Source organism: Melanerpes formicivorus, unplaced genomic scaffold (assembly GCF_026170545.1).
Source record: "Melanerpes formicivorus ecotype bairdi unplaced genomic scaffold, bMelFor1.0.p_v2 SCAF_4, whole genome shotgun sequence".
Lineage (NCBI taxonomy): Eukaryota > Metazoa > Chordata > Aves > Piciformes > Picidae > Melanerpes > Melanerpes formicivorus.
In genome coordinates this window covers 1,831,215-1,975,393 of record NW_027142356.1, presented here as the reverse complement: position 1 = coordinate 1,975,393, position 144,179 = coordinate 1,831,215, and positions in this window count along the sequence as shown.

Below are 144,179 nucleotides of genomic sequence, written 5' to 3'. Positions count from 1 at the left end.
TCTCACCCTCACCTTGCTCCTGCTCCTGCTCTCGCTTTCACCTTCATCTTGCTAGCTACCTGCCTTCTCCTTGGACCTGCCTGCCCTGGGGTCCTGCTCCCTGCCTGCCGCGGAGCGACCCTGCCCGCCACAAGCCTGCGGTTTTCTTGCACTGTCAGACAGAGCTTCCCTGGTGGCAGCTGTGTCCATGGGCACTTTAATTCTGGCGGGTCCTTTTCCTTTGCATTGTGCAGCGTCATCCACAAATTGGATTATAAACCTGCAGTTCTGGAGCCTGCCACCGAAGAGAGACCTGGGGATCACCACCAAATTCCTCGCAAGTACAACCTGCCATTCTCCTTGGCTTTCCCTGAGGTGCTGCCTTGCCTCTGATGTTATCAGTGGGGTGAAGCTATTTTGTGGCTTAGCCTTTTCCATCTTCTGAGTTCTCTAAATTGTACTAAAGGTGCCCAGAAGCATCCTGGTAGAATTCGTGACCGAACAGAAGCTGTCAATAATCGAGTGAGGTTTTATGCCTAATGCTGGGGTGGGGGTGGTGGGTTCAGGCTGTGCCTTTGAAATCAGTTACAGATTTTGAGCAGGAAAGTAGAAAAATATAAACAACTCACTATGGGGTGTGAAAAGGAAAACAAAAGATTATTCTAAACAAATTCATTGGATGACTATCTGAAATAAGAGGAGCTGTACCAGAACAATTCTCTCTCTTCTCTTCTGATCTCTGCTGCGTTTGTTTCATTTGTGAGAGCTTAACCTGCTTTGGCTAGCCTTGGCTGAGCTATTAAGTCTAAGCCACTGCTTCTCTCTGCTCCTTTTCTCTCTTGGGACAGGGAGATTGGGGAGAGGGCAGTGGAAAGTCTTCCCTGGTCTCTGCCCAGGGGGTTTCCTGTGGTTTGCTGATTGTCAATCTCTGTATCATATTGTAACTCCTGTATGTTTTGTACATCTCCACTGCCTCCCATTGCAGAGTGTAGCTCTTGCTTGTAAACACAGCTTCATTTGCTTCTGACTGAGCTGCTCTGGCTTAAAAGTTAATGCTGGGGGGGAAACTTCACCCCACCACAGGCAGTGTTTTCGGGGAAAAAGAAAGAAAACTCTATTTTTGTAATTCCCACCTCGTTAATTTAATCCCTACCAAGTCACCTTCAGAGCAGCCTGGCTCAGATGACTGCCTGGTGGATGTGGAGCAGCCTGTGGATGTAGTCTACCTGGACCTCAGCAAGGCTTTTGACACCATCTACCATAGCAAACTCCTGGCCAAGCTGTTAGCCCATGGCTTGGACAGCAGCACTCTGAGCTAGGTTAGGAACTGGCTGGAGGGCCGATCCCAGAGAGTGGTGGTGAATGGTGCCACATCCAGCTGGCAGCCAGGCACCAGAGGTGTGCCCCAGGGATCAGTGCTGGGCCCCATCCGCTTAAACATCTTTATTGATGATCTGGATGAGGGCATTGAGGCCATCATCAGTAAATCTGCAGATGACACCAAGCTCATCTGGAGTTCATCTGCTGGAGGGTGGAGAGGCTCTGCAGAGGGACCTTGACAGGCTGGGCAGATGGGCAGAGTCCAAGGGCAGGAGATTGAACACATCCAAGTGCCAGGTTCTGCACATTGGCTACAAAAACCCCATGCACTGCTACAGGCTGGGGTCAGAGTGGCTGAGAGCAGCCAGGCAGAGAGGGACCTGGGGATACTGGTCGATGGTAGGCTGAACATGAGCCTGCAGTGTGCCCAGGCAGCCAAGAGGGCCAATGGCATCCTGGCCTGCATCAGGAACAGTGTGGCCAGCAGGAGCAGGGAGGTCATTCTGCCCCTGTACACTGCACTGGTTAGGCCACACCTTGAGTCCTGTGTCCAGTTCTGGGCCCCTCAGTTTAGGAAGGAGGTTGTCTTGCTGGAAAGTGTCCAGAGAAGGGCAACGAAGTTGGTGAGGGGTTTGGAACACAGCCCTGTTAGGAGAGGCTGAGGGAGCTGGGGTTGCTTAGCCTGGAGAGGAGGAGGCAGAGGGGTGACCTCATTGCTCTCTAGAACTCCCTGAAGGGAGGTTGTAGACAGGCAGAGGTTAGTCTCTTCTCCCAGGCACCCAGCACCAGAACAAGAGGACACAGTCTCAGGCTGCTCCAGGGGAGGTTTAGGCTGGAGGTTAGGAAGAAGTTCTATAGGGAGAGAGTGATTGCCCATTGGAATGGGCTGCCTGGGGAAGTGGTGGAGTCACCATCACTGGAGGTATTCAGGAGAAGAATTGATGGGGTGCTTGGTGCCATGGGTTAGTTGATTAGGTGGTGTTGGATGATGGGTTGGACATGATGATCTTGAAGGTCTCTTCCAACTGGGTCTATTCTATTCTATTCTATTCTATTCTATTCTATTCTATTCTATTCTATTCTATTCTATTCTATTCTATTCTACTCTATTCCATTCCATTCTATTCCATTCCCTTCCATTCCATTGTAAATACTCTTTCAGACCACACAATGGAGAATTGCAAAAGGTTGGGTTTTAAAAAGGGAAAACCAATAGAACAACCCACAGTTTCAGCAGGGCCAGCAGCCACAGAAGCTGAAGCACACTGAGAGCCAGAGTGAAGAAGCATTAAAATCCCACAGCAGACATCCTTTCAAAAAAAGAGAGCATGAAAAGTTATGGCTTTCTGATACGATTAGTGTTTTAATAAAACACTGCCTACTTTTGAAATCTGTCCTTGTAACTGCTCTCTCTTGCTCAGATAATTTTCCATAAATTGATATTTAGTCAAAATGACTTGGTAGGGGATAATATAAAGGGTCTAAGTAATGGGGAACCAGGCTAAAATATAATTAATTTCCTCGTCGGAGAGAATGACCTTCATCATTTACTGCAGGCTTCACCTACACAGTGTCATGGCTCATTTCCTCATTATCAAAATTAGATTTTAAAACACTGCTGTCAGCCATAAAGTATACTTTGTCTCTCATTAGATACAGAAAGAGAAAAGAGTATATTTAAAGCTACTCACATCACATAAATACTCAAGTGCCTCAAATACAGACCAATGTATTTGCTAAGAATACACAGAATCATAGAACTGTCAGGGTTGGAAGGCACCTCAAGGATCAGACAGGTCCAACCTCCCTGCCATGGGCAGGGACACCTCACACTACAGCAGGTTGCTCACAGCCACATCCAGCCTGGCTGCAAAAACCTCCAGGCAGGAGGCTGCCACCACCTCCCTGGGCAACCTGTGCCAGTCTCTCACCACCCTCATGGGGAACAACTTCCAATCTCAATCTACCCATTTCTAGTTTTGCTCCATTCCCCCCAGTCCTATCCCTCCCTGACACCCTCAAAAGTCCCTCCCCAGCTTTCTTGTAGCTCCCTTCAGACACTGGAAGGCCACAAGAAGGTCTCCTCAGAGCCTTCTCTTCTCCAGACTGAACAGCCCCAACTCTCTCAGTCTGTCTCCATAGCAGAGCAGCTCCAGCCTTCTGCTCCTCCTCATGGCCCTTCTCTGGACACCTTCCAGCACCTCCAAATCCTTCATGTAATAGAGGCTCCAGAACTGGACCCAGAGCTCCAGGTGGGTTCTCACCATAATGTAGCGAAGAGGGAGAATCCCCTCCCTGGCCCTGCTGGCCACACTTCTCTTGCTGCAGCCCAGTCCTGCTTGCCATTCTGGGCTGCAAGTGCTCACTGCTGGTTGAGCTTCTCATCCACATCCTGTGCCCATAGAGCTAACAGGTTAAAAACAGCAACCAAAAAGCTTGTAAGTGCAACAAAAGACACTCAAAAAGGGAAGGTAGAGGAGCAAGGAAGGCTCAAAGGGGATAATTAAATTAATGAAGCAATTAATTAAAATCAATTAATGACATAATTGTAGGCAAACACAGATATAGACACATGCAGCAAATACAGATCTCTAAGCAGTCAGACACATAGTGGTACCTAAACTGTGAGGTGAACCAAAGACTTAATGAATTTAGGTTGATGGAGAACAATTAGTCAGCAAATGTTCAAATTATCTTTGTTCTGTGAGAGATCTTGGGAGGGCTCTGTGTAGCAGAAAAAGAATATGGATGCAGCAGCTTCTTGGTTGGCAGTTGCCAGAATGTGCTGCAACCTTGCAAGCTGTGAGGCCTGCCTGGGAATATCCATTTCTGGGTGGAGTGGTAGTGACTGACTGCTGTAGTGATTTTAGAGGGCATTGCTTCACAGGAAGAGATGGGGAGGAAAGCCAGATAGGGTACCCATTAGTTATTTCAGGAGATTACTTTGGGGGACTCCTAGCCTAAGGGGTTACTTTGAAAAATGGCATCTAGAAAGGTGATTCAGCTCTCATCTCAATTTTGAAAATACCTCCAAACCCATCAGGCACAGTGGCTTTAAGCACTTAAATGCACCACTGATACTATGTAATTATCTCACAATTTGTATAGCTTCCTTAAAAGTAAACCACAAGCAATGTGTCAGAGTATATCAACACATCAGACTGAAATACTGTGTTTAACGTACAAAAGCAGATCACATGACCACAGGCTCACAGGCTCACAGGATGTTAGGGATTGGAAAGGACCCCTGAAGATCTTCCAGCCCACCCCCCCTGCCAGAGCATGACCATAGAATCCAGCACAGGTCACACAGGAACACATCCAGACAGGGCTGGAAAGTCACCAGAGAAGGAGACTCCACAACCTCTCTGGGCAGCCTGCTCCAGGGCTCTGTGATCCTTACAGTGAATAAGTTCCTCCTCATGTTGAGGTGGAACCTCCTGTGCTGGAGTTCTTATCCATTTCCCCTTGTCCTATCCCAGGGTACAACTGAGCAGAGCCTGACCCCTCCCTCCTGACCCCCACCCCTCAGATATTTTTAAACATTTATTGAATCCCAGTTCAGTCTTCTCTCCAGACTAAATAGCCCCAGGGCTCTCAGCCTCTCCTCACCAGTCCCTTCAGCATCCTTGCAGCCCTCTCTTGGACTCTCTCCAGCAGATCCCTGTCCGTCTTGAACTGGGGAGCCCAGAACTGGATGCAATATTCCAGGTGAAGTCTGACCAGGGCAGAGTAGAGGGGGAGGAGAACTCCCTGGATCTGCTGGACACACTCTTCTGAATGGAGCCCAGACCCCACTTAATCCACCCCCATATCTTGGGCACTTGTGAACTGCAAGTGGAAATACACATCTTGAAGAAACAGGAAGGATCCAATCTGGATTTGAAATGTAAGTAACTGCAGACTATCAGCCTATCAAGCTACTCCTATAATAATGTGATAAAATTCACTCTGCACTTCACCACCAAAGGGCATCACATTTATCCAGGTATTTATTAATCCATTTGATTCAGCTTTAAAGAAGAGGCAGTGAGGTTAATAGTCTGTCTCACAGTCACAGGCCTGTTACAGCAAAAGCCTGGGAGGAAACTCTTTCAAGTCTATTGAGTATTGTGTCCAGTTTTGGACACCTCAATAAAAGAGATGTGGAGGTGCTGGAGCCAGGGCAGAGGAGGGTAGGGAAGATGTGAAGGGCCTGGAGAATAAATCTGATGAAGAGCAACTGAAGGAGCTGGGGATGGTTAGTGTGAAACAGAGGAAGCAGAGGGGAAACCTCCTGGCTCTCTACACCTACCTGGAAGGACCTTGTGGAGAGGCTGCTGCTGGTCTCTTCTCACAGGTAATTAGTGATAAAAAAGGAGGAAACAGCCTCAAGCTGTGACTAGGTAGGTTTAGCCTGGATGTTAGGAAGAATTTTTTCCCCATCAAGAGTGGTCAGGGATTGGAATGTACCTCCCAGGGAGGTGGTGGAGTCCCCAAGTCTGGCTGCGTTTCAAGGTGGTTTGGCTGTGGTGCTTGGGGCTGTGGTTTAGGGGTGACCCTTGCAGAGTAGGATTCTATCACAGTATCACCAAGGTTGGAAGAGACTTCAAAGATCATTGAGTCCAACCTGTCACCACAGACCTCATGACTAGACCATGGCACCAAGTGCCACATCCAATCCCCTCTTGAACACCTGCAGGGACAGTGACTCCACCACCTCTCTGGGCAGCACATTCCAGTGACGGGTTGGACTTGGGGATTTTGAGGGTCTTTTCCAACCTGAAAGTTTCTGTGATTCTGTGAAATGTTGTAAAATCTTTTTTCTTAGGCTGCCAGCTCTTGGACTCCCATGCAAAATTCATGCAGATTGGAGAGCTGACTGATTTTGTGGACTTAGCAGGACTAAAAGGAGAGCAAAGCCCGTGTAAGAGTACCAGGCTTCAAATCTATCACTTCTGAGAAGGGAGAACAGTGCCATCACTGCTGGCACATTAAGTGGATGCACAGAGGATCAGTAATTCAAAAGAATTTTTGTCCTATTTTCTGGCCCACTAATGACACAAGCAAATTGTGGTGCCAAGCCCTTCCAACAGTTCCTCATTTTACAATGGAATTTTAAATCATCTCTGAAATGCTGCTTCTCCTCTTCTCCCTTCACTTTTTATAGTTCAAATTCTAGCTGAAAATGATTTCTTTTCCTCCTCAGTAATATCATTTCACATCAAAACCCATTTTATTGGGAAGCAAGGAAGTGAACCTGGAGCAAAACAGAAGGGCAGTGAAGAAGTGCAGCCCTGTAAAGGCTTAATCTCAGACTAAACATGTCCTGGTTAATAAACAGCACAAGGAAAGCTGAGAAATTTGAAGAAATAGTGACAGAAAGAGAAAGAAAGCTTAGCAATCCATGAAACCTGTGGATTTAAACACATTTCTACAACAACTAGAGAAAGAGGAAAGGAGAATCTTACTACATTCATCTAGTATAACATAAAGAGAAGACTAAGTGGACCTGGGAGTTCTGGTGGACAAGTTCTGCATGGGACAGCAATGTGTCCTGGGGGGCAAGAAGACCAATGGGGTCCTGAGGTGCATTCAGAGGAGCGTGTCCAGCAGATCCAGGGAGGTTCTCCTCCCCCTCTACTCTGCCCTGCTGAGACCTCACCTAGAATATTGCATCCAGTTCTGGGCTCCCCAGTTCAAGAGGGACAGGGATCTACTGGAGAGAGTCCATCATCAGGCTACAAGGATGCTGCAGGGACTGCAGCACTGCCTGATGTGCCTCTCACTGCTGAGATCTCTGGGGCTGTTTAGTCTGGAGAGGATAAGACTGAGAGAGGATTTATAGAATAGAGTAGAATAGAACAGAACAGAACAGAACAGAATAGAATAGAATAGAATAGAATAGAATAGAATAGAATAGAATAGAATAGAATAGAATAGAATAGACCAGGTTGGAAGAGACCTTCAAGATCATTGTGTCCAACCCATCAACCAATCCAACCCACCTAAACAACTAAACCATGCAACCAAGCACCCTGTCAAGTCTCCTCCTGAACACCTCCAGTGATGGTGACTCCATCACCTCCCCAGGAAGCACATTCCAATGGGCAATCACTCTCTCTGTGTAGAACTTCTTCCTAACCTCCAGCCTAAACCTCCCCTGGTGCAGCCTGAGACTGTGTCCTCTTGTTCTGATGCTGGCTGCCTGGGAGAAGAGACCAACCTCTGCCTGTCTACAACCTCCCTGTAGGGAGTTGTAGAGAGCAATAAGGTCACCCCTGAGTCTCCTCCTCTCCAGGCTAAGGAACCCCAGCTCCCTCAGCCTCTCCTCACAGGGCTGTGTTCCAAACTCCTCCCCAGCTTTGTTGCCCTTCTCTGGACTTGTTCCAGCAAGTCAACCTCCTTCCTAAACTGAGGGGCCCAGAACTGGACACAGGACTCGAGGTGTGGCCTAACCAGTGCAGTGTACAGGGGCAGAATGACCTCCCTGCTCCTGCAGGCCTGTTTACAAATATTTCAGTGCTGTTTACAAATATTTGAGGGCTGGGGGTCAAGAGGGAGGGCACAGACTGTGCTCAGTTGCACCCTGTGATAGGACAAGGGGCAATAGATGGAAACTACAGCACAGGAGGTTCCACCTCAACATCACTGTGAGGGTCACGGAGCCCTGGAGCAGGCTGCCCAGAGAGGTTGTGGAGTCTCCTTCTCTGGAGCCTTTCCAGCCCTGTCTGGATGCATTCCTGTGTGACCTGTGCTGGATTCTATGGTCCTACTCTGGCAGGGGAGTTGGACTCAAAGCTCTCCAGCCGTCCCTTCCAACCCTTAACATCCCGTGATCCTGTAGTCTTGAAGGCCAAAGCAGATATATCCATCAGGCCATAATTTCTCACCATAGAGCTTTGCTTGAATAGCATCCTGCCTGTGCCCTTCATGCATATTGCTGCCCTACAATCCTCTGCAACTGCACAGCTGAATCCCATTTAGCTATGACTCACTGCCTTATTTACTTCACTGATCACAACAAGCTTTCAAAAGCCATTACGAGGGCTTGAGATGGTGTCTGTAAGCATCCTCTGGTGACTAACCTGAATGACAAAAAGGTTGGTTTAAAAAAAAAAGCAAAATAAATATTAAAAGCCCACATATATGTGATGGCAAGAGGAAAACTTGTCAAACAAAATGCATTTCAAGCAGCATCAATCAAATCTACTTGCCTTGTGTCATAGGGAGCCTATAGAAGACAACTTTAGGTTACTATAGAGACATTATTTAAGGTAGGTGGATAGGATAGGATAGGATAGGATAGGATAGGATAGGATAGGATAGGATAGGATAGGATAGGATAGGATAGGATAGGATAGACCAGGTTGGAAGAGACCTTCAAGATCATCGTGTCCAACCTATCAACCAATCCAACCCACCTAAACAACTAACCCATGGCACCAAGCACCCCATCAAGTCTCCTCCTGAACACCTCCAGTGATGGTGACTCCACCACCTCCCCCACTCCTGGCCAAGCTGGCTTGGATGGGAGCACACTGAGCAGGGTTAGGAACTGGCTGGAGGCTGAGCCCAGAGAGTGGTGGTGAATGGTGCCACAGCCAGCTGGCAGCCAGGCACCAGTGGTGTGCCCCAAGGATAAGTGCTGGGCCCCATCTGCTTAAACATCTTTATTGATGATCTGGATGACGGCATTGAGTCCATCATCAGTAAATTTGCTGATGACACCAAGCTGGGGGCAGGAGTTGATCTGCTGGAGGGTGGAGAGGCTCTGCAGAGAGACCTCGACAGGCTGGACAGATGGGCAGAGTCCAAGGGGAGGAGATTGAACACATCCAAGTGCCAAGTTCTGCACATTGGCCACAACAACCCCAGGCAGTGCTACAGGCTGGGGTCAGAGTGGCTGAGAGCAGCCAGGCAGAGAGGGACCTGGGGGTGATGGTCGCCTGCAGTGTGCCCAGGCAGCCAAAGGGCCAAAGGCATCCTGGCCTGCATCAGGAACAGTGTGGCCAGCAGGAGCAGGGAGGTCATTCTGCCCCTGTACACTGCACTGGTTAGGCCACACCTCGAGTCCTGTGTCCAGATCTGGGCCCCTCAGTTTAGGAAGGAGGTTGACTTGCTGGAACGAGTCCAGAGAAGAGCAACAAAGTTGGTGAGGGGTTTGGAACACAAGCCCTATGAGGAGAGGCTGAGGGAGCTGGGGTTGCTTAGCCTGGAGAGGAGAAGACTTGGGTGACCTCATGATATTGTCCAAAAAAAGGAGGTAGAAGAAGGGAATAGAAATAATAGCAATAACAGTATTACTACTACTACTAATACAAGCAATGATGATGATAATAATAATAATAATAATAATAATAATAATAATAATAATAATAATAATAATAATAATACCTTTCAGCACAAAATAAAATGCTTGCCATCACACTGAAGATATTGGCAGTGGATCTCTGAGGACCCTACATAGCTTTGGACATGGGTCCTGCTGAGTTTTGCAACCTTCCAGATGCTGTGGATGCCTCAAGCACTACAAACTCCTGTAAATTTAGTTTGGTAACTCTTAGGATGCAAGTGGGAGTGGCAGTATAGGGGCTGTAGAGATCAACACAACCAGAGAATGGCCACGAGGATGAGCAGAGGGCTGGAGCTGCTCTTCTATGAGGAATGACTGAGAGAGTTGGGGTTGTTCTGTCTGGAGAAAAGAAGGCTCTAAGGAGACCTAATTGTGGCCTTCCAGGATCTGAAGGGGGCTACAATTAAGCTGTGGAGTGACTTTTGAGGGTGTCAGGGAATGATAGGACTGGGGAGGATGGAAATAAAAACCTAGAAGTGGGTAGATTGAGATTGGATGTCAGGAAGAAGTTGTTCCCCATGAGGGTGGTGAGAGCCTGGCACAGGTTGCCCAGGGAGGTGGTGGAAGCCTCCTGCCTGGAGGTGTTTGCAGCCAGGCTGGATGTGGCTGTGAGCAACCTGCTGCAGTGTGAGGTGTCCCTGCCCATGGCAGGCGGGTTGGAACTGGATGGTTTCTTGAGGTCCCTTCCAACCCTGACAGTTCTATGATTCTAAAATTCAAGTTATCCAACCCCCTTCTTTCCACTTTTCCTATTGAGAGAGGAATTAAGAGCAGGCAATAATATTTGCTTCAGTGGGAAACACTTTCACTCAAATATAAGTAAAAGTATTTCCAGAATACAGCTCTGTGGGAAGAAATGTAGAAGATGAGGGTTTAGATAAGCATTAGCAGTGGACTGAAATGGAGGTGTTCAGGAGGAGACTTGACAGGGTGCTTGGTTGCATGGTTCAGTTGGTTGGGTGGTGTTGGATGATAGGTTGGACACGATGATTTTGAAGGTCTTTTCCAACCTGGTCTGGTCTATTCTATTCTATTCTATTCTATTCTATTCTATTCTATTCTATTCTATTCTGTTCTGCAATTTGTCTGTCCAGGTAACCCATCAGGGAATTCTATACAAATGCACAGGCTGCTGCATGTTTCACATTTAACATACAGAAACCATATGATCATAATATTAATGAGAAATTAAGGACTGGGGGAAACAGCAGAATTTAAGTGCACTCCTTATTAGTGCATTCAACTGAGCACAAGAATTACAATAGTGAGAGAAATATGAGAACAGGATGATTTTATGGCAAGCAAGAATGAAGCAAATCTCTTTCTTTTGCCAAAATTTCTCAGTGACAGAAAAAAACCCAACAACAAACCACCAACCCAAAGCATTAAAAAGAAATATGGCCTCATGACTTTGCAAATAGAACTGCAGTTTAAATATATTGCAGAGCTCAAAACCTTCTGAAGGCTTCTCCCACCCCTACTTAAGTACTGCTGTAAATTGAGGTCTCCAACGAAATTAAGTAAAGCTTACTCTAATATATATCATTATTGCCACTAGCATGGACCTGACACCCTAATTCCTTCTTTCACAGTGCTGCAGTACTGACCTACTACCATGGACAAGGTGACTATCCCTACTTCCTTCATCAAGCACTCAAAGAGGACTTAAGCTCCTGCTTTCACTTTGCAGCACCCCACTGGGGCACAGCATAAAAAAGCCAGCCACAATATTCTTCCTGTCTCAAGAACCAACAGCATTTTCAGGCCTCACATTACAGAGTATTATAAGTACTGTGTAGCATTTTCATGGAGAAAGGAAGAGAGGAAGGTACCTGCCCTGTTGGATGTTTCCACAGGTACCTCTCACTGCCATACATCACAGCAACTGGGCTGCAGCTGCCATCAGGGCCTGAAATGCACTATCTGCATGGCTCAGCCACCCTCAGCCACTCCTCTTCTCCTTCCTGTGCCCATCAGCCTGGAGTCATGCACCCCTCACCATGTATCTCTCTGGTATCTCACCCTGACCTACCAACCAGTCTTGTCCCAGACTTCTGTCCCTGTAAGAGACTCAATCTTGTCTCTCTCCATGTGAATCAACAAAGATAAAATCACCTTTGCTCCCAAGCAACAGAAATGTGCAATGGGCAGAGCCAGTGGTACCAGCTCTCTGGAATGGGCACAGACAAGAACATCTCTACCCCAGAAAGGGAGGATGGTGAAAAGGCTTCTGGACTATCCAATGGATTCACCACCTGGCATGGTAAGTGCCTGATGTGTACTCTGTGCATGGACAGGTAAAAGGCGAAGGAGGAGGCTGAGGCCTCCCACTTCACCAGACCGCTGCAAGCACAGAAGGAATACTGCAAGAGACTCAGTCTTGTCTCTCTTGAGGTGACTCAACAAAGATTAAATCACCTTTGCTCCTTGACCAGAAAATAACTGATGTGTATTGGGCAGATGCCACTGGATAAGCACCCTCTGGAATGTGCACAGACAAGATCATCTTTACCCATCAGCTACCCCAGGAAGGGAGAATGGTGCAAAGGATGCAATGGATTCACCACCTGGACACATACCTACACACCTGCACAAACCTAATGGCTTGAGAGAAGGAAAACACCTGGGAAATGCCTGCTCTGAAGAAAAAAGAAGACAATATCAGGAAAGAAAAGGACAGAGACATCACCATGGAGCCTGGGAGATGCAGACAAGGAAGGAACCCTCCCTCCGTGTCCTAAGTTCCTCCTGCTGCAACTGATGGAGCTGAAGAGGCTGCTCAGGGAAGGACTTGGACTTGGACTTTGGGATCTCTCCCTCCCCTCCTCCAGCAGAGCACAGCCAACAAGGCAGGAGCCTTCCTCCACAGACCCAAACCATCTTGGGAGGAGTGGGGGGTGGTAATATAATTCCTTTCCTCTTCTTTCTCCTTCTTCTCGCTCTCTCTATTTTTTCTCCCTGTCTCTCTCTCCTTCTGTTCTGTCCAATTTATTCTGTTAATAAATAGCCTCAAAGGCTGTTGATATTTTGGCCTCATTTGTGCCTCTAATTACATAAGATGGCAGTGTTCAAAAAACCTGAGGCTCTTCCCCTCTCTGGACTGAGACAAATACACAGGAAGATTCCCTGGGGACAATACCTGGACACATACCTAAAAGAACTCTGACTAAAACACTGTATAAAAGACCTGAGCAATGCCTGCTCAGGAGAACACAAGGAGAGAAAAGGACAGACGCAGGAGAAAAGACATCACCATGCAGTCTGGAGGCAGCAGACCAGGAGGAACCCTCTCTCTGTCCCCTAAGTTCTGCATGCTGCAACTCATGGAGAAGAGAGAAGGCATCTTTACTGAAGTCACCGTATTTTGGAGGCTGCTCAGAGAACGACTTGGTCTTTAGGATCTCTCCCTCCCCTCCTCCAGTGCAGACAGCACAAACCAGCAAGAATGCAGCAGCACCCTTCCACAGACCCAAATTGTCTTGGAGCTGGGGAGAGGGTGGTCATATAATGCCTTTCCTGCTCTCTCTATGTCTCTCTCTCTCCATTTTTTCCCCCTCTCCCTTCTTCTATTCCATTCCCTTTATTCTGTTAATAAATGGCCTCAAGGGCTGTTGATATTTGGCCTTGTTTGTGCCTCTAGTTTCATACCACAGGAATGTTCACAAAGAACCAAATTTCTTTCCCCTCCTCCAGCCCAAGACAGTCCCCCACCACAGGACAACTTCAACCTCATCCCACGCAGACAAGACTTGCACAGTGAAACACAGCCATTGCACAGAGGAAAGGCAAGAAATATTTCCCTGCCCTATAGAAACTCAGTTTCACTTCCTATTTCTGTACTCTAGAGCAAAACCATCCAGAAGAGCACTGGAATATTCTGTGTATGGAGAATGCCAACATGGACGTTATGTTAGTCCTGACTGGACTGCAGCGTTACCTGGGGGAAACACAACTGGGCCTGTTCAGTGCTAGGTTTGACGATGGAATTAGCCAGAGGATGCCTTCCGCATTGCCTGTCTGAACCCCTCTCTGGTCAAAGCTGGCTGTAGCATGATGTGTTGTTGGTCTCCCAATCCTAATAAGCAAGCTGTATTCAGAGACACAGGTAGCTAAGCATATATCAAGACAGAATAGTTACAACTTGACTTAGAATTTGGTATCAAACCTGTAGGACTTCAATTAATGAGTCACTGCAGGAATATCCTACAACCTGTCCCTGAGGGCACTTCCAGGGACATTTTGGGGCATGCCAGTCACAGCTCTCCTGGGATAAAAGCATTCAGCTTTGCAATAGTGTCTCGTGGCTCCCTTCAGAAGCGTTAATGAGGTGCCCCAAGGTACCAGTGGAAGGCATCTCAGGGCACCATCATAATTCATAACAATCGAGCGGAAGGGAAGAACAGTAAGTACAGCACAGCAGCTGATTGTCTCCTATTAGTTATCTTTACATCCCCAAATCAATATTAAGTGTTCCTGTCTACCTTATTTGGGAGGTAATTAGTAATTTCATTAATAAAATTGAAGGTGGAAGCACTACCCTGCTGTCCATTAGGGGATCATTATGGACAACAGATTGGTAAATATCTCCTTTGTCCTTAATGCCTGATCAGATATTCGCTCATGGCTTCTTGTTGGCCTTGCTGAAATTCAGAACCCTAGGCCAATTTTAAGAACCTTCTGTCTTCACTGAAAGTGCCACACTTCAGAAAAAAATCAGATCAATTTTTAAGGCACTACTATGGCTTTATTGCTTTAAATGAGCATTTAGCCAAACATTAAAAGCTCTTCTTGCTGTTGTTGTTCTTTTAAAGTAGATTAGATATGATGCAAAATGTCAAAATCATAACAGACATTCAGATGTTATGAACAAGAACAAAGCAAACTCGATGCACTTAATATATTTAATAATAGTAGACTATATTAATAGATAACATAAAATTTGCAGTTTGGTCTCCTCTACCTGATAGGAGAGGCCATTAATGTTGTTATGCTTACATAAAGGAAAGGGTCACGCTGGCATGGAAACAGAAAGCTTGTGCATACTGAATGCCATACACATTTAAAACCAGGAGATTTAGCTTCATTCTGGTGATTCTTTCACAACTGGCATACAGCAATGGTCTGAGTGTTTCAATGATCTTTCTCTGGTGCTAAGTACAGAGCAGTTCGGCTTAGTATTTTCCCAAGGGATAAACTATGTGTAGCCTTTTAAGCTTTTTTCCTGGAGCCAAACAGATTTTAGGTTGCCTGCCCTCTCCCCTTTTCCCCCTAGGGAAAGGAAATCAAGCAGGAGGAGAAGAGAGAGGTAAAGCAGTGACAGAAGAGTCTTGCAACTATTCAGAAGTGAAAAAAAGGTAAATTTAACAAAAAAATCCAAAGAGGAAAAGGAAGGCTACAGAGGTATAAGGAAAAGGGATAAAGAAATATATACACAAAACCAGATGCAACTGGCAAAAGATTCTCTGGATGAAAGATGGGTTCTCTTTGGATGCAGTGCCCTTAGATCTCCGGGACCACATGGAGCAGGCTGGGCCATGTGGTTAGCAGTTCACAGCAACAGCAGAAGGGTGTGGGAGAGAGGAGGGCAGGAGAGAGAGAGATATGAAGTTGCCCTTCTTAAATAGGGCTGTGGACAGAAAGTGGGAGTGGAATAAACTTTGAGCAGAGGGCCCCTTCCCCTGGGAGCTGGACCAGGTCTCCTTGCCCACCTGGGGTCAGGTTTCCTTGCCCTCCTGGGGCTAGGTTTTCCAGCCCACCCCTCCTAAGCTGGGCTTAACCCAGCACACTACGAAAGAGGCAGCAACGGTTCCAGCGGGCCCCTTTTCTGCTACTAATGCTTTCAAGAAGTTCAATTATCAAGAGAAGGCAAGGGATTGCAAGATGTTGAGGAAGGGAGAAAGGGCAAAAGCTGGTGCAAAGTATTTGAGACATTACAGTGCAGCTCCTGCCTATATTCAGTTCAAACAAATTAGGAGAAGCACATTCAGCACTGTAAAATAGTTCAACAGCCAACACTGCACAGACACATGAACACAAAAGATGCTGCCTTTGTCCTTCACTCAGATTATACCAAACAAAATACAGGGCACTTACAAGGCAGTGAAGATGAGCCTTTGCTAACCACACAGCTGTGTTTCACCACCCATTTACTAGAGACACTTTTTACTGGCAAGCACTTTACTGCACTCATCGATATCACAACAGATCTTTCCCCACCCCCAACCTCAACACAAACTTGCTGTCAAATCCACTCTGTTCACCTTTCAAGTATTGGCTATACCAAAGTGTGTTCAAAAGCAATAAATGCAACTTTTACCAAAAAAAATAAATAAATTAGGGAATTTAACTTGAAATATTCAGGTCATGAACTTCTTAAGCCTGTTCTGCTTTACCGCTGTTATGGGTTGAATTAGTTCCCCCCATAACTTTATTTCATATATATATATATATATATATATATATATGCTTTTTTTTTTGGAGGGGTGGAATCTGCACCAGAGAGCAAATCTCACCAGACTCACTCTTTAGGTTAGAAAGAATTAAGTTGTTTGAAACACCATTCTGTGTAATAATTTGCAGGCAATCTAATAATGATAAAGAAAATTAGCTGCTGTGGTGTGTTTCAGTGCTAACGACAGAGCCTCGGCTAGCATTGTCCAGCCTGGATCAACTGGGAAAAAGTGGAAATACTAGCAGTGTGGAAAGCAGCCAAAAAAAAAAAAGAGATTGACCTCACTTACCTGTTGTTGCACTCTGGAATTCTAAAAGCATCCAATACCTTCAGTTTTTATCTTGGTCTTTTGAGATTGAAATAGAGTCTGATTGGAACGCTTTCAAAATCACTTCCTTTTTCTGCCTCAGCCTTATCAAGCCCAGGCTTCTCATTACACATGGACAATTTTACAAGACAAAAAAACCCAAACCTTAAATTCTTAAAAAATATAAATGATACTGATAAAAAATTGCCACATAAGCATTGAAGACCTTTTAACTCACAAGGTCCTGTCAATAACCCACTGTAGTCAAGCAGCTATTAACCTTTGGCTTTCTAAGTAGCACAGCGGTTGTTTGTGAGTTTGCTGCTTACATCTCAAGTTCTATGTCAAGTGTCAATACAGAGCCTGTAAGGGTATAGTAAGCCATCAACATTTAGTTAACAGAAGTTTAATAAACATCATCTACATCTCAGACAGAAGCTACTGTGCCAGAACAGAGAAGAAATAATGAACGCTCAGGAAACAAATCTGAACCCACATTTCTCAAGCCTTCATGTATCTGTCTTTCCACACAGCTGCTCAGTCACACCAGGGATTTACTAATCCAGGTCAGAGGGATTTCAAATATTGAGCCCTGTTATCACCCTACTGCTGTCACAAGAGCCCAAAGCAACATCATCTCTTGGCCAACAACTGGGGAAAAAACAAAGGATGGAGTGAGTACAGAATCGTATTGGACATGGGTGGCCGCATCAAGAGGTTATCTCTAATCCCTCCTACAAAACAGGCAACATTTTCAGGCGTGTGTGCTGAAAGCATTATCCACACAACAACCTCTGCTCTGCAAGTGCTCCTCGGCAAGAAGAAAGGCAGCATTAAGAAGTCACAGAGTAAAGGCTACTGGTTTGACCACAACTTCAAAACAGCCTGGAAGAGAGGGTAGATGTCAGCAAATCATCCTTGGTTCCTCTACCATTTTCCAAGAGCCTTTACTCACCAACTGGATAAACACTAAGCTTGACGTCGCTACACCAACACAAACCACAGCAGCCAAATCCAACACAAAATGCTGCAGTTTATGCTCTATGAAAAGAGAAGTCAACATCAATCACACATTTCTCACAAAGCTAGGAAGCTGTCAGGGTAGTACTATGCCTCTGCAGAAAACAGCAGAACCTCATTGAGGCGTCCTACCTTCTTGCACAGCCTGAAAGGGGTTGTTACCATCCACGAAGGTCACTGAGCAGGTGATTTTCTCTGTCTGCAAGATTTCATCATTCTGGTTGAGATCAGCAACTGCCATCCGAAAAACTTCCTCATCCTTTTTGGCAGATTCGTCAAAAATTGCCCCTGGAGAAGAGAAGGGAAGGGAAGGGAAGGGAAGGGAAGGGAAGGGAAGGGAAGGGAAGGGAAGGGAAGGGAAGGGAAGGGAAGGGAAGGGAAGGGAAGGGAAGGGAAGGGAAGGGAAGGGAAGGGAAGGGAAGGGAAGGGAAGGGAAGGGAAGGGAAGGGAAGGGAAGGGAAGGGAAGGGAAGGGAAGGGAAGGGAAGGGAAGGGAAGGGAAGAAAAAAAGAACAAAAATCACATTGTACCTTTCATCTGCAGCATTCCAAAGCATTCATCATAAGCACTCAAGACATTTAGCGCTGTATGATCATCCCTTTGCTCACTCATGATAAGCAGTTCTCTCAACCCAGAGGCTACTTCACATGACAAAGAATTTCTGTTTTGATGTGTACTGGGTTTGGCTGAGCTGGAGTCAACTCTCCTCAAAGCATCCTTCTAGTGCTGTGTTTTGCAGCAGCAGTTGATCACACAGAAGGGTTTTGCCTACTGCTCAACAAGCACCCAGCCTGTGCTCTTCCAACATTTCCCTGCCCCAAGAGTACACTGAGGGGTGGGCAAGACCTTGGGAGGGACACAGCTGGGCCAGCTGAGCCAGACTGGCCAGAGGGGTATTCCATGCCAGATGATGTCAGCTTAGATAGAAGAATGAAGTGAAAGAAGGAAGTTTGGGGGGGATGCATCCATGGTGTCTGTGCTTCAGAGGAACCACCAAGCACAGTGAGCCCTGCTGCCCAAGACTGACCAGCGTCCTGCTGCTGGGCAGCAGAGACCAGCATCTCTCTCTGCTTTCACTTCCCTGTGTCTGTTGCTTTGCTTAGCATCATTATTAATTTCCTTCTATCTTACTGCTGGTTGTTATATTTTCCCCTCTCCCCTGTCCATTTAGGGAGTGGCAGAGCAGCTTTGGTGGGCATTTGTTCCTCAGCCAGGCCTAACCACCACATGACATAATTTAAAACATAAACTGGGGAGAAGAATTGATTCCAGGTAGAAATATTAGAGAAATCTAGTGTGGTGGGTTGAAATTCCCCCCTTCCCAACATTAACTTTGCCAGACCATCTTAGTTGGAAGCAAATGGAAGCTGTATTTACAGCCAAACTACAATATACAATGGGATACAATGAATGTGTACAAAATACCCAGGGGTTACAATATCTACAGGGATTTACAATTAACAAACAGCACAAGAAGCCCCCCGGTCAAAGACCTTGCCTCCCCCTTACCCTCCTGTACAAAAGGGACGAGAGAAAGGAGCAGAAGGATGTTAGACTTAGCCAAACCAATGCAGCCAAGGTCAAGCAGAAGCAAGTTAGCATCTATCCCAGAGGAAAGAAGTGAGAAGGGAGAAATTATTTTGGTACAACTAGTTTTAGTCCTTTATCTCTTCCAATGGGATTGCTTAGAATTATCTCTATTTTCCTTTTAGTTCCCAATAGTGATTTATTACTAATTTTACTAATTTCTGTTCAATATCTGTGAAAAAAATTTTAAAGGTATAGATTAAAACTCTCACATTTAGTTAAACACAAACAAACAAACAAACAAACAAACAAACAAAAATATCTCTATGGGAAGGTGGACAAGAAGTGAGAACTAATTACCTTCCCAAGGTGGCATTTAACACACTGAATGACTACAATGGGATAGGATAGAATCATAGAATCATAGAACTGACAGGGTTGGAAGGGACCTCAAGGGTCAGCCAGGTCCAACCCCCTGCCATGGCCAGGGACACCTCACACTACAGCAGGTTGCTCACAGCCACATCCAGCCTGGCTGCAAAAACCTCCAGGCAGGAGGCTGCCACCACCTCCCTGGGCAACCTGTGCCAGTCTCTCACCACCCTCATGGGGAACAACTTCTTCCTAACATCCAATCTCAATCTCCCTACTTCTAATTTTGCTCCATCCCTCCCAGTCCTATCACTCCCTGACACCCTCAAAAGTCCCTCCCCAGCTTTCTTGTAGCCCCCTTCAGATCCTGGAAGGCCACAATTAGGTCTCCTCAGAGTCTTCTCCACACTGAACAACTCCAACTCCCTCAGTCTTTCCTCATAGCAGAGCAGCTCCAGCCCTCTGCTCATCCTCGTGGCCCTTCTCTGGACACCTTCCAGCACCTCCAGATCCTTCCTGGAACAGAGGCTCCAGAACTGGCCCCAGAGCTCCAGGTGTGGTCTCAGCAGAGTGGAGCAGAGGGGGAGAATCCCCTCCCTGGCCCTGCTGGCCACACTTCTCTTGCTGCAGCCCAGGCTCTGCTTGGCTCTCTCAGCTTCAAGGCTACATATTTAATGATGTGTCTAGAGACAATTAAAAACTATGAATTTCAAATGAGGTGAAAATAAGCCTGAAATGATGGCAGCACCTTGAATAGTGCGTTAGAATTGACAGCCGTGAACAACAGACCGGCCAGAAAGTGATAGAAACTATTTCAAGTCTAATTCTTACTGCACTTAGTAAAACAACCACTTCTGCTAATTGTCTTACTCTTCATGTCAGTGAATTAAGTTTAAGGAGTATATTGAAATAAATTCTGCCTTTATAAGTCTGACAAAAGTGAGTGCTCTACCTTTCTCCCCAAAACTGTCAAGAACAGCATTGCAAATAGGAAACCATTGAACTCAGGAGGAGTTGGCAGAGTGCAACCCTCACACAACCATTTCCCCAGGTGGGGAAAGAGAAGTCCAAGGCTCATCCAGAGGGTTTAGCTTTGCTTTTTATCATCTTCTCCTTTCTTGAAATTAAACTCTTCAGTTTTAACATCACATCAGCTCCTGGGCTGCAGCAAGAGAAGTGTGGCCAGCAGGGCAGGGAGGTGGTTCTGCCCCTCTGCTCCACGCTGCTGAGACCACAGCTGGAGCACTGTGTCCAGTTTTGGAGCTCCTATTACAAGAAGGATCTGGAGGTGCTGGAAAGTGTCCAGAGAAAGGCCACAAGGATGAGCAGAGGCTTGGAGCTGCTCTGCTGTGGAGACAGACTGAGAGAGTTGGGGTTGTTCAGTTTGTAGAACAGAAGGCTCTGAGGAGCCCTCTGTGGCCTTCCAGGATCTGAAAGGGGCTACAAGAAAGCTGGGGAGGGACTTTTGAGGGTGTCAGGGAGTGATAGGACAGGGGGGAATGGAGCAAAACTAGAAATGGGTAGATTGAGATTGGATGTGAGGAAGAAGTTGTTCTCCATGAGGGTGGTGAGAGCCTGGCACAGGTTGCCCAGGGAGGTGGTGGCAGCCTCATGCCTGGAGATTTTTGCAGCCAGGCTGGATGTGGCTGTGAGCAACCTGCTGTAGTGTGAGGTGTCCCTGCCCATGGCAGGGGCTTGGAACTGGCTGAGCCTTGAGGTCCCTTCCAACCCCAACAATTCTATGATACAATTAGTTTCGTACTGGTTTATATTTGTTTCTTGTATAAACTATTTGTGCAGAAGTAGCTCAAATTACACTCTGTGGTGGGATGAAGTCATCCCCCAACTAATTTGGAGACCTCATCCCCCCCAAAAAAAAATAAAATTGCCAGACCAGCTCAGATGGTTTTGGATGCAAATGAAGCTCTATTCACAAACAAGCAGCAATCCAGAAATAGGAAATGCAATGAATAGGTACAAAATACACAATAGATGTACAATAGGTAGATATCAACCACTTATAAACAACACAGAAACTCCTCACACTTCCAGGCTGGATCCAGGGGGACTGTTCCACCCCTCCCCCACTCCCTCCCTCCTTCCTATTACCTCACAGAGGAATCAAAACAGAGATCCCCTGGCAAGGCCATGGGAGAGAGAGAAATTGCAAGGAGAAGCAACAGAAGAAAAGAGAGCAAGAACTGTTTCTGCCTCTTCTCCACTACCCCATTAGCAAGCCAATGAATTCTATAGACCTTAACATTATTTTCCTTTTGTATCCAATGGTAATAATTTTGTTCATTTACTTTCAGTATTTGCAGCCAGGAACGAGGCTGAAGTTTCCCCCTTCAAACTGCAACATCACTGTGACAGGCCTTTTAAGAATTCTGTATGTTTTAAACCCCTCAAATCAGGGCTGTTAGATTTTTAAGCCCCTTTCAAGCTTTAATTTCCAGGCAGTGGATTAAAGAGACAAAAGGAATGCTTCAAAAATAAGACTTATGAAAACTGAATTGAATCATTAGGAAATTTCTGCCCTTTTCAGGCTTGCTTATTCTTGCCTGCTGTCACTGTAAAACTCAGCTTAGGCAGCAAGGAGTAAGAGAAAATGCTGATTGCTCAGGTAGCCCAAAGCTTTCAGGTAAATACCTGCAATCAGTGCTGAAAATGACTGGAAAATATTCATCTGACAGGAAAGGGCTACTTTAAAAGACAAACTTCCTCCACAGAGTTTGATGTACTTTTCCCAGTGACCTCCAACACTCATCTCCCTGCCAGCACCACTCATCCTACATAAATATCATCTCTTCCTACAGTCTGACTGCTTTGACTCCAGCATTTTCCCTTCTGAAGCTGCTGCCATCTGGAACAGCTGTTCTTTACCTCTCCACCTCATTCACCTGTCATCTCTGTGCAAATCTCAGCTGAAAACATTCATTTCCTCCCTTGCCCCCATTTGCATTTCCCTGGTTTTATTTAGTTTCATAAAGCAAACCACACATTGCCAAGAATATGCTTGGTGTACAAGATGCTGCAAGCTCTGTCTTCTCCAGAAAGGTGACCATTTGCGTATCCAGGCAGCATTTTAAGGGTACAGAGGAGTTTGTCCAATGATATACTTTAAAACATTTTTGCTGCTGTCCTCATGAAGCACTTTAGAGCAAACCCACATGTATTCCTGACCCTCTACTCTGCCCTGGTGAGGCCAAATCTGGAATATTGTGTCCAGTTCTGGGCCCCTCAGTTCAGGAAGGACTTCAGGGAACTGCTTGAAAGAGTCCAGCACAGAGCCACAAAATTGATTAGGGGAGTGGAACATCTTCCTTATGAGGAGAGCCTGAGGGAGCTGAGGGCTCTGGAGCTTCAAACAGTGTGCAGCATTATTTTTTTTTTACGCCCCCAAAAGTAGTAAAATACCTTTTCTGCCTCTTGGTCTGGACTACCTCACAGCAAAAAACCAGGAAGAGAGGAGGAGCCTGAGGGTGACCTCATTGCTGTTGATAAAGCTGTGCAGGGTGAGTGCCCAGAGGCTGGAGCCAGGCTCTGCTGGGGGATGCCCAATGCCAGCACAAGGGGCAGTGGTGGAAGCTGAGGCAGAGGAAGTGCCATGGAAACAGGAGGAAAATGTTTTTCTTTGTGAGGGTGACAGAGCCCTGGAAGAGGCTGCCCAAGGGGGTTGTGGAGTCTCCCTCTCTGGAGATATTCAAGACCCACCTGGATGTGTTCCTTTGTGATCTGCTCTAGGTGCTCCTGCTCTGGCAGGGGGGTTGGACTAGATGGGCTTTTGAGGTCCCTTCCAGCCCCTAACATTCTGTGATTCATTTTAAGGATGCACTTACACTGATGATGATGACAAAGCCCAGCAAGAACTGTTACTAAACTTTTAAAGAACATTTTACATGACTACTAAGTAATAAGGTTAAAATTATCATGGTGGGGAAAATAAAAAGAAAAAAAAATGGTAGTAATTAATCAAATTCTACCCTTGTAAAGTACTTCTGTAACAAATGCCACACTGGAAGTAAATGAACATGCACAGGTTTCATGCAGACAGACAGCACAGCTGTTGGCTGCTGCAGAGCAGCATGGCAAAACACAGACCTTCCAGCCAACACTGCAGAGTACAGCTTCTTACTCTACAGCTGAGAACTGTCAGCTTAAGCTTGGCTTTGTTCCCAAGACCAGTCGAGGTCATTTGTTGAGCAGAGGATACACGAAAGTCCAAAGTATCTGTTTTGTGTGTGCCTCTTTAGCCCCACAGCCCTTTCACTGGGGAGCACAGAGAATGGCTTCCAATGCAGTGCATTCACCCACCCAGCACCGAGTTTCTCAATGGATGAACCTTCCTCATAATCATTATTGCTTCTCTCACATCCAGATATCTCCCCAAAATTCCTATGCTTATATTCCAGTTTCTCAGTCTGACACAAACCCAACCCCTGACAGCATCTGGCCTGGACCAGAAGTAGTGTGGCCAGCAGGAGCAGGGAAGTCATTCTGCCCTGTGTTCAGCACTGGTTAGGCCACACCTTGAGTCCTGTGTCCAGTTCTGGGCCTCTCAATTTAAGAAAGATGTTGAGATGCTTATGACGTAACACCACCACATCAGCTAAACCATGGCACCAAGTGCCACATCCAAGCTGTTCTTAAACACCTCCAGGGATGGCAACTACACTGTCTCCCTGGGCAGCACATCCCAGTGCCTGATCAGCCTTTCTGTCAGGAAGTGCTTCCTAATATCCAACCTAACCCTCCCCTGGCACAGCTTCAGGCCATGCCCTCTTGTCCTGTCACAAGCTGCCTGGGAGCAGAGCCTGACCCCCACTGACTACAACTTCCTTTCAGGTAGTTGTAGAGAGCAAGAAGGTCTCCCCTGAGCCTCCTCTTCTCCAGGCTAAACAACCCCAGCTCCCTCAGCCTCTCCTCATAGGGCTGAAAGTAAAATAAATTACCATTGGATGCAAAAGAAAAAAATAATGCTAAGGTAATAATAATTCATTGGATAGCTACTGGGGATATAGAGCAGAGGCAGAAACAGTTCTTGCTGTCTTTTCTTCTTCTGTCTCTTCTCCTTGCAACTTCCCTCTCACTCTCTCCCATGGCCTTGACAGGGGAGTTCTCTGCTTTGACTTCTGTGTGAAGCAACAGGAAGGAGGGAGGGAGTGGGGGAGGAGGTGAACAGTCCCCCTCGGGGGGGCTGAGGAGTTTCTGTGTTGTTTATAAAATTTAAATCATAGAACCACAGAAACATTCAGGTTGGAAAAGACCCTCAGGATCACCAAGTCCAACCCAGAACCCTACTTTACGTGGGTCACCCTTAAATCATAGCCTCAAGCATCACATCCAAGCCACCTTAAAACACATCCAGGCTTGGGGGCTCCACCACCTCCCTGGGCAGCACATTCCAATCCCTGACCACTCTTGATGGGACAAATATTTCCCTAATGTCCAGTCTAACCCTGCCCTGCTGCAGCTTGAGGCTGTTCCCTCTTGTTCTATCACTAATTACTTCTGAGAAAAGACCAGCACCAACCTCTCCACCAGGTCCTTTCAGGTAGCTGCAGAGAGCAAAGGGCTCTCCCCTCATCCTCCTCTTTTCCAAACTAACTTCCCCAGCTCCCTCAGTTGTTCCTTGTAAGCTTAAGTCTCCAAAATAAATATAATAATAAATAAATCAACAGTAAACAAATGAATAAATCTCTCTATCTGCTGTACATCTATTTTATATGTTGCAAATATTCATTGCATTTCATATTTCTGGAGTGTATTTTGCTTGCAACTAGAGCTTCATTTGCTTCCAAAACCTTCTGAGCTGGTCTGGCAATTGTATTTTGGGGGGGTGGTGGTCCAGATTCGTTGGGGGGTGATGTTAACCCCACCCCAGCAGCCAACTCACAGACTGAGGCACTGTGAATGCTCTGCTATGAGCTATGATTTTCTTCCCTTGCTTATGCTTTCAGACTCAGGCTTTTTACCAAGTCAAGCAAGCAAACAACCAAAATGAACAAATAAAAGGTATCACACATGGAAATTGGTTCTACAGGGAGAGCTACACACTTTCTCACTCCCTCACGTCCAGTTGCACAATGAGAGGCAGAACGCCTGCGAGCTTGCTTGGAGTACGTGCCCAAATTGAGCCCTTTCAGCTATAAGAAAAATTGGTACAGAAAGTAATGAAAGGCTGAGGAGAAAAGAAATAGCAATTATTCCTCCAGATACTGTAAGATACTCTCTAGAAAATGATGCAAAAAATAACACACACACCCCCCAAGCTGTTTCCAACAGGGAAAAGTCTTTGACATGATTCAAAAGTCGATGCCGCTCATTCCTCTTCCACCCCCACTGCTCACCTCAGCTGAAAGAGGTCTTCACACTAAACATGTCACTTCCAACTAGACTCAAGGAGTATTCCCATGACTACATCAGGAGCCAACGTGCTGACACAGCAAATACTTTGTAGCAGTTTCCCCCTCCTGTTTTATTAGCATGTCATTACTTTCAACTTTATTTCAGAATCTGGATGAGGGCAGCAAAAATATAATTCTCCACTGACTTTTGAAAAACCCTCAGCACATGAATAATGTCCTGAAGCTAAAGCAGAGAATTCTTTCTGTTTAACCATCTTGTTCACACTCAACCACGTCATCGAAACTTTGTTGGTTGAAATTAATATTAGACCAAAGCATAGAAATGTTCAGTAAGTCCCCCAATCACAGAATTGTCAGGGGTGGAAATGGCCTCAAGGATCAGACAGTTCCAACCCCCCTGCCATGGCCAGGGACACCTCACACTACAGCAGATTGCTCACAGCCACATCCAGCCTGGCTGCAAAAACCTCCAGGCATGAGAATGCCACCACCTCCCTGGGCAACCTGTGCCAGTCTCTCACCACCCTCATGGGGAACAACTTCTTCCTCACATCCAATCTGAATCTCCCTACTTCTAGTTTTGCTCCATCCCTCCCAGTCCTATCATTCCCTGACACCCTCAAAAGTCCCTCCCCAGCTTTCTTGTAGCCCCCTTCAAATACTGGAAGGCCACAATTAGGTCTCCTCAGAGCCTTCTCTTCTCCAGACTGAACAGCCCCAACTCCCTCAGTCTGTCCTCATTGCAGAGCAGCTCCAGCCCTCTGCTCATCCTCGTGGCCCCTCTCTGGACATCTTCCAGCACCTCCAGATCTTTCCTGTAGTACTGGACACAGAGCTCCAGAGTGGAGTAGAGGTCCCTTCCAGGCCCTAACATTCTGTGATTCTGTGGCATTGTCTATGAAGGGAAAACCTCAGTGTACCACCCGTTGCTTTTGTCATCAGACATGTAAATGAAATTTAAAGTAATTATCATAACAAAATGTATTTTGCCAACACTACTTCTACATCTAGATATGGAAGGTCCGTTCGTGACTTTAAGCATCACCCTTTTAGATGGACACAACATCAAGATTCAAGAGCTGGTATTGGAGAACTGAATTCTTTCCCCTACACATCTAAGTTCAGTGAATGCTTTGTATGCTCAAACCTAACTTCAGGTGTATAGAATCATAGAATGGTCTGGGCTAGAAGGGACTTCCAAAGGTCATTCCTTCAACCTCCTCTGCAGTCAGAAGGGACATCCCCAACTAGATCAGGTTACCCAGAGCCTCACCTTGAATATCTCCATGAATAGGGCTCCAACCACCTCCCTAGGCAACCTGTTCCAGTGTTCCACCACCCTTGTGGTACAGAACTTGCTGCTAACACCCAATCTAAATCTGCTCTGCTCTAGTTTGAAGCCATTGCCCCTGGTCCTGTCCCTGCACTCCTTTGTATACAGGCATCTTACACTGCTTTCTAGTCAGAAGCCTGTACTTTTCCTAATACATATCTGACACAAAAGCTCTTGCAATGGTTGGAAGCATACCCCTAAAGATTTGTAGTGACTTTAAGAGGTGAAGAATCAAACTACTTCTTGTTGCCACCTTTTTAATACTGTTAAAATCCAATATTTCATATTCATATACAATGATCCCTTTCAAGTCACACCTTAAGACAGGACTTTTTGCTGAGCTTAATATGGCACTGCCAGCTTTGTGTGGCACCACTTACTCTGACCACTGTAGAAGGTACCTCTTCTCACTCTGGAAGCTACACCATAAAAACACACAGTCCCTTTCTGCTCCTTGGTTTAAGGATGCTGGAACATCATGGAAATGATATAGTAATTCCTTCTCTGCCTCACTTGTCTTGCTTATTGTATTCTAACTTTAAATCTCTGAGAGAAAGAGGTGAGTGAGGAATTTTACAGGGTTTTCCATCTGGAAAACTGTCTGTTTTCAAATACAATGGAAGTAAGAAAAGTACACTTATCATCTAAACAGAGAAAAGTCTCCACTCTTCTGACGAAGCACAGCTGCATTTTAATGTCCCAACTGCACCACAGAGCTCTGCTTGTGCCTGAGATCTGCTGTTTTAAAGTATTTGACTGTAAGAGGGTATTCTGCTGTATGGCCTCCTTTTTATTACTGTTATTTGTTTCCTTTTATTTACTCTCTAAAGTATACTTCCCAGTGGTGGAAGTATAAAGGTGTCTTGATAGGCTGACAAAGGAAATAAAGACTTGGCTTTTTAGGAGCTTCTCTGAAGAGATTTAACTGCAGTGAGAGTCAATGCACTACAGAGTTTCTAGGAAGGGTGAAACACAACAGCACAATGATCAGAATTTGTTAGTGGGCCTACAAGAAGGCTGGAGAGAGACTGTTTCCAAAGGCCTGCAGTGATAGGATGAGAGGCAATGGTTTGAAATTAGAGAAGAATATATTTAGATTGGATAGAAGGAACAGGTTCTGCAACATGAGGGTGGTGGAACACGGGAACAGGTTGCCCAAGGAGGTAGTTGAGGCCCCTTCCCTAGAGATATTCAAGGTCAGGCTCAACAAGGCTCTGAGCAGCCTGATCTAGTAGAGGATGTCCCTGCTGACTGCAGCAGGGTTGGTCAGGATGACCTTTGGAGGTCCCTTCCAATCCAAACTGTTCTATGACAAGCCTGAAGATATGGGATCAATCAAGTCTGCATTGCCTTCACAAACTTAATTGCAACATCACAACATCACAGGGTTGGGATAGGAGATCATCTAGTCCAAGCACTCTGCTAAAGCAGGCTCACCTGCACCAGGTTGCACAGGAACACATGGGTACCTGTAGGGGTTGTCCAGGGTCAACTAATTTGGCCACAGCAAGTGCTGGAGATCTGTGGAGCTGGTGCTCTTAGGAGATGCTGATAATTTCTGACAGTTTGTAATACTAGTACACACACTGGATTTTATGTTTGTGGGGTTTGTTTGTTTGTTTGTTTGTCTGTCTGTTTTATTTTCCTGCTTAACTCCATCGCGACATTGTGGGTACACACCAATGTCATGGGGAATGATGTTCATGTTTGGAAAGAACAGACTCTAAGATCTTATCCTCCTTGCTTACACTGTCTATTGGGCATCTATTCACAGAATCACAGAATCAAACAGGTTGGAAAAGACCTCAGAGATCATCAAATCCAACCTATTATCTGATACCTAACACCTCCTGACTACTAAACTATGGCTCCAAGTGCCACATCCAAGCCTTTTGTGAACACCTCCAGGGATGGTGACTCCACCACCTCCCTGGACAGCACATCCCAATGGCCAATCTGTCTTTCTGGGAAGAACTTTCTCCTCACATCCAGCTCAAACCTCCCCTGGCACAGCTTGAGACTGTGTCCTCTTGTTCTGGTGCTGGCTGCCTGGGAGAAGAGACCAACCCCCACCTGGCTACACCCACCTCTCAGGTGGTAGTGAGCAATGAGGTCACCCCTGAGCCTCCTCTTCTCCAGGCTAAGCAACCCCAGCTCCCTCAGCCTCTCCTCACAGGGCTGTGCTCCAGACCCCTCCCCAGCTTTGCTGCCCTTCTCTGGACACCTTCCAGCATCTCAACATCTTTCCTAAACTGAGGAGCCCAGAACTGGACACAGGACTCAACTGTGTGGCCTAACCAGTGCTGAACACAGGGCACAAATGCTTTCCAATCACCTTTGATTTATTTTTGAGCTCATCTTGACAGCCATTTCCAGTTGTTCTCAAGTTCCAAACCTCCATTTTCTATTTACATTTCATATAAAAAACTATGGCACCGTTTGTCAAAATCCCTGCTGAGCTTTGCTGATCTTCTTAGAAAACAAACGAAAAGGAGCTATGATCACCCAGACCCTTTTTGTGAGGGGTTATTGTTGGCCAGAGGAATAGGGTAGAGGGACAGGAAGGAGCAACACTGGGGCCCTACTAAAAATTAATTAATTCAGGTGCATTTTTTTTTATCAATGCAACATCTAATCAAAGGCATCTTGAGAAGGCAATTCTACAAAGTCTCCTGGTAAATAATGAAGTCCTTTCTCAATTGCTCTACATTTTCATTAACTTAAGTGGTCCTTCAGCAGCAAAGGAGTGTAAAAAACTACTATATCAAAGGAATGACAATTGACACACACCTTGCATTTTTCACAGCCAGCTATTTGGTTGCAAGAATTGCAGAGCCACTAAGAATTTGTTCCTGCACATGGAAAAATCCCTCCCAGACACCTGTTGTGGCACTGAAGACTTCTGTAGGTGCAGCAGGGCGTGACAATATCATCACATAAATGACACATTTTATATAGGATAAGACTTAAGATAGCTTCTGTGCACTCTTCCACCATAAACTTGATGTGGGGATTAACTACAGTGATAATTTCATAGAATCATACAATCAATAAGGTTGGAAAAGACCTCAGAGATCATCAAGTCCAACCTGTCACCCAACACCTCATGACAACTAAACCATGGCTCCAAGTGCCACATCCAAGCCTTTTGTGAACACCTCCAGAGATGGTGACTCCACCACCTCCCTGGGCAGCACATTCCAATGGCCAATCTCTCTTGATGGGAAGAATTTTCTCCTCACCTCCACCCTAAACCTCCCCTGGCACAGCTTAAGGCTGTGTCCTCTTGTTCTGGTGCTGGGTGCCTGGGAGAAGAGACCAACCCCCACCTGTCTATAAACCTCCTTTCAGGTAGTTGTAGAGAGCAATAAGGTCTCCCCTGAGCCTCCTTGTCACATTCATTATTGTGGTAGTTTTAGGCTATGCCTTTAAAACTCTGTTACAGATTTTGAGCAGAAAAGCAGAAGAATGTCAACAAATCCCTACTGGGTGTGAAAAGGAAAACCACAGATAATTCTAGACAATTTCATTGGAGAAATATTTGCTGTAAGATTGGCTGTGCCAAAACAATCTTTCCTCCTCTGATCTCTTCTCTGCTGTCTTCATGCTCTGGAGGGATACCAATCTGCTTCTGCCTGACCTTGGCTGCATTGCTTTGGTGAAGTCTAAGCACTGCCTTTCTCTTTGCTCCTTTCTCCTTTTGGAAGGGGTGGGATTCAGAGGGACAGCTCTTCTGGCCTTTTTGACCAGGGGGGTTCTCCTGTTGTTTGTTAATTGCAAATCCCTGTAGATATTGTGACTCCTGGATATTGTGTACATCTTCATTGCATTCCCTTGCAGAGTGCAGTTTTGCCTGTAAATACAGCTTCATTTGAGCTGGTCTGGCAAAGGTAATGTTGAGGGGAGAGGGGCAAGGGCAGGGGGTGTGAAATTTCAATCCACCACAATTATGCAGCAAATGAACTGATAATAACGAGAAACTTCTCATGTTTTCTATCACATCCATAACTACAGAGTTGGGGGGTAGCTGTGAAAGGCATCTGGTTTGGTAGGTATTATTGCCAGACTATTAATGTCCCATACAGAAAGTTAGTCTGATGATTGTAACTATGCTAAATAACATCTCCATAATAGAGGAAAAAAAGGTTCAAAAGAGAGCTTTTCACCAAAATTCAGAGCTTGTTTAGATGCTGGTTTAAAATCAGAGCAAGCACTGACTCAAAATACCATATTGTTCTTTTTACCAGCCTGTGGCTGTGAATGCAAGAACACCTCATGGGTGCAGGCAAACCTGATGGAGTTCAATAAGGACACACACAGGGTCCTGCATCTGGGGAAGAACAGCAGACACCAGGACAGGTTAGATGCTGCCCTGCTGTAAAAGAGCTTGGAGTGCTGGTGGACAGCAAATTCTGCATGGGACAGCAATGTGCCCTGGTGGCCAAGAGAGCCAAAGGGATCCTGGGGTGCAGCAAGAAAAGTGTGGCCAGCAGGGCTAGGGAGGTTCTGCTTCCCCTCTACTCTGCCCTGGTGAGACCTCACCTGGAATACTGCATCCAGTTCTGGGCTCCCCAGTTCAGGAGGGACAGGGATCTGCTGGAGAGAGTCCAAGGGAGGGCTACAAGGATGCTGAAGGGACTGCAGCACTGCCTGGGGAGGAGAGGCTGAGAGCCTTGGGGCTGTTTAGTCTGGAGAGGAGAAGACTGAGAGGGGATCTGATCAATGTATATCAATAGCTGAGGGCTGGGGGTCAGGAGGGAGGACACAGGCTCTGCTCAGTTGCACCCTGGGATAGGAAAAGGGCCAATGGATATAAACTCCAGCACAGGAGGTTCCACCTCCACATGAGGAGGAACTTCTTCACTGTGAGGGTCCCAGAGCCCTGAAGCAGGTTGTGGAGTCTCCTTCTCTGGAGCCTTTCCAGCCCTGTCTGGATGTGTTCCTGTGTGACCTGTGCTGGATTCTCTGGTCCTGCTGTGGCAGAGGGTGTGGACTGGATGATCTCCAGAGGTCCCTTCCAACTCCTAACATCCTGTGAGCCTGTGATTTCATCAGGTCCCTTGGAGATCTTCTCAGTATGGATTTTGCTGATCTGGTCTCACTCCCCTGAATTGTGGAAAAGAAAAAAAAGGAGCACCTATGCTGCTCTAAAATTAGCTCTCCAAATACTCAGCTCTATGGGCTGAAAATGACTTCATGGGTGCTGAATACATCAATTCCTTGCCTTTGCTAATAGAAGATAATGCTGTATCATCTCTGTAGCTCTCATGTTAGAGGGAATAATTTCTGCTATCACAACTCGTCATTGCCCTGTGTGCATTAAAAAAAATCCACTCCCAGAACATAATTGACAGATAAGCTGAGTTAAATGTTTTATTTCAAACACTGCACCAAATTCATTCTGGTAATGATGCTTCTATTCTGGCAAGAGCAAGAGGAGAAGTGCAGGGTAAGCTAAGACTGATGCCATTCCTCATGAGATACACCAAACATGACCAAAGCAGCCTGGGTTAAATTAATTAAAGAATCACAGAACTGTCAGGGTTGGAAGGGACCTCATGGATCAGCCAGTTCCAGCCCCCCTGCCATGGGCAGGGACATCTCACACTACAGCAGGTTGCTCACAGCCACATTAATCAGCCTGGCCTTCAAAACCTCTGATTCTCTGCTGCAATTCGATGTCACACTTTGTTTTCAATCAGCCTCCAGCTCTCCAGCATTACAAAGGTCTTTTAAAAGACTCATGTTGTCATATGAAATGCCTGAGTATTTACATTTCCAAAGGCCCCACTGCAAGTCAAGTAAATACAGTCAAGTTCCACTAAAAGTAGTTACCAGGGTCTAATATATGTCTGTAAAATGTTGGTTGTTTGAATCAAGCCAGAATTTACTCTTTAGAGACTCACAGAATGTCAAGGACTGGAAGGGTCATCAAAAGCTCATCCAGTCCAACCCCCCTGCCAGAGCAGGAGCACCTGGAGCAGGTCACACAGGAATGCACCCAGGTGGCTTCTGAATTTCTTCAGAGAAGGAAACTCCACAACCTCTCCAGGCAGCCTGCTCTAGAACTCTGTCACCCTCTTGGTCAGAAAGGTTTTCCTAATGTTCATGTGGGACTGCCTTTGTGCCAGCTTGCATCCATTGCCCTTTGTCCTATCAGTGGACATTCCTGAGCAGAGCCTGGCTCCATCCTCCTGACACTGCACTTCACATCTTTATAGACATGAGTGAGGTCACCTCTGAGATTCCTCTTTTCCAACTTAAAGAGCCCTCAGATCCCTCAGCCTCTCCTCATAAGGGAGATGCTCCACTCCCTTCATCATCTTTGTGGCTCTGCTTTGGACTCTCTCAAGCAGTAAGGAAAAAGGGGAAAAAATAAAGGAGTGGGCATGAAAAACAACCAAACAACAAAAAAATTCACACAAAATCAAACCCAGAGAAAACAGAGCACCCAGCTCCAGAACAAGGAACTTCACAAACATCCTGGCAGCCCCCACTCCTGTCATGCAGCAAAAGTTGCTTAGAACGGTGTAGGATCCACAAGCCAGCTTAAACCATTTCGGACTCCAGGGCCTTTTCCCTTTCACTGCTCTCCAGCAGGTCAGTCCCCAACCTATCCTGCTCCATGAGGTTGCTCTTTCCCAGGTGCAAGTCTCTCTCCTTGCCCTTGTTGAACTTCATTCCATTTCTCCCTGGCTGAATGTCAGCACAGCCCTCCTGTGTCAGCCACTCCTCCCAGTTTGGTGCCATCAGCAACCTTGCTGACAGTGCTCTCTGTGCCCTCATCCAGGTCACTGATGAATATATTGAACAGCTCTGGTCCCAGTACTGACCCTTGAGGGTCTCCACTAGTCACAGGCCTCCAACTAGACTCTGTCCCATTGCCCACAACTCTCTGACTTCTTCCCTTCATCCAGTTCTCATCCACCTCAGTCCCTGACCATCCAGACCACCCTGCCTCAGTTTAGCAGCAAGGATGCTGTGGCAGACAGTGAAACAATTACAGGAAAAAAAGAAATGAAGTAAAATGTCAACCTCCTTCCAGCTCAGGTCCACACTTGGCATAAACTTAAATCACTCCAGGTTCACAAACACTTGAAAGAAATCAGTCTGACCTTTCCATCAGAAAAAAGTTCTGCACCAGCAGGGTGGTGGAACAGTGCAACAGGTTGCCCAGGAAGGTGATTGAGGCCCCATGACTGGAGATATTCCAAGTCAGGTTCACCAAGGCTCTGAGCAATGTGATGTAGTGGATAATGTCTCTTCCGAGTGCCGAGGGGGTTGGACTGGATGACCTTTGGAGGTCCTTCCAACCCCAAACATTCTATAAATCTATGGTTCATTTTCTTAGTGAAATCTAGAACCATAGATTAATTTAAGTCACTCCCCTGTTAAGTACCACTTGCAAAACATCATATGCAAGGGAATAATTATATCCCTATCTTAGAGATTAAGGAATATTAAAGCAGATATGCAGTGACTTGCTCAGACACTCAGTAATTTGCCATCTGTGCATTTAATAAATGCCTGGTTATTCACAGTACCTGGTCTCTATTTCTATGATTTAACACTGAGTCTTATAGAATTGTCAGGGTTGGAAGGGACCTCAAGCATCAGCCAGTTCCGACCCCACTGCCATGGGCAGGGATGCCTCACACTACAGCAGGTTGCTCACAGCCACATCCAGCCTGGCCTTCAAACCTCTAGGGATGAGGCTTCCACCACCTCCCTGGGCACCCTGTGCCAGTCTCTCACCACCCTCATGGGGATCAACCTCTTCCTAGCATGCAATCTCAAAAAAAATCACAGGATCACAGGGTGCTAGGGGTTGGAAGGAACCTCTGGAGATCATCCAGTCCACCCCCCCGGCAGAGCAGGAGCACGTAGAGCAGATCACACAGGAACACATCCAGGTGAGTGTTGAATATCTCCAGAGAGGGAGACTCCACAACCCCCCTGGGCAGCCTGCTCCAGGGCTCTGTCACCCTCACAGGGAAAAATATTTTTCAAAGAAGAGGACAGATTTTATGTTCAGCACCAGAACCCAAATTCTGCCCTTCTCTGCACTTCAATATTTCAGTGGATACATTTAGCTCCATTTTCCAGTTACTTCTGCCCTAATCAATTCCTTTTATGGTTTGGGAAAAGGTGAATAAATGTAGCTTACCCTGGCTTTGCCTGCAGGCCTGTCATAGGATTCGACATAAAGCTTTACATTTTGTCTACAGCTCATTATTATTGAATGGCTTAATTATTACTGCATCATCTTAATTAATCATTACTGTATTATTACCAATTGATAGAGAATACCTTGAGTATATTGTGCAGATTTTATCTGGGAGAATGTTGAATTAATTTGCCAAATTACCCCACAAGGCCATCCCAGCATTCTACCTTATATAATTGATTCTCGCTCCTCTAACTCCTGGCACTTGATTCCCTTACCAGAGGGTAGAGAAATAAAAACAACTGCAAAATTAATCACAGCTATAGGTATTCTCCAGCTGAGTGCTCCAAACACAGGTGGTTTCTTTGGAAAAAAAAATAGTTGTCTTTATTGATATTACAATATCACAGTACCACAGCACTTTAGAGGTTGGATGGGACCTCCAGGGATCATCCAGTCCAACCCCCCTGCCACAGCAGCATCACCCAGGGCAGTCTGCACAGGAAGGCATCCAGGGGGGTTGGAAAGGCTCCAGAGAAGGAGACTCCACAACCTCTCTGGGCAGCCTGCTCCAGGGCTCTGGCACCCTCACTCAAAAGAAGTTTCTCCTCATGCTGAGATAAAACCTTCTCTGGTCAAGTTTGTCTCCATTGTTCCTTGGCTTATTGCTGTGCTTGGCCCCCTCCCCTTGACCCCCAGCCCTCAGCTCTTGATAGACATTGATCAGATCCCCTCTCAGCCTTCTCTTCTCCAGACTAAACAGCCCCAAGCCTCTCAGTTTCTCTTCCCAGGGGAGATGCTCAAGTGCCCTAAGCATCCTCCTGGCTCTCCCTTGGACTCTATCCAACAGGTCCCTGTCCCTCTCGATACAAACTCTTCAAATGCAGATGTTCCAACAATCCACACAAATCCTCATGTTCTGGACTTCCTTCTTTTCTCAACTTCTTACTTTGTCCATTTTTTTCTTGAAGTCCAGAGGCCAGAATAAAGAGAAAAATGTGCATGAGATTTTGCCACTGCTGATGAAGTGAGAGAAATAAATGTTTGGAGGCACGTTAAAATAGTTCTCTTGTTGGCCTGTCTCCAACCAAAAAGAGGATATCTAAACATCCTCTGTGTAACAGTAAATGAAAAGACATTTCTAGGCATTACACCACAACTGCAGGCATGACTAGGAATCCCACAGCTCAGAAGTGGGCATTTCTTCCTTGGAGACGTCATTTGCTTCCTTTAAGTCATAACTGGATCGTAGGAGGAAGTTCTTTTGCGCAAGGATGGTGAGAGAGTGGAGCAGGTTGCCCAGAGAGGCTGTGGATGCCCCCTCCCTGGGGGTGTTCAAGGTTGGGTTGGATGAGGCCTGGAGCAGCTGAGTCTATTTGAGAGGCATTGCTGCCCACAGCAAGGACATTAGAGCAGATGATCTCTGAGGTCCCTTCCAGCCTAAACCAGTCTGTGATTTCCCACACTAGATCATTACTATACAATCACTTGCTGTTAGGAACAAAATGAAGTTTGCTGCAAGATTAAATTCCTGAGCAAGAGGAAAACTTCACTGGGCAGGATTTGAGCTGCATACGTGCTGCATAACAACAGAGTATGCAACACAACTGGGCCTTAATGAAGGAGAGTATTTAGTGAAGTAATGAGACTGCAGCAAGCGCTCACACCCAGATCTCTTCCACGGGCTGTGTTCCAGACACATACAGTGTGAGTCTGTAGTCAAGCACACAGCTCTAAAATCAAAGTGGTAGTTGCAATCTGCATTTTCATAACCAAAACTCAACTTCCTTCCTCTTAAGCAAAACCAACAAACAACCAAAACAAACCAAAAACCTCACAACCAGCTAATGCTCTACAGACAAATAAATAAACCCCCTAATAGGGCTGACACAGGAAGCAAAGAGCCTTTCTCTCAGAATCACCCTTCCACTCTTTAGGCAACTCACTGAAATATCTCCACATCCAGAACACACCCAGCTGGGAGAGACCTCCAAGCTCATCCAGGCCAACCTTTCACCCAGCACTGCAGGGTCAACACTAAACCAGGTCCCTAAGCACCAGCTCCACACACTGCTTCAACACCTCCAGGGATGGTGACTCCAGCACTGCCCTGGGCAGAACATTCCAATGGCTGAGAGCCCTCTCTGGAAAGAAATATTTCCTGGCATCCAGCCTGAACCTCCCCTGCTGCAGCTTGGAACCATTTCCTCTGCTCCTGTCCCTTGCCACCAAGGAGAAGAGGCTGCCCCCTCCTCGCTCCAACCTCCCTACATGGAGCTGTAGAGAGCAATGAGGTCTCCCCTCAGCCTCCTCTTCTCCAGCCTGAACATCCCCAGCTCTCTCAGCCCCTCCTCATAGCCCAGGTGCTCCAGACCCTTCTCCAGCCTTGCTGCCCTTCTCTGGACAGGCTCCAGCCCCTCAATATCCCTCCAGGAGTGAGAGGTCCTGAATTTAATACAACACTTGAGGTGTGGCCTCCCCAGTGCTGAGCACAGGGGGATGGTCACCTCCTGTCCCTGCTGCCCACCCTGCTTCTGATCCAATCCAGGATGCCACCTGGCGTCTGCTGACTCATATTTAGTCCACTGCCAACCAACACCCCCAGGCTAACCATACCATTGCATTTCTCAAGCATTAGCATAATTAGTCCATTGCATATGAGCACAGATTTCAAGCTTAGTTATTCAGCAACAGTTATAACTCCAAAGAATAAGGAAACAAACCTTAGAATAGAATAAATGGAATAAAATCATGTGGGGTCACTTCTGCTTCCTTTATGTGAAGTAGAATGTCATAGAATCACAGTATCACAGTATCACCAAGGTTGGAAGAGACCTCAAAGATCATCGAGTCCCACCTGTCACCACAGACCTCATGACTAGACCATGGCACCAAGTGCCACATCCAATCCCCTCTTGAACACCTCCAGGGATGGGGACTCTACCACCTCCCTGGGCAGCACATTCCAATGACAAATGACTCTCTCTGGGAAGAACTTTCTCCTCACCTCCAGCCTAAACTTCCCCTGGCACAGCTTGAGACTGTGTCCTCTTGTTCTGGTGGTGGTTGCCTGGGAGAAGAGACCAACCCCCACCTGGCTACAACCTCCCTTCAGGGAGTTGTCGACAGCAATGAGGTCTCCCCTGAGCCTCCTCTTCTCCAGGCTAAACAACCCCAGCTCCCTCAGCCTCTCCTCACAGGGCTGTGCTCAAGGCCTCTCCCCAGCCTCATTGCCCTTCTCTGGACACCTTCCAGTGTCTCGATGTCCTTCTTAAACTGAGGGGCCCAGAACTGGGCACAGGACTCAAGGTGTGGCCTAACCAAAGCAGAGTACAGGGGCACTATGACTTCCCTGCTCCTGCTGGCCACACTATTCCTGATGCAGGCCAGGATGCCCTTGGCCTTCTTGGGCACCTGGGCACACTGCTGAATTGTGAAGGCTGGAAATTACCTCTATGATCAGGGAGTTCAATTACCAACTCAGCACCACCATGGCCATTAAACCATGTCTCAAAGTGCAATGTCCACATGTTTCTTGACCACCTCCAGGGATGGTGCCTGCATCACCTCCCCAGGCAGCCTCTTCTGCCTGAGACATGATAAAACCTTATTACTTTCAGCTACACTTCCACAAATAATCCTTCCTTTTCTGTATGACTGTAGAAGATTTTATTCACCATACTGCAGATACAGATCTGCTTATTACCTGCCTTTTGTCCCTCTACTTTTTATGTTAGGTTACTTTATTCTCAGGAAAAGGCAGAAAAGTCAGAGAGACTTCCAGGAACAAAAATACCACCCAAATTCACATTGTGGGGTGGAAATATTTACCTACAGGAAAATCATCAAGTCATGATTAGGAGTGATTAGCAGCCATAAACAGAGCTGAAATGCAACAGGGAAAATATTTCCTAACAAACTCTGTTACAGTTTGAGGCCAATGCTTTCACCTACTGTCTCAATCATAAATAAGAATAGGAGAATGGCAGACACTTGGAGCAGAAAATAGCAAAAGGTAAATAAAGTTAACCATTGGATGCAGAATAGTAATAATAATGATGTGTTATTTATTAAGGGACCTGGGGTTGTGTAGCCTGGAGAAGAGGAGGCTCAGGGGAGACCTCATTGCCCTCTACAGCTACCTGAAGGGAGGTTGTAGCCAAGTGGGGGTTGGTCTCTTCTCGCAGGCAAGCAGTGCCAGAACAAGAGGACACAGTCTCAAGCTGTGCCAGGGGAAGTTTAGGCTGGAGGTGAGGAGAAAGTTCTTCATGGAGAGAGTCATTGGTCATTGGAATGTGCTGCCCAGGGAGGTGGTGGAGTCACCGTCCCTGGAGGTGTTCAAGAGGGGACTGGATGTGGCACTTGGTGCCATGGTTTAGTTGTCAGGAGGTGTTGGGTGATAGGTTGGACTTGATGATCTTTGAGGTCTTCTCCAACTCTATTGATTCTGCGATTCTGTGATTCTCTGATTCTATGTCTATGTCATTCCATTAGGTTGCTGATTAGGATGAAGTTTCCTGCACAGATTGCTCTGTCTCCTTTCAAGAAGGACACACATCTGCAGAGGGAGGTTCTCCTCCCCCTCTACTCTGCCCTGATGAGACTTCACCTGGAATATTTCATCTAGCTCTGGGCTCCCCAGTTCAGGAGGGACAGGGATCTGCTGGAGAGAATACAAGGGAGGGCTACAAGGATGCTGAAGGTACTGCAGCACTGCCTGGTGAGGAGAGGCTGAGAGCCCTGGGGCTGTTTAGTCTGGAGAGGAGAAGACTGAGAGGGGATCTGATCAATGTCTATCAATATCTGAGGGCTGGGGGTCAAAGAGGGAGGGGACAGGCTCTGCTCACTTGAGCTATGGGATAGGACAAGTGGCAATGGATATAAACTCCAGCACAGGAAGTTCCACCTGAGCATGAGGAGGAACTTCTTTATTGTAAGGGTCCCAGAGCCCTGGAGCAGGCTGCCCAGAGAGGCTGTGGAGTCTCCTTCTCCGGAGCCTTTCCAGCCCTGTCTGGATGTGTTCCTGTGTGACCTGTGCTGGGTTCTGTGGTCCTGCTCTGGCAGGGGGGTTGGACTCAATTATCTTCAGAGATCCCTTCCAACCCCTGACATCCTGTGATTCTGTGATGCTTCTTGCTTCTTCTCTCTGCAATTCTGCTTTCCATTGTTCCCTTATTTCTTTCCTGACCTTCTGCTGGCTGAACTAATTTGTGTTGTATCCCTGAAGGTACCAGGGAAGGGAGGGGGGAGGAGGATGCTCACAGCACTCTGGGCTATCCAGGGCAGGGTGTGGCAATCCAAGGGGGCCCTTCTATTGTTTTTCTGAATTGCATATATATGTAAATATATTTTGCATATATCCATTGCATTTTATACTTCTAGATCTTAGTTTAAGCTTTGTAAATGTAACTTTCATTTGGCTTCTGCATTCTGAGTTGGTTTTGGTTTGGATTTTTTTTTGGGGGGGAGGGAATTTGCTCTGGGGGTAATTTCCAATTAGTTGTGGGGGGGTAATCTCCTACCACCACAAACTCCCATAGCAAAATGAATTTTCTTCAGAATCCAGTAGCAATCAGCTATCCACACACTTTTCAGTGACAGTATCTTTATTTTGTAGGCTGTGTTTCCAAAGATTGTTGGTGCCACATTTGCTGAGAAGCCTGATAAACTCTGAGTTCCAGGCAGAGCTCGATGCTTGGCCTGCACCCAGCTATCAACACATGCAGCACACTCGCTATCTCCACACAGCTCCAGCACACATCACCATCTTTAAAACAAAACCACTCAAAACTAGAGCCTCAGCAAGCACTGGGGACTCAGTGCTGCTAGGCTTTGGGAATTAAAGAGGCAGATAGGATTTTATCAACCACAGGATATCAGTGCTGCTGGGTTCAGAGTGGCTGGAGAGCAGCCAGGCAGAGAGGGACCTGGGGGTGCTGGTTGATGGTAGGCTGAACATGAGCCTGCAGTGTGCCCAGGAGGCCAGGAGGGCCAATGGCATCCTGGCCTGCATCAGGAACAGTGTGGCCAGCAGGAGCAGGGAGGTCATTCTGCCCCTGCACACTGCACTGGTTAGGCCACACCTCGAGTCCTGTGTCCAGTTCTGGGCCCCTCAGTTTAGGAAGGAGGTTGAGATGCTGGAGTGTGTCCAGAGAAGGGCAACAAAGTTGGTGAGGGGTTTGGAACACAGCTCTGTGAGGAGAGGCTGAGGGAGCTGGGGTTGCTTAGCCTGGAGAGGAGGAGGCTCAGGGGAGACCTTATTGCTCCCTACAACTACCTGAAGGGAGGTTGTAGACAGGGAGAGGTTGGTCTCTTCTCCCAGGCAACCAGCACCAGAACAAGAGGACACAGTCTCAGGCTGCACCAGGGGAGGTTTAGGCTGGAGGTTAGGGGAAGTTCTACACAGAGAGAGTGATTGTCCATTGGAATGGGCTGCCTGGGGAGGTGGTGGAGTCACCATCACTGGAGGTGTTTAGTAGGAGACTTGATGGGGTGCTTGGTGCCATGGGTTAGGTTGTTTAGGTGGTGTTGGATGATAGGTTGGACACGATGATCTTGAAGGTCTCTTCCAACCTGGTCTATTCTATTCTATTCTATTCTATTCTATTCTATTCTATTCTATTCTATTCTATTCTATTCTATTCTATTCTATTCTAGGCAGCAACAAATAAAAGGCACACTGAGAAGCCCTTCATCAGGAGTCCCCAAATGTCCACCATAAACTCATCCAATACATTTGCTTATGTCTTTCAATATCTTTTATACATGCATATTTTACAGTTTGGAATCAAAATGTTAGTTGTAAACTGAATTTTCTAGAGGATTCAGGCAGTAGCAGAGGGGTGGAGTCCTCAGAGTTCACATTATCATAAAGGTAAGTCCAGAGTTCACTTTATCATAAAGATAAGTCCATCTCACTCAGGTGGCCTGAAAAACAGCTGATATTTTGCAGTGGAAGTCTGCTAGCTCTTTTTGCTGCTGTCTCTCACTGCTCTGCTTTGGGCTTTGGGCTGTGCTGTTCTCCCTCTGACCTTGGGCTTCTCTATTTCGGCTTCTCTAAGGTACAGGGTGGGTGGAGAGGGAGTGCCTGTGGTTGTATAGCCTTCTGGGGCTCTTTTGTCTCCAGGAGGGGATTAAGGAGCTGAATGAAGGCACAGAGGGGGCTGTGCTCTCGTTAAGCTGTGCATATGTATGTAAATACATCCTTTTTTTATTATTACCTTTTACATGTATTTTCTTTTGTACATACAACTCAATTTTTTTACTTCCAAACTCTGAGTGTGGGGAATTTGCTCTGGGGAGGGCAGATTCTAAACAAAGTTATTGGGGGGATCTAATCCAATCCATAACAACATATTACACATATTTACTGCCTTTTTTTAACTGCAAATACAACCACAAAAAGTGTGAGAAGGGCAGCTCTGGAAGCTGCAGATAAGATTTGTTTTGCTTTTAAGAGGCAGAAATGGCAAGCAAGTTTCTGAAAGCATTTCCAGCATTCAGATGTAGGGCAGGCTGTGGATGTGGTCTGCCTGGACTTCAGCAAGGCCTTTGACACCGTCCCCCACAGCAAACTCCTGGCCAAGCTGTCAGCCCCTGGCTTGGACAGCAGCACTCTGAGCTGGGTTAGGAACTGGCTGGAGGCTGAGCCCAGAGAGTGGTGGTGAATGGTGCCACATCCAGCTGGCAGCCAGGCACCAGTGGTGTGCCCCAGGGATCAGTGCTGGGCCCCATCCCATTCAATATCTTCACTGATGATCTGGAGGAGGGGATTGAGTCCATCATCAGTAAATGTGCAGATGACAGCAAGCTGGGGGCAGGAGCTGATCTGTTAGAGGGTAGGAGAGCTCTGCAGAGGGGCCTTGACAGACAGGACAGATGGGCAGAGTCCAACAGGTTGGCATTCAACAAGTCCAAGTGATGGGTGCTGCACTTTGGCCACAACAACCCCATGCAGTGCTACAGGCTGGGGTCAGAGTGGCTGAGAGCAGCCACTGGTTAACAGTGGGCTGAACATAAGCCAGCAGTGTGCCCAGGTGGCCAAGAAGGCCAATGGCATCCTGGCCTGCATTAGGAACAGTGTGGCCAGCAGGAGCAGGGAAGTCATTGTGCCCCTGTACTCTGCATTGGTTAGGCCACACCTTGAGTCCTGTGTCCAGTTCTGGGCTCCTCAGTTTAGGAAAGAGGTTGAGTTGCTGGAAGGTGTCCAGAGAAGGGCAACAAAGCTGGGGAGGGGTCTGGAGCACAAGCCCTATGAAGAGAGGCTGAGGGAGCTGGGGTTGCTTAGCCTGGAGAAGAGGAGACTCAGGGGAGGTTGTAGCCAGGTGGGGGCTGGTCCCAGGCAGCCAGCACCAGAACAAGAGGACACAGTCTCAAGCTGCACCAGTGGAGGTTCAGACTGGATGCTAGGAAGAAATTCTACACAGAGAGAGTGATTGGCCATTGGAATGTGCTGCCCAGGGAGGTGGTGGAGTCATCATCACTGGAGGTCTTCAACAAAGGCTTGGATGTGGCACTTGGAGCCATGATTTAGGTGTCAGGAGGTGTTGGGTGATAGGTTGGACTTGATGATCTCTGAGATCTTTTTCAACCTGGTTGATTCTGTGATTCTATAACTTCCCATGGATCTGCAGTAAGTTTGGGGGCATTGCCTCAGAAACCGACAGTGTCCACAGGGGTTCTGCAGCAGCAGGATGCTGTTGTGCAAGTGAAGCACTGCAAACACAAGAGATATTGGAGGTTCTTTCCCTTTTTTTCATGTCATTTTCAGGCATCTCTCTTGCAAAATGAAAGGGACTGGCAGATGATTAAAGAGCAGCCTGAGGTTCTACTTCAAGGGAAATGTGGCATGGGCTGCGCATCAGCTATAAACCAACCATGCTGAAGAGCAGCTGATTGTGTGTCACCCTGGGGCTCAGTGTAGCTGAGGTGTACTGCATCCAGTTCCTGGAGCACTGTGTCCTATAGTACAGGAAGGATCTGGAGGTGCTGGAAGGTGTCCAGGGAAGGGCCACAAGGATGAGCAGAGGGCTGGAGTTGGGGTTGTTCAGTGTGGAGAAGAGAAGGCTCTGAGGAGACCTAATTGTGTCCTTGCAGTATCTGAAGGGGGCTACAAGAAAGCTGGGGAGGGACTTTTGAGGGTGTCAGGGAGTGACAGGACTGGGGGGAATGGAACAAAACTAGAAATGGGTAGATTGAGATTGGATGTTAGGAAGAAGTTGTTCCCCATGAGGGTGGTGAGAACCTGGCACAGGTTGCCCAGGGAGGTGGTGGCAGCCTCATGCCTGGAGGTGTTTGCAGCTAGGCTGGATGTGGCTGTGAGCAACCTGCTGTAGTGTGAGGTGTCCCTGCCCATGGCAGGGGGGTTGGACCTGGCTGATCCTTGAGGTCCCTTCCAACCCTGACAGTTCCATGATTCTGTGATCTGAAGCAGGAAAGCAGCATTTCCAGGGTGCAGGCAGTGCTTTCCCTACTTGTTTCAGCAGGCTGAGATGCTGTGCTGTGTAGCACAGGAGGAAAGCTCACCCAGTCAACATTCATTAGGCTGATTTATCTAACAGGCCCTTCCCATGCATGCACAGTATTCTTCTGCATCAGTACTATGACATTTCCAGACCTTCTAAAGCTGCTCACTAACCAAAAACCTACCAGGAGCATTCATTTGCAGCTGAAGAATACAGTGTGGAGGAAATTTCTCTATATATTCAGTGAGGAAGAGACACTTCCTGCAGCTTTGCTGCCTTTGAGAGGCAGGCACGCCAAGTGCTGACAGGAGAATGAATAGAGGCAGTCATGCTAAACATGCATGCTATTGTTTTGGGCTGTGTTGGTCACATCCACTGTCAACACAGCTTCTCTCTCTGTCTCTGCCTCCCCCCCAACCCCCACCCCATGCCACCCCCACGTCTTTTGTGGCTGTTGTTGGCAATTTATACTCATCCCATTAGACTAAAGAAAAATATGCTGCAAACCAGGCTGGATCTGCCAGAGCCACTCTTTCAAAGGAACACATGCATGTTGCATTCTTTTTTTTCTTTCTTTTTCTAAAGGACTCCAAAAATATTCCCTGGGGAAGCAGGAAGTGGTTTTCCCCCTTTTGAAACATAACACATCTCTTGGAGAAATTCACTGCATCCTCTCCTCAACAGGAGCTTCAGAGAGTTTCACACGTTTCACAAAGAATCACAGAATGCTCTGGGTTGGAAGGGACCTCCAAAGCTCATCCAGTCCAAACCCCTCTGAAGTCAGCAGGGACATCCCCAACCAGATCAGGTTGCCCAAAGGACTCATCCAGCCTCACCTTGAATATTTCAACCACCTCCCTGGGCAACCTCTTCCAGTGTTCCACCACCCTCATAGGAAAGAACTTCTTCCTAACATCCAATCTAAATCTGCTCTGCTCTAGTTTGAAGCCATTGTCCCTGGTCCTGTCCCTGCAGGCCTTTGCAAACAGTCTCTCTCCAGCCTTCCTGTAGCCCCCTTCAGGTACTGGCAGGCTGCTATTAGGTCTCCCTGGAGCCTCCTCTTCTCCAGGCTGAAAACCCCCAGCTCCCTCAGCCCGTTCTCTTAGCAGAACTGCTCCATCCCCCTGATCATTTTGGTACTCCTCCTCTGGACCCTCTCCATCAGGTCCATGTCCTTTCCTGTATTGAGGGCTCCAGACCTGCACACAGTACTCCAGGTGAGGTCTCAGCAGAGCAGAGCAAAGTGTCAGAATCACCTCTCTGGCTCTGCTGGCAATGCTGCTTTGGATGCAGCCCAGCCTGCCCTTGGCCTTCTGTGCTGCAAGCTCACACTGCCTGCTCCTGTCCAGCTTCTCATCCATCAGCACCCCCAAGGCCTTTTCCACACTGGCTGAGACAGACACCTCTCCAATGCAGGCATGTGTGCTGCCACAAGCACAGAGACATGTCTATGCACACAGAGGTGCATCTCTTACTACTGCTTTCCAACAACTAGCTTCTGAAGGGAACAGCCTCCTAAAACTCAGCTGTCTTTTTAAAGACAGGTAGCCTGATCAGTCATTTGATCAATAACTCAGCTTCAATCAACTCTGTCTTTGTGGGGCTTTGAGTCAGCAATCTCAAAGGCAAAGTGTAGGCAAAGCCCAAATGCATTACAGGTATTTGGGACAAGTTTATTTAACATTTCTAATGAAAGACTGCAGCTTTTCTGTGTTTTAACCACATCCAAGTAAAGAAATATTTCTTTAAGTCAAAATAAAATGATTGAAAAAATTAAAGGTATCTTGGTAAATATTAATGTGAACTCCAGCACAGGAAGCTCCATCTCAACCTGAGGAGGAACTTCTTGACTGTGAGGGTGCCAGAGCACTGGAGCAGGCTGCCCAGAGAGGTTGTGGAGTCTCCTTCTCTGGAGCCTTTCCAGCCCTGTCTGGATGAGTCTCTGAGTGACCTATGCTGGACTCTATTGTCCTGCTCTGGTGGAAGGGGGGTTGGACTTGGTGATCAACAGAGGTCCCTTCCAGCCCCTACCATCCTGTGAGCCTGTGATCCTGGGTGGAAACTGCTTTATCTAGTCAAGAAACAAACTATCATAGTATCATAGTATCATAGTATCATAGTATCATAGTATCAGTCAGGGTTGGAAGGGACCACAAGGATCATCTAGTTCCAACCCCCCTGCCATGGGCAGGGACACCCCACACTAGATCAGCCTGGCCAGAGCCTCATCCAGCCTGGCCTTAAACACCTCCAGGGACGGTGCCCCAACCACCTCCCTGGACAACCCATTCCAGGGCTTCACCACTCTCATGGGGAAGAACCTCCTCCTCACCTCCAGCCTGAATCTCCCCACCTCCAGCTTCATTCCATTCCCCCTAGTCCTATCACTACCTGAGAGCCTGAGCAGTCCCTCCCCAGCCTTCTTGTAGCCCCCTTCAGATACTGGAAGGCCACAATTAGGTCACCTGGGAGCCTTCTCTTCTCCAGACTGAACAGCCCCAACTCCTTCACTCTGTCCTCACAGGAGAGGTGCTCCAGCCCTCTGATCATCCTCCTGGCCCTTCTCTGGACACCTTCCAGCACCTCCACATCCCTCTTGGAATAGGGGCTCCAGAACTGGAGGCAGTACTCCAGGTGGGGTCTCAGCAGAGCTGAGCAGAGGGGGAGAATCACCTCCCTTGCCCTGCTGGCCACACTTCTCCTGATGCAGCCCAGGCTCTGGTTGGCTTTCTGGGCTGCAAGTGCACACTGAGAGCTCCTGTTGAGCTTCTCCTCCCCCAGCACCCCCAAGTCTCTCTCCTCAGGGCTGCTTTCCAGCCACTCCCTGCCCAGCCTGGATTTGTGCCTGGGATTGCCTCCACCCAGATGCAGGACCCTGCCCTTGGTCTTGTTGAACCTCCTGAGGTTGGCTTGTGCCCACCTCTCCAGCCTGTCCAGGTCCCTCTGGATGGCCTCCCTTCCCTCCAGCTGTCTGCTGCACCACACAGCTTGGTGTCATCAGCAAACTTGCTGAGGGTGCACTCAGTGCCACTGTCCATGGCACCCACAGAGATGTTGAACAAGCCTGGTCCCAGGACTGATCCCTGAGGGACTCTGCTTGTCCCTGGCCTCCACTGGGACATGGAGCCATGGACAGCCACTCTTTGGGTGCAGCCATCAAGCCAGTTCCTTATCCATCTAGTGGTCACCCCTCACACCCATGTGTCACCAGCCTGGAGACCAGGATGTGGTGCGGGACAGTGTCGAAGGCTTTGCTCAGGTCCAGGTAAATGACATCAGTTGCTCGCCCCTCATCTATTAATGTTGTCACCTGCTCATAGAAGGCCACCAGGTTGGTCAGGCAGGATTTGCCCTTGGCCAAGCCATGTTGACTGTTCCCAATCACCTCTTCACTTTTCTTCTGAGTGAGTAGTGACTCCAGGAGGATCTGCTCCATGATCTTTCCAGGCACAGAGGTGAGACTGACTGGCCTGGAGTTCCCTGGTTCCTCCTTCTTGCCCTTTTTGCAGATGGGGGCAATGTTTTCCCTTTTCCAGTCTGTGGGGACTGCCCCAGACTGCCATGACTTTTGAAATATAATAGAGAGGGGTTCAGCAACCTCATCTACCAGTTCTCTCAGCACCCGTGGGTGTATTCCGTCGGGTCCCATGGACTTGAACACTTTCAGGTTCTTCAGATGATCACGAACCTGATCTGCACTTACCATGGGCAGTTCTTCCTCCCCGTCCCTGGCTTTGACTTCCATAACATCAGGAGTGTGGCTAGAGGCCCTTGCAGTGAAGCCTGAGGTAAAGAAGTTATTAAGTACCTCAGCCTTTTCCTCATCACTTGTGACCATGTCACCAGTTTCCTTTCTGAGGGGGCCCACACCTTCCCTAGGCTTCTTCTTCCCATTCATATACCTGTAGAAGTTCTTAGTGTTCCCTTTAACCTCCCTGGCTAGATTCAATTCAAACTCTGCTTTGGCTTTCCTAACCAGGACTCTTGCTGCTCAGGCAGCTTCCTTATCTCCCCCCTGTTCTACCTGTCCTTCCCTCCACTTCCTGTAGAGTTTCCTTTTAAGTAACAGTGTGTCCAGTAGCTCCTTGCCCATCCAGGCAGGCCTCCTAGCATTCTTACCTGCTTTTCTCTTTGTTGGTACACAGAGCTCCTGGACACAGAGGAGGTGGTCCTTGAATACTGACCAGCTGTCCTGGGTCCCTCTTCCCTCCAGGGCTTTGTCCCAGGGCACTTTGGCTAGCAGATCCCTGAAGCCATCAAAGTCTGCACGCCTAAGGTCTGGGGTCATAAGCTTGGAATACTTCCTCCTGATTGCCCTGAGGATGTTAAATTCAACTGCTTCATGGTCACTGCAGCCAAGGCCGTCTATGAGCCTCACATTGCTTACCAGCCCTTCCCTGTTGGTGAGAACAAGGTCCAGCATAGCACCATTTCTTGTTGGTTCCTCCACCATTTGGAGGAGGAAGTTGTCTTCTACGCAGTCCAGGAACATCCTGGATTGCTGGTGCCTTGCTGTGTTGTCCCTCCAGCAGATGTCCGGGTGGTTGAAATCACCCATGAGGACCAGGGCTTGTGACCTGGAAGCCACTTCTCTTTGCCTGTGGAGGACTCATCTGCTTGGATCTGCTGGTCAGGGGGCCTGTAGGAGACCCCCACAGTAATATCTCCTTCCCCTGTCCTGCCTTTAATTTTGACCCATACACTCTCAACCAGCTCATCATCCCTCCCCAGGTGGAGCTCCACTGATTCCAACTGGCTATTGACATAGAGGGCAACACCTCCTCCTCTCCTTCCCTGCCTATCCTTCCTAAAGAGTTTATACCCATCTATGCCTACATCCCAGTCATGGGATTCATCCCACCAAGTTTCAGTAACAGCCACTATGTCGTGGCATCCCAGCAGCACAGTGGCCCTTAACTCATCCTGTTTGTTGCCCCAGCTGTGTGCATTTGCACAGAGGCACTTCAGCTGGGCTGGCCCTGTCCTCCTCCTGTGCCAATTCCCCTCGGTTTCCACAGAATGTCCTGGTGGATCATTCGTGGCTTGCCTCAGGGTAGCAAGTTGAGAGCCCTTACCAGCTCTCCTTCTCTCTGCTGCTGGTGAGCTGCCCCTCTGTTTGTCACCGGCCAGCAGGAGACTATTGACCCCTTCCCCCTTCAAATCTAGTTTAAAGCCCTATCAATGAGCCCTGCCAATTCCTGCCCCAGGATCCTTATCCCCCTCTGGGACAAGTGTGTCCCATGAGTTGTTTTCAGCTCTGGTGCCTTGAAAACCAGTCCATGATTGTGGAACCCAAAGCGCTGTTGATGGCACCAGCCCCTGAGCCATGAATTGACCTGTCAGCCCTTCCTCAGTGTTCCCTCATCCATTGCTGATGTTAGAGGGATAGCAGAGAACACGACTTGAGCCCCTGATCCCTTTGGCAGTTGCCCTAAGGTTCTGAAGTCTTTTTTAATAGCTTGTGAGCCTCTCATTGTTACATCGTCACTGCCCACCTGAAAGACCAGCAGTGGGCAGGAGTCCGAAGGACTCACGAGGTTGGGAATTCTATCTACAATGTCCCTTACTTGGGCACCAGGGAGGCAGCTGACCGCTCTATGAAATGGGTCTGGTCTGCATATTGGGCCCTCTGTTCCCCTCAGTAGGGAGTCTCCTATGACGATGACCCTGCGAGGTTTCTTTTCTGGGTAAGTTTTGATGGCTGGCCTGAGGCAACCTGTCATTGGTGCAGCTTCTGACCTTCTTGGGTCCTCGGCCTTACCAATGACCTGTTCCTGCTGCAGAGCCTCATACCTGTTCTGTAACTGCACTGGAGGCAGCGTGCTGCTCACAGGAGCAGACTTTCTCAGTTTGCATTTCTTCCCTCAGCCCATTGGCCCTGCTCATGTGGGTTACTGCAGGGAGGTTGAGAGGCTTGCTGCTGGGAAGGAATCAAACTCCCTGTTCCACTAAGAGTAACCTACCCCCTGTTCTGGTTTAGAAGAGGTTACATTATGGGAATCATCAATTTTCCTTTCACTGTCTCTTACAGCTCTTAGCCTTTCCTCCTCTTCTTTTAGTTCATCAGATCCCTGATCTGCTCACACCTAACACAGGAGTTGTTCCTTCCATCCTCCAGATCAAGTGACAGGCTCCAGCACTCACTGCAGCCACCTGCCTGAAGATCTGCATGCTTGTGAGTGCTCTCTGTTCGGGTGCCCACTGTTCTTCTGTTAGCCTTTGCTCTAGCAGTGACCATCTTGCAGTAACCACCCTCTCCACCCAGTGGGTGTTTTGTTTCCCCCTGTCAGTGAGCAGGCTGGGCTGGGCTGGGCTGGGCTGGGCTGGGCTGAGCTGAGCTGGGGTGGGCTGGCCTGAGCTGAGCTGGGCTGAGCTGGGCTGAGCTGAGCTGAGCTGAGCTGAGCTGAGCTGAGCTGGGCTGAGCTGGGCTGGTCTGAGCTGGGCTGGGCTGAGCTGAGCTGAGCTGGGCTGAGCTGGGCTGAGCTGAGCTGAGCTGAGCTGAGCTGGGCTGAGCTGGGCTGGGCTGGGCTGGGCTGGGCTGGGCTGGGCTGAGCTGAGCTGAGCTGAGCTGGACTGGGCTGGGCTGAGCTGAGCTGAGCTGAGCTGGACTGGGCTGGGCTGAGATGAGCTGAGCTGAGCTGGGCTGGGCTGAGCTGAGCTGAGCTGGGCTGAGTTGGGCTGGGCTGGGCTGGGCTGAGCTGGGCTGGGCTGGGCTGAGCTGAGCTGGGCTGAGTTGGCTGGGCTGGGCTGGGCTGGGCTGGGCTGGGCTGGGCTGGGCTGGTCTGAGCTGAGCTGGGCTGAGTTGGGCTGGGCAGAGCTGAGCTGGGCTGAGCTGGGCTGGGCTGGGCTGAGCTGGGCTGAGCTGGGCTGGGCTGGTCTGAGCTGAGCTGGGCTGAGTTGGGCTGGGCTGGGCTGGGCTGGGCTGGGCTGAGCTGGGCTGGGCTGGGCTGGGCTGGGCTGGGCTGGGCTGGGCTGAGCTGGGCTGGGCTGGGCTGAGCTGAGCTGGGCTGAGTTGGGCTGGGCTGGGCTGGGCTGGGCTGGGCTGGGCTGAGCTGGGCTGGGCTGGGCTGAGCTGAGCTGGGCTGAGTTGGGCTGGGCTGGGCTGGGCTGAGCTGGGCTGGGCTGGGCTGGGCTGGGCTGGGCTGAGCTGGGCTGGGCTGGGCTGAGCTGAGCTGGGCTGAGTTGGGCTGGGCTGGGCTGGGCTGAGCTGGGCTGAGCTGGGCTGGGCTGAGCTGGGCTGGGCTGGGCTGGGCTGGGCTGAGCTGGGCTGGGCTGGGCTGAGCTGAGCTGGGCTGAGTTGGGCTGGGCTGGGCTGGGCTGGGCTGAGCTGGGCTGGGCTGGGCTGAGCTGGGCTGAGTTGGGCTGGGCTGGGCTGGGCTGAGCTGAGCTGAGCTGAGCTGGGCTGGGCTGGGCTGAGCTGGGCTGGGCTGGGCTGGGCTGAGCTGAGCTGGGCTGGGCTGAGCTGGGCTGAGTTGGGCTGGGCTGGGCTGGGCTGAGCTGAGCTGAGCTGAGCTGGGCTGGGCTGGGCTGAGCTGGGCTGGGCTGGGCTGGGCTGGGCTGAGCTGAGCTGGGCTGAGCTGAGCTGAGCTGGGCTGAACTGGGCTGGGCTGGGCTGGGCTGGGCTGGGCTGGGCTGGGCTGAGCTGGGCTGGGCAGAGCTGAGCTGGGCTGGGCTGGGCTGGGCTGAGCTGGGCTGGGCTGGGCTGAGCTGAGCTGAGCTGGGCTGGGCTGGGCTGAGCTGGGCTGGGCTGGGCTGGGCTGGGCTGGGCTGGGCTGGGCTGAGCTGGGCTGGGCTGAGCTGAGCTGAGCTGGGCTGGGCTGGGCTGAGCTGGGCTTCTCGAGCTGCCTCCTCTCTTCAGCCACACGCTGGGCTCTGGTTGGTTGTCACGGTTTCCACAGCAGCCCCTCCCCCAGCTATGTCACTGCCCTCAGACACGTAGGCAACCCGAGCCCCCTGCCCCTCCTGCCCTCTTCAGGAGGTCCCGAGCCACCAGCCCCTTACCGCCTGAAAAGCAAGGGAAGCAAAGCCATAAGCAAACTCCCCGAGCTGCGCTCCTCAAGCTGCCTCCTCTCTTATTATGAAGTGAAAACAAGAAAAGGTGCTACCCTCTGGGAAAATATTTTGCTTGCACTGTCACAAATGGACCCCAAACCCCCATTGCCCAGGAATTCAGTAAGATCTGGCCCCTAGTCATGGTTATTGCATGATTTCTTCCTTTTCCTGGTGGTAAGTGAACCTATGGCTCAGAAAAGCATGAACCCTGACACAGCCTGAGGTTCAGAACTCCTGCCAAAAGGACAGAGACTGGAAAAACCTCAAAAGTCATTGACCAGCCAGAAGATAGCTTTGATTTCGTTTCACTTTCAAACCAGATTAAACTGGCAACCAGCCTTGAGCTTAAAGAACAACATCAATATGCATGCCTGCTGCAAACTGCTTCCATCTGGGTTTCCACTCAGGGAAAGCAGCACATTTGTCAGCATTGGGAAGGCCATAGAATCACAGAACTGTTTCAGCTGGGAAAGACCCAGAAGATCATCGAGTCCAACCATCAACCTATGACCACCACAGCCTTCAAACCGTGCCCTGAAGCACCATGTCCACACGCTTTACCAACACCTCCAAGGGATGGGGACTCCACCACCTCCCTGGGCAGCCTGAGCCAATGCCTGACCCCTTTCTTGTAAAGGATTTTTTCCTCATATCCAACCTAAACCTCCCCTGGCACATTTCAGGCCATTCCTCTTGTACTGTCACCTGATATTAGGGAGAAGATACTTACCCCCAGCTCACTACGGCCTCCTTTCAGGGAGTTGTAGAGAGCGACGAGATCTCCCCTAGGCATCCTGTTCTTCAGACTAAACAATCCCAGTCCCACAAATTCTAGATAAATAAGGTTTGTTCTAAAAGTGATCCCTAACAAGTTGCACTGGTAACACCCATCAGTTCATATCATTTCCTACATATCTCTTAGCAATTACTTTGAAATATTAATAGCCTGCTTCTCCTGTGTTTATCACTTGCCATGTTAATTTGATCACAGAATATGTTTGGTTGGAAGAGACCTCCAAGCTCATCCAGTCCAACTATCAACCCAACATTGAAGGATCAACACTAAACCATGTCCCAAAGCACCAGCTCCACACACTGCTTCTCTGTCGATCCTTTGCCTTCCCTGTGGACAAGTGAAGGACCTGCTTAAAGAGACAGTTATTCTGCAGCCACCATGAATGACATAGAAAGCTGATGGAAAGATAAATGGCCTGGGTGCTGGCCTGCATGTGTTTGAAGGAAGACTGAAATTACAGCCTAGAGGGAGAGGCTGTCAGAGCAATGGATGGCAGACAGTCACCTTGCTAGACAAAACAGAAAAGACTGAGATATCTATTCGTTATCAATATCACACACACCGCATCACATTACTCTTCTTATCTCACCAGCTTCAGGAAGAAGACAGCCTTCTAAGAAGCCCTGGGTTATTGCAAAGGCAAGAATCCAATGAGAAATAAATGGTAGTAGCCAGAATAGGATCAAAAAAACCCAGAAGCCTATCGGTCTGGCCCAGGGAAGCTTGGGAATTGTGCAAAGGAAAGAACAACAGCAAAACAAAGGAAAGGAAAGGAAAGGAAAGGAAAGGAAAGGAAAGGAAAGGAAAGGAAAGGAAAGGAAAGGAAAGGAAAGGAAAGGAAAGGAAAGGAAAGGAAAGGAAAGGAAAGGAAAGGAAAGGAAAGGAAAGGAAAGGAAAGGAAAGGAAAGGAAAGGAAAGGAAAGGAAAGGAAAGGAAAGGAAAGGAAAGGAAAGGAAAGGAAAGGAAGTACAACACAAAACCAAACCAAACAAAATCAAAGCCATGACCAAAAAAAAACCCAAATAAACAAAAAAAAAACCCACAAAAAAAACCCAGCAAACCAAAACCCAAACAACAATAAAACCCCAAACAAACAAAACCCCAGAAGCCGCAACAGAAAAGCAAGCATATAAGAAAAGCCCCCCCCAAAACCTCAACCCCCCCTGACCAAAACAAAAACCAGCAACAAAAAAAAAACCCACCACAAACCAAACAAAAAGCCCTACAAAGACCTACAAAACCCAACCAAAAACTCAGAAAATAAACAGAAAAACCAAAACACAACCAAACAAAAAAAGAAAGCACAAACCAAACTCCAAACAACAGCAACAAAAACGTTTCTAAGCAGCAAAATATCCTAAAAGTAAAATCCTGAAGTTGAATAAACAGCACAGGTCCTCCCAGGAGAAGGGAGGGAGGGAGAAAGGGAGGGAAGGAGGGAGATGATCAGTTGAGCTCACAGTATTTAGCAGGTTACCCCTGGCCAACAGGTCATGCACCAAGAGATTTTCAACTCTACCACTGCTTCCCACTTATGCTGCTTGTGATGGCTGCAGTTGAAGCGGGAAGGATTTGCTGGGGTTTTAAGCAGCCCCAGCCTCACTTCAAACTCTGCACATTTGTGCAGAAATAGGGGGGAAATCAAACATTTTTGCCAAGGCTGAGTTCTTTGTCTAATGTTATGAGTGATATTAAAAGATCTGACTTGGTGCCATGGTTTAGCCATGAGGTCTGTGGTGACAGGTTGGACTTGATGAGCTTTGAGGTCTCTTCCAAGCTTGGTGATTCTGTTATTCTGTGACTCTGTTCTGCACTGATCATGAGCCACTGCTAAAGAGTTATTTGCAAACAAAAGCAAACCCTCCCCTCCCTAAAACAATGTAAAGTCCATGTATTATTAGAGATTATTGAGCAAAATCTCCTGGAATTCCTGAAGTGCACCATCTGCAGAGTCTGGATATAAAAAAGCAAATTCCCCTTAGCAATTTTTCACACCCATATGCTTCTGATTTAAGTTGCCTACTGGAATTGATTACCAAACAATACCAGCTTCAACCTGTGGGTTGTTCAGTCTGGAGAACGGAAGGCTGTGAGGAGAACTCCTTGTGGCCTTCCAGTATCTGAAGGGGGGCTCCAAGAAAGCTGGGGAGGGAGGTGATAGGATTGGGAGGATGGAACTAGAAATTAGTAGATTGAGATTGGATGTTAGGAAGAAGTTGTTCCCCATGAGGGTTGTGAGAGACTGGCACAGGGTTGCCCAGGGAGGTCATGAAGCCAGTTCTGGAGGTTTTTTGCAGCCAGGCTGGATGTGGCCCTGAGCAACCTGATCCAGTGTGAGGTGTCCCTGCCTATGGCAGGGGCTTGGAACCAGCTGCTCCTTGAGGTCCCTTCCAGCCCTAACAATTCTGTGATTCTGTGACTTTACCATAACATTTTATGTAATTAGATGTAGTCTGGAAGGATTTAATTTCCATATAAATGCTGCATTAAGACTGAAACCCAACAGCCCTTGTGCACCAGCAAAAAATGTCAATTCTTTGGTAGATATGTCATTACTGCAGAGATGTCATTTGTCTTTTCTGAGAACAATGGTGATAATTACAGCATGCCATGAAGAGCATCTGGAATCTAAAAATCAACTTAGGCCTGTGTAAAGCCATCCATTAGCTTGACTGGGCATCGAATCAGGCTGCTGCTGCAGGTTGGCCAATGTAATTCTCCTCCATGTGTCAGACATTAATGAAGTTAGCACAGAGAAGAACAGCACACAGTACACAGCTGATGAGAGCACTGTCCAAAGCTCTCACCTGCTGCTGAAGCCTGCCCATCAGGTACAACTCCATAGCTTTCTGCAAAGCTTTCAGACTCCAGACAATATTCTATTGCTGTCATTGGAAATATACTCAGTGCTGATGGAGGAGAAGCTGGACAGGAGCAGGCAGGGTGAGCTTGCAGCACAGAAGGCAAATCACAGCCTGGGCTGCATCCAAAGCAGCATTGCCAGCAGAGCCAGAGAGGTGATTCTGACACTTTGCTCTGCTCTGCTGAGACCTCACCTGGAGTACTATGTGCAGGTCTGGAGTCTTCAATATAGGAAGCAGGTTCAGAGGAGTGCCACAAAAATGATCAGGGGGTTTGGAGCAGCTCTGCTATGAGGACGGGCTGAGGGAGCTGGGGGTGTTCAGCCTGGAGAAGGGGAGGCTTTGCTCTGGGGAGACCTAAGAGCAGCCTGCCAGTACCTGAAGGGGGCTACAGGAAGGCTGCAGAGAGACTGTTTGCAAAGGTCTGCAGGGACAAGATGAGGAACAATGGCTTCAAACTAGAGAAGGGCAGATTGAGATCAGTGTTCCATCACCCTTTCCTATGAGGGTGGTGGAACACTGGAACAGGTTGCCCAGGGAGGTGGTTGAGGTCCCATCCCTGGAGCTATTCAAGGTGAGGCTCAAGGAGGCCCTTGGCAACCTGATCTAGTTGGGGATGTTCCTGCTGAGTGCAGGGAGGTCAGACTGGATGGGCTTTGGATGTCCCCTAACAGCCTATGATTCTATGATTTTTCTTTACACATTAAAGGTCAGCACTCATTGTTGCTTCCAGTTACCAAGAGGCAGTAGGCTGCCTCTGCTTTATGAGCACTGATTCCAGGCAGAATTTTTCAGCCTGAGTTTATGAAAAGTTTCATTCTGTGCTGTCCTCAGAATCGAAGTGACAACAGGATAGATCGTTACCATCTCCCAAATCAACCATTCAGAGATTAAAAATTCACATCTTTCTCTTCTCCTGGGGGCATGCTGCTCTAGCAGAAGTTATGCCATCAGCTTGGACACCTTGCTTTGCATGAATTCTCCCTCCTCTTCTTTGGGAACAAATTATTTTGTTGAAGCAGGCACACGTACACACATCTATCTATGTATAGAAACCTTACAAAAATGTACTTGCCTTGGAAAAAGAGCTTGTAGATTCCTTTCTAACTCCGTAGCTACTGAATTCCTTGAAAGCCTGGTAATATTAACCAGTGCAGACAAAGACCTAGAAGCTTCTGCTCCACTGATAGCATGTGAAAATTGATGGCAAGTTAGTCGGCCTATAGCCTCAGTACAGGATACTCACTCACAGTATTTGATTCACCACTCAGGTTAACTCAAATGAAATACTAAAACAGGTGTAAGGCTTCTAGTATTCAAATTACTACATCTAAACACCAAATCATCTCTGGAGCACTGCACCATGCTGCCTGGACACTGCATTTTCACAGGCTCACAGGCTCACAGGCTCACAGGCTGGTAGGCATTGAAAGGAACCTGGAGATCTCCCAGACCAACCTCCCTGCCAGAGCAGGACCAGAGAATCCAGCACAGGTCACACAGGAACACATCCAGACAGGGATGGAAAGTCTCCAGAGAAGGAGACTCCACAACCTCTCTGGGCAGCCTGCTCCAGGGCTCTGGGACCCTTATAGCAAAGAAGTTCCTCCTTATGTTGAGGTGGAACTTCCTGTGCTGGAGTTTCCATCCACTGCCCCTTGTCCTATCACAGGGCACAAGTGAGCAGAGCCTATCCATGTCCCTTCCTTCCTGATCCCCAGCCCATATGGATTTATAGACATTTATCAGATCCCTCTCAGTCTTCTCCTCTGCAGACTAAACAGCCCCAGGTTTTCCATGTAAAACACCTTCATCTGCAAAGATTTTTGTTGCTGTTCCCTGAAATGCCTCATACTTGGAACCTGAAAAGCAACCCTTGCCATATGTGCCATGTCTGAGAGGTGTGAACAGAGGCTCAGCACTTTGTTTTCCAGTAAGGAAGGATAAGATGAGCTTAACTTCATGTGAAGATCAACAGCAGTATCATGGAATCACAGAATCAATAAGGTTGGAAAATACCTTAGAGATCATCAAGTCCATCCTGTCACCCAACACCTCCTGACTCACTAAGCCACGGCTTCATGTGCCACAGCCAATCCCTTTTTGAACACCTCCACCACCTCCAAGGTGTAGTTCCAATGTGAAAGATTTCTTGCAGAGAAATTTCCCTCTTCTACATAGCTACCTTGCAGTAAGGACTGAATTACAGAAATTTAATCTTTTTCATTTGATGTAGGCTCAGTTTTCACTCTCCTCTTGCTTTGATACATCTAAACTCTGTCTCCAGCCAGGACTGAGTAACTACGAGAGATTTTCTGTTCCACAGCAGAGCTGCTTCACTGCTGCTTTGATTCCCCTAAGTCAAGTCTTCAAAGATAGGTTCTGGGGAATACCTCCTCAGTGTTAGATTCTTCTGGGGGTTTATTTTTATCCTTCTTGCATCACAGGCCAGAGGAGGCGTGGCAGCATTAAGATCACCTCAGGCAGCTCTTACTTAAAAACAGAACATCTGAAAAACTGGCCACATCCAGCCTGGCTGCAAAAACCTCCAGGCAGGAGGCTGCCACCACCTCCCTGGGCAACCTGTGCCAGGCTCTCACCACCCTCATGGGGAACAACTTCTTCCTCACATCCAATCTCAATCTCCCCACTTCTAGTTTTGCTCCATTCTACCCAGTCCTATCACTCCCTGACACACTCAGAAGTCCCTCCCCAGCTTTCTTGGAGCTCCCTTCAGATACTGGGAGGCCACAATTAGGTCTCCTCAGAGCCTTCTCTTCTCCAGACTGAACAGCCCCAACTCTCTCAGCCTGCCTTCATAGCAGAGGTGCTCCAGCCCTTCCAGAAGAAGTAAATCCATACTCCATCTTACTAAATCTTTATATAAAAGGTTTCGCAGCACATTTGATTAGTGATACCTAATATTGGAATCATTGATCTAACCTAATTGGTAAACCATTAACAACACTGAAGGATGTTGTGACAGTGATTATTAGATGCTAAAATCTTCTCCTGATCAAATGGCAGGTAAGCAATTACTAGAAGTTCATATATCATATGAAATCATACATGGGGCACTTGTCACAGAATCACATCCAATCTACTCTTGAACACCTCCAGGGATGGGGACATCACCACCTCCCCAGGCAGCACATCCCAATGGCCAATTACTCTTTCCCTCACCTCCAGCCTAAACTTCCCCTGGCACAGCTTGAGACTGTGTCCTCTTGTTCTGGTGCTGGGTGCCTGGGAGAAGAGACCAACCCCCACCTGGCTACAACCTCCCTTCAGGTAGTTGTAGAGAGCAAGAAGGTCCCCCCTGAGCCTCCTCTCCCCCAGGCCATGGTGCAGCAGAGCCGGAGAAGCATCTCCCAGGTGGGTGCAGGGTGATTTGGCCATGGAAATGATGCATCCTATGGGAAGAGGTTGGGTGCAGGCGGCCCTGCCATGGCCCAGGCCCTGCTTTTCTGAACCAAACTGCTGGCAGCTCTCATGCCTTCCTACCCACCCAAAGCAATTCCAGTGCTGGCTTCAAAAGAGAAATGAAACCCCAGAAATCAAAATCAAAACAAGCCACAACTTCTGCACCCAAGGAGCAGAGCAGTTGGGTTTCACTCCTCAGCACTGAGCCCAGCCCCATCTCACTGTGGAAACCCCAACCCTGATTTTGCCATCCCTCTGGGGCTTTGCACTGCAAGCCCAGCACAGGTGTTGAGCAGGGAGCTGCAGCATGAGGAAGCAGAGGGAGGTTCTGCAGGAGCTTGTGGGGCAGAAGGACTTCTGCAGGGGCTTCACTGCTTGCTCTTTCCCCAAAGCATGCCTCCCCAGCAGTAAAATCCTGGAAGGTCAGACAGTGAAGTCCCTGGGGCAGCTCCATCACACTCAAGGGCACCTTGTCCGCATGGCTGCTGAGACCACAGACCCACAAAGGCTCTGGAGAGGAGGTTTTGGGGCTCCTCCCCAGTGTTCCCAGAACAAAAGGCAGCTCTGAGGCATGGGGAGGAAGGCCAGGATTTCCACCACACCATGTCCTACCATACCATACCAGATCATCAAGTCCAACCTAGCATCCAGCACCGTCTAACCAACTAAACCATGGCACCAAGTGCCTCATCCAGTCTGGTTGTAAACGCTTCCAGGGACAGAGACTCCACCACCTACCCGGGCAGCACAATCTATCCCTCTGGGAAGAATTTCTTCCTCATACCCAGCCCAAACCTCCCCTGGTGCAGCTTGGGACTGTCCTCTCCTTCTGTCACTGGTTATTGAACATTAAGGCTAGGGACTTCTGGAACCTTTTTTGCTGCCTGAGAAACACTGAACTAAATGATCACAAGATCTGTGCTCTGCATCAGTAGGGCAGGGAGGGGTTTCAAGGAACTGAAAGCAAGGTTTCTTAAGCAGAAGAACAAGGGGTCGAGGCAACAGGCAACAAAAACCAGACATGCACCAGTGCCATCAAAGGACTCACAGCTTGATGGAGCATATACCTGAAGGAGATTGTCTAGAAGTAGATTTGGATGGCAACAAAGAATAAACTCTGCAATCAATATCTAATGGGTGTCAGGAAGGAAGGGACAGCTTCTGCTTGCTCGCGCTCTGCAACAGGACAAGGAGCAATGGATATAAACTGCAGCACAGGAGGTTCCACCTCAACATGAGGAGGAACTTCTTCACTGGGAGGATCCCAGAGCACTGGAACAGGCTGCCCAGAGAGGTTGTGGAGTCTCCTTCTCTGGAGACTTTCCATCCCTGTCTGGATGCATTCCTGTGTGACCTGTGCTGGATTCTCTGCTCCTGCTCTGGCAGGGGGGTTGGACTGGAAGATCTCCAGAGGTCCCTTTCAACACCTGACATCCTGTGAGCCTCTGATCCTGTGATCAATCAGGGCCGTTGCCAAGCACACAGGAAAAGAACTAGCAAGAAACTAGTTGAGTCTTGGTGGTACCTTGCCTCTGACAGGAGGATTTCTGTTGGAACCCTGCCTAGCTTCTGTGCAGTTAGCAGCAGCAGCAGCAGCTTCTTATCAAAACTGAAACATCTTGTAACTGGCTGCTTTCTGCTGAAAATGCTAACTCTGAGTTTTGATTAACTTTTTTTATTTCTTTACTCTAAATGAAAGCCAACCTGATGCTGACTGCAGCTTACCAAGCCTCCAGTGACTCTGACTGTGAACTGCTCCAGGCTAGAAATATCTTCCTGCCCTCACTGCAAAACTATTTTTCCTTTGCATAGAACAGAATGAGACTGAGAGTTGCAAGGCTTCTGCATTAAGGTGAACAAGCTCAAGTTAATCTGACAGAGCACACCATTCTCTCATTCAGGAAACCCCACAGACATTTGATGATTCCAAAATTGCAGTCTAAATTGCCAGGCTTCTCCTCTAGCCCAAGAGAAAAAAAGGTCTGTGTTCCCAGACGAAAGCGCCAACAGGAGGGCTGGACAGAGGCTGCTTCCAAAGGCCTGCAGGGACAGGATGAGCAGCACTGGCTCCAAACTAGAGAAGGGCAGATTTAGATTGGATATCAGGAAGACATTCTTCACTATGAGGGTGGTGGAACACTGGAACAGGTTGCCCAGGGAGGTGGTAGAGGCTCCTTCCCTGGAGACATTCAAGGTGAGGCTGGATGAGGGCCTGGGCAACCTGATCTAGTTGGGGATGTCCCTGCTGACTGCAGGGAGGCTGGACTGGATGAGCTTTGAATCCCTTCCAGCCTGGACCATCCTATGATTCTCTTGTTGCATATGACCAGTCCAAGGTGTGTTATTACAATTTGAAGATGTAGGAAACTTCATTCACAGTTCCTCATCTGCAGACACATTGTACAGAACAGATTTCACAGAATCACAGAACCACAAAATTTTAGGGGCTGGAAGGGACCTCAAAAGCTCATCCAGTCCAACCCCCCTGCCAGAGCAGGAGCACCTAGAGCAGATCACACAGGAACACATCCAGGTGGGGTTGGAATATCTCCAGAGAGGGAGACTCCACAACACCCCTGGGCAGCCTGCTCCAGGGCTCTGTCACCCTCACAATGGAAAAATTCTTCCTCCTGTTTCCATGGCACTTCCTCTGCCTCAGCTTCCACCACTGCCCCTTGTGCTGGCATTGGGCATCCCCCAGCAGAGCCTGGCTCTGGCCTCTGGGCACTCACCATGCAGATCTTTAGCAACAGCAATGAGGTCACCCTCAGGCTCCTCCTCTCCAAGCTCCAGAGCCCTCAGCTCCCTCAGGCTCTCCTCATAAGGAAGATGTTCCACTCCCTTCAACATCTTTGTGGCTGTGTGCTGGACTCTCTCAAGCAGTTCCTGAGGTCCTTCTTGAACTGAGGGGCCCAGAACTGGACACAATACTCCACATGCAGCCTCACCAGGGCAGAGCAGAGAGGGAGCAGACCCTCTCTTGACCTACTAACCACAGCCCTTCTAATCCACCCCAGGATGGCATTGGCCTTCCTGGCAACAAGAGCAGTTATGAAAGGCTGATGCTCACTTGAGGAAGTGAATGCCACATTATTGGTGCCACACTATATTACTGCAACAAAAAAAAACCCCCAAACCACAAAAGTCCCAGGTGCTCTTTTATTCCTTACATCAACTTTATGAACTGCATCTATATCTCCTTATACAGTGCTTGTCACACCTCATTTTATAGTCAGGAAGTCAGCCTCCCTTTTCATTGGGATATTACTATTTTAAACACCACAGCAAGGGAGATAAAACACAGGAAATTGCATTTAGAAGAACACAACAAAATTGGCAGGGTGACTCAGAATCAGATGCAGCCTCTAAAGCTGCCCTTGATCTTGTGGGAAATGACAAGAACTTGAATTGTCCACAGGGCCTTAAAGTGCTGCTTTCCATCAAGGCTTATAAACACCTGTTAGAAAGGCACAGACAATCACACTGTAAATTAATGTCAGGCAGTGGTTGAAAGGGGTATCAGAGTTAAAAGTCAAAGGGGGGAAAAAACCCCAACAAACCTCAAAGCACAGCATAAGTGTTGGATTGGATCCCCACCCTCCCCTGCCACCACCCCCCACCCCAGTACCTGTGTTTAGAATCTATCCTCCAGAGCAAATTCTCCACACTCAGAATTTGGAAGTGAAAAGTGAAATAGTATTTACAAAAGAAACTAAATACAACAGTGTAAAAGGCAGTACACATGCACAGAGTGTATTTACAGCTATATATATTATAGAATCACAGAATTGTCAAGGTTGGAAAGGACCTCAAGGCTCAGCCAGTTCCAACCCCCCTGCCATGGGCAGGGACACCTCACACTACAGCAGGTTGCTCACAGCCACATCCAGCCTGGCTGCAAATACCTCCAGGCATGAGGCTGCCACCACCTCCCTGGGCAACCTGTGCCAGGCTCTCACCACCCTCATGGGGAACAACTTCTTCCTAGCATCCGATCTGAATCTACCCATTTCTAGTTTTGCTCCATTCCTCCCAGTCCTATCCCTACCTGACACCCTAAAATACGTAGTTGAAAAACAGCACACCTCCCTTCCCCCCGCTGCACCCCAGTTCAGCTCTTCTATTCTCCTATGTGAACAAAAGGGCCCCAGAAGACTATACAAGCACACACTCTCCCTCTTAGCCGCCCCGTACCATAGAATAAATCCAAAATAGAGAAGCCCAAGGCCAGAGGGGAGATAGCACAGCCTGAAAGCCAAAGCAGAGAAGTAAAAAGAATCATAGCATCAATAAGGTTGGAAAATACCTCAAAGATCATCAACCTGTCACCCAACACCTCATGACTACTAAACCATGGCTCCAAGTGCCACATCCAAGCCTTTCCTGAACACCTCCAGGGATGGTCACTCCACCACCTCCCTGGGCAGCACATTCCAATGGCAAATAACTCTCTCTGCAAAGAACTTTCTCCTCACCTCCAGCCTAAATCTCCCCTGGCACAGCTTGAGACTGAGTCCTCTTGTTCTGGTGCTTGTTGCCTGGGAGAAGAGACCAACCCCCACTCAGCTAGAAGGTATAACGTTGTCAGTGCTCCAATGGACTGATATTAACCTATCTATTGGTACCATTCTGTGTCCAATCCCTTACATTCTGTATGTATCTTTCACTCTAAAGTCCCTGGAAATTTCCTATTCACAAGTGGCATCTAAGCTAGGGACTTGCTCAAAATGCTGCAAGTAATCAGACATTCAACCTTAGGCAACCCCAGCAAAGAAAAATGGCAAATATTTCCACATTGTCACATTCATTACACCAGCAAACTGCATGATTCATGTCTGAGACAAGACAAATTTTGCCACACAGTACAATGTGGTTTGCCACAAGCTTCAGAGGTGGTAATTTTAATATTACACATTATACAATGAACCATTGCTGTTTTAACAGCATAGAAGAATGAAAGAATAAGCAGGCATGCAATATTTGGACTTCTAAATACCTGGGAATCATACATTAGAACTTGTGCAAGCACCTGAGATGTATTGTTCATGGTTTAGTTTTATCCAAATGAAAGTGAAACACAGAGGATCACACCTCACAGGATGTTAGGGGTTAGAAGAGACCATTGAGTCCAAGAGATCATGGAGTCCAACCCCCCTGCCAGAGCAGGACCAGAGAATCCAGCACAGATCACACAGGAACACATCCAGACAGGGCTGGAAAGGCTCCAGAGAAGGAGACTCCACAACCTCTCTGGGCAGCCTGTTCCAGTGCTCTCTGAACCTGACAGGGAAGAAATTCTTCCTCATGTTGCTGCAGTTTCCATCCACTGCTCCTTGTGCTATCGCAGGGCACAACTGAGCAGAGGCTATCCCTGTCCCTTCCTTCCTGACCCCCAGCCCTCAGCTATTAATAGACATTGCTCAGATCCCCTCTCAGTTTTCTCCCCCCCCATACTAAACAGCTCCAGGGCTCTCAGCCTCTCCTCATCAGGCAGTGCTGCAGTCCCTTCAGCATCCTTGTCCCTTGGACTCTCTCCAGCAGATCCCTGTCCCTCCTGAACTGGGGAGCCCAGACCTGGATGCAATTTTCCAGGTGAGGTCTCACCAGGGCAGAGTAGAGGGGGAGCAGAACCTCCCTGGCTCTGCTGGACACACTCCTCTGGATGCACCCCAGGACTCCATTGGCCTTTTTGGCCCCCAGGGCACATTGCTGTCCCATGCAAAACTTATTGTCCACCAGCACTCCCAGCTCCTTCTCCCCAGGGCTGCTCTCCAGCAGATCCCCTCCCAGCCTGTACTGCTGCAGTTTATTCTTCCTTCCCAGCTACAAGACTCTGCACTTCTCCTTGTTGAACCTCATTAAGTTTCTCTTTGCCCAGCTCTCAGTTGTCCAAGTCTTGCTGAATGGCCACACAGCCATCAGATGTACCTTAGAATTCAGTTTCTTATACAGGTTCTGCATAATGAACTGAAAATAGTGCATGATTCAGTCTTCAACCACACAATGCTTATGGCTACCTTCTCCAGCAGAATGCTGGAAAAATTGAGTGCTCCTGGTTTTTCTCATATACTTTGTTAATGAAGTGAAAAGGTCTTTATTTTCCAGTTAACTGTGCTGCTGCACCATCTCTCTTTGCCATTAAAATTCAGGTAAGAGTGAAGCAAATATCTGCTACCTGCCAAACACAAAATAGGCAGCATAAAACTCACTTGATGGCCATTTCTGCATTGCAGAATGCAGGCAGATTGAAGGTGTCCAGAGAAGGGCCACCAGGGTGAGCAGAGGGCTGGAGCTGCTCTGCTATGAGGACAGACTGAGGGAGTTGGGGTTGTTCAGTCTGGAGAAGAGAAGGCTCTGAGGAGATCTGTGGTGGGTTAATGCCCATTCTGAAAACAAGGGTGGAGGGCTTGGTAGTGCTCTGCCCTCCCTGCAGGGTGTTTTCCCCCTGGGAAGCTGAGTCTGTTCCACTCCCCCCTCCCTGTCCAGCTAGGGTATAAAAAGCAGGGCATTGCAGCTATTAGCTCTCATTTTGGCTCCTGCCTCTCCCTGGACAAGAGCTACTGCGGCTGCCCTCCTGCTCCTCTGCCACATGGCCAGCCCTGATCCTTCTCCCTGCTGCCTCTGTGCCTCTTCAGAGAGAGCCTGGTTTTGTATTCTTCTTCTTTGTCCCCCTCCTATCCATCCTTGTTCCTTGCCCTTGTGAACCTTACCTGTTATTGTTATATATATACATATCGTTTAAAGAAAACTCTTTGCCTCTCTACTTCCAGACCGACTCCAAATTATTGCTTGGTGGATTTGCTACTCCATTTTTTTTTCCCTCTCTGTTGGGGGGGGGGGGGGGGGGAGTGGGGGAGAGATTCTCAGCCTTGCCCCCATCTGAGCTCTTAACGCCCAGATAAGGCTTAAACCATCACAAGATCTAATTGTGTCCTTCCAGTAGGGGGCTACAAGAAAGCTGGGGAGGGACTTTTGAGGGTGTCAGGGAGTGATAGGACTGGGGGGGATGGAGCAAAACTAGAAGTGGGTAGATTCAGATTAGGTGTTAGGAAGAAGTTGTTCCCTATGAGGGTGGTGAGAGACTGGCACAGGTTGCCCAGGGAGGTGGTGGCAGCCTCCTGCCTGCAGGTTTTTGCAGCCAGGCTGGATGTGGCTGTGAGCAACCTGCTGTAGTGTGAGGTGTCCCTGCCCATGGCAGGGGGGGTGGGAATAGATGAGGTCCCTTCCAACCCTGACAATTTCATGATTCTATGATTCTAGGAGGGGCCATCTGTGGGATTCACTCAAATATAATTAGCTTTTCAAAGAGTGTGCATGAACACACACACACAGGTTTTATCCAAAAAACCTTTGAGTAAAATGTCCTGGGGATGTTTTTTTCTCTCACCCTGCATCCCAGGTGACTGCACAAATCCTCTCCATAACATATAAAAACAATTTAGGAATAGTTCTTCTTGTATTATCGAGACCATGAATAACTCTCTCCAGAGCAATACTCCTGCTTTCACTTCACTGATAGAGATTTGGTCTCCTATCATATTAAAAAAAAAAACAAACCCACCCAAAACCTAAGCTGTCAGTTGTAATCCAGAAAAGTCTTGGGCACTCAGCTTATCAGCATTGCCTTGACAGCTAATGGTCTGAGAAAAGGATTCTTCTCAGTCCTACATCTCTTGAAGGCTTTTGTTACTCAGTTGGGCTGAGAACACACCATGCTGGTCGATGGCAGGCTGAACATCCACAGGCTGCAGTGTGCTCAGGCAGCCAGGAGGGCCTGCATCAGGAACAGTGTGGCCAGCAGGAGCAGGGAGGTCATTGTGCCCCTGTACACTGCACTGGTTAGGCCACACCTTGAGTCCTGTGTCCAGTTCTGGGCTCCTCAGTTTAGGAAGGAGGTTGACTTGCTGGAGCGTGTCCAGAGAAGGGCAACAAAGCTGGGGAGGGGTCTGGAGCACAGCCCTGTGAGGAGAGGCTGAGGGAGCTGGGGTTGCTTAGCCTGGAGAGGAGGAGGCTCAGGGGTGACCTTATTGCTCTCTACAACTACCTGAAGGGAGGTTTTAGACAGGCAGAGGTTGGTCTCTTCTCTCAGGCACCCAGCGCCAAAACAAGAGGACACAGTCTCAAGCTGCGCCAGGGGAGGTCTATTCTGGAGGTTAGGAGGAAGTTCTACACAGAGAGAGTGATTGCCCATTGGAATGGGCTGCCTGGGGAGGTAGTGGAGTCACCATCACTGGAGGTGTTCAGGAGGAGACTTGATGGGGTGCTTGGTGCCATGGCTTAGTTGTTTAGGTGGTGTTGGATGATAGGTTGGACTCAATGACCTTGAAGGTCTCTTCCAACCTGGTTTATTCTAAGAGTGCAACCCTATATACATACTTCATTTAATACTATGGCTGACAGCCCACAGAGGACTCTGACCTCTAGAGATGGGCCTGGAGGTCAGCTGTGCCCTCTTTTTAGGATGAAAAGTGTTATTTCATTGCATAGGAAGGCAGTGCTGCTGGCAGCCCTCTCTTCTAATTGCCTGCCATGGGGTGATAGAGCCAGAAGCCTTTACAACTGCAAAGAATATGAAAGTACTTAAATGTCTGAGGCATACTCAGCTTCAGGTAATCATAGAATCACAGAAGGGTCTGGGTTGGAAGGGAGCTCTGAAGGTCATGTAGTCCAACCCCCTCTGCAGTCAGCAGGGACATCCCCAACTAGACCAGGTTGCCCAGAGCCCTGTCCAGCCTCACCTTCAATATCTCCAGGAATAGGGTCTCAACCACAGCATCACAGTATCACTAAGGTTGGAAGAGACCTCAAAGATCATCGAGTCCAACCTGTCACCACAGACCTCATGACTAGACCATGGCACCAAGTGCCACATCCAATCTCCTCTTGAACACCTCCAGGGATGGGGACTCCACCACCTCCCTGGGCAGCACATTCCAATGACGAATGACTCTCTCGGTGAAGAACTTTCTCCTCACCTCCAGCCTAAACTTCCCCTGGCACAGCTTGAGACTGTGTCCTCTTGTTCTGGTGCTGGTTGCTGGAAAGAAGAGACCATCTTCCTCCTGGCTACAACCATTCTTCCTGGGCAACCTGTTGCAGTGTTTCACTGTCCTTATGGTGCAGAAATTATTCCAATCTCAATGTGCTCTGCTCTAGTTTGAAGCCATTGACCTTCATCCTGTCCCTGCAGGCCTTTGCAAACAGACTCTCTCCAGCCCTGTTTCAGCCCTGTTCAGTCACAGGGAGGCCATGGTCAGCTTGGCCCTATGCCACCCATCTCTCTGATCCCTTTTTTTGATCTATATTGTAGCCTACTAACAAAATGGATGTGACACCAAGATTATACTCATGTGTTTAGTGCACACCTCCTTAAAATGAAGAATGCTTGTCTCTCAAATCTGTCATCCCATGGGAACAGAAATCTCACTTTAGGGAAGCCAAATCTAACACCTGGATTCTCCCATTCTCATTGTTATCACTAGTGCCAGCTAATATGCTCTGAACAACTCAAAGGGTGGAAAATCCCAATAATAATGATCATCTTAAAGTCAGTACAACAAACAGCAGAGCAATCTTTTCTTCCCTTTTCTTTCTTCCTCACCAAGAATGGCTCAGCATTGGCACCAGTAAGGGATTAAGGATGACAGCCTCCTGCTGTAACAGGCAGTATTTTGGACATCTGTTCAGGTTAGCAGTCAGATGGGCTGGATGGGTCACAAAAAAATTGTTGAATGAGTGGTTGGAGTGCATCAGTTTCAGCTAGAAATGGGAGCAACCCAATTTGGGAATGAGCTAATGATTTTTGTCTGAGGAGCCTGAAAGGTAGAAACACAACCAAAGCAAAAAGACAAGAGCCACCCAGACTTTAAACGACAGGAGATCAATTACCTCAAACACAAACACTAAACAACATACAAACAATGGTCATCATGTATTTCATTGCTATCCTAACAATTGCATTAGGATTAATCAAAGGAAACTCCTTTCATAGAATCAGAGAATTGCTAGGGTTGGAAGGGACCTCAAGGATCAGCCAGTTCCAGCCCCCCTGCCCTGGGCAGGGACACAGTATCACAGTATCACAGTATCACAGTTATCACAGTATCACCAAGGTTGGAAGACACCTCAAAGATCATCAAGTCCAATCTGTCACCACTGACCTCATGACTAGACCATGGCACCAAGTGCCACATCCAATCTCCTCTTGAACACCTCTAGGGATAGTGACCCCACCACCTCCCTGGGCAGCACATCCCAATGGGCAATCTCTCTTGCTGGGAAGAATTTCTTCCTAACATGCAGCCCAAACCACCCCTGGCACAGCTTGAGACTGTGTCCTCTTGTTCTGGTGCTGGCTGCCTGGGAGAAGAGACCAACCCCCACCTGGCTACAACCTCCCTTCAGGGAGTTGGAGACAGCAAGAAGGTCTCCCCTGAGCCTCCTCTTCCTTTCCAGGCTAAACAACCCCAGCTCCCTCAGCCTCTCCTCACAGGGCTGTGCTCCAGACTCCTCCCCAGCTTTGTTGCCCTTCTCTGGACACCTTCAAGTGTCTCAATGTCCTTCTTAAGTTGAGTGGCTCTAAATAAAACCAAAACACTAGAACTAGACTCTCCTTTGTATAGAAATTCCTCTATAGACATGCATGGATATAATAAAATCTTCCCCTGTGGCTGCTGTCTGTGAGGTGACCTTGTGCAAAACCCAAGAAGGTTAAAAAAAGGATAGCTGGAACTCTGTGTAGCATGGGAGTGCTAAAAGACCTAAGCTACTCGTGGGGATGCTTTTCTCTGATGTGCAATAGAGCCATAGCCCTTGTACTTGCTTCCCAATCTAAACAAGATGATGCTTGCCCCTGTCATAATTGGAACTCCAAAGTCAAAAGTACATTTTCTATTTAGTTGGCTTTCTGATGTCATCAACATTTCATCAGGGTAAGGAAGACTGTTGGGGAAAAAACTATCAAATGAAAATCCTGCAATCCAGTGGACTGCACTTCAGAGGAGAGGCCACTTGCTTATTTCTGAATAATCCTTGGCAGGCTTGGGGCAGCAGGGTTTTATAACAACAGCCACAGGAAATTCACATCCAGACTTTCAAGCAGAAACCTTCAATAGCAGAGCCGCTGATGATACTGCTTCAACTACCACAGAAAGAAATGAAAATCAGGGAGCTATAACCAAGTGCCTTTTATGGTTTTTTACCTCCTCCAGCAAAATGTCAGCAAACTTATTCAAATGACAGTGACAGTTGCTAAACCTTTCATCAAGGAGTAGTTCAGAGTGTCAACGTGAAGCAAGCAGGACTCCAGTGTTTTCTAGACAGATGCTCATTGCCCTGATAGAGTGCAGGGGTTTGTTCTCGTCTGGTTTGTCTGGTTTATTGTTTGCTTGGGTTTTTTTCTTTCCATTCACTTTCAATACAGCCATGCTGATGGGATGAATTTTAGGTTGAGAAAGACAATGAGAATGTTTCTGAGAGCTTTTGAAGGATGACAACAGAATAAATAAAATAGAATCATAGAATGCTCAGATTTGGAATGGACCTCAAGGATCAGCCAGTTCCAACCCCCCTGCCATGGGCAGGGACACCTCACACTACAGCAGGTTGCTCACAGCCACATCCAGCCTGCTCCGAAAAACCTCCAGGGATGAGGCTGCCACCACCTCCCTGGGCAACCTATGCCAATGTCTCAACATCCTCATGGGGAACAACTTCTTCCTAGCATCCAATCTGAATCTACCCATTTCTAGTTTTGCTCCATCCCCCCAGTCCTATCACTCCCTGACACCCTCAAAAGTCCCTCCCCAGCTTTCTAGTAGGCCCCCTTAAGACACCCCTTAATGCCACCACACACTGCAGCTGTGGGTGATAATGTGCTTTTGCTTTCTCTTCAAAAGAGTGGCAGGGAACAAAAGTGACTCAGCCTCTTGAGTGTTTTCCTACATACATCACTCAAGAGCTATGTGCCTCATAGGATGAGCTTTTAAAAGTAAGTAGTCTCTGCTCTTATGTCTGTATTCCATTAAGGCATTTAGGGCTGTCAGAAATTAAATTCTGAGTCAACAAACACCCTGTACAGAAATGTGAACCTGAGCTCTTCCACCCTCTTCAGACCACGAAGAGGACGCTAGAGTATCTTTTTTGGACCGTACTTAGCACAACCTCATAACTATCTCTTGTTCAATTTAGTTCTTAGCTAACGATTTTAATAAGTGGAAAAGGAAAAGGAAATGAAGGGAAAGGGAAAGGGAAAGGGAAAGGGAAAGGAAAAGGAAAAGGAAAAGGAAAAGGAAAAGGAAAAGGAAAAGGAAAAGGAAAAGGAAAAGGAAAAGGAAAAGGAAAAGGAAAAGGAAAAGGAAAAGGAAAAGGAAAAGGAAAAGGAAAAGGAAAAGGAAAAAAGAAGACAGCTGGTGAGTGACTTTTGAGGGTACCAGGGAGTGATAGGACCGAGGGGGATGGAGCAAAGCTAGAAATGGGTAGATTGAGATTGGATGTCAGGAATAAGTTGTTCCCCAGGAGGCTGGTGAGATAGTGGCACAGGTTGCCCAGGGAGGTGGTGGCAGCCTCATCTGTGGAGGTTATTAAGACCAGGATGGATGTGGCTGTGAGCAACCTGCTGTAGTGTGAGGTGTCCCTGGCCATGGCAGAGGGGTTGGAACTGGCTGATCCTTGAGGTCCCTTCCAACCCTGACAATTCTGTGTTTCTATGATCATACACAGTGATACTACTTTAAAAAGCCTCATCCTCTTATTTTATCACTGCATGTGCATTGGCAGTGACATTAAGAAACAAATTCTGCAGAGAATGTGCTACTAAGAGATGCAACCCAAGGGGTGCCATTAAAATATAAAATAAAACAAAAGAGAAGCTGCTTTGCCTGGGGATTGAAAATAGCTCTCAAGTTTAAGCCAAAATCCTTCTCCTGTAAAACTGTGTCTTCATTCTGACAGATTGCTCTATTAGATGGTTCCCCTAACAGCTTTCTAATGCTGGTTCAAAGCCTAGCCTGAAAAAGTTTCTGCAGCAACTTCTCTACAGAAGTAAAAACTCCACTGCCCACCAGGAAAAAAAAATATAATGAAAAGAAAAAAAATGAAGGAGGTGGAAAATAAAGCATTGATTAACATGTCATTTCATTTGGCAAGTATCTAGGAACCTAGAGCTTTTCAGGAGGTTAATGAAGAAAAGAAAAGGCAAAGCACAGTATCAGCAAAACAACTATCTGCTGAGCAATAGGAATCACTGACATGTTAAAGCATGTTTGCTCTGAAGGGATTGTAGTATAGAGAAGAAGAGGGAACTGGAAATTATTTGTAGGTTATTTATTGTCCTTAGATTTATTCCTTGTGCTGGCTTGAAACATCCAAGTCAATGTAATGACATCAGAGTTTGTTGACAATGTTGCTGTGGCTCACCTAAACCAGATTTCAGGCCCAAAATGCTTTCTCCTTTTAGAGTGGTCAGCACTGGGAAATTAGTATTATAGAAACCTAGAATCATAGAACTGTCAGGGTTGGAAGGGACCTCAAGGCCAGTTCCAAGCCCCCTGCCATGGGCAGGGACACCTCACACTACAGCAGGTTGCTCACAGACACATCCAGCCTGGCTGCAGAAACCTCCAGGGATGAGGCTGCTACCACCTCCCTGGGCAACCTGTGCCAGTCTCTCACCACCCTCATGGGGAACAACTTCTTCCTAACATCCAATCTCAATCTACCCATTTCTAGTTTTGCTCCATTCCCCCCAGTCCTATCACTCCCTGACACCCTCAAAAGTCCCTCCCCAGCTTTCTTATAGCCCCCTGCAGATACTGGAAGGCTACAATTAGCTTTGCTCAGATCCTTCTCTTCTCCAGACTGAACAACCCCAACTCTCTCAGCCTGTCCTCACAGGAGAGCAGCTCGAGCCCTCTGAGCACCCTCATGGCCATTCTCTGGACACCTTCCAGCACCTTCAGATCTCTCTGTGCAGAAACTCATGAACATATTTCCATCCATCCATTCCTTTAATACAATGGAGCTTTTAAATCCCTGGTGTTGAAATCCTTCAGTTTTAAAACCAGACTAAGCACATAGCCAAGGGTACAGCTCCTAAGCAGCCAAAGAAATGTTAAGCAGCATCACCAGAGTCCTCTCCACAAAACATGAGCCAGCATGGCAAACATCAGGCAGTTTGTGCCTCGAAGCACACTGCTTTTAATCAAAACAGAAGCCTTGGCAATTAGAGATACTTAAAGTAGCACTTTACTCTTTCACATGTTCAGGAACACTACAAAACAGTCCCTGGGTGATCCTGCTTTGGCAGGGCAGTTGGACTGCATGATCTCTGCAGTTCCTTTCCAACCTCTAACATTCTATGATTCTGTGAGTGCCCAGAGGCTGGAGCCAGGCTCTGCTGGGGGATGCCCAATGGCAGCACAAGGGGCAGTGGTGGAAGCTGAGGCAGAGGAAGTGCCATGGAAACAGGAGCTAAAAAAAATTCCCTATGAGGGTTACAGAGGCTGCCCAGGGGAGTTGTAGAGTCTTCCTCCCTGGAGATACTCAAAACCTGCCTGGATGTCTTCCTGTGTCTCCTGGTATAGATGATCCTGCCCTGGCAGGGGGATTGGGCTGGGTGATCTCTTGAGGTCCCTCCCAGCCCTTAACATTCTGTGACTCTGTGTTGAAACTGAAAACTCTTTTCCATTCAGTGAACTCTGGGTCAGGTTCCCTAATTTCAAACCACAGGTATTTTTCATTTGCACCCAGCAAGTACAGGGACGTTCAGGGCAGTGTCAAAGTAGCCTCTTCCTAAGGAGCCATCTCTGAGCCATGACTATTTTCTCTGCATAAAAAAAAAAAAGAAAAAAAAAAAAAGAAGAAAGGAACAAAGAATAAAGATGGATTGCTAGAAAACCTTAAATACCTCCAGGCAGGAGGCTGCCACCACCTCCCTGGGCAACCTGTGCCAGGCTCTCACCACCCTCATGGGGAAAAACTTCTTCCTAACATCCAATCTCAATCTCCCCATTTCTAGTTTTGCTCCATTCCCCCCAGTCCTATCCCTCCCTGACACCCCAACAAGTCCCTCCCCAGCTCTCTTGTAGCCCCCTTCAGAGACTGGAAGGCCACAATTAGGTCTCCTCAGAGCCTTCTCCTCGAGCCCCTAATGGCAATTAGTCACTGTCACTACTGATGCTCTGGGCAGGCATTGGGGAAGTCTCAGACTTTGACTTTGTGCACCCAGAATGTAGCACAGAAGGTGTAGCAGTGACCTTGGTCTGCACAGCAACCCTTAACACTAGAAACACAGAGCATTATCACTGCTGGAAGCAGACACTGTCTGTGAGAACATACTGCTCACTTCAGAAAGAGAAGAATGGAATGGAATGGAATGGAATGGAATGGAATGGAATGGAATGGAATAGAATAGAATAGAATAGAATAGAATAGAATAGAATAGAATAGAATAGAATAGAATAGAATAGAATTAACCAGGTTGGAAAAGACCTTTGAGATTATCAAGTCCAACCTATCACCCAACACCATCTGATCAACTAAACCACGGCACCAAGTGCCTCATCCAGGCTCTTCTTGGAAAACACCTCCAGTGATGGTGACTCCACCACCTCCCTAGGCAGCACATTCCAATGGCCAATAACTCTTTCTGGGAAGAACTTCTTCCTGACATCCAGCCTAAACCTCCCCTGGCACAGCTGGAGACTGTGTCCTCTTGTTCTGGTGCTGGTTGCCTGGGAGAAGAGACCTACCCCCACCTGGCTACAACCTCGCTGAAGGTAGTTGTAGAGAGCAATATGGTTACCCCTGAGCCTCCTCTTCTCCAGGCTAAGCAACCCCAGCTCCCTCAGCCTCTCCTCACAGGGCTGTGCTCCAGACCCCTCCCCAGCTTTGTTGCCCTTCTCTGGACACCTTCTACCAGCTCAACATCTTTCCTAAACTGAGGGGCCCAGAACTGGACACAGGACTCAAGGTGTGGCCTGACCAGTCCTGTGAAGTAAAATCCTGTGAAGTAAAATCCCTGAACAGAACTAGGTTACAGAATCACAGAGTCACAGCTTTCTTGTAGCCCCCTTCAGATGCTATAGGCCACAATGAGGTCTCCTTGGAGCCTTCTCTTCTCCAGTTCAGCTATCTATACCTTAACACATAAGGTGGCACAGAGGTGCCAAGTTACCAGTTAACTGCTTCTAACAGACTGATAGAGTTCTCTTTCTCTTTCTGGCCTTAGATCTAGGAGTTGACCTGTTGAGTTGTGCAATAGCAAACCTTAGCAGGCTGATTTTATCTTGTAAAGGTCACAGGAGTACTCGAGCTGGTATGAAAATTTAAAGCACTACATTAGTGCATTTCATTGTCCCAATTTATAATCTTCATGACCAATTTAGTACTATTTAAGAGTTACAAAGAATATATTCATGAGACTGAAAATATCCAGGAGGTTCAGATGAGAGACTATGGATTAGCAGCCATTATTTGATTTCCTGTAGCCCTTCTTTATGTTGGCCTTGCCTCAGACTTCTTAGGTTTGCATTCTGAAAGTGCAGACACAGCCCTTAGCATGGCAGCACAGGGCTGAGCACACTGCCCACGATGCATCAAAATTACAAATCAGCTAATTTTCTGTGCATGCCAGCGAGTTGGGATGTAAGAAATCACCAGAAAACAAACAAAGAAACAAAAAATGGATGAGCTGCAATACTGGCTTGAGAAAAATCAGATGGCACCATCCTGAGGCTGAAGTATGTTACACTTGCCTGGACCTTTATGCTTAAGCCTCTCTTCCCATCACAGGAGATAAATTAAAAAGAAAGGAGAAGAAAGAGAGAAAAACTGTCTGATGTGCCAAAGGTCACAAACCTCAGTGGGGAACAGACTTAAAGAGCTGCAATGTCATTCTAAAGTCATGAGTCAACAGTACCTTCTGGGGACATGCTCACAAGGGAGTCCATGAGGCACAAGAGAAAAAAGAGGAATGCATAATTGGAGTGCTTGGTTACTAGCTTAATTCAGGAGCCAGCATGGTTTGTCTGTAATACTGAGAGTGTGCCCCACATCCATACATAGCTCACTTTATCAACTTGCAAAACCCAGTACAGGCTGGGAGGGGATCTGCTGGAGAGCAGCCCTGTGGAGAAGGAGCTGGGAGTGCTGGTGGACAACAAGTTCTGCATAGGACAGCAATGTGCCCTGGGGGCCAAGAAGGCCAATGGGATCCTGGGCTGCATTCAGAGGAGTGTGTCCAGCAGAGCCAGGGAGGTTCTCCTCCCTCTCTACTCTGCCCTGGTGAGGCCACACCTGGAATATTGCATCCAGTTCTGGGCTCTGTTCAGGAACGACAGGGATCTGCTGGAGAGAGTCCAAGGGAGGGCTATGAGGATGATGAAGGGAGTGGAGCACTGCTTGATGGGGAAAGGCTGATGAGAGCCCTGGGGGTGGAGAGGAGAAAACTGAGAGGGGATTTAATAAATGTTTATAAGTATCTGAGGGCTGGGGGTCAAGAGGGAGGGGCCAGGCTCTGCTCAGCTGTGCCCTGTGATAGGACAAGAGGCAATGGATATAAACTCCAGCACAGGAGGAGGAACTTCTTCACTGTAAGGGTCCCAGAGCCCTGGAACAGGCTGCCCAGAGAGGTTATGGAGTCTCCTTCTCTGGTGATTTTCCAGCCCAGTCTGGATTCATTCATGTGTGACCTGTGCTCCTGCTCTGGCATGGGGGTTGGACTGGAAGATCTCCGGAGGTCCCTCCCAACCCTTAACATCCTGTGAGCCTGTGATAAATATGACACAATCCAATGCAGACTTAATTCAAATGATCTGTGAATGTAGATGATCATGAGCTGGAGATAAGATGAATTCCTTAGAGCACATGCTCTATAGAAGGACAGAGTTTTCTGGTCCAGGGTGTTTGTGACAGAAATGTCAGGGTGCTGCAACCTTGGCCAAGCAGCTGTGAATGCAGAATTGTGCTGGCACAAAATGAGATGGAGAGGTGCCACACAGCTACCAGCCAGAAGCACCCTGCTATCAACCAAACTTCAAATGCAAAGAACATGAACTCTCTGAAGGAGAACCAAAGTAAATTAAGGCAAGCCTGGCAGCTTGTCTCTTAGTGAAGCATGCTAAATTTATACAGGAGGTGGAGACATCTCTTCCGTAAGGGTGAAGCAGAACTCCAGCAGCATCGAGCTGACATCATCAGTGTCACTTTGAATTCAAGGGGCAAGGTAACCAAAGGCAAATTCAGGTTGTGAGCTCCTTTGCTTCAGTGTCAATTCTTTTAATATTTTATTGCTCTTGATACCTTCCTGGTCTTTTAAGTCAACAGTTTGTCGAGGGTCACACAGCTTCTACTTTTCAATCCTCCAAGGTAGCTCAGTAAGAGTGTCAGCCTCTGTAAAAAAAAATTATGTGCTCCTGCACTCATTTCTCCCCTTGCTGGAGATTCCTTCTGTTTAAACAAGTTGAAATTGTACAAAACAAGAGACAATGGCTCAATTAACTTCAAAGGAGAGAGAATCACAATATCCAAAATACAGATGGGGAAATTTGCTATAAACCCTGAAAAACACAGCATATGGTGTTACCTTCTACAGAAACAAAGAAGAGCTAGAATAATTACAGATGGCTTGGTTTTGCTCCAGCTGATTAGACCATATCAGGAGCTAGCCCAGATCTTCACCTGCTATTAGAAATAGAAAACAACCTACTAGTGCCTGTCTCGGATGTCATTCAACAACTTACAAGTCCCCCAGGAGTGAAGCAAAAGTGGTCTGTCTGTTCAAATATGTCCTCCCTTTGGAAGGAAAAGATTAGATTAGATTAGATTAGATTAGATTAGATTAGATTAGATTAGATTAGATTAGAACAAAATAGAATAGAATAGAAGAATAGAATAGAATAGAATAGAATAGAATAGAATAGAATAGAATAGAATAGAATAGAATAGAATAGAATAGAATAGAATAGGTTGGAAGAGACCGTCAAGATCATCGAGTCCAACCTATCATCCAACACCACCTAATCAACTAAACCATGGCACCAAGCACCCCATCAAGTCTCCTCCTGAACACCTCCAGTGATGGTGACTCCACCACCTCCCCAGGCAGCCCATTCCAATGGCAAATCACTCTCTCTGGGTAGAATTTCTTCCTAACCTCCAGCCTAAACCTCCCCTGGCACAGCAGCCTGAGACTGTGTCCTCTTGTTCTGGTGCTGGCTGCCTGGGAGAAGAGACCAACCTCTGCCTGTCTACAACCTCCCTTCAAGAAGTTGTAAAGAGCAATACGGTCACCCCTGAGCCTTCTCTTCTCCAGGCTAAGCAACCCCAGCTCCCTCAGCCTCTCCTCACAGGGCTGTGCTCCAGACCCCTCACCAACTTCGTTGCCCTTCTCTGGACATGCTCCAGCAAGTCAACCTCCTTCCTAAACTGAGGGGCCCAGAACTGGACACAGGACTCAAGGTGTGGCCTAACCAGTGCAGTGTACAGGCGCAGAATGACCTCCCTGCTCCTGCTGGCCACACTGTTCCTGATGCAGGCCAGGATGCCATTGGCCCTCTTGGCCACCTGAGCACACTGCAGGCTCACGTTCACCCTACCATCGACCAGTACACGCAGGTCCCTCTCTGTCTGAAGGAACATTAGTATCACACACAGTATTGCATCTGTGGTCTCAGCAGGGCAGAGTAGAGGGGGAGGACAATCTCCTTAGCCCTGCTGGCCACACTCCTCTTAATGGGATCTTAACCCCAAGATCCTATTGGCTTTCTTGGCCACAAGGGCACATTGCTGTCCCATGAAGAATTTGCTGTCCACCAGCACTCCAAGGTCTTTCTCCATGAAGAAATATACAGAACCATAGAATCATAGAATCAGCCAGGTTGGGAAAGACCTCAGAGATCACCAAGGCCAACATATTACCTAATACCCAACACCTCCTGACTACTAAACCATGGCTCCAAGTGCCACATCCAAGCCTTTTTTGAACACCTCCAGGGATGGGGACTCTACCACCTCCCTGGGCAGCACATTCCAATGGCAAATCTCTCTGTCTGGGAAGAACTTCTTCCTAAAATCCAGCCTAAACACAGCTTGAGACTGTGTCCTCTTGTTCTGGTGCCGGTTGCCTGGGAGAAGAGCCCAACCCCCACCTGGCTACAACCTCCCTTCAGGGAGTTGTAGAGAGCAAGAAGGTCTCCCCTGAGCGTCCTCCTGTCCAGGATAAACACCCCCAACTCCCCCAGACTCTCCTCAATAGGTCTTGCACTAATCTAATCTAAGCTAATCTAATCTAATCTAATCTAAGTATTTATATTATGTATTGTATGTAATATATCACATGATTTATATTATATTATATTATATTACATTACATTACATTATATTATAATCACTTAAGAAACGTGACCATTTAAAAAGCATGGATCAAAGTCCTCAAGGGCTGTAAAATGGTACTGTTATAGATTTCCAGAGATAATCTGACATCAATAAGATGAAATGGGATAGGAGCAAATATGAAAAAGTTTATTTGTATTCCCACATTAGGAATATAAAACCCTCTGGATTCCAGCCTGGAATATGGAATAGCTGAGTTAAAAACTTACAGCATGATAGAAAATCATCTGGGAGCTGGTTGTGAAATACTGGAGCAGAAACTGCTTTACAAGCTAACTAGGGCAATGACAGGAAACAACACCAAAACAAAATGAGGACTTAATTAAGGAATGCAATATCAAGTGCACGCCTCCAAACGTTGGTTTCTCTCTCTTCATCAGCAGTGGAAAAGTCTCATGCAGATTTTTCTCTTCATTCTGGCCTCTGGACTTCAAGGAAAAAATGGACATAGTCTGTAAGAAGTTGAGAAAAGAAGGAAGTCCAGAACATGAGGATTTGTGTGGATTGTTGGAACATCTGCATTTGAAGAGTTTGTCTCAAGTGGGGCAGAGACCTGCTGGAGAGAGTCCAAGGGAGAGCCAGGAGGATGCTTAGGGGACTTGAGCATCTCCCCTGGGAAGAGAGACTGAGAGCCCTGGGGCTGTTTAGTCTGGAGAAGAGAAGGCTGAGAGGGGATCTGATCAATGTCTATCAATAGCTGAGGGCTGGGGGTCAAGGGGAGGGGGCCAAGCTCTTTTGGGTGGTGCACAGCAAGACGCCAAGGAAGAATAGAGACAAACTTGACCAGAGAAGGTTTCAGCTCAGCATGAGGAGAAACTTCTTTCGAGTGAGGGTGGCAGAGCCCTGGAGCAGGCTGCCCAGGGAGGTTGTGGAGTCTCTTTATCCTGGAGCCTTCCCAACCCCACCTGGATGCATTCCTGTGCAGACTGCCCTGGGTGATGCTGCTCTGGCAGGGGGCTTGGACTGGATGATCTCTGGAGGTCCCTCCCAACCTCTAATGTGGTACTATGAATAAAAATGCTGGGCTGAGGTGCAGATATCTTACATGTGAAAACCCTTTACTAAAAGGGAAGGATTCAGAATTGTATTGGAGGAAACAACTGACTCCTACCCAAAGGAGGATTTAGTCAAAGTTTATGGAAGAAGACTTTTAGTTTGGAGGAATTTGACATAAAGAGGGAACTTTCTTGTTGTATGAGTGGATAAGTAGTGGACTAGGCTCTGACTTCTCTATGCTAGAAGAAGAGGCTAGGTAAAAATAGCACAGGATGCATTTTTTGGGGGGGAGGGAAGAGAATTGAATTATTTCAGGTACTTTGTAGATCTGGGGTTTTGTCACTTGTTTCTAACATGAATAAAGTGTAGAGGATAGAGGTTGGTAATGTATCCTTCAAATGTAATGAATTGTTATGAATTGTTATTGCTGCCCTCTGATGATGTGAGTTGATCCTTGAGTGAAGATCTCTGTGGCTGGAATTAGCTTAGGCCTGATCTCTTTTGTAAAGGCACACCCACGGCTTTCAATGCTGCGTTATACCTCAGAAGGATCACTCTAAAGGTACAGCAGAAGGAAAACAGATGCACTTTGCTTTAGGTTGGGTTGAACCATGGCTTTCTGTACTCACATAACTTCCTTTGTTAATGGCAATTCTTATTTGGCCCCTGCAGCAATCATGGAGGCAGAATCAGAATGCCTGCCCAAGAGAGACCTGATTTTTCCCCCCATATAATTTGTGGGAGAGCACATTTTTTCTGGTGTTTTAGTTTTCATCCTGGCTTTGACGTAATACGTAAATACCTTGCTCTTCAGTGAGTTCACAGATGACATCAGGTGAGGTGGCAGTGTTGATCTGCACCAGGGCAGGGAGGCTCTACAGAGGGACTTGGATAGATTGGATCCATGGCCACCATTCACAGGATGAGCTTCAATAAGGCCAAGTGCCAGGTCCTGCACTTGGGGCACAACAACCCCAAGCAAGGCTACAACCTTGGGGCAGTGTGGCTGGAAAGCTGCTGGCAGAAAGGGACCTGGGGGTGCTGATGGACAAGCAGCTGAAGAGGAGCCAGCAGTGTGCCCACGTGGCCAAGAAAGCCAAAGGCATCCTGGCTGGGATCAGCAATGCTGTGTCCAGCAGCAGCAGGGAGGGGATTGTCCCCTGGCACTCAGCTCTGCTGAGGCCACACCTTGAGTATTGTGTCCAGTTTTGGGCACCTCAACACAAGAGAGATGTGGAGGTGCTGGAGCCAGGGCAGAGAAAGGCAAGGAAGCTGTGAAGGGCCTGGAGAATAAATCCGATGAAGAGCAACTGAAGGAGCTGGGGATGGTTAGTGTGAAACAGAGGAAGCAGAGGGGAAACCTCCTGGCTGTCTACAACTACCTGAAAGGACCTTGTGGAGAGGTTGGTGCTGGTCTCTTCTCACAGGTAATTAGTGACAGAACAAGAGGGAGCAGCCTCAAGATGCAGCAGGGCAGGGTTAGACTGGGCAGTAGGAAGATTTTTTTTATGGCAATAGTGGTCAGGGATTGGAATGTGCTGCCCAGGGAGGTGGTGAAGTCCCCAAGCCTGGCTGTGTTTCAAGATGGTTTGGATGTGGTGCTTGGGGCTATGGTTTAGGGGTGAGCCTTGTAGAACAAGGTTCTGGGTTGGACCGGTGATCTTTTCCAGCCTGAATGTTTCTGTCACTCTTCACAGAGTGGCATTGTGTTTAAATCTAGACAGCAACATTTTGCTGGTGGATTTTGAAGACCTGGACGGGTGGATTTTGAAGACCTGGATGGGTGCCTTCACCATACAATACAACCTCCCATGACATCTTCATAAGCTGGTATGTGTATCTGGTCTAAAAAGTAAACTAAGATGTGGTGGGTTGAAATTCCCCCCACTCCACTCCCCCACTAGAAAATGTTACACAAAACTATAATAAATTCAAGAAATGACAGAGTGATTGCAAAGTAACTTCAGAAACATTGTTAATGTAAACCAGAACTAACCAGATTGGAAAAGACCTTCAAGATCATCAGGTCCAACCTATCACCCAACATGATCTAATCAACTTTCTCCTCACCTGCAGCCAAAACCTTCCCTGGCACAGCTTGAGACTGTGCTGGCTGCCTGGGAGAAGAGACCAACCCCCACCTAGCTACAGCCTCCCTTCAGGGAGTTGTAGAGAGCAATGAGGTCTCCCCTGAGCCTCCTCTTCTCCAGGCTAAGCAACCCCAGCTCCCTCAGCCTCTCCTCACAGGGCTGTGCTCCAGACCCCTCCCCAGCTTTGTTGCCCTTCTCTGGACATGTTCCAGCAAGTTAATGAGCAAAATGTAATTGAAATGTTTATGAACCACATGGGTAACATATGGGTACTGTGGTGAACTCCACACTCAGGGGTGGAAGTAGTTGGTCAGGAAGGAACCAAGTGAGAGTGCTACAGATTACAGCACAGACCTTAGTCTTCCAAAATAGCAAGACAGCAAAATCATGCAGCACTTCGAATAAAATTTGATGAAGATGTATTAATGAGTTGGGGCTGTTCAGTCTGGAGAAGGGAAGGCTCCAAGAAGACCTGATTGTGGCCTTCCGGTATCTGAAGGGGGCTACAAGAAAGCTGGGGAGGGACTTTTGAGGGTGTCAGGGAGTGATAGGACTGGGGGGAATGGAGCAAAACTAGAAATGGGTAGATTGAGATTGGAAGTTAGGAAGAAGTTGTTCCCCATGAGGGTGGTGAGAGCCTGGCACAAGTTGCCCAGGGAGGTGGTGGCAGCCTCCTGCCTGGAGGTTTTTGCAGCCAGGCTGGATGTGGCTGTGAGCAACCTGCTGTAGTGTGAGGTGTCCCTGCCCATGGCAGGGGGCTTGGAACTGGCTGATGCTTGAGGTCCCTTCCAGCCCTGACAATTCTAAGTAAAGATCGTTGTGACAGTTTTAGGCTTCACACTACCACAATCACTGAGGCAGAAGCAGTGAAAAGTTGGAATGATCCTTAGTGATTATACTCATCTGCACAGTTAGCACAGCAGGGAAACAAAAAGAGCACATAATTGATCAGTATAGGGGGAATATACATACTTTGACATTGCTTAAAAAGCCCAGAATCTAACCCAGAATATTGTATGTGTAGAAAACTGAAGTAGACTGAGAGGGAATTTAATCAATGTCTATAAATATCTGAGCCTGGGGGGTCAGGAAGGAAGGGACAAGGTCAGGCTCTGCTCACTTCTACCCTTTGATAGGGCAAGAGGCAATGGATATAAACTACAGCACTGGAGGTTCCACCTCACCATGAGGAGGAACTTCTTCACTGAGAGGGTCCCAGAGCCCTGGAGCAGGCTGCCCAGAGAGGTTGTAGAGTCTCATTCTCTGGAGCCTTCCCAGCCCTGTCTGGATGTGTTTCTGTGTGACCTGTGCTGGATTCTATGGTCCTGCTCTGGCAGGGGGGTTGGACTTGAAGGTCTCCAGAGGTCCCTTCCAACCCCTGACATCCTGTGAGCCTAGGATCTGTGAGCTCTTGAAAGTGCTTTTTTTCCTAATTGATGTGAGACAAATGTCCTTACAGAGAAACAAGGAATTTGGATAGCTGTATGTCAACCTTTATGAAAACAAAATGCACTGCCTTAGAGATTTAAAAGTGAGGAGGGGAGGAGGGGGCAGAAATCAGTGAAGGCTTTGTAAGGTTCTGACTCTAAATCAAGTATGAAGGCTTTATGGAAAAGGTATGGAGAAGTTGTGTCACCTTTTGGTAGCATTTAAGCATTTATCCTGCAGGAATAATGTACCCTTTGATTCATGAACTTCTTGTGCTTTGGCACTCGTCCCAGCCATCAGTTTCTGTAGGGGTTACTCCAAATGTGGCAAGCTTTGTTTTATCAACAACCTTCATTCAGTAGTCATTCAAGCACCCCTTTTCTCTTGTTTGCTCTCAAGGACTTCTTTTTTGTCCTGCAATTAAATACTTCACTTTCAGGATACTTCAGTTGTTGTCCTAAGCTTTGGCTGTGTTTAAGGCTGTGATATCACAGGCTCACAGGATGTCAGGGGTTGGAAGGGACCGATCAAGTCCACCCCCCCGGCCAGAGCAGGACCATACAGTCTTGCTCAGGTCACACAGGAACACATCCAGATGGGCCTTGAAAGGCTCCAGAGAAGGAGACTCCACAACCTCTCTGGGCAGCCTGCTCCAGGGCTCTGGGACCCTTACAGTCAAGAAGCTCCCCCTTGCGTTGAGGTGGAACCTCCTGTGCTGCAGCTTACATCCATTGCTCCTTGTCCTATCCCAGAGGGCAAGTGAGCAGAGCCTGTCCCCTCCTTCCTGACCCCCAGGACTCAAATATTTACAAACATTTATTAAATCCCCTCTAAGTCTTCTCTTTTCCAGACTAAACAGCCCCAGGACCCTCAGCATCTCCTCCCCAGGCAGTGCTCCAGACCGCTAACCATCCTTGCAGCCCTCCCTTGGACTCTCTCCGGCAGATCCCTGTCCCTCCTGAACTGGGGAGCCCAGAGCTGGATGCAATATTCCAGGAGAGGTCTCAGCAGGGCAGAGTAGAGGGGGAGGAGAACCTCCCTGGCTCTGCTGGACACACTCCTCTGAATGCACCCCAGGACCCCATTGGCCTTCTTGGCCCCCAGGGCACATTGCCAGGTCCTTCTCCACAGGGCTGCTCTCCAGCAGATCCCCTCCCAGCCTGTACTGCTGCAGTTTAGCATTCCTCCCCAGATTCAGGACTCATGGGAGGAATATCTTTTTGCTATAGTTAGCCATGGGGAAGGTGTGCTGTCAAATCCCAATCCAGTGACACCAACAGGAGTCTTGCCACGGATGAGGGTAGGAAAAAATTCCCTTTGCCATGAGAGGAACCAATCATTGCTTTCTGAAACCTAAATATGGAAACATGGAATTGTCAGAGTTGGAAGGGACCTCAGGGATCAGCCAGTTCCAACCCCCTGCCATGGGCAGGGACACCTCACACTACAGCAGGTTGTTCACAGCCACATCCAGCCTGGCTGCAAACACCTCCAGGCATGAGGCTGCCACCACCTCCCTGGGCAACCAGTGCCAGGCTCTCACCACCCTCATGGGGAACAACTTCTTCCTAACATCCAATCTCAATCTACCCACTTCTAGTTTTGCTCCATTCCCCCCAGTCCTATCACTCCCTGACACCCTCAAAAGTCCCTCTCCAGCTTTCCTGTAGCCCCCTTCAGATACTGGAAGGCCATAATTAGGTCTCCTCAGAGCCTTCTCTTCTCCAGACTGAACAGCCCCAATTCCCTCAGTCTGTCCTCATTGCAGAGCAGCTCCAGCCCTCTGCTCATCCTCGTGGCCCTTCTCTGGACACCTTCCAGCACCTTCAGATCCTTCCTGTAATAGAGGCTCCAGACCTGGACACAGAGCTGCTGGTGTGGTCTCAGCAGAGTGGAGCAGAGGGGCAGAATCCCCTCCCTGGCCCTGCTGGCCACACTTCTCTTGCTGCAGCCCAGGCTCTGCTTGGCTCTCTGGGCTGCAAGTGCTCACTGCTGGCTCCTGTTGAGCTTCTCCTCCCCCAGCACCCCCAAGGCCTTTCCTTCAGGGCTGCTCTCAAGCCAGTCCCTACCCAGCCTTTATCAGTGCTTGGGATTGCCCTGACCCAGATGATGCTGATCTGCAAGCATGGACAACGCCTTTGGGTGAACTACAGGAGGGGAACTAAAAAGGAAAACAGAAGCTTGCCTGGGCCCCAATGACTCTTGGATGCTGGGAATGTTGTACTCTTTGGGTTTTTTTGTGTTGGTTGTAGCTGCTTTCTCTTTGTTCTGTGTTTACATCTATATATTGGTACAAATCTTTCTTACATTCACATGGAAAAGCTTTTTGACTCGGGGAATCATGGCCAAAGCTATTACAGGAGGCGTGCATTCCAAGAAGCATCTGAGGCTTCACTTCCTTGCATGTGCAACTTGCAGAGTGAAGCAACTCCATTTTGTTATTGCCTTTGTGCATTTAGCACTCCAGGAATGTTCACAGAGTTCCAAATGGCTAGGAACTGACACTTCTGAATAACCCTGTGTCACATCACTGACACCCCTCTAGCAAGCGTTCTGTCTGCCCTGCATTTTCTTTCCTACTTGTCTGCCACTGAAGAACCCTTACTTCAGGAACTACAATTTAGTTTCTAGCAGCATGGTTGTAACATTTGCTCTGGGTGCTCCAAACCCTACACCAGCATTAAGGGCAGCAAAGCTGGGGAGGGGTTTAGAGCACAAATCCTATGAGGAGAGGCTGAGGGAGCTGGGGTTGCTTAGCCTGGAGCTCTGTACAACTGCCTGAAGGGAGGTTGTAGCCAGGTTGGTCTCATCTCCCAGGCAAGCAGGCCCAGAACAAGAGGACACAGTCTCAAGCTGTGCCAGGGGAGGTTCAGGCTGAATGTTAGAAAGAAATTCTTCCCAGAAAGACAGATTGGCCATTGGAATGGGCTGCCCAGGGAGGTGGTGGAGTCACCATCACTGGAGGTGTTCAAGAGCTGGGATGAGGCACTTGGTGCCATGGTTTTGTTCATCAGATGGAGTTGGCTGATAGGTTGGACTTGATGATCTCAAAGGAATTTTCCAACCTGGTTTATTCTATTCTATTCTATTCTATTCTATTCTATTCTATTCTATTCTATTCTATTCTATTCTATTCTATTCTATTCTATTCCTTCAGTTACTTCCCAAAATTTTGGGTTTGCATGGTTGGTTTACAAAAAATAAAAAGAAGGCTAACTATATCAAACTGGGGGTGTGGGGTGATGGATGGCACCTGTCAGGCTGTGCTGCCATCCAATGACATCTGGACAGGCTGAGAGCTGGGGGCAGGCAAACCTCAGGAAGGTCAATCAGGACAAGTGCAGGGTCCTGCACCTGGGGAGGAAGAACTGCAGGCACCAGGACAGGTTAGGGACTGCCCTGCTGGAAAGCAGCTCCATGGAGAAAGAGCTTGGAGTGCTGGTGGGCAGCAAGTTTTGCATGGGACAGCAATGTGCCCTGGTGGCCAAGACAGCCAATGGCATCCTGGGGTGCAGCGGGGAAAGTGTGGCCAGCAGGGATGGGGAGGTTCTGCTCCCCCTCTGCTCTGCCCTGCTCAGACCACAGCTGCAATCCTGTGTCCAGTCCTGGGCTCCCCAGTTCAAGAGAGACAGAGACCTGCTGGAGAGAGTCCAAGGGAGAGACAGGAGGATGCTTAGGGGACTTGAGCATCTCCCCTGTGAAGAGAGACTGAGAGCCCTGGGGCTGTTTAGTCTGGAGAAGAGAAGGCTGAGAGGGGATCTGATCAATGTCTATCAATGGCTGAGGGCTGGGGGTCAAGGGGAGGGGGCCAAGCTCCTTTGGGTGTTGCACAGCAATAAGCCAAGGAACAATGGAGACAAACTTAAACAGAGGTTTCACAGAATCACAGAATCAACCAGGTTGGAAGAGACCTCCAAGATCATCAAGTCCAGCTGGTCACCCAACCCTAACCAACTAGACCATGGCACTAAATGCCTCATCCAGGCTTTTCTTAAAGACCTCCAGGGAGATTTACCCCTCCACCTCCCTGGGCAGCAAAGAGCAATCTCTCTTTCTGTAAAAAAGTTCTTTCTAAGACCAAGCCTAAACTTGCCCCTATACAGCTTGAGACTGTGTCCTCTTGTTCTGTTGCTAGTTTTCATTCCCAGTATGGGGAGAAACTTCTTTACAGTGAGGGTGCCAGAGCCCTGGAGCAGGCTGCCCAGAGAGGCTGTGGAGTCTCTTTCTCTGGAGCCTTTCCAACCCCCCCTCGATGCATTCCTGTGCAGACTGCCCTGGGTGATGCTGCTGTGGGAGAGGGGTTGGACTGGATGATCTCTGGAGGTCCCTTCCAACCTCTAATATACTGTGGTACTGTTCTGTGATTAATTAAACAGGGTTACCACTAAGCTGTAAGTATTTTAGAGTCATCTTGCATTTACATTATTGACAGTGTTCTTTTCTTGAAATCCATGTGTGAGATGGCCAAAGAAGTCACTGCAGCATGTGGCAGGCAAACTTGCCTGCACAGAAGGAAGTGGCATTGGTATGACATTAGTTTTGTTCTACAAAGTCACATTGGCTCGTTATTGCTCTTGGGTTCCTAGGAACTGGTTGGTTGCTCATCTGCTCTCTCCTCTTTGCAACTCTTGGATGCAGGAAAGAAGGACTCTTAGATCAGCCAAGCTTGCTTTTCCTCTTCTGAAAGATTAATTGCTATGTTTGCCCTTCCTCAGCCCCCTGGGGCCAAACCATCCTCTATGAGCTCTCAAAGATAAACAGCGGTGGTTTCTGAGCTGTTGACTTGGTTAGTTCCTGAGGGACTCTAGGTAAACCTCATCAGACCTGGCTGACTTAAATACACTGAGCTGGGAAAAATATTCTTTGACCTGTGCTTCTCACTCTGGCTTTTTGCTTTTACTCTTGATTTTAATTTCATTACACTGCTGTAAAGAACTGTTTGTTTGTTTGTTTCTTTGTTGTGTTTGTTTGCTTTTCTTGGTTTTGGGGTTGACTTCTTTTGTTTGTTTTGTTTTGCTTTGGTTTGGTTTGGTTTGGTTTCAAAAGCCTGAAACAGAAGAAATCTGAAAATCACATTCTGGGGTGCAGCAAATTAAGAACAGTGTGGCCAGCAGGAGCAGGGAGGTCATTCTGCCCCTGTACACTGCACTGGTTAGGCCACACCTCGAGTCCTGTGTCCAGTTCTGGGCCCCTCAGTTTAGGAAGGAGGTTGACTTGCTGGAAGGAGTCCAGAGAAGGGCAACGAAGTTGGTGAGGGGCTTGGAACACAGCCCTGTGAGGAGAGGCTGAGGGAGCTGGGGCTGCTTAGCCTGGAGAGGAGGAGACTCAGGGGTGACCTTATTGCTCTCTACAACTACCTGAAGGGAGGTTGTAAACAGGCAGAGGTTGGTCTCTTCTCCCAGGCAGCCAGCACCAGAACAAGAGGACACAGTCTCAGGCTGCACCAGGGGAGGTTCAGGCTGGAGGTCAGGAGGAAGTTTTACACAGAGAGAGTGATTGCCCATTGGAATGGGCTGCCCAGGGAGGTGGTGGAGTCACCATCACTGGAGGTGTTCAGGAGGAGATTTGATAGGGTGCTTGGTGCCATGGTTTAGTTGATTAGGTGGTGTTGGATGATAGGTTGGACACGATGATCTTGAAGGTCTCTTCCAACCTGGTTTATTCTATTCTATTATTCTAAATGAAGCATGGCCAGCAGGTCGAGACAGGTGATTCTGCTACTCCTCTCTCTGCTGGTGAGACCTCACCTGGAGTACTGTGTCCAGCTCTGGGGCTCCCAACAGAAGAGAGACATGGACCTGCTGGAGCAGGTCCAGAGGAGAGCCAGAATGATGATCAGAGGGCTGGAGCACCTCTCCTATGGAGAAGAGAAGGCTCCAGTGAGACCTTATAGCTACATTTCAACATCTAAAGGGGATCTACAGAAAAGCTGGGGAAGGGATGTCTAGAAGGGCTTGTAGTGATAGGAGGAGGGGCAATGGTTTGAAACTAGACCAAGGCAGACTTATGCTGGACATAAGGAAGAATTCATTTACAATGAGAGTGGCAAAATGATGAACAGGTTGCCCAGGGTTGAGGCCCCATTCTCTGCAGATGTTCAAGATCAGACTTGCTGTGGCTCTGGGGCAGCCTGACCTAGTTGGAGGTGACCCTGCTGCCTGCAGGAGGGTTGCACAAGATGACCTTTAAGAATCTCTAACTTGATGCAACCTGTGAATCTGTGAATTCAAGCTTCATTTAAGCTATTCCTTATCTTCTCTTCCACCCACTTAAGCACTGGATGTATAGTTTTCCTTTGTTTGAAAGTGGTGAGCAGAAGACTTTCACTACCTTTTAGTCCCAGGAACTTTCAATATGTCTTTACTTTTCTCCCTAAATGTTTGTGCCATTCTGTGGAGGGCTGAGATTTCCCCCCAGCATTAAGTTTAGCAGACCAGCTCATTTGGAAGCAAATGAAAGCTGTCTTTACAGGCAAAACTACAACCTACAATGGAATGCAATGCAATGAGTATGTACAAAATACACAGGAGTTACAACATTTACAACTAACAAACAACATGAAACCCCCCCTGGTCAGAGACCAGGGAGATTGTCCCTCTGCTTCCCACCCCCTGTCCAAAAGGGAGAAAGGAGCAGAGAGAAAGCAGTGCCTAGACTTAACCAAAGCAATGCAGCCAAGGTCAGCAAAAGCAGATCATAGAATCATAGTATCATAGTATCAGTCAGGGTTGGAAGGGACCACAAAGATCATCTAGTTCCAACCCCCCTGCCATGGGCAGATTAATCTCTCCTGAACAAAGTGAGCAGAAGAGAGAAGCCCCCAAAAGAAGAAAGATTGTTTTGGTCCAGCCAATCTTATAGCAGATATTTCTCCAAGGAATTTGTTTAGAATTACCTCTAGTTTTCCTTTTCACACCCAGCAGTGATTTATGTATATTTCCCTACTTTTCTGCTCAAAATCTGCAACAGAATGTCAGAGGCTCAGCCTAAACCCACCACATGTTAGCGAGAGAGAGAGGGAAGTCATTGTGCCCTGTATTCTGCATTGGTTAGGCCACACCTTGAGTCCTGTGTCCAGTTCTGGGCCCCTCAGTTTAAGAAGGACATTGAGACACTTGAAGGTGTCCAGAGAAGGGCAACAAGGCTTGGGAGAGGCCTTGAGCACAGCCCTGTGAGGAGAGGCTGAGGGAGCTGGGGTTGCTTAGCCTGGAGAAGAGGAGGCTCAGGGGTGATCTCATTGCTCTCTACAACTACCTGAAAGGTGGTTGTAGCCAGGTGGGGGTTGGTCTCTCCTCCCAGGCAACCAGCATCAGAACAAGGGGACACAGTCTCAAGCTGTGCCAGGGGAAGTTTAAGCTCGAGGTGAGGAGAAAGTTCTTCAAGGAGAGAGTAATTGGCCATTGGAATGTGTTGCCCGGGGAGGTGGTGGAGTCCCCATCCCTGGAGGTGTTCAAGAGGGGATTGGATGTGGCACTTGGTGCCATGGTCTAGTCATGAGGTCTGTGGACAGGTTGGACTTGATGATCTTTGAGGTCTCTTCCAACCTTGGTGATACTGTGGTACTGTGATACTGTGAGATGGTGCCGCCGGTGCTTGCAATGGAGCGCGGTCTGGCTTTATAAAGCCCTCATTAAACTCCATTTTTCTCTTCATACACTTCCTATCTCTTTTACATGGAAATCATTTGGTGGCATGCTTTTCATATTGTCTCTTTAAGGAACCTTTCCCAAGACCTTTATCCCTTGCATGACATCTGTCTAATTATGTTATTGGGTGCCTGAAGTCTGTCTTTCAACGCTTGCCGGTGCTGACTTTCTGCCATCATTCCTTCTTTTACTTATAGTCAGAGAGATGGTATGCAGTGGTCCAAGTAGCCCTTTGAAGTATCATGTTTCTAAGGTGCTTTCAGAACACTTTCATCCTAATAGCCTTCTGCTTTCAGACTCTGAGTTCTATCCTCTGTATTTGTTAAAATCAAGTCTGAAATAGTTGCTTCCTTGGCCATCTTCTCCACCTTAGCAGGTCACCTTTATTTGCTGCAAAGAGGGGGGAAATGAAATTTATTTCAAGGTGTTTTAGAAACCCCTGGTTCTTTTAGCAAACCAGGTACTTTGATCTCAGCTGTACACCTCAACTGCTCTTCTGCTGAGTTTCCACTTACTATTTCGATGTATATTAATTCTTTAACTCAATCCCCAAACATCATTTTCATGTGGATCCAGCTTGAGAGTGAAACCCTCTGCCTTCACAGCATTTGGGACAGTTCTACAAACATGTTTACGTAGTAAATGTATTCCTTTTCTGCTCCTGCCTTTCAGTTAGGAGTAGACATAGAAAGTTCCACAAATTCACAAGGCCAAGTGCCAGGTGCTGCACTGTGGCCACAGCAACCCCATGCAGTGCTACAGGCTGGGATCAGAGTGGCTGGAGAGCTCCCAAACATAGAGGGACCTGGGGGTACTGGTTGAGAGTACACTGAACATGAGCCAGCAGTGTGCCCAGGTGGCCGAGGAGGCCAATGGCATCCTGGCCTGCATTAGGAATCATGTGGCCAGCAGGAGAAGGGAAGTCATTGTGCCCCTGTACTCTGCATTGGTTAGGCCACACCTTGAGTCCTGTGTCCAGATCTGGGCCCCTCAGTTTAAGAAGGACATTGAGAGACTTGAACATGTCCAGAGAAGGGCAATGAGGCTGGGGAGGGGTCTGGAGCACAGCCCTGTGAGGAGAGGCTGAGGGAGCTGGGGTTGCTTAGCCTGGAGAAGAGGAGGCTCAGGGGAGACCTTCCTGCTCTCTACAACTCCCTGAAGGGAGGTTGTAGCCAGGTGGGGGTTGGTCTCTTCTCTCCAGCAACCAGCACCAGAACAAGAGGACACAGTCTCAAGCTGTGCCAGGGGAAGTTTAGTCTGGAGGTGAGGAGAAAGTTCTTTGCCAAGAGAGTAATTGGCCATTGGGATGTGCTGCCCAGGGAGGTGGTGGAGTCCCCATCACTGGAGGTGTTCAAAAAAGGCTTGGATGTGGCATTTGGAGCCATGGTTTAGTTGTCAGGAGGTGTTAGGTGCCAGGATGGACTTGATGATCTCTGAGGTGTTTCCCAACCTTATTGATTTTATGATTCTATGAAATTTAAGGAAATCATAGGAAAAAATATTTGGAGGAAAGCTGTGTAGCTTCTGACTAAAAAAAGTGAGAAGCCCCCCAACACACAACATCCTGCTAAGTTCTATGGATACATCAGCTCAATAAATTCTTCAGAAAGGAAATAGGGAATAAAACAGGAATTATTTTCATATTCTGCAAATCCTTGGTGTTTTCACTTAATGAACACTGCACAGAGCTGTGACAGTGCTGACTTAAAAAGCCTATTCTAGAACTACAGAAAGAATGATTCTTGCATCATGAAGAGTTCATTGGGGAAGAAAAGGTAAGAAAAAGGGGATGTAGCCTCCTCTATTCCAAACTAACCATCCCCAGCTCCTTCAGTTGCTCTTCATCAGATTTATTCTCCAGGCCCTTCACAGCTTCCTTGCCCTCCTCTGCCCTGGCTCCAGCACCTCCATAACTCTCTTGTATTGAGGTGCCCAAAACTGAACACAGTACTCAAGCTGTGGCCTCAGCGGAGCTAAGCATAAGAGGACAATCCCCTCCCTGCTCCTGCTGCTTGCTCCCTGCAAGGTTGGAAGAGACCTCAAAGATCATCGAGTCCAACCTGTCACCACAGACCTCATGACTAGACCATGGCACCAAGTGCCACATCCAATCCCCTCTTGAACACCTCCAGGGATGGGGACTCCACCACCTCCCTGGGCAGCACATTCCTGCTCCTGCTGGCCACACTATTCCTGATGCAGGCCAGGATGCCATTGGCCTTCTTGGCCACCTGGGCACACTGCTGGCTCATATTTAGGCAGCTGTCAATCAGCACCCCCAGGTCCCTCTCTGTTTGGCAGCTCTTCAGCCACTCTGACCCCAGCCTGTAGCTCTGCATGGGGTTGTTGTGGCCAAAGTGCAGCACCTGGCACTTGGACTTGTTGAATGCCATCCTGTTGGACTCTGCCCATCTGTCCAGTTGGTCGAGGTCCCTCTGCAGAGCCCTCTGCCCTCTAACTGACCAACATCTGCTCCTACCTTGGTGTCATCTGCAAACTTGCTGATGACTGACTCAATCCCCTCATCCAGATCATCAATGAAGATGTTAAAGAGGATGGGGCCCAGCACTGATCCCTGGGGCACACCACTGGTGCCTGGCTGCCAGCTGGCTGTGGCACCATTCACCACCACTCTCTGGGCTCAGCCTCCAGCCAGTTCCTAACCCAGCACAGAGTGCTGCTGTCCAAGCCATGAGCTGACAGCTAGGCCACCAGTTTGCTGTGGGGGACAGTGCCAAAATCCTTGTAGCACTGTAGAATCCTCAGCATTACAGAGTGTCAGAGTGTCCTTAACAGAGGAAGTGCTGGAAGCCCTTAACAGAAGCAGCAGCTAACAGAAGTAGAAGTCCTGAGTATGTCCCTAGCAGCATCCCTATACCAAAGCCCTGCCCAAATATGTATAGCCTGAAGTACCTGATTTTTATGTAGTGTCATATCTCTCACACTGACTCATCTAGCCAGTAGGATCCAGCACTGTGTATAAACTAAAGCATGCTCCAATCCAAGGTGCCAGCACGTCAAGAGACTGGTTTCTGCAGGAATGCTTTCCCCAGGAATCCTCACAACCTCTGACTCCCTGGCTGGAGAATCCCCCACTGGGCACATGCCCCAGCAGCTGCCCTTGCAACAGCCACAGCACTTATAATAAAAGCCAGGATCACAGAATTGCCAGAGTTGGAAGGGACCTCAAAGACAATTCAGTTCTAACACCCCCCTGCCATGGGCAGGGACACCTCACACTACAGCAGGTTGCTCACAGCCACATTCAGCCTGCCTGCAAACACCTCCAGGCATGAGGCTGCCACCATCTCCCTGGGTAACCTGTGCCAGGCTCTCACCACCCTCATGGGGAACAACTTCTTCCTAACATCCAATCTCAATCTACCCATTTCTAGTTTTGCTTCATTCCCCCCAGTCCTATCACTCCCTGATACCCTCAAAAGTCCCTCCCCAGCTTTCCTGTAGCCCCCTTCAGATACTGGAAGGCCACAATTAGCTTTGCTCAGAGCCTTCTCTTCTCCACACTGAACAGCCCAAACTCCCTCAATCTGTCCTCATAGCAGAGCAGTACCAGCCCTCTGCTCATCCTCGTGGCCCTGCTCTGGACACCTTCCAGCACCTCTAGATCCTTCTTATAATAGAGGCTCCAGACCTGGACCCAGAGCTCCAGCTGTGGTCTCAGCAGAGTGGAGAAGAGGGGGAGAATCTCCTCCCTGGCCCTGCTGGCCACACTTCTCTTGCTGCAGCCCAGGCTCTGCTTGGCTCTCTGGGCTGCAAGTGCTCACTGCTGGCTCCTGTTGAGCTTCTCCTCCCCCAGCACCCCCAAGGCCTTTTGTTCAGGGCTGCTCTCAAGCCCGTCCCTGCCCAGCCTATTTCCATGCTTGGGATACCTTTGGCTTTCTTGCCCACCTGGGCACACTGCTGGCTCCTCTTCAGCTGCTTGTCCATCAGCACCCCCAGGTCCCTTTCTGCCAGCAGCTTTCCAGCCACACTGCCCCAAGGCTGTAGCCTTGCTTGAGGTTGTTGTGCCCCAAGTGCAGGACCTGGCACTTGGCCTTGTTGAAGCTCATCCTGTGAATGTTGGCCCTGGACCCAATCTATCCAAGTCCCTCTGTAGAGCCTTCCCACTTGGAGGAGTCTTTTGCTGTGCTCATGGCTGGAGGCACCAGAGAGCACTGCATTTTTTTCCAGAAAAATCTTCAGTGTTTGGCTGTTTTTCGGCAGTTGCCTAGACTGTGAACAGCTCAGAGCAGCACCCTCCCAGGCTGCTGAAACATTTCAGGGTGACAAAAATGCAGCCTACGTGCAGGATTTCTGCCATAACAGTAAAGAGAAATACAGAAATTTGCCTATTAAGGCCTGAAGTAATTGTTGCAAGAACAGAAAACAAACAATAGATATTGTAGGTTAACTGAGATCATGGTCTGAAGGAACTTTGTTGCACTAAGAGTAAACAGAAATACTGAGAATCAACTAAGATTAAGCTCTGGACTAAATACTACAGGAAGAAAACTGAGAAAATTAAAATACTCCTCCTGGGTAAACTTGGTTAGAAGCAAGCAGATGCAGGGAGAAGGGAAGGTTTGGGAAGGTTAGGTTTGGGAAGGGAAGGTTGGGGAAGGGGAAGGGGAAAGAAAGGGGAATGGGAAAGAAAAGGGAAGGGAAGGGAAGGGAAGGGAAGGGAAGGGAAGGGAAGGGAAGGGAAGGGAAGGGAAGGGAAGGGAAGGGAAGGGAAGGGAAGGGAAGGGAAGGGAAGGGAAGGGAAGGGAAGGGAAGGGAAGGGAAGGGAAGGGAAGGGAAGGGAAGGGAAGGGAAGGGAAGGGGAGGGGATGGGATGGGAAGGGGAGGAGGAGGGGGAGGGGGAGTGGAACAAAAGCCCAAATGACATCCACCAAATACAGCCCCAGGCTGCCACTTGGACAGTTTTTGAGAGGGTTGAGGGTTTTGTTTGTTAATCCAATATTTTCTTTGCTAATCCAAGCTGTTCAGAAGGTAGATTCTGCAAACCAGACATTCCCAGTGACTGACATGCTAAACAGCATCAAGATAATACCCACACAAGCCTCTGTAGTTGGATTTCAGCTGCTTAGCCAAGCCCTCACAGAGGTATGATCCTTGCTGCTAAGAAAGATTGTTTTCTTCTACTAATCTCATTAGCTTCACTGGGAATAAAACATGATGCTAAACTTTATAGATCACTGACTAATGCCAGACAGCATATGGGAAATGGTTTGACCTGTTTGTACTCATAATAAAGAAACCATTTCCCCTAAGGACACAGGATCTCTGTGAAGCAATTCAGTGCTCAGCTTTCCTAGTTAACACTGATGAAATGTGTTGAGGTCTGGGATGGAAACCACTACAGAAACACAACCTGATTTGCTGTGATATAAGAAGAGGGAAAGGCACAGCCAGCAAGCCTGTAATTGTGGAAGCAGAAGTGTCAGAGCAGCTCTTTGTTGTTTAGCAAGATTATGAATTGTAAGGGATGGCATCCAAAGGGACCTTGAGAGCCTTCAAAGCACTCAGCCATTTGAACTTCTAAACATTGGAATAAACTCCCAAGGGAGGTGGTGGATTCCCTTACATCAGCTAGTTTCAAGGCCCAGCTTGACAGGGTGCTGGACCACCTCATTTAAACCTGGGCCAGCTCATTTAAACCTCTTTTACCCTGAAGGGCTGAACTAGATGATCCTTGAGGTCCCTTCCAACCTGGCATTCTAGGAATCCACAAATTTCAACATGATGGTTGGAGGACATCACACTTGCTATGTTCAAGACAACATCCCATTAGACCTGTTTTTTTTCTAGACACCTCCTTAATCACAGTACCACACTACAGTAGAGGTTGGAAGGGACCTCCAGAGATCATCCAGTCCAACCCCCCTGCCAGAGCAGCATCACCCAGGGCAGTCTGCTCAGAAAGGCATCCAGGGGGGGTTGGAAAGGCTCCAGAGGAGACTCCACAACCTCTCTGGGCAGCCTGCTCCAGGGCTCTGCCACCCTCACTCTAAAGAAGTTTCTCCTCATGCTGAGCTGAAACCTTCTCTGGTCAAGTTTGTCTCCACTGTTCCTTGGCTTCTTGCTGTGCACCACCCAAAAGAGCTTGGCCCCCTCCCCTTGAGCCCCAGCCCTCAGCCATTGATAGACATTGATCAGATCCCCTCTCAGCTTTCTCTTCTCCAGACTAAACAGCCCCAGGGCTCTCAGTCCCTCCTCACAGGGGAGATGCTCAAGTCCCCTGAGCATCCTCCTGGCTCTCCCTTGGACTCTCTCCAGCAGGTCTCTGTCTCTCTTGAACTGGGGAGCCCAGAACTGGACACAGGATTGCAGCTGTGGTCTGAGCAGGGCAGAGTAGAGGGGGAGCAGAACCTCCCCATCCCTGCTGGCCACACTTTTCTTGCTGCATCCCCAAATCCCATTGGCTCTCTTGGCCACAAGGCCAAATTGCTGTCTAAAGGTTCCATATAGAACTTGCTGCCCACCAGCACTCCAAGGTCTTTCTCTCTGGAGATGCTTTCCAGCAGGGCAGCTCCAACTGTCCTGGTGCCTTCTGTTATTCCTCCCCAGATGCAGGACCTTGCACTTGTCCATATAGACCTTCATGAGGTTCACCAGCAGCCAGCTCTCAGCCTGTGCAGCTCTGGTTAGATGGCAGCACAGCCTGACATATGGCATAATGCCACATGTAACATCAGTCACTCATTTCCTTGCTGCTCAGTAGTCTTCTGAGCCAATGTCCAACACTGTTCTAATTATGCAGAGTTGAGATTTCACTTATTTCATTCTGAGGTGTTAGGGAGGGGGAAAAAAAGGAGGAAATGTTTGGATAGGAACTGAAGTTTGCACATTTCTAAAGTGAGTACAGGCACATGGGCACCACTGGTTCCTTTCACCCTCCCTTCCCCCAGATTGTCCACAGACGCAGCCTAATTGTTGCACTAGGAAGCTTTTCAGTTCTCAAATACTTACTTACTCCTTCCCTATTTTCAAGTGACATCATTCTCTGTGGTGCTTTTAGGCTGTGCCTTTCATATTTAGTTACAACTTTCAAGCAGAAAAATAGAAACAAATACAAATCAATCACTATCGAGTGCAAAAAGGAAAAGAAAAGATTCTTCTAAACAAATTCATTGGATCAATATCTGGAATCAGAGGAGCCATACCAGAACAATTCTCTCTCTTCTGATCTCTGCTGGTTTTCCTTGCTTGGCAGAGGTTAACCTGCTTTGGCTGGCCTTGGCTGAGCTGTTTAGTTAAGTCTAAGCCACTGCTTTCTCTCTGCTCCTTTTCTCTCTTGGGACAGGGGGGTGGGGGGAAGGGACAGTGGAAAGGCTTCCCTGGTCTCTGCCCAGGGGGTTTCCTGTTGTTTGCTGATTGTCAATCTCTGTATCATATTGTAACTCCTGTATGTTTTGTACATCTCCATTGCCTCCCATTGCAGAGTGTAGCTCTTGCTTGTAAACACAGCTTCATTTGCTTCTGACTGAGCTGCTCTGGCTGAGTGAATGCTAGGGGGAAACTTCAACCCACCACAGTGTGCCACAGAAGCAGGAACATAGTATCAGGCTGAGAGACACAGAAATGAGAGCTCAGCACCAGACTATCCAAACGGCTTGGCTCTTTCCCTTGTGTTTTCAGTCTGGCCCATGGGCCTCACAGGCTTTGCTGCACACTCAGACACTACCGCAGTAGCCGGAGGATTTTGTATCACAATCTCACAGTATCACCAAGGTTGGAAGAGACCTCGAGGATCATCGAGTCCAACCTGTCACCACAGACCTCATGACTAGACCATGGCACCAAGTGCCACATCCAATCCCCTCTTGAACACCTCCAGGGATGGGGACTCCACCACCTCCCTGGGCAGCACATTCCAATGGTGAATGACTCCCTCTGGGAAGAACTTTCTCCTCACCTCCTGCCTAAACTTCCCCTGACACAGCTTGAGACTGTGTCCCCTTGTTCTGGTGCTGGTTGCCTGGGAGAAGAGACCAACCCCTTCCCGGCTACAACCACCTTTCAGGTAGTTGTAGACAGCAATGAGGTCTCCCCTGAGCCTCCTCTTCTCCAGGCTAAGCAACCCCAGCTCCCTCAGCCTCTCCTCACAGGGCTGTGCTCAAGGCCTCTCCCCAGCCTTGTTGCCCTTCTCTGGACACCTTCAAGTGTCTCAATGTCCTTCTTAAACTGAGGGGCCCAGAACTGGACACAGGACTCAAGGTGTGGCCTAACCAGTGCTGAGCACAGGGCACAATGACCGCCCTGCTCCTGCTGGCCACACTGTTCCTAATGCAGGCCAGGATGCCATTGGCCTTCTTGGCCCCCTGGGCACACTGCTGGTTCATGTTTAGGTGGCTGTCAATCAACACCCCCAGGTCCCTCTCTGTTTGGCAGCTCTCAGCCACTCTGACCCCAGCCTGTAGCTCTGCATGGGGTTGTTGTGGCCAAAGTGCAGCACCTGGCACTTGGACTTGTTGAATGCCATCCCATTGGACTCTGCCCATCTGTCCAGTCAGTCAAGGTTCTTCTGCAGGGCCCTTCTGCCCTCTAACTGACCAACATCTTCTCCCAGCTTGGTGTCATCTGCAAATCTGCTGATGACTGACTCAATCCCCTCATCCAGATCATCAATGAAGATATTAAAGAGGACAAGGCCCAGCACTGATCCTTGGGGCACACCACTGGTGCCTGGCTGCCAGCTGGCTGTGGCACCATTCACCACCACTCTCTGGGCTCAGCCTCCAGTCAATTCCTACCCCAGCACAGAGTGTTGCTGTCCAAGCACTTGCTCCCAAATGGAAGAGTCTAAGAGCTGTCTCAACAATCTATAAGCCAAAAAAATGTGTAATTGAAGCATGATTTTTAACATTTGGTTACCTCCACTGTCATTCCCCCTGGTCATGCCCATGTCTGTGTTCTCAGCCCAACCACCAAATAACACAGCACCGTATTACTGCAGTAACATAGCCACTACTGGGACAAATAACGTGCATCTCACAGCACTCCCAAAGAAGAAACCATCCAGGGGAAAGAAAAGTTAAAACATGAAGAAAAATCAGCAAGGGCAAACCAAAAAGTTACTGACATCACTCTGAGGAAGGCTGTTAACACTTCAGGAAATTCAAGCCACAGAAATAATTGGGTTACAAATGGGTTTTGCTAAATGAATCCCAGAATGACAGAATTAACCAGGTTGGAGAAGACCTTCAAGGTCATCAAGTTTAACCTATCACCCAGCACCATCTAATCAACTAAACCATGCAGTCTGGTTTTAAACACTTCCAATGATGGTGACTCCACCACCTCCCTGGGCAGCACATTCCAATGGCCAATCTCTCTTTCTGGGAAGAAATTCTTCCTCACATCTATCCTAAACCTCCCCTGGCACAGATTAAGACTGTGTCCTCTCCTTCTGTCACCAGTTGCCTGGGAGAAAAGACCATCTCCCACCTGGCTACAACCTCTCTTCAGCTTCAGGAAGCAGCATTAGCTTGTCATAAACCTGAACTGAAAATTCCTAGCAACCATTTTTCCATATCCGAAGCAAGTTTCAAACCAGAAGAGCAAACAGAGCAGTCCCCTTTCTGCTGCCTGTTATGTGCCATGTGTATGAATATGCATAAAAACATCACACATCTACAGCAGATTATTGGTAACAAAAGAATCCTTAATACATTTAATTGAGATTTCTAAGCACTGAACTGATCACAGCTCACAGGATGTTAGGGGTTGGAAGGGACCTCTGGAGATCATTGAGTCCAACCCTCCTGCCAGAGCAGGACCAGAGAATCCAGCACAGGTCACACAGGAACACATCCAGACAGGGATGGAAAGGCTCCAGAGAAGGAGACTCCACAACCTCCCTGGGCAGCCTGCTCCAGGGCTCTGGGACCCTCACAGTGAAGAAGCTGAGGTGGAACCTCCTGTGCTGTAGTTTATATCCATTGCCCCTTGTCCTATTACAGGGCACAAATGAGCAGAGCCTGTGCTCTCCCTCCTGACCCCCAGCCTGCAGATATTGGTAGACACTGATCAGATCCCCTCTGAGTCTTCTCCTCTCCAGACTAAACAGCCCCAGGGCTCTCAGCCTCTCCTCATCAGGCAGTGCTCCAGTCCCTCAGTCATCCTGGTAGCTCCTCATCCTCTCTCCAGCAGATCCCTGTCCCTTTTGATTTTCAAGGGTTACCCACTGACACTGGAACCAGCAGACTCTCACCCCTGGCTTCCCCTAGACTAGACCAAACTATTGGAGTCTTACTCACTAACCCCTTTTTCTTTCTGAGCTAACCTGTTTCTTCTGCTATCAGAACACTCTGTGGTGCAGACCTGCTGCTCTGGGAGCTGAGTTGCGGTTTTGGATGAGTCACTGATGCAGTTGTACTTCTTTGGTTTGGTGAGCAAATCACAGTGGAGAAGTGTGCTAATTAGTGAGGAGATGACTTATATTGACAGGCAAATATCATTCTAATTACTAATGATGAGAAAAGAACTACAGACAATACCCATATGGTTTAACTTTACACTGTCACTGATGAATAATATAAACTCTATTTAACTATATGAAAGTTGTGCAAAGAGTATTCTCCACGTCCTCCTTTGATCAAAGCAATCACTTACACCCTCTAGTTACAGACTGGGTCCTTCCATCATTTCCTTTCCTGTCTTCAAAACTACAGCAGGGCCTGAGTCACCTTGCTGCCCCTTTCAGTAACTGGGTGCTTTGATCTGACATTTTGCTGGTATGTACACATCACATTTTACCACTCAGCTTTTGCTAAACAGCTCCAAGCCCTGACTGCTCCATGGAATCATAGCATGCTCCAGGCCAGAAAGGACCTCCAAAGGTCACCCAGTCTGACCTTCCCACAGTCAGCAGGGACATCCCCAACTAGATCAAGTTGCCCAGGGCCTCATCCAGCCTCACCTTCAATATCTCCAGGCAAGGAGCCTCAACCACCTCCCTGGGCAACCTGTTCCAGTCTTCCACCACCCTCAGGGTACAGAACTTGTTCCTAACATCCAATCTCAATCTGCTCTGCTCTAGTTTGAAACCATTGCCCCTGGTCCCATCCCTGCAGGCTTTTGCAAACAGTCTCTCTCTCTATCCCTCCTGTAGCCCCCTTCAGGTACTGGCAGGCTGCTATTAGGTCTCCCCTGAGCCTTCTCTTCTCCAGGCTGAACATCCCCAGCTCCCTCAGGCTCTCCTCACAGGGCTATGCTCAAGAGCCCTCCCCAGCTCACAGGAACACATCCAGGTGAGTTTTGAGTATCTCCAGAGAGGGAGACTCCACAACCCCCCTGGGCAGCCTCTTCCAGGGCTCTGTCACCCTCACAGGGAAAAATATTCTTGCTTTTGTTTCCATGGAACTTCTGCTGCCTCAGCTTCCACCACTGCCCCTTGTGCTGGCATTGGGCATCACCCAGCAGAGCCTGGCTCCAGCCTCTGGGCACTCACCCTGCACAGCTTTAGCAACAGCAATGAGGTCACCCTCACTCAGGCTCCTCCCCTCCAAGCTACAGAGCCCTCAGCTCCCTCGGGCTCTCCTCATAAGTGATCAGCACTTGTACATGAATAAAGATTATCTTGCTAGCAACTCTGTACCATGTCAGACACAACTTAGAGGGATGGTCATGGCACCAAGACAGCTACTTAAAGGTGCAAGAAGCCACACCAGGAAGGAGAAACAGCAATACAGAGCCCTCAAGAAAAGCAGTTGCACTTCATGACCACTTAAAAGAGTTACCCAAATGCATCCCTGTTTAAGGGCAAGAGGTAGAAATCAAAAGGCAGGTATGACTTCTGCTGTTCAGCACTGTCCTCTAGAGAAGGAGAAGAAAATGCTTTGAACCAGAAAAAAGGACAAGCAGCATCATGAGGCATTGCTCCAGTGAATAATTGTCTAAAGCTTTTCAGCACTGGGGTTAGTCTCAGCAATTACATTGCCACAAGAACAGGCAGGCTTGTGCTGGAAGTGTGTCCAGCCTCACAACACACTGTTGAGGAGCTGCTAAAACTGTCTGGCACATGTCTCACCTCTGACAGTCTTAACCTTCTTCTGCTAAACTAAATCTGTGCTAAGGTCATTTTTTGCCTTGGAAGTGTATGGCTTCTCCACAGGACTGGAAAGGGTTTAATGACTGTTAGGCTGCTTGTTACGGAATATTAGGTAGAGTTCACAGGCTCACAGGAAGTCAGGGGTTGGAAGGGACCCAAAGAGATCATCAAGTCCAACCCTCCTGCCAGAGCAGGACCATACAGTCTCACTCAGATCACCGAGGAACACATCCAGATGGGCCTTGAAAGGCTCCAGAGAAGGAGACTCCACAACCTCTCTGGGCAGCCTGTCCCAGTGCTCTGGGACCCTTACAGGAAAGAATTTCCCCCTTGTGTTGAGGTGGAACCTCCTGTGCTGCAGCTTACATCCATTGTCCTATCCCAGGGAGCAACTGAGCAGAGCCTGTCCCCTACTTCCTGACCCCCAGCCCTCAGATATTGATAAACATATATTAAATCCCCTCTCAGTCCTCTCCTCTCCAGACTAAACAGCCCCAGGACTTTCAGCCTCTCCTCCCCAGGCAGTGCTCCAGTCCCCTAATCATCCTCATTCCCCTCCCTTGGACCCTCTCCAGCAGGTCCCTGTCCCTCTTGAACTGGAGACCCCAGAACTGAAGGCAGTACTCAAGATGAGGTCTCAGCAGGGCACAGTAGAGGTGGAAGAGCTGTTAATGTTCCATAGATTTCTTTTGAATGCTTTAGAGAGAACTACAGAATTCAACCCAATCAAGGAAAGCGAGCTGATTGCCACTGTCAGGACCTCCTTTGGAGTAAACATTTTAATGGCCTGAAAGAATTGTTCAGAATATCATGATGCCAGAAAAGCTGCTCTGGAGGAATTTGTTTTCAAAGCCTATTTAATTTCAACTCTCTCAGACGAAAGCTAACCTCCATCATTCAGTTTTAGTCAAGCCTTTGAGGTGGTTACTTCATTTTTGGCTTTGCTGACACATCTTCACCTACACAGACCTCAAGAAGGTATTTCCATCTCTTACATTAAAATTAGATCTTTGTTTCAGGAGCCCTAACTCTAACTCTACCACACTTCTATTCCCCTGAACTAAAGCAATGCATCATTGAGGATGCTGAAGGGACTGAAGCACTGCCCTGTGATGAAAGGCTGAGAGCCCTGGGGCTGTGTAGTCTGGAGAGGAGAAGACTGAGAGGGGATCTGATCAATGTCTATCAATAGCTGAGGGCTGGGGGTCAGGAAGGAAGGGACAGGGACAGCCTCTGCTCACTTGTGCCCTGGGATGGGACAAGGGGCAATGGATGGGAACTACAGCACAGGAGGTTCCACCTCAATATGAGGAAGAACTTCTTTACTGTAAGGGTCCCAGAGCACTGGAAAAGGCTGTCCAGAGAAGTTGCGGCAACTCCTTCTCTGCAGACCTTCAAGAGCCATCTGGATGTGTTCCTGTGTGACCTGTGCTGGATTCTCTGGTCCTGCTCTGGCAGGGGGTTGGGCCTACAGATCTCTGGAGGTCCCTTCCAACCCCTAAGATTCTGTGAGCCTGTAAGCCTGTGATCTACATCACAGCCATGTCATCCTTGGGAACACTGCTTCCCATTCACAGCACAAAAAGCACCCTTCTCACCAGAAGACCTGAGCTAGTAGTCACTTCTTCCTGCACCTCTTTCTCCTTTTTAGCATGCAGCAGGAGTCTCAATGTACACAGATGAATACTGAATTCAATAATCAGGTGCAGGCTGGAAAAGTCTGAACGGCAGAGGAGGATAGAGCAAACACAGCTCTAATAAAGCAGGGAGAAGGCAAAGGGAAGCCTCATTAAACATGGATGACTGGATTGCTAAATTTCCTTGCTCTTGTGACCTCTTTCCACACCATGCAAAGCTAAATAAGGTTGCACTTGGTTTTCCATGGTCAGCTGGTGTATTTCAAGCTTGCAGTACCTTGTAGCCTTGCCATAATGACTACTCACTATGCAGCACAGCCTCTGCTTAGCAATCAAGACACTTTCACACATCCACTATTCCCTATGAGCCCAGCAACAGAATGAGTCATTCCATTGGGCTTATATTGCTTGATTGATTCAGCCTCCAAGTGATGTACAGACTAAAAGGAGAACCCAGATTTTGTTAGAGGAGTAGCTGTGATGTGTTTTGGGAGGCTGCTCAGAGGTGCCTCTGGTGTGCGTAGCTCAAAAGTCCCTAAATCTTTGACATTAGCTATACTGCCTGCTGCTTTCTAAATAATGATAATAATGAAGAAAATTATAATAATGATAATGAGAACAAAAGAAGAAAGAAGAGGAAAAAAGAAGAAGAAAGAAGAAAGAAGAAGCATAAAGAAGAAGAGAAGCATAAAGAAGAAGAAGAAGGAAGAAGAAGAAGAAGAAGAAGAAGAAGAAGAAGAAGAAGAAGAAGAAGAAGAAGAAGAAGAGAAGAAGGAAGAAGAAGAATTAGAATAGAATAGAATAGTATAGAATAGCATAGCACAGCATAGAATAGAATAGAATAGAATAGAATAGAATAGAATAGAATAGAATAGAATAGAATAGAATAGAATAGAATAGAATAGAATATAGAATAGACCAGGTTGGAAGAGACCTTCAAGATCATTGTGTCCAACCTGTCATCCAACACCACCTAATCAACTAATCATGACACCAAGCACCCTATCAAGTCTCCTCCTAAACACCTCCAGTGACGGTGACTCCACCACCTCCCCGGGCAGCCCATTCCAATGGGCAATCACTCTCTCTGTGTAGAACTTCCTCCTAACCTCCAGCCTAAACCTCCCCTGACACAGCTTGAGGCTGTGTCCTCTTGTTCTGGTGCTGGTTGCCTGGGAGAAGAGACACCTCTCCCTGTCTACAACCTCCCTTCAGGTAGTTGTAGAGAACAACAAGGTCACCTCTGAGTCTCCTCCTCTCCAGGATAAGCAACCCCAGCTCCCTCAGCCTCTCCTCATAGGGCTTGTGTTCCAAACCCCTCACCAACTTTGCTGAATAAAGAGATGAGGAGAAGATGAAAAGGAAGAAAGAAGAGGAAGAAGAGCAAAGAAGATGATGAAGAAGGAGAAGGTGATGAAGAAAGTAGAAGATGAAAAGAAGAAGAAAAAAATAATAGCAAACAACAATAAATAATAATATTAATAATAAAGTATTTTTGAAATCAATGTAATTGCTTTGGGCCTGCATGCCAGAATGCAGGACCAGAGATAAAGCACAATTTTATCCTGCTGTGCTAAAGTGAACTGGAAGAATCTACTATCTTGCCACATAAGGGCACTAATTATTTCCTAAGCAGGTAACCTACAGAGCACAAACACTTCTCCCTTTGGAGCTCTTGTGAGGAGCATGCCTCAGCCATCCAGAATACATTTGTATCAGTCCCTTAGCCACCCTGTCTTGGTTAAAGGTGCCTTTTCATCCCTAAAAAGCCGTTGGTTTATATTGACATTGATTTCTACAGCCATGTATACACGTGCCCAGAGCAGCACACTCCTACACACACATTGCCTTCACCACAAAGCAGAAAATGTCCTTAGACAGCAAAGCAAAACAAAGCTGCAATTTTATTAATCTGCACTATTGTGTCCAGTTCTGGGCCCCTCACTTCAAGAAGGACCTCAGGGAACTCCTTGAAAGTGTCCATCACTGTCACAAAGATGATTGAGGGAGTGGAACATTTTCCTCATGAGGAAAGGCTGAAGGACCTGGGTCTTTTTAGCTTGGGGAAGAAAAGAATGAGAGGGGACCTCATTCACGTTTATAAAGATGTGAAGGGTAGTGTCAGGAGGACAGAGCCAGGCTCTGCTCAGGATGTCCAGTGACAGCACAGGGGGCAATAGGTGCCAGCTGGAGCATAGAAGGTTCCATGTCAACATAAGGAAAAGCTTTTTCCCTGTGAGGGTGAAAGAACAATGGAAGAGGCTGCCCAAGGGGGCTGTGGAGTCTCCCTCTCTGGAGATACTCAAAACCTGCCTGGATGTGTTCCTGTGTGGTCTGCTCTAGGTGCTCCTGCTCTGGCAGGGGGGATGAAGTGAATGAGCTTTCAAGGTCCTTTCCAGACCTTAACAATCTGTGGTTCTGTGATTAAGTCCTCTCTGCTTTATCCTTAGTTATTTTTAATTCATGCCTAAGACAAAAGCCACACCATTTCTACTGGCAACGTAATGTGTTCCTATCATAGAATACAGAAGGGCTCTTCCATGTCAGTTTGGGAGATGTCTAGAATCAGCTCCACGACCACTGAAGTCAGGAGCCTGCAGCACCCAGGACTGCAGGACTACACCGCATCAACTGCAATATTCACACTCCAGGACAGTGTCTCTGCTATTTGGTTGCCACTGCACTACTACAAACAGGCTATGAAGTATACCTTTGTTGTGCCTGTAGTCACAAACTGTTACATTTGCTCTGCTTGACAGCACTTCAGTGCTCATTCAGGGAACTGTTCACCACCAGTTTACCACCTATCTTTCCTTTTCTGAAAAATAAGAAGAAAATAATAGGTTCAGGAAATAAACTGATCTTGGGGATGTTCCTGAACATTGCCACTGTGGCCTAATGAGATCTAAGCAAGGTGTGGCACTTGTGAGACTGGGACAGCCTGAAAAGCTGGGCAAAGAGGAACCTAATGAGGTTCAATGAGGGTAAGCGCAGAATCCTGATTCTGGGAGGGAAGAATAAGCTGCAGCAGTACAGGTGCTTGAGGTCCCTTTCAACCCTGACAGTTCTGTGATTCTAAATGGGGCAAACCCCAGACTTTTGGATACACTAAGTATCCACTCACTATCCACTAAGTCTACACTCAGGGTGAATACACTGAGATTTCAGGGAATACAGCTTCCCCTTCCCTCTGGCGCTAAGCACTGAGGAGAACTACTGACTCTCATATTAGGACTCCTTTACATGCAAATGACACAACCAATTACTGTTAAAAGAAAACCAGAAAGCATTGAATCAAACACAATTTTGATGTCTAAAGCCCCTTAAACTGTTCTTCCTACATGAGAAGGTTTCCAGCTCATGTGTCACGCTCTCTCACTGCCAACATAGCAAGCTGTTTTGCTGCTGCTGCTCTTCTAGATCATCAACAGAGACTGAGATTAAAGTTCCCTCAGGCTTAAACACACAAGTTTCTCTTTGAGCTGGCTGCCAGAATGCTCCTGCTCAGCAACATTTTGTAATGAACGGGTGAAATGCAAAGGAAATCCAATCAGGGCTCAGGACCAGCACAAAACCATTCCACAATCAATTTTACACCAAAATGTATACTAGCACATTTCTGACATTCCAAATGACTCCAATGAGAACTGAATATACAGAATTCCAGACTTCCAGCAGCCTTCCAATACCTGAAGGAAGAAGAGACTCTGGGGAGACCGAATAGCAGCCTGCCAGTAACTGATGGGGGCTACAGGAAGGCTGCAGCAAGACTGTTTGCAAAAGCCTTCAGGGACAGGACATGGGGCAATGTTTTCAAACTATAGAAGAGCAGATTTAGATTGGATATCAGAAAGAAGTTCTTTACTGTGAGGGTAATGGAACACTGGAACAGGTTGCCCAGGGAGTGATTGAGGCTCCTTTCCCTACAGATATTCAAGGTGAGGCTCAAAGAGGCCCTGGGCAACCTGATCTAGTTGTGGATGTCCCTGCTGACTGCAGGGAGGTCGGACTGGATGACTTTTGGAGGTCCTTTCTGGCTCAGACATTTCTATGGTTCTATGAATTTGACTGCTTGAGAAGTCTACACAGAATGATCTGCAGTCCCTTTGCACACATAGAAGAAAATCAGCCTCCAACTACTACTGAGTTACCAATGCTTCTTTAGCCATGCCTCCAAGACCGAGCTGCTTCTAGAGTCTTCCCTACAGAGGGTTTTCATACTTCCTTTCCCTAGATCTCAGCTGTCACTGCAAGATATTTCTATTAGCCCTGCACAGCTTTCATAAGAGTAGCTAAGCATCCCAATACCAATGAGTTATATCAGAGTTATCCCACCAGTAACCTTTCCAAAGAATCATTAATGTGGGGATTGGACCAGCAGGATCTAAGTCCCCTGTAGGAGATAAGGCAGGCAACCAAGAAGAGTTGCATTTGAGAACACAAAACTGTGAGATGAAAGCTTTCTGGTGTCTGTCCAAAGGAGGCAGCTGTGGCTGCCCTGACTTTGTGGGTGGAGAAGCAGAGATGACTCTGGGTGGTGGAGGAATGCTTGGTTGTCAAAATGGTTTAATCAGCGCAGCTCTAGCTTTTGTATTTTGCCCATATGTTACATCAGCCATTTGAGGGATATATAAGGCCCTCAAATGTGTTAATAAAGCATCTTCAGTGTATTTAATCACCACACTGGAGTCCGTCACTAAATCCACCACATCACATTAACACAAACCAGTAGGGACTTAGGCTTTCAGTTCCTTACCCTTATCTTGAGTATGAAGGCAAGAACACAAAAAATCAAGCTTCTTACCAGTGTCATTTACACTACCTGGCTACTATATCTGAAGAGCCCAGCAGCATGAAAGCAAGCCTAGCACACCTGCCTTCCTGTCTCTTGGGATTATTTGTGTTTGCCAGCAGATGGGATACTAGCAAGTTCCTTCCCCAGCATGGCTGCGGGCCCTGCCAGGTGATAACAGTGAGAAAGTTGAGAGTGCTGGAGGAATTACACTGACTCTAAAACTGCTCTGAGATCCTTGTGCTTGGACGAAAGATACCCAAGAGCAGAAAGTAGCTATATAAGGCACAGATAGAAAAAAAAACATAAGAACAATTTTCACATGGGCAGTAAAGGAGCAATCCAGAACAGTAAAAAGCTTTCAGAATAATTGAATTCCTTTTGAAAGAGCTTTACAAAACAGTAGAGTAAGACCAAATTCAGGAGCAGAAAGACAGCTGAAGTCACTATTAGAATTAATTTGCCTTATCAGAGTGGTTTTAGGTGGATTCTGTGTAGCCAGCTAGGGGAGTCCCTCAGAACAAATGTGATTAGGTAGGATGCATCCCTTGGATCCCTTTTCCTTTTTTTTTCTTGTTCATCTTTTCATGGCACAGAACAGCTTTAAACGAATGCAGATAAATAAAACAAGCTGCAACATTCTAACCACTACTCCACTTTCACAGTATGTATCAGCATGCACTTGCAGATTCTACCCTGTATAAACCCTCATGCGTACTAGGACACTTCAGTCATCTTGGATTCCCTCCCAGACAATTGGTCTGTCACTGTCTTTAACCAGGAACATTGTTAAGTGTGCATTTTCATTGATGATGCTCTAGAAGATAGGGGAAGGGAAGGTTTGGGAAGGGAAGGGCAAAGACAAAAAAAGAAAAAAGAGGAGAGGAGAGGAGAGGAGAGGAGAGGAGAGGAGAGGAGAGGAGAGGAGAGGAGAGGAGAGGAGAGGAGAGGAGAGGAGAGGAGAGGAGAGGAGAGGAGAGGAGAGGAGAGGAGAGGAGAGGAGAGGAGAGGAGAGGAGAGGAGAGGAGAGGAGAGGAGAGGAGAGGAGAGGAGAGGAGAGGAGAGGAGAGGAGAGGAGAGGAGAGGAGAGGAGAGGAGAGGAGAGGAGAGGAGAGGAGAGGAGAGGAGAGGAGAGGAGAGGAGAGGAGAGGAGAGAAGACACAGGCCAGCATTTCAACTTCATGTTTTGCGAGGGCAAATGATGGTAGTGTCCAGAGAGGGAGGAAATGGTCAGAATTCTGACTTCACATTTGTTTCCTAGCTTCATGGGGACCTAGTTACTATTGGCAGTGACTGTGCTATCCTAAGCAGTAGCAGCTCCTCCTACAGAGCAGCATCAAGGACAGGATAATCAAACGTTGAGAAAGTTGAGAAGTTTGCAATCCCAATCGATTTCAGTCTCTGCCAGGCTCTCCTGGAAACCTACAAACGGAAGCCACAGGCTCTCATTGTTTCTGCTGCAAAGCCGACACGGAGAACAGCCACAGCCAGGTGGGAAGGAGGCAGAAAAGAACTGCTCACATGCTGCTTTTATTTATTCCTCCAAGAGCACTGCAGCTTGCAGGGAATCCTGAGTAGATGTTCACTTCCAGAATGAATGTTTTCTATCATAAACAAAGCTGAAACTCTTCACTCTGTTTTGCTGCTGACAGGCATCCTTTATGCGGGGCCCTGCATGCGGTCACCATTCTCCTAAGTATGTGACAAACCACCAAGCACAATACATTAGCCTTCACTGAAAACACACAGAGACACTCTGACAACAGCTGGCTTGTAAGTATAACCAAGAAATAAACCAAGTGCCTTTTTGTTCAGGAAAACCGTCACTTAAGAGGAGGCAAGCAGGCAGGCAGAACTACACATAGTCACCTGTGGTGGTTTGAGCCTTAACTGGGATTTAAGGGCTCAGATGGGGGCAAGGCTGAGAATCCCTCCCCTGCTCCCCGCCTTCCCCCTGCCTCTCCCAATAGAGAGGAAAAGAAAGGGAAGGAGCAAATCCACCAAGAAATAATTTGGAGTCAGCTTGGAAGAAGAGAGGGAAAGAATTTTCTTTAATCAAATATATATATATATAAAAAAATATATATATATATATATGTAACAATAACAGGAAGGATTCACAAGGGTAAGGAACAAGGATGGATGGGGAAAATATGAACAAAACCCAGTCCTTCTCAGAGGCATGGATGTAGCAGGGAGAAGGATCAGGCCTGACCATGTGGCAGAGAAGCAGGGAGCCAGCAGCCGTCCTCTTATCCAGGCAAAGGTAGGAGCCAAGAGAGAGAAATGGCTGGGGTGTAACCCATCACATCACCTCCCTGGAACAGACACCTAGGTGTATGAGGGACTCGTTTCTATTCAGACATAATCACAGTATCACAGTATCACAGTATAACTAAGGTGGGAAGAGACCTCGAGGATCATCGAGTCCAACCTATCAACACAGACCTCATGACTAGACCACGGCACCAAGTGCCACATCCAATCCCCTCTTGAACACCTCCAGGGATGGGGACTCCACCACCTCCCTGGGCAGCACATCCCAATGATGAACGACTCGCTCGGTGAAGAAATTCCTCCTCACCTCAAATCTAAACCTCCCCTGGCACAGCTTGAGACTGTGTCCTCTTGTTCTGGTGCTGGTTGCCTGGGAGAAGAGACCAACCCCCACCTGGCTACAACCACCTTTCAAGTAGTTGTAGAGAGCAATGAGGTCACCCCTGAGCCTCCTCTTCTCCAGGCTAAACAATCCCAGCTCCCTCAGCCTCTCCTCACAGGGCTGTGCTCAAGGCCTCTCCCCAGCCTTGTTGCCCTTCTCTGGACACAGTCAAGTGTCTCAATGTCCTTCTTAAACTCAACTCAACATCCTTTCTAAACTGAGGGGCCCAGAACTGGACACAGGACTCAAGGTGTGGCCTAACCAGTGCAGTGTACAGGGGCACAATGACTTCCCTGCTCCTGCTGGCCACACCATTCCTGATGCAGGCCAGGATGCCATTGGCCCTCTTGGCCCCCTGGGCACACTGCTGGCTCATATTCAGGCAGCTGTCAATCAGCACCTCCAAGTCCCTCTCTGTTTGGGAGCTCTTCAGCCACTCTGACCCCAGCCTGCAGCTCTGCATGGGGTTGCTGTGGCCAAAGTGCAGCACCCATCACTTGGACTTGTTGAATGCCATCCTGTTGGACTCTGCCCATCTGTCCAGTCAGTCAAGGTCCCTCTGCAGAGCCTTTCCACCCTCTAACTGACCAACATCTGCCCCTAACTTTGTGTCATCTGCAAACTTGCTGATGACTGACTCTACCCCCTCATCCAGATCATCGATGAAGATGTTGAAGAGGACAGGGCCCAACACTGATCCCTGGGGGACACCACTGGTGACTGGCCTCCAGCTGGATGTGGCACCATTCACTACCACTCTCTGGGCTCAGCCTCCAGCCAGTTCCTAACCCAGCTCAGAGTGCTGCTGTGCAAGCCACGGGCTGACAGCTTAGCCAGCAGTTTGCTGTGGGGGATGGTGTCAAAGGCCTTGCTGAAGTCCAGGCAGACCACATCCACAGGCCTCCCCATGTCCACCAGACAGTCACCTGATCATAGAAGGAGATCAGGTTGGAGAGGCAGGACCTGCCCTTCCTAAATCCATGTTGGCTGGACCTGAGCCCTTGGGCATCCTTCAGGTGCAGTTATTGCTGCCAGGATAATCTGCTCCATCACTTTCCCTGGCACTGAGCTCAGGCTGCCAGGCCTGGAGTTTCCAGGTTCCTCCATCCGACCTTTCTTATGGATGGGGACCACATTGGCCAGTTTCCAGTCACCTGGGACCTCTCCAGTGAGCCAGGACTGGAGGAAAATGATGGAGAACGGCTTGGCCAGCTCATCTGCCAGCTCTCTCAGCACCCTAGGATGGATCCCATCTGGTCCCATGGACTTGTGAGTGTCCAAGTGGCTCAGCAGGTCCCAAACTAATTCCTCATGGATTACCGGGGCACTACACTGCTCCCTGACCCCATCACCCAGCTCAGGAGGCCACTCGTCCTGAACTCCTGCCTTGCTGTTAAACATTGAGGCAAAGAAGGTGCTCAGGACCTCAGCCTTTTCCTCCTCTTCAGTCACCGTGTTCCCCTCCAGGTCCAATAGGGAGTGGAGGTGCACATTGTACAGACAGAGTAAGCCATTGACACTCAGGCTTTGTGTGTTAACATCATGGACCCTTTCCAACTAGGTTATGCTTAAAGTCACAGGATCATACAGGGTCGCAGGTTGGCAGCAACCTACAGAAATCATCCTGTCCAACCCCCCTGCCAGAGCAGGATCACCTAGGGTAGGTGGGTTTGGAATGTGTCCAGAGGAGGCTCCAAAATGTCTCTGGGCAGCTTGTTCTGGTGCTCCATCACTCTCACTGTAAATAAGTTTCTCCTCATGTTGAAGTGAAACCTTCTATGTTCCAGTTTGTACCTGGTGTTCCTTGACTTATTATTGTGCACCACCAAAAAGAGCTTGGCCTCCTCCACTTGACACCCAGCCCTCAAATATTGATAGACAAGTCAGAGAATCCTAAGCAATACAGATAACTGGCAAAAGAGTAGACTATTCACTTGTATGGTTATAATAATACAATTGTCAGGGTTGGAAGGGACCACAAGCCAACACCCCTGCCATGGCCAGGGACACCTCACACTACAGCAGGTTGCTCACAGCCACATCCAGCCTGGCTGCAAAAACCTCCAGGCATGAGGCTGCCACCACCTCCCTGGGCAACCTGTGCCAGTCTCTCACCACCCTCATGGGGAACAACTTCTTCCTAACATCCAATCTCAATCTACCCATTTATACTTTTGTTCCATTCCCCCCAGTCCTATCACTCCCTGACACCCTCAAAAGTCCCTCCCCAGCTTTCTTGGAGCCCCCTTCAGATACTGGAAGGCCACAATTAGGTCTCCTTGGAGCCTTCTCTTCTCCAGACTGAACAACCCCAACTCCCTCAGTCTGTCCTCATAGCAGAGCAGCTCCAGCCCTCTGCCCATTCTTGTGGCCCTTCTCTGGACACCTTCCAGCACCTCCAGATCCTTTCTGGAACAGAGGATCCAGAACTGGACACAGTGCTCCAGCTATGGTCTCAACAGAGCACAGTAAAGAGGGGGAGAATCCCCTTCCTGGCCCTGCTGGCCACACTTCTCTTGCTGCAGCCCAGGCTCTGCTTGGCTCTCTGGGCTGCAAGTGCTCACTGCTGGCTCCTGTTGAGCTTCTCCTCCCCCAGCACCCCCAAGGCCTTTTCTTCAGGGCTGCTCTCAAGCCAGTCCCTGCCCAGCCTGTATCAGTGCCTGGGATTGCCCTGACCCAGCTGCAGGACCTTGCACTTGGTCTTGTTGAACTTCATGAGGCTGTCATGGGCTCAGCTCTGCAGCCTGTCCAGCTCCCTCTGGATGGAACCTTCCCTCCAGCTGTCAGCTGCACCACACAGCTTGGTGTTTAACTTCCAATTCTGAGCAAGGGGTTTTATTTGCTCCTTTGGGGTAAATTCCATATTTCTGGCCTGAGCTAGAGGCTCAACACAAGACACTTTCACAGGAATGATTTTCAATATCAACAGTTAATTTTGGGATAATAACCAGTCTACCCCCCAAAACCCACTCACAAAGCTTGGTTAAGCTATTAATGCACAGGGTAGCATGGTGGAGCACAGAAGCATAAAGCCTTTATATTCTTACCAGGTCTTACTATCAGGTTGCCCAGGGAGGTGGTGGCAGCCTCATACCTGGAGGTTTTTGCAGCCAGACTGGATGTGGCTGTGAGCAACCTGCTGTAGTGTGAGGTATCATAGTATCAGTCAGGGTTGGAAGGGACCACAAGGATCATCTAGTTCCAACCCACCTGCCATGGGCAGGGACACCCCACACTAGATCAGCCTGGCCTGAGCCTCATCCAGCCTGGGCTTAAACACCTCCAGGGACAGGGCCCCAACCACCTCCCTGGACAACCCATTCCAGGGCTTCACCACTCTCATGGGGAAGAACTTCCTCCTCACCTCCAGCCTCAATCTCCCCACCTCCAGCTTCATTCCATTCCCCCTAGTCCCATCACTACCTGAGAGCCTGAGCAGTCCCTCCCCAGCCTTCCTGTAGGTGCCCCTCAGATACTGGAAGGCCACAATTAGGTCACCTCAGCGTCCCTGCCCATGGCAGGGGGGTTGGAACTGGATGAGCCTTGAGGTCCCTTCCAACCCTAACAATTCACTGATTCTATGATTTATAGGATTTACCCAAATATCAAGGTTCCAGAAGAATATATTGGACTTCTTGTTGACTGAAAATGTTACTCTGACTCTAGTTGAAAGCAACATTTTGTTTCTATTGATCTTATAAAATAATTATCAACCCCCTGATGTTTAACACTTCTTGCTTGCGGTTTTCTCTTCAACACTTAACATCTGTATTTTTTCTTTAAGTATTCACAATATTATTTCCACAGGAAAAAATGACATTGTGATTGACCAGTCAAGACCTTAGAATTATCCAACCCCTTCTGCCAGAGATCAGGGACATCCTCCACTAGATCAGGTTGCCCAGGGCCTCCTTGAGCCTCACCTTGAATATCTCTAGGGAAGGAGCCTAAACCACCTCCCTGGGCAACCTGTTCCAGTGTTCCACCACCCTCGTGATGCAGAACTTGTTCCTGACAAACAATCTAAATCTGCTCTGCTCTAGTTTGAAGCCATTGTCCCGGGCTCTGTCCCTGCAGGACTTTGCAGTCTCTCTCCAGCCTTCTTGTAGTCCCCTTCAGATACTGGAAGGCCGCTATAAGGTCTCCCTGAAGCCTTCCCTTCTCCATGTTTGCTTTAGGAATCAAAAATGCTTCAATGTGTTTTCTTTTCCCTTACCACATCACAGCTATGATGGCCGTGAACATCTGTAATCTAACACACAGAGATGGTTCTTTTGAAATAACCCTTGGCATTGGGCTGGCTTTTATCTCATTTACACGGACAGCAACTCCAATGCCGCAATCTTTCGGACGCAGGCTGTCACTTTGTACTCTGCAAGGGTTTCTCTTTTGATGTTTATTTTTGTTTTCTATCCCATCTTTCTTTTTACATCTATAAACTCCACACAAGTGCAAACAAAAGCATGTTTTTCAGATCTTGGCATCTTATCTTTCTGTCCTCTACCTGGCTCCTTGTCTCATAGAGTCAGAATTGTCAGGGTTGGAAGGGACCTCAAGGATCAGCCAGTTCCAACCCCCCTGCCATGGGCAGGGACACCTCACACTACAGCAGGTTGCTCACAGCCACATCCAGCCTGGCTGCAAACACCTCCAGGGATGAGGCTGCCACCACCTCCCTGGGCAACCTGTGCCAGGCTCTCACCACCCTCATGGGGAAGAATTTCTTACCAACATCCAATCTCAATCTACCCACTTCTAGTTTTGCTCCATTTCCCCCAGTCCTATCATTCCCTGACACCCTCAAAAGTCTCTCCCCAGCTTTCTTGTAGCTCCCTTCAGATCCTGGAAGGCCACAAGAAGGTCTCCTCTTCTCCAGACTGAACAGCCCAAACTCTCCCAGTTTGTCCTCATAGCAGAGCAGCTCCAGCCCTCTGCTCATCCTTGTGGCCCTTCTCTGGACACCTTCCAGCACCTCCAGATCCTTCTTGTAGTAGGGGCTCCAGATCTGGGCACAGTGCTCCAGGTGGGGTCTCAGCAGAGCAGTGTAGAGTGGGAGAATCCCCTTGCTTGATCTGCTGCCCTTACTTCTCATTATTTGTCTTTTCAATATGAAAAGATCCCTCGCCACAGCACCTTCACACAGAACCCTACGTTTGTTTTTGCTGTGCAAATAAACTAAATATGCAACAGTGCATTTAATTTCACGTGGATTACAACTCATTCTTTCCTTGGTTACATGGATGATTTGAGATCCTCCTTAAAGTAAGAGATTGTGCAGAAACAGTAGGCAGTAAGAAGGCCTGGAATCTTTAAAAGTTTTTATTTCTTTTCCTTTTTGAAAGCAAAAACCTCCTGCCTCCTGCTGTGAGGAGCTGTTGTCAGTCACCACAGTTTCATTGGCATTCATTCTGGGTCATTGAGGAGGCAGGAATTGCAGACAGGAGCAGAGGAATACAGTTTGCATGCAAAGGCGAACTGCTCTCCCACAGGGTGAAACAAAGCATTTTAAAAGCAGCAATGTGTCCATGCAAGTTTTGCTGCTCTGAGTGAAAACATTGAACCAACAAAGAAAAAAAACCCAACCAAGACCCACGACCTTGGAAAGATTGGGGTGGAAGGAACGAGGGCAGTGTTACCTTCAGAGAAACCAAGAGGAAATCTTTCTGTCTACCTATAAGCAGAGCAGCCAACAGCTGTGGCATGTGGGATGACAGCTTATTGGAAGATTAGAATAGAATAGAATAGAATAGAATAGAATAGAATAGAATAGAATAGAATAGAATAGAATAGAATAGAATAGAATAGAATAGACCCAGTTGGAAGAGACCTTCAAGATCATCGTGTCCAACCCATCAACCAATCCGACACCTCCTAAACAAATAAACCATGGCACCAAGCACCCTATCAAGTCTCCTCCTGAACACCTCCAATGATAGTGACTCCACCATCTCCCCAGGCAGCCCATTCCAATGGGCAATCACTCTCTCTGTGTAGAACTTCCTCCTAACCTCCAACCTAAACCTCCCCTGGCACAGCTTGAGGCTGTGTCCTCTTGTTCTGGTACTGGTTGCCTGGGAGAAGAGAACAACATCCACCTGTCTACAACCTCCCTTCAGGTAGAGAGCAATAAGGTCACCCCTGAGTCTCCTCTTCTGCAGACTAAACAACCCCAGCTCCCTGAGCCTCTCCTCACAGGGCTGTGTTCCAAACCCCTCCCCAACTTTGTTGCCCTTCTCTGGACACCCTGCAGCAAGTCAACCTCCTTCCTAAACTGAGGGGCCCAGAACTGGACACAGGACTCGAGGTGTGGCCTAACCAGTGCAGTGTACAGGGGCAGAATGACCTCCCTGCTCCTGCTGGCCACACTGTTCCTGATGCAGGCCAGGATGCCATTGGCCCTCCTGGCTGCCTGGGCACACTGCAGGCTCATGTTCAGCCTGCCATTGACCAGTACCCCAAGGTCCCTCTCTGCCTGGCTGCTCTCAGCCACTCTGACCCCAGCCTGCAGCACTGCATGGGGCTGTTGTGGCCAATGTGTAGAACCTGGCACTTGGATGTGTTCAATCTCCTGCCCTTGGACTCTGCCCATCTGTCCAGCCTGTTGAGGTCCCTCTGCAGAGCCTCTCTACCCTCCAGCAGATCAACTCCTGCCCCCAGCTTGGTGTCGCCCGCAAATTTACACTCTCTCCTCCTCCCCTCCCTGCCCCCCCCACCCCCACTTCATTTTAATTCTATTGAGGGCTGAGAAACCCTAAAAAGGAGCAAAGCTGGACAATATTACATAGTACAAGAGACAATGCAGGACAAACCAAGCTTTCTTTTCCTTTCCTGATGTTGTCATGTTCTGATTCCCAGTCATTCAAAATCCATTTACATCCCAAAATGTATGTCACGGGGTATCTCCATACTGTTTAAGAAAACACTGGATGAGGCACTTAATGCCATGGTCTAGTTGTTTACTTAGGTTGTTAGGTTGTTAGTTGATTAGTTAGGATGGAGTTGATGATCTTGGAGGTCTCTTCCAACCTAGTTGATTCCATGTTTCTGTGACTGATTCTGTGAAACCTTCTCTGTTCAAGTTTGTCTCCATTGGTCCTTGGTTTATTGCTGTGCACCACCCACAAGAGCTTGGCCCCCTCCACTTGACCCCCAGCCCTCAGCTATTGATAGGCATTGATCAGATCCCCTCTCAGCCTTCTCTTCTCCAGACTAAACAGCCCCAGGGCTCTCAGTCTCTCTTCACAGGGGAGATGCTCAAGTCCCCTAAGCATCCTCCTGGCTCTCCCTTGGACCCTCTCCAGCAGGTCTCTGTGTGTCTGGAACTGGGGAACCCAGAACTGGACACAGGATTGCAGCTGTAGTCTCAGCAGGGCAGAGTAGAGGAGAAGAAGAACCTCCCTAGCCCTGCTGGCTAGGTGTTTAAGAAGAGCCTGGAGGGGGCACTTAGTGCCATGGTCTAGTTGATTAGTTAGGGTTGGGTGATCAGTTGGACTTGAATGAGCTTGGAGGTCTCTTCCAACCTGGCTGATTCTGTGATTCTGTGATTCCATAGAGTGCAAGCTCCAAAGCACTTTTCCCACCCTGGATTGCCCTTTTTACTCATCACCAGATTGCCATCACAGTGCTGCTCTTGTCTCCCAAAGCATCATTTCCACTGAAGAGAAGAACTAGCACCTGCCACTGAACCTTACTATATTCATATTTCCTAGAAGGTATCTTAAACATTGCTAATGAGAATGTCACTCCTGCATAATTTAGCCATTTTTAAACTGCAGACAACAGGCAACACTTAAACGATCTCCTACTAATGCTGCAAGGTATGTGTGGCACTGAGTGCACCCTCAGCAGGTTTGCTGACAACACCAAGCTGGGTGGTGCAGCAGACAAGCTGGAGGGAAGGGATCCATCCAGACATGATAACCTCATGAGGTTCAACAAGACCAAATGCAAAGTCCTGCAGCTGGCTCAGCACAATCCCAGGCACCAATATAGGCTGGGCAGGGACTGGCCTGAGAGCAGCAGTGAAGAAAAGGCCTTGGGGGTGCTGGGGGATGAGAAGCTCAACAGGAGCTATCAGAGAGCACTTGCAGCCCAGAGAGCCAACCAGAGCTTGGGCTGCAGCAAGAAACATGTGGCCAGCAGGTCGAGGGAGGTGATTCTCCTCCTCTGCTCCACTCTGCAGAGACCACACCTGGAGCTCTGTGTCGAGTTCTGGACCCCCAGTACAGGAAATATCTGGAGGTGCAGAGAAGGGCCATGAGGTTGAGCAGAGGGCTGGAGCAGCTCTGTTGTGAGGACAGACTGAGAGAGTTGGGGTCGTGCAGTCTAGAGATGAGTAGGTTCCCAGCAGTCCTTCTTGTGGCCTTCCAGTATCTGAAGGGGGCTACAAGAAAGCTGGGGAGAGACTTTTGAGGGTATCAGGGAGTGATAGGACTGGAGGGTTGGAACAAAAGTATAAATGGGTAGATTGAGATTGGATGTTAGGAAGAAGTTGTTCCCCATGAGGGTATTGAGAGACTGGCACAGGTTGCCCAGGGAGGTGGTGGCAGCCTCATCCCTGGAGGTGTTTGCAGCCAGGCTGGATGTGGCTGTGAGCAACCTGCTGTAGTGTGAGGTGCCCTTGGCCATGGCAGGGGGGTTGGAACTGGTCCCTTCCAACCCTGACAATTCAATGATTCTATGATTCTATAAGCATCACTCATATCCTCAGATGAAAAGCTCAACAAATCAAACAGTTGTGGAAAAAAACGAATCATGGGGTTCATGGTCAGAAAGGAAGACCCGGAGAGACTCCTGCATCCCAGTACTCTCTCTTCCAGAACTACATTTGCAAATCCATCTCAATAATTCATTATCATATATGCATAGCTTTCAGTTCAGAAACAAAATGTGATCTTATACATCCCCCAGTGAGACTGACACGTCCATCAGTAATGGAAGAGGTCCTCCAGATAGAGTAGAATAGAATAGAATAGAATAGAATAGAATAGAATAGAATAGAATAGAATAGAATAGACAAGGTTGGAAGAGACCTTCAAGATCATCGTGTCCAACCTATCAACCAATCCAACACCACCTAATTAACTAAACCATGGCACCAAGCACCCTATCAAGTCTCCTCCTGAACACCTCCAATGATGGTGACTCCACCACCTCCCCAGGCAGCCCATTCCAATGGGCAATCACTCTCTTTGCGTAAAACTTCCTCCTAACCTCCAGCCTACTGCTGGATGTCTCAAGGGAACCACAGAATACTGAGCAACAAGTAACTGTCACAATGAAAGATGTAATTTTTAAAAAACAAGCAAACCAAACCAACTCAGCACAGAATCACAGAATTGTCAGGATTGGGAAGACCTCAAGGACCATTGACTTCCAACCTCCCTGGGGTTGGGACACTTCACTCTAGATCAGGTTGCTCATAGCCACATAGTCTGGCCATAAAAACCTCCAGGGATGGGACCATCTATTGATCCAACCTGCAGTCCAAGTAACTTCAATATTATTATTATTACAAAAGAAAAATACCAACAAATTAACAAACAACCAAAAACAATCAAAACAAAAAGAAAATAACCCTACAATAAAAAACAAACAATAAAAACACAAAAACAGCACACAAAACCAACAAAGCAAACCAACATAGCAAACCAACAAAACCAACAAAGCAAACAAAACCAACAAAGAAAGCAAAACCAACAAAGCCAACCAACAAAACCAACAAAGCAAACCAACAAAACCAATGTGATGAATATACTGGTGATTTATGTTAAAATTATAAGACTTAGAGTGCACTGGGATTAAGGGTCAGGATCTTGGGAGGCCTGTTTTGAGAGTAAAGGGAAAGAAACCTATCTTGCAGACTTGCAAGGATACTGTCTGGCTAATTGGAGGCATCATGGCTGAGAAGGAGCTGTCTTAAAGATAAACATTCAGAAGTAGGAATTTGTTTTCTTCAGATAAGAAGCCTGGACAATTGAGCATGCGTGAAAGTGGATGCTTTGACCCTTACCACACCGAATGTAGGGAGAAGGGATTTGACCACCTATTCTAAGACTCATTATCATATGCCTGCCTTCTATTTAGCATAAGTTTGTTTATGTAGATGATGTAACTATATAAGATGAAGAAAACTATTGTAAGGCTGCTGTGGAGGTGGAGTTTTGTCCCCTCTCAAGCCCAGCATGCTGCTTTGCTTGCCTTTTATTGCCTTTTACTGCCTTTGTTAAGATCTTTTAGTGCCAATAAAACTGATACCAAAAACTTTTACCTGGAGTCATCTATAACAACCAACAAAGCAAACAAAACCAACAAAGCAAACCAACAAAACCAACAAAGAAAAACAACAAAGCAAACCAAGAAAGCAAACAAACAAAACCAACAAAGAAAACAAAACCAACAAAGAAAACAAAACCAACAAAACAAACAAACCAAACCAACAAAACAAAACCAACAAAGCAAACAAAACCAACAAAACAAACCAACAAAACCAACAAAGAGAACAAACAAAACCAACAAAGCAAACAAACAAACCCAACAAAGCAAGCAAACAAACCCAACAAAGCAAACCAATAAAATCAACAAAGCAAACCAACAAAACCAACAAAGCAAACAAAACCAACAAAGAAAACAAAACCAACAAAAAAAACAAACCAAACCAACAAAACAAACAAAACCAACAAAGCAAACAAAACCAACAAAACAAACAAACCAAACCAACAAAACAAACAAAACCAACAAAGCAAACCAAACCAACAAAGCAAACAAAACCAACAAAGAAAACAAAACCAACAAAACAAACCAACAAAACCAACAAAGCAAACAAACAAAACCAACAAAGCAAACCAACAAAACCAACAAAGCAAACAAACAAAACCAACAAAGCAAACAAAACCAACAAAAAAATCAAAACCAACAAAGCAAACCAACAAAACCAACAAAGCAAACAAACAAAACCAACAAAGCAAACCAACAAAACCAACAAAGCAAACCAACAAAACCAACAAAGCAAACCAACAAAACCAACAAAGCAAACAAAACCAACAAAGAAAACAAAACCAACAAAACAAACCAACAAAACCAACAAAGCAAACCAACAAAACCAACAAAGAAAAACAACAAAACCAACAAAGCAAACAAAACCAACAAAGAAATCCAAACCAACAAAGCAAACCAACAAAACCAACAAAGCAAACCAACAAAACCAACAAAGCAAACAAACAAAACCATCAAACAAACAAAACCAACAAAGCAAACAAAACCAACAAAGAAATCAAAACCAACAAAGCAAACCAACAAAACCAACAAAGCAAACCAAGAAAACCAACAAAGCAAACCAACAAAACCATCAAAGCAAACAAACAAAACCAACAAAGCAAACAAAACCAACAAAGCAAACCAACAAAACCAACCAAGCAAACCAAGAAAACCAACAAAGCAAACCAACAAAGCAAACAAACAAAACCAACAAGATGTGGCGCAGTTGGTAGTGCATAAGACCCTTAATGGGAAGGTCGTGAGTCAAGCCTGCAGTGGGCAGTAGTGTCCTCCCTACTCTAGTCATGAGGTCTGTGGTGCCAGGTTGGACTCGATGATCTTTGAGGTCTCTTCCAACCTTAGTGATACTGAATGCTGAAAACAAAACCAACTGTTGCCTTTTGAGCTGGGTGCCCCCTGCTGTGTTTACTTCCTGTGTCCAGAAGTCCAGCCCAGAGGGGTGGACACAGGAAGTTATGTATTTCTTACCACAATTCTCTGCACCACTATAAGATCCTGTGTGGGGTCTGGCATTTCCTCTTCTCTTCCTCCTCCATCAGCCAGTAACTGGGGGAGATGCCTCCTGGCTTTGGGCCTGGCTAGGCCCAAGGCCATGGGGGGATGGGCAGTCTCAGATCTGGCCAGCTGAGACTAGTCTAGCAGTGGGAGGGGGAAGAAGGAGCCCTGGGGGGTCTTGGGTGTACCCTCAGGTGGGGATGGGATCTCTCTGGGTCTGTTTTGGGATCTTTCTTTGTCACTGCGCTTTTGGCTTTCTGTAAATGTTCACTGCTTCCTATTTAAACTTCCCATCACTTTTGCAATCCGTTTGGTTTTGCCAGGGGTGGGGAAGGGGGCTGCCTCAACCCAGCACACCAACAAAGCAAACAAAACCAACAAAGCAAACAAAACCAACAAACAAAACCAAAACCCCAACAAAACAAACAAAAACAACAAAGAAAACCAACAAAGCAAACAGAACCAACAAAGCAAACAGAACCAACTAAGCAAACAGAACCAACAAAGCAAACCAACAAAGCAAACCAACAAAACCAATAAAGCAAGCAAGCAAAACCCCAAACAACCACACAAAAAAAAGCCCCCACCAAAAATCAAACCCACCCAACGCCCCAAACCAAACTGTGAACAGTGAGAGGTTCCCAGCAGGCAGTCACTAAGAGCATCTCAAGCTGTTTGCTAAGCTCCAAAGACAGATGGTTGAAGAGGTTGTAAGAATGACTTCAGGAGTACTCACAGCTAGGAGATTCTCTCTTTCAGGAATCAATAGCCACTGCTTCTGGAATTGTGCATTCCTACTAAAAACACAACAATGGGAAGGAGCAAGGTCACCCCTCTGAATCACTCAGCTCCCCGATGACTCCTGTATGATTTTCATGACTGAGCTACTCAGATTGCTGGCTCGCTGTGGAATAGAAATGTGCAAAGTGACAGTAAGAGAAGAGAGAAAAGTTTGGCTAACGAACTCTGTAGTGTGCACCAGCAGCATGCACTCCCTTGCCGGGTATTCTGACATAGAGGCACCTACTGCTATTTCTTGGGCATTTCCCACACATCTCTGTAGTCACTTTTCTGTTGGATTTTGTCATTTTGTACTGGGTTTGGCTGAGCTGGAGTCAACTCTCCTTAAAGCATCCTTCTAGTGCTGTGTTTTGCAGCAGCAGTTGATCACACAGCAGGGTTTTGCCTACTGCTCAACAAGCACCCAGGCTGTGCTCTTCCAACATTTCCCTGCCCCAAGAGTACACTGAGGGGTGGGCAAGACCTTGGGAGGGACACAGCTGGGCCAGAATGAAGTGAAAGAAGGAAGTCTGGGGGGAATGCATCCATGGTGTCTGTGCTCCAGAGGAACCACCAAGCACAGAGAGCCCTGCTGCCCAAGACTGATCAGTGTCCTGCTGCTGGGCAGCAGACCAACATCTCTCTCTGCTTTCACCTCCCAGAGTCTGTTGCTTTGCTTAGCATCATTATCAAATTGCTTCTATCTCACTGCTGTCTGTTGTTATATTTTCCCCTCTCTCCTCTCCATCTAAGGAGAGAGTGGCAGAGCAGCTTTGTTGGGTATCTGGGGGCCAAACCACCACACATTTATAATTATATCTATGATTTATTAAAAGTATAATTCTCACTCTTGGCAATGTTTCCAGTGCTCATTTCTGAGGTTATTTAGCTCACCATGCACTTCAACCTAAAGCAACACTGAGTCAGGGAAGTGTTGCCTCAACTCAGCCTTCAGCTTTTTCTTCTGCCTGGAGGCTCGGGTTTGGTTTTATGTTTATACCAGAGAATCACAGAATTAGCCAGGTTGGAAAAGACCTTCAAAATCATCAGGTCCAACCTATCACCCAGCACCATCCAAACAACTAAACCATGGCACCAAGTGCCTCATCCAGGCTCTTTTTAAACACTTCCAGTGATGGTGACTCCACCACCTCCTTGGGCAGCACATTCCAATGGCCAATCTCTCTTCCTGGGAAGAATTTCTTCCTAATATCCAGCCTAAACTTCCCCTGGCACAGCTTGCGACTGTGTCCTCTTGTTCTGGTGCTGCTTGCCTGGGAGAAGAGACCAACTCTCACCTGGCTACAACCTCCCTTCAGGTAGTTATAGAGAGCAATGAGGTTGATAAGGTCTTCCTGAGGTAATGAGCCTACAGACATCATGCTACAAGCTATCTTGATTTTTCCCCTTCCTCTACAGATTCTTTCTGCCAGATGGCTTTGCTCACCTCTCCCAACAAGCAGGAGAGCACAGTGATGTAGACCACCAGGCTACAGACTGTTCCTACCATTCCTACCAACACCACAGCCAAAGCTCTGTTGCTGTTCAGAAGGTCAAGGGAGTTTCCCCTACACCTCCACTCTGCACTAGTGAGGTCACATCCAAAACTCTGAGTCCAGTTCTGGGCTCCCCAGCCCAGGAGAGACAGGGAACTACTGGAGAGTCCAAAGTAGGCTACAAAGCTGCTGAGAGCACAATGATAAATGTGCAAATATCAACCAGCACTGGTGAACCAAACTGAAATCATCTCAAACTAGTTTCACCCATGGAAAACACCTCTCAGAGCTCAGGAGGAGCAAGCTGTCCAATTTTAAATCCAGGCTCCACAGCTGCTCCTGGAACTGCGTGAGGAGCCTGTGCCACATCACGCTTGGCCCTCTCTTCTGACAGCACATCCACAAAGAGCTACAAGAATTCCCTCAGTAAGTTGCCAGCCGAATTCACATTTCTCATTGCCTGAAAACTGTGGGCATTTTATAGTGATGCCAAGGCCACTACAGTGATTTAAGAAAAAGCTATAGAGAGTTCATTGGGGGATGGCTGCTAATGAATGAATTCAAACTGGAACGTATGGCTGTATTCTGTAATTTAAGCCTTTGGAAGACAGTAAGAGATGATTAGGAGAGTGGAACATCTCCCCTGTGAGGAAAGACTTGAGACAGCTGAGGGCTCTGCAGCTTGGAGAAGAGGAGCCTGAGGGTGACCTCATTCATGTGGATAAAGATGTGCAGGGTGAGTGCCCAGAGGCTGGAGCCAGGCTTTGCTGGGTGATGCCCAATGCCAGCACAAGGGGCAGGGGTGGAAGCTGAGCCATAGGAAGTTCCATGGAAACAGAAGAAAGAATTATTTCTCTATGAGGGTGACAGAGCCCTGGAGCAGGCTGTCCAGGGGCATTGTGGAGTCTCCCTCTCTGGAGATATTCACCCCCCACCTGGATGTGTTCCTGTGTGATCTGCTCTAGGTGCTCCTGCTCTGGCAGGGGGGTTGGACTGGATGAGATTTCTGTGATTCTGTGATCCCAATGACCTACAGAAATCTCTGTTATCATTTCCATTGCTGCTAATACCACAGTACAGAACAAAGGGTTTTAATGTGTGCAACACCTCCTAGTTCCTCTTCAAAGTGTTGCTTGTTTCAGCTGCAAGGTGTGACAAAAGCACCATGGCAACATATTCACAAACAAACATTAAGGACAAATGAGTAATGAAGACAATTGCCTAAATTGTTACTTTCATTTATGGGGACTTGTAATATCTATTTTCATTCCTTCCAGCTCTTATTTCTTCTCCATTACAGAATGCTCTACCCAAAGGGATTCTAAATGGTTTGGGTTTGTTGTTGTGAGTCTTTTTTTAAAGTTGCTATTATTCTCCACATCCTTTCGAGTTGCCTGCCTCCATTAATAATAAGGTAAATACCTCACATCTTTAACAGACAAGATGAACAGGTTGGGAGGGGATCTGCTGGAGAGCAGCCCTGTGGAGAAGGAGCTGGGGTCCTGGTGGACAACAAGTTCTGCATGGGACAGCAATGTGCCCTGGGGGCCAAGAAGGCCAATGGGATCCTGGGCTGCATTCAGAAGAGTGTGTCCAGCAGAGCCAGGGAGGTTCTCCTTCCACTCTGCTCTGCCCTGCTGAGACCTCACCTGGAATATTGCATCCAGTTTTGGGCTTCCTAGTTCAAGAGGGACAGGGATCTTCTGGAGAGAGTCCCAGGGAGGGCTACAAGGATGCTGAAGGGACTGCAGCACTGCCTGGTGAGGAGAGGCTGAGAGCCCTGGGGCTGTTTAGTCTGGAGAGGAGAAAGCTGAGAGGGAATCTGATCAATGTCTATCAGTCTCTGAGGGCTGGGGATCAAGAGGGAGGGGACAGGCTCTGCTCAGTTGTGCCCTGGGATAGGACAAGGGGCAGTGAATGGAAACTGCAGCACAGGAGGTTCCACCTCAACATAAGGAAAAACTTCTTCACTGAGAGGGTCCCAGAGCACTGGAGCAGGCTGCCCAGAGAGGTTGTGGAGTCTCCTTCTCTGGAGCCTTTCCAGCCCTGTCTAGATGTGTTCCTGTGTGACCTGTACTGGATTCCATGGTCCTGCTCTGCAGGGGAGTTAGACTGGATGATCTCCAGAGGTCCCTTCCAACCCCTGACATCCTGTGAGCCTGTAAAGTATCTCTTCATTGCTGATAGATTGAATTGAGCCTTCTATGAATTGAAAGGTTTCACTTAAGTGCAGTATTTCTAACACAGCCCTGCTGACTTTGGACTGTCTGTGTTAATTCCCACAATTCAGAACCCCACAGGTACAAGAGCTCCTCTCAGTGCATCCCTATTCTCAGCTTTGGCTTTCTTGCTTCTGCTCTGCTTCTTGCTGCATGCACATTTCAAAAATAAGCTGCAAGTTTCCCTTCTTAAATCCACAGGAGGAAATCATACAGCAAGAGATGGTAATTAACAAAGAAAAATTAAAATAAAGCATAACAAACAAAACCACAACCCCCCCAAGTCAGCCAGAAGTGAAATGTCTTAAAAGAGTTAAGATGAACATTCTTTTGCCCTCCAAGAGAAGTATTAGACACGAACACTACAAGATTGGCCTGTCATCTTCACCTGTCACCTAGGACAGGAGAACAGCTATCATCCTCCATCAAGCACAGAAGGACTAGTGAGGTGAGATCTCTTTTCCACCCTTCTCAAGTTCCTTCAGTGTGTAGCATAATGCCCTCAGGCTCAGAGTGGAGAGAACTGGGTAAATTAGAGATGCAGTATAACAAAATCACTATGAATATGGAGTTTGTACCTAAGACCCGCTGGCCTCTCCAGAGTCCCCTATGTCATTCACATGAGTTTCCACAGCTGCCTGTGCCTCCTCCACAGCAGCAGAAAGACTTGCAGAATCACAGAATGGGCTGGGTTGGAAGGGACCTCCAAAGGTCATCCAGTGATGTGATACTGTGTGATACTGTAATGCTTTCATTTAGATTAGCCAGTGAAAGTGAACTTTCAGCAAGATCACAGTATCACAGTATCACAGTATCACCAAGGCTGGAAGAGAACTCAAAGATCATCAAGTCCAACCTGTCACCACAGACCTCATGACTAGACCATGGCACCAAGTGCCACATCCAATCCCCTCTTGAACACCTCCAGGGATGGGGACTCCACCACCTCCCTGGGCAGCACATCCCAATGGCGAATGACTCTCTCCATGAAGAACTTTCTCCTCACCTCTGGCACAGCTTGAGACTGTGTCCTCTTGTACTGGTGCTGGTTGCTAGAGAGAAGAGACCAACCTCCACCTGGCTACAACCACCTTTCAGGTAGTTGTAGAGGGCAATGAGGTCTCCCCTGAGCCTCCTCTTCTCCAGGCTAAGCAACCCCAGCTCCCTCAGCCTCTCCTCACAGGGCTGTACTCCTGACCCCTCCCCAGCTTTGTTGCCCTTCTCTGGACAACTTCCAGCATCTCAACATCTTTCCTAAACTGAGGGGCCCAGAACTGGACACAGGACTCAAGATGTGGCCTAACCAATGCAGAGTACAGGAGCACAATGACTTCCCTGCTCCTGCTGGCCACACTATTCCTGATGCAGGCCAGGATGCCATTGGCCTTCTTTTGACACCATATGCTGCAATTTCAATTCATAGGATCATAGAATGGTCTGGGATGGAAAGGACCTCCAAAGGTCATCCAGTCCCCCCCTCCCTGTAGTCAGCAGGGACATCCCCAGCTAGATCAGGTTGCCCAGGGCCTCATCCAGCCTCACCTTCAATATCTCCACGGAAGGAGCCTCAACCACGTCCCTGGGCAACCTGTTCCAGTCTTCCACCACCCTCAGGGTAAAGAACTTGTTCCTCACATCCAATCTCAATCTGCTCTGCTCTAGCTTGAAGCCGTTGCCCCTGTCCCTGTCCCTGCAGGCCTTTGCAAACAGTCTCTCTTCATCCTTGTTTTAGCCCTCTTCTGGTACTGCCAGGCTGCTATTAGGTCTCGCCAGAGCCTTCTCTTCTCCAGGCTGAACACCTCAGTTCCCTCAGCCTGGCCTTGTAGCAGAAGTGCTCCAACCCCTGATCATTTTTGTGTCCCTTCTCTGGACCCTCTCCATCAGCTCCATGTCCTTCCTATATTGAAGGCTCCAGATCTGTACACAGTACTCCAGGTGAGGTCTCACCAGAGCAAAGCAGAGGGGCAGGATCCCCTCTCTCCATCTCTGGCAATGCTGCTTTGGATGCAGCCCAGGCCGTGATTTGCCTTCTGTGCTGCAGGCTCACCCTGCCTGCTCCTGTCCAGCTTCTCCTCCATCAGCACTCCCAGAGACAGCAGATCTGCAAGCCAGCAACCTCTTTCATGTTAGACTGGCACTAATGCAGCATAAAAGCCTCGTGGCATCATAAAGAGAGACAGTGTGATTCATATGTTAAGGTTTCAGTGATGTCCATCAGAATCCAAATGAACAGCTTATTCCTGCACAGACTCCTGCTGACTCGTGACTACCTTAGGGAGCAATCTGGCATAGTACAGTTTTGGTCAGGATAATGTTTCAGGAATGACTGTGAAACAAACTCCTCAAATCCCAGAAAGAATAAATGTCGAAACTCTGCCTTCTCATCTCAAGCATTGCTATAGGCTGCCCTGCAGGGACTCAAAAAGCATGCAGACATAGCAATCTGATCTAGTGTGAGGTGTGCCTGCCCACGGCAGCGGGGGTGGAACTAGGTGATCCTTCAGGTCCCTTCCAACCCTGACAGTTCTCTGATTCTATGATGCAGTAGTTTAATGGCTGTGGTGGTGTTGGCTTGACAGCTGGACTCGATCTTAAGGGTCTTTTTCCAAGTGAAAAGACTCTATGATTCTGTAATCAAAAATGCAGTGCCTTGGGACATGCTGGAAAGCAGCTCCACAGAGAAAGACTTGGAGTCCTTACAGCATGGCAAGCTCTGCATGGGACAGCAATGTGCCTTTGTGGCCAAGAGAGCCAATGGGATCCTGAGGTGCAGCAAGAAAAATGTGGCCAGCAGGGATGGGGAGGTTCTTCTCCCCCTCTACTCTGCCCTGCTGATGGATCCCTTCCCTCCAGCCTGTCTGCTGCACCACCCAGCTTGGTGTTGTCAGCAAACCTGCTGAGGGTGCACTCAGTGCCACACATACCTTGCAGCATTAGTAGGAGATCGTTTAAGTGTTGCCTGTTGTCTGCAGTTTAAAAATGGCTAAATTATGCAGGAGTGACATTCTCATTAGCAATGTTTAAGATACCTTCCAGGAAATATGAACATAGTAAGGTTCAGTGGCAGGTGCTAGTTCTTCTCTTCAGTGGAAATGATGCTTTGGGAGACAAGAGCAGCACTGTGATGGCAATCTGGTGATGAGTAAAAAGGGCAATCCAGGGTGGGAAAAGTGCTTTGGAGCTTGCACTCTATGGAATCACAGAATCACAGAATCAGCCAGGTTGGAAGAGACCTCCAAGCTCATTCAAGTCCAACTGATCACCCAACCCTAACTAATCAACTAGACCATGGCACTAAGTGCCCCCTCCAGGCTCTTCTTAAACACCTAGACAGCAGGGCTAGGGAGCTTCTTCTCCCCCTCTACTCTGCCCTGCTCAGATCACAGCTGCAATCCTGTGTCCAGTTCTGGGCTCCCCAGTTGAAGAGAGACAGAGACCTGCTGGAGAGAGTCCAAGGGAGAGCCAGGAGGATGCTTAGGGGACTTGAGCATCTGCCCTGGGAAGAGAGACTGAGAGCCCTGGGGCTGTTTAGTCTGGAGAAGAGAAGGCTGAGAGGGGATCTGATCAATGTCTATCAATAGCTGAGGGCTGGGGGTCAAGTGGAGGGGGCCAAGCTCTTTTGGGTGTTGTACAGCAATAAGCCAAGGAACAATGGAGACAAACTTTACCATGCAACATTTCAGCTCAACATGAGGAGAAACTTTTTTGGTGTGAGGGTGCCAGAGCCCTGGAGCAGGCTGCCCAGAGAGGTTGTGGAATCTCCTTCTCTGGAGCCTTTCCAGCCCCACCTGGATGCCTTCCTGTGCAGACTGCCCTGGGTGATGCTGCTCTGGCAGGGGGGTTGGACTGGATGATCTCTAGAGGTCCCTTCCAAAACTATCATTCTGTGATTCTGTGATCTCCAGGGAAGGGGCCTGGACCTTAACCTGTTCCATCACCCTCACAGGAAAAAAAAACTTCTTCCTAAATCTGCTCTTCTCTAGTTTGAAGCCATTGCCCACGAAAGTGCTGCGATACTGTGGTAGATACTGCGATACTCCTCTTTCTTTCAGTCTAGATTCCTCTTATCTTCTGCAGATGAGCTTCAGCAAAACATTTTTCCTTAAAATGTGCCTAGCTGTCAAATGACACTGATTTTATTGGGGAAAGGATCCAATTTTGTAGGAGATATCCGTTACAAAGAAATAAAACCAAACAAAAGCCAACTCACTCCTGGGCCCAAAAGCCCCACCAGCAAGGCTTGGAAATCGCAGAGAAAGGCAAAAAAATGCCAAGACTGCAATTTGTTGACACTGACCATCACTTTCCCTGATGAAAAATGAAAACTACAAGGTTTCCAAGTGCCCCTGAGGAAACTGATTTCACAGTTACCACCATTTGCCATCTGTAGCTTCCTTCTTTAATGAAGTCCTTAGAATAGGCTTCCCTGCAGATGAGTGGGAACTGCTAACTATTCGTTGTGGGGGTTTTGACAACTTGTGCCAGCTCTTCTAAACTGGAAGCTTTTTTTTTGCATATTAAAAATGTGGGTTTCTCCTTCCCTATATGAATCTGTACCCACTGATTGCTAGCCTGTTAGTCGGGAAGAACAGATCAGTTGCACTGTAGAAGCTGCAGGGTTTATTACTTTCCCATGATACATTCAATCTGCTACAACTGAATACCTAGGAGGAACTTCACATTCACCCACACTGTAGTAATGCAGGCTTGGCTGATGCTTCATGTATTCCATTGTTCACAACATTAGAGGAGACAGATTTAAACAAACAGAGAAAAGATTGTCTCAAAGGTGTCGGGGGCTGCTTTTGTATTGTGGGAGTCAGTATTCCAGAGAAAGGCAACACAGCTGGGGAGGGGTCTGGAGCACAGCCCTGGGAGGAGAGGCTGAGGGAGCTGGGGTTGCTTAGCCTGGAGAAGAGGAGGCTCAGGGGAGACCTTCTTGCTTTCTGCAACTCCCGGAAGGTAGGCTGTAGCCAGGTGGGGGTTGGTCTCTTCTCCCAGGCAAGCAGCACCAGAACAAGAGGACACAGTCTCAAGCTGTGCCAGGGGAGGTTTAGGCTAGATCTTAGAAAGAAGTTCTTGACAAATTGGCCATTGGAATGTGCTGCCCAGGGAGGTGGTGGAGTCACCATCACTGGAGGTGTTTAAGAAGAGCTTGGATGAGGAACTTGGTGCCATGGTTTAGTTGATTAGATGGTGTTGGGTGATATGTTTGGCTCAGTGATCTCAGGTCTTTTCCAACCTGGTTAATTCTGTATTCTGTATTAAAATCATCACCTAAGGCTTTGTTGAATTACACACACACACAAATGAGTCAAAATAACTCAAATACAAGAAGACCTTCTTGTGGCCTTCCAGTATCTGGAGGAGGCTACAAGAAAGCTGGGGAGGGACTTTTGAGGGTGTCAGGGAGTGATAGGACTGGGGGGAATGGAGCAAAACTAGAAATGGGTAGCTTCAGATTGGATGTTAGGAAGAAGTTGTTCCCCATGAGGGTGGTGAGAGACTGGCACAGGTTGCCCAGGGAGGTGGTGGCAGCCTCATCCCTGGAGGCTTTTGCAGCCAGGCTGGATGTGGCTGTGAGCAACCTGCTGTAGTGTGAGGTGTCCCTGCCCATGGCAGGGGGTTGGAACTGACTGATCCTTGAGGTCCCTTCCAACCCTGACAGTTCTGTGATTCTAAGTAGCATATATTGCAAAAAAATGAATCACCTGCAATTGTTTTAAAGCCTTGTTTGATTCCTAAAGATGTATCTACTACTCACATGATGTTGAGCTGCTGAGCGGAGATCTACAGTCTTTGCTTTATTGTCACTGCAGCCTTTCATTCCCCATCTGTCTCAGTTATAATTTTCTTTCTGCCATGACCTATGCAAGGAGTTATTTGAGGAACACCTAGTGACACAGAAAGTGATGTGGTCTATGTTTATCATTTAACTGTTTGAGGCACAATCATTTCCCAGTATTTTCAAAACCATCCTCTCTGGCACCTTTATGGCAACGCTCATTTTGTTCCTGTGCCTCATTTACCTACAGTGCCTTCTTTACTTGCAGAGCTAACAGTCTGTTAATTCCACAGGCTATACAAAGGCAGAAAATGACATGAAAGTAGAAAACCTGCTTCCTACAAAAAAGCACTAATTTACTATCTAGTCAGCATGCCTCCAAGACATCAGTTAAAGGAAGAACAAAGCAGCTAGATCGTTGAATAGTGCAGCTTCCACCCATCAGTTCCTTTCCAATCCCACCTCTATCTTTTTTTTCACTCCCTCACTCCCAGCTGTATATTTCAGCTCTTGCCTCCGCCTGCAGTGATGGTCATGCTATCAGAAGGCTTAGGATAAAGTCTGCACAGCTGTGTAGATACTTGTGGCCCAAGCTAAAGTTACATACCAGCTGTTTAGGAGGAAGAGGTGTTTGACTGACTAGCGTAATGGGAGCTGTGGCTAGGAACACAAATGTGAAGTAAGAGGGGAAATGGGAAAATTCATCAAGTTGCAGAATCTTTAGCAGGAGGATTAGACTAGATGGATTCTGGAGGTATCTTCCAAACTACTCTTGTGTTCTGCACCTGGGCCAGAACAATCCACACTATCAATACAGACTGGGAGAGGAGGTGATAGAAAGCAGCCCTGAGGAAAAGGATTTGGGGGTGATGATGGATGAGAACCTGGACAGGAGCAGGTAGTGTGAGCTTGCAGCACAGAAGGCAAATCACAGCCTGGGCTGCATCCAAAGCAGCATTGCCAGAGATGGAGAGAGGGAATCTTGCCCCTCTGCTCTGGTGAAATCTCACCTGGAGTACTGCATCCAGCTCTGGAGCCCTCAATATAGGAAGGACATGGATGTGATGGAGATGGTCCAGGGGAGGACCCCAAAATGATCAGGAGAGGACAGGCTGAGGGAGCTAGGGGTGTTCATTCCAGAGAAGAAAAGGCTCTGGGGAAACCTAATAGCAGCCTGCCAATACCAGAAGAGGGCTAAAACAAGGATGAAGAGAGACTGTTTGCAAAGGCCTGCAGAGACAGGACCAGGGGTAATGGCTTCAACCTAGAGCAGAGCAGATTAAGATTGGATATCAGGAAGAAGTTCTTTGCCATGATGGTGATGGAAGACTGGAACAGGTTGCCCAGGGAGGTGGTTGAGGCTCCTTCCCTGGAGGTATTCAAGGTGAGGCTGAACAGGGCTCTGGGCAACCTGATCTAGTTGGGGATCTCCCTGCTGACTGCGGGGAGGTCGGATTGGATGAGCTTTGGAGGTCCCTTCCAGTCCAGGTTCTCTGATTCTATGATGCTATGACCCCATGATTCTCTGATTCTATGATTTTGTGTAAGATATTTGATCATGGCCACACAGCTAAAAAAAATGAACAAAGATACAGAAAAAGTCACAGGCATTTGTTCCTTACAAAGTACGGCTCACCCTAGGAAGGCAGAAGCCTATTAATAAGCACAACTACTCTCTTCCTCTAAAGAAAGCTGCACATTCATGCAGAAAGATATCCTCCAACCACTTTATGTTTACAGTTGCTGTAATATAATCTAATAGCCAGTCAGATCTGCATGTAAAATATTCACTGAGAGTTCCGCTGCACTTTCTAAGCACTGCCATTTAACAGCACCATTCCCTTGATTTATCACCGAGATAGAGAGATGTACTTTCAGCATTAGCAGCACCAGGCTAATAGAAATGCAATTCAAACAAAACCATTTAAATATACCATAAAGCTTCACAACACATTCTTGTAAAAATATTATTTCAGAAGCACCCTTTCATCTGTGTCATTCCTTTGGATACACTACCTGTGGTGAGCTCATTTCTGAGCTCCCAGCTTTCCAACCACTTTTCATACTAATCCTGCCTGGTGGATGTGGGGAGGGCTGTGGATGTGGTCTACCTGCACTTCATCAAGGCCTTTGACACTGTCCCCCACAGCAAATCCTGGCCAAGCTGTCAGCCCCTGGCTTGGACAGCAGCACTCTGTGCTGGGTTAGGAACTGGCTGGAGGCTGAGCCCAGAGAGTGGTGGTGAATGGTGCCACAGCCAGCTGGCAGCCAGGCACCAGTGGTGTGCCCCAGGGATCAGTGCTGGGCCCTGTGCTCTTTAATATCTTCATTGATGATCTGGATGAGGGGAATGAGTCAGTCATCAGCAAATTTGCAGATGACACCAATTTAAGAGCAGATGTTGGCCAGTTAGAGGGCAGAGAGATCTGCAGAGTGACCTCGAATGACTGGACAGACTGGGTAGAGTCCAACAGGATGGCATTCAACAAGTCCAAGTACCAGGAGCTGCACTTTGGCCACGGCAACCACATGCAGAGCTACAGGCTGGGTTCAGAGTGGCTGGAGAGCTGCCAAACAGAGAGGGACCTGGGGGTGCTGATTGACAGCTGCCTAAACATGAGCCAGCAGTGTGTCCAGGTGGCCAAGAAGGCCAATGGCATCCTGGCCTGCATCAGGAATAGTGTGGGCAGCAGGAGCAGGGAAGTCATTGTGCCCCTGTACTCTGCTTTGGTTAGGCCACACCTTGAGTCCTGTGTCCAGTTCTGGGCCCCTCAGTTTAAGAAGGACATTGAGACACTTGAAGGTGTCCAGAGAAAGGCAACAAAGCTGGGGAGAGGCCTTGAGCACAGCCCTGTGAGGAGAGGCTGAGGGAGCTGGGGTTGCTTAGCCTGGAGAAGAGGAGGCTCAGGGGAGACCTCATTGCTCTCTACAACTACCTGAAGGGCGGTTGTAGCCAGGTGGGGGTTGGTCTCTTCTCCCAGGCAACCAGCACCAGAACATGAGGACACAGTCTCAAGCTGTGCCAGGGAAAATTTAGGCTGGAGGTGAGGAGAAAGTTCTTCACTGAGAGAGTCATTTGTCATTGGAAAGTGCTGCCCAGGGAGGTGGTGGAGTCCCCATCCCTGGAGGTGTTCAAGAGGGGATTGGCTGTGGCACTTGGTGCCATTGTCTAGTCATGGGGTCTGTGGTGAAAGGATGGACTTCATGATCTTTTAGGTCTCTTCCAACCTTAGTTATACTCTGATACTGTGACACTGTAATGCTTTTATTTAGATTAGCCAGTGAAACTGAACTCTTAGCAAGATATTACCTTTTTGACAGCATATGCTGGAATTTCAATTCATAGAATCATAGAATGGTCTGGGATGGAAGGGACTTCCAAAGGTCATCCAGTCCTCCCCTCTCTGCAGTCACAGGGACATCCCCAGCTAGATCAGATTGCCCAGGGCGTCATCCAGCCTCACCTTGAATATCTCAAGGGAAGAAACCTCAACCACCTCCCTGGGCAACCCATTCCAGTGTTCTACTGCTACCCTCATGGGAAAGAACTTGTTTCTAACATCCAATCTAAATCTGCACTGCTTTACTTTGAAGCCATTGTCCCTCTCCCTGTCACTGCTGGCCCTTGCCAATAGACTCTCCCCATTGTCTTGTAGCCCTCTTCAGGTACTGGCAGGTTGCTATTAGGTCTCCCTGGAGCCTTCTCTTCTCCAGGCTGAACACCCCCAGCTCCCCCAGCCTGTCCTTGTAGCAGAGCTGCTCCAACCCCCTGATCATTTTCCTAACATCCAATCCTAATTAATGGCAGGTGAATGAGAACATACTTGCAATGTTTCCTTTCTTCCTTCTTGCCAGCTCCAATGGGAGAGCACTACAGAGTGCGAGGCAGCACAGCATGTGAATAGTTTCAGAACATTTAATCTCACCACCCAATTCCCAATCCTTTTGCAGCCTCCAGAAGTTACAATCACTGTGTATGTGCTGTCCTAAAAACGTGGGGGTCAGATGACTGAACTCCTCAGAAAATGCTGGTTAAAAACAAACTCTCACTGTTTGTTTGTTTTTTTCTCACAACCAGGTCTTTTAAGGAATAATTAACCTAAAACAATGTCTGCAGATATGGAGGTGGTGGAGAGAGTGCAGAGGAGGACAAGGAAGCTGGTGAAGGGGGTTGAGAATAAATCTTGTGAAGAGCAACTGAAGGAGCTGGGGCTGTTTGGCTTGAAAAAGAGGAGGCTGAGGAGAAATCTCATCACTCAGAAGAAAATGAATGTAGCAGTTTTAGGCTATGCCTTTAAAATTTTTCACAGATCTTGAGCAGAAAAGTAGTAAGATGTCAATAAATCACTGTAAGGTGTAAAAAGGAAAATAAAGATCAATCTAAACAATTGCTTTGGAGAGATATCTACTATCAGACTGCTTGTATCAAAACAATTCTTCTCTTCTCATCTCTTCTCACTTCCTTGCTCTGGAGAGATACTAACTTGCTTCTGCTTGACCTTGGCTGCATTGTTTTGGTTAAGTCTAACAGCAACTTTCTCTGCTCCTTTCTCTTTCCCTCTTTTGGACAGGAGGGTAGGGGGGGTGCAGAAAACAACAGGCCAGCAGGAGCAGGGAGGTCATTCTGCCCCTGTACACTGCACTGGTTAAGCCACACCTCGAGTACTGTGTCCAGTTCTGGGCCCCTCAGTTTAGGAAGGAGGTTGACTTGCTGGAGTGAGTCCAGAGAAGGGCAACAAAGTTGGTGAGGGGCTTGGAACACAGCCCTGTGAGGAGAGGCTGAGGGAGCTGGGGTTGCTTAGCCTGGAGAGGAGAAGGCTCAGGGGTGACCTTATTGCTCTCTACAACTACCTGAAGGGAGGTTGTAGACAGGCAGAGGTTGGTCTCTTCTCCTAGGCAACCAGCACCAGAACAAGGGGACACAGTCTCAAGCTGCACCAGGGAAAGTTTAGGCTGGAGGTGAGGAGAAAGTTCTCCCCAGAGAGAGTCATTTGTTATTGGAATGTGCTGCCCAGGGAGGTGGTGGAATCACCACCCCTGGAGGTGTTCAAGAGGGGATTGGATGTGGCACTTGGTGCCATGGTCTAGTCATGGGGTCTGTGTTGATAGGTTAGACTCGATGATCCTCGAGGTCTCTTCCAACCTTAGTGATACTGTGATACTGTGATTCTCCAGGCCCTTCTCCAGCTTCCTAGCCCTCCTCTTCCCTGGCTCCAGCACCTCCACATCTGCAGACATTTAGGTTAATTATTCCTGAAAAGACCTGGTTGTGAGAAAAGCTGCATTCTGCAAAGCAGCAACTGCCCCAAACCCTTACTCGTACCTGAAAGCTTTGGCATCCTACTGTGCACCCTGCTGGATCTTCAGCTCCCTGTAGGCCTCACTATAGCATGACATTTGTAGCCATTTTGTAGGAAGAAGTTTGAAACGTGCAGGGACATTACATGCAGCACTGAAACAAACATTATGCAGTGATAAAATATTTTAGTCCATCAAATAGTAATTTTTTTAAAATTATATATATGAAATTATATTATCCCAGGGGGGCAATGGGAGACAATTTTCTTCAGTGTTGTGACCATGCTCCAGCAATAAACCAAAGCAATCAGACAAAATAGCACTGTTTCCTTCGTGTACTTTCCTTCTAAGAGAACTGTGGCAGTTTTAGGCTGATGCCTAGGAAAACTTCCATAGAAAATAGCAGAAATTTAAATAATTCACCACTGGATGTAAAAGGAAAACAATGATAAGGTCTAAATAATCCCTGTGGTCTGATAACTGGCGTAAAGTTAGTTGCATAAACTACCCTGGCTCCTTTTCCTCAGCTCTAGCTTTGGCTGCTACTAGCTGGTGGCTTCTCCTTGGCTTTGCTGACCTTGGCTGTTCATTGTTGTGGCTAAGTACTAACTACACTCTCTGCTTTCTCTTTCCTCTCTGTGGAAATTTTAGGCTATGCCTTCAAAATTTTTCACAGACCTTGAGCAGAAAGGTAGTAAAATGCAAATAAAACACCATTGGGTGTATAAAGGAAACTAAAGATCATTCTAAACAATCCCATTGGAGAGATAAGAAACTTAAACTCTTTGTACCAAAACAATTATCTCTTCACTCTGGAGAGATACTAACTTGCTTCTGCTTGACCTTGGCTGCATTGTCTTGGTTAAGTCTAACAGCAACTTTCTCTGCTCCTTTCTCCCTTTTTTTGTACAGAGGGGTGGGGAGGCAGGAAAGGAGCTAGTAGCTTCCCCTGGTCTTTGACCAGGAGAGTCTTGTGCTGTTTGTTAATTGTAAATCCCTATAGATGTTGTACTCTTGGATATTTTGTCCATGTTCATTGCATTCCATTGGAGATTGTAGTTTTGCTGTAAATACAGCTTCCATTTGCTTCCAGCTGGGCTGGCAAAGTTAATGTTGGGGGTAAAATTTCAACCCATCACACTCTCTCTTTCCCTTGTACAGGGGGAGGGTGGGTTGTGGAGAGCAGGGAGCTGTTGATATCCCCCTGGCTTTTGTCCAAAGGGGTCTCTGTGTTGTTTCTAAATTGCAAATACTAGTCTGCCCTTAGCCTCTCCATTGCCACAAGGAGAAACCCCTTAATAAAAATGTAAGTAAAGAAATTCTCACAATAATTAATCCAGAGCAGAGCACAAACACACAAAAAGGGAAAATCAAGCAGCACCAGCTAGCAGGAGCTTGCTGAGGCATTTTTGTTCAGCATGCCAGTCCTTTTCTAAGGAGCCAGCACACTAATTTCAAGTACATCCTGCAGGGCTGAGTACCCCTAGTTCCTGTTTGGACTGGGGCCTCAACTGCAGTGCTGCGTGATTGACAAATAGGTGGCTTCACAAGAGCAGTGCACAAGAATAGCACATGAAACACACAAGGATTCAACAAGGAAGGTACAGGAGTCCTGCTGGATGAGAAGCACAAGCCAGAAATGTGCTTTGCAGCAAAGACTCCTGGGATGTATGAGGCAGGACATTGCCAGCAGGGGAAGGAAGGTAAAGAGGCTTCCCCTCTGCTCAGCACTGATGAAACAACACCTGCAGTGCTCAGTCGAGTTTGCAGTACCCCAGTACCACACAGATACAGATATACTGCAGAGACTCCAATAAAGGAACTCAAGAGAAGGCTCAGGGGGATCTTCTGGGTGTGTATAAATACCTGATGGAGACAGATTTTCAGTGATCTGAAGAGAAAGGACTGAATGCAGTGCTCATGAACTGAAACACAGGAGCCATGATTCACACATAGTAAAATACAAATTGATTGTGAGAGTGGATGAAATCTCTGGGCACAAGTGCCCCCTTGGTGACAATCAAAACCCAACTGAACATGGTCCTGAGCAAACGGTTCCAGCTAACCCTACTCTGAGCAGGGGGTTGGACTAGGTGACTTCCAGAGGAACTTTCTAATCCCAGCTTCTGACTCTGTGTGTGATACTTTGAAGTAATAAACACATAAACAAACAAATAGGGACTTCAGATGCTATTCCCTATGACCTTCTATCTTTGCATTTCTGGACTAGGCCTTAGAAGAAGAGTTGTATAAATCCAAGCCTACAGGATTAACAGTCTACAAACCTTGCATGCCTTTCATTTTCTTGGATGCCTTGTGTAATTCCCCCACACTTTCACATGCATGGGAAGCACTAAACACCATCATTTTGAGCTCTCAATGTTCACAGAACTGAGCTGCCACACCTTCCTTGCCTCAGCAGGGAAATCCATTATGCTAATCAATCACTCCTGTTTCCATGGAAAGCAAACCAGGGAGTGCTATCAGAAGCAAGGTCATCAGCTGATTTTACCTTCAGCACAAAGTTTAACTGGCAAGCAGGGCAATGAATCATTTGAATTCTACTGGCCTTTCTTACTTCCAACAGTAACACTGCTGAACTTGGATAGATTGGATCCATAGCCAGTGTTACCAGGATGAGCTTCAACAAGGCCAAGTGAAAGGTCCTGCACTTGGGATACAACACCCCCAAGCAAGGCTACAGCCTTGGGGCAGTGTGGCTGGAAAGCTGCTGGCAGAAAGGGACCTGGGGGTGCTCAGGGATAAGCAGCTGAAGAGGAGCCAGCAGTGTGCCCAGGTGGGCAAGAAAGCCAAAGGCATCCTGGCTGGGATCAGCAATGCTGTGTCCAGCAGCAGCAGGGAGGGGATAGTCCCTTGGGACTCAGCTCTGGGGAGGCCACACCTGGAGTATTGTGTCCAGTTTTGGGCACCTCAACACAAGAGAGATGTGGAAGTGCTGGAGCCAGGGCAGAGGAGGGCAAGGAAGCTGGGAAGGGCCTGGAGAAGAAATCTGATGAAGAGCAACTGAAGGAGCTGGGGATGGTTAGTGTGAAACAGAGGAGGCTGAGGGGAGACCTCATTGCTGTCTACAACTACCTGAAAGGACCTTGTGGAGAGGCTGCTGCTGGTCTCCTCTCACAGGATATTAGTGATAGAACAAGAGGGAATGGTCTCAAGCTGCAGCAGGGCAGGGTTAGACTGGATATTCGGAAGAATTTTTTCATGGCAATAGTGGCCAGGGATTGGAATGTGCTGCCCAGGGAGCAGCACGTCCAGGTGGAGTCCCCAGGCCTGGATATATTTGACGGTGGTTTGGCTGTGGTGCTTGGGGCTCTGGTTTAGGGGTGCCCCTTGTGGAGTA